Source organism: Struthio camelus, chromosome 21, assembly GCF_040807025.1.
Source record: "Struthio camelus isolate bStrCam1 chromosome 21, bStrCam1.hap1, whole genome shotgun sequence".
Taxonomy (NCBI): Eukaryota; Metazoa; Chordata; class Aves; order Struthioniformes; family Struthionidae; genus Struthio; species Struthio camelus.
In genome coordinates this window covers 8,618,719-8,744,473 of record NC_090962.1, presented here as the reverse complement: position 1 = coordinate 8,744,473, position 125,755 = coordinate 8,618,719, and the positions used below count along the sequence as shown (strand labels likewise).

Sequence of the window (125,755 nt, the reverse complement as noted above, 5' to 3'; positions counted from 1 at the left end):
CTAGAGATTTGCAAAGCTGGGCTAGAGATTTGCAGTGCCGGCCTGGAGATTTGCAGTGCTGGGCTGGAGAACTGCAACGCTGGCCTAGATAGAGCTAGCCTAGAAATGTCTGCAGAGCTGGGCTAAATAGCGCCAGCCTAGAGATTGCACTGCTGGCATGAGGATAATTGCGATGCTAGCCTAGATAGGGCTAGTTTAAAGGTGTCTGCAGTGCTAGCCTGGATAGCGCCAGCCTGGAGATTGCGGCGCTAGGTGAGCTGGTGCTGGCCTAGCGATATCTGCAGAGCCAGCCTAAATAGAGATTGCAGGGCTGGCCCAGGCATATTTGCAGTCCTCGATGGTTTAGAGAAACAGGCTGAAAACGAGCGAGACTGTCCCGCGAATTTGGGCCGGCTTTGCTCCTGGTGGTGGAGGGGGAAGAAGGGGCTGCCAGGAGCCGATTCGGAGCTGGAGTGCGTGCAGAGCGCCCTCCCTTCTCCCCATCCTCGCCTTGGCCCCGGAGCAAGGCGGGGGGGATTTTTTTTGGGGGGGGCGAGCGGAGCATCCTCGCGGCCGGGGCGGGTGGCGCGGGAACCGGCGGCCGGTGGGGAGGGGAGGAGGCAGCCGCCGCTTTGTTCTTCCCCAGCGTCGTTCCCGAAAGGCCGGAGCGGGAAAGCGGGCCGGCCAAACGCCTCGGGACAATGCACATCCCGGCTGCAGGCGCACGGGAGCCTCCGCCGGCGTTTCCTGCCGGGAAACGCGAGGAACAAACAGTCGGCGGCCGGGCCGGCCTCTGCTGCCTCTCGGGCCGGGACCTGGAATTTTACTGAGCGTCGCCCCGCCGCGAACGCTGTATTTTTCCGGCCGCGCCGCGGTTTTGCTCGGGAAAAGCCTGGGGGGGGGGAAAAACCCCTCAAGCATCCAAAAAAAAAAAACCCCTTGGAAAGTCTCACCGAGTCAGGTGACGGCCGAGGTTAATATCCGAAAAATGTTAATGCCTGCAGCGAGGGGCTAAAGCCTGCTCGGATTAAAGCTTAGGAAAGGGCCTTTCCCGACGAGGCCAGGCCGGTTGTGGATTTTGAGGAGGGGGGAAACGCGGCCCGTCGAGGCCGCGAGGGGCTGTGGCAAAGCCCCGTGACACGGGTGTCGGGCTGCCGCCTTCCTCCGCCTCCTCGAATGTGCCCGGCGTCGGCCGGCCGCCACAAGCGTCACGAGCGCGGCCAGGCTCAGCTCCGACGGGGCAGCACGCGCCTGACGGCCGGAGGCTTTTCCCGCCCGCCGGCGGGCTCCGAGCCCGTTTGGAGATCCGGTCGGGAATCCCGGTGCCAGAGCGGGCGGGTTTTTTTACCCAATTTAGCGCCGCCGGCGGCCTCTCTGGCTGCTGCACCTGCAGCGCCCGCAGCACCCTGCCCAGCCCAGCCCCTCGCCGAGCAAACACAGCTGGCTGCCGGGCACGGCGGCCAAATATTTTCTCCCTTACGTGGGTTTGGCCGCCGGGGGGGGTGGGGGGGAGAAAAAAAAAAAAAACAGAGAGAGGAAAAAGAGATGAAACGCCGACGGGAGAAGCGGGGGAGCTGCTTTTGGCGGCCCGCGCCAGCTTCGGGGAGCCAGGGGCGGGATATTCCCGCGCCGTCCCTTAGCGCGGGAACCGCTCGCCCGGGGGGGCGCGTAGGAGCCGCCACGGCGGCCTCGCCGCCTTCGACGGCCGCGCTGGAAGGCGGGCGGGCGGCGCACGGTCGCACTCGCAGGCCATCGGCGCGCCGAAAAATCCCCGTGCGTCCATTCGCTGCCACCCGGCAGCCCCCGGCGCTCTGATGGCCCGAAGGCTCCCGCCGACCCGGCGCTGCGGTGGTTTTCCCCCCCCCCCACTGCCATTTGCCTCGGCGGCCCCCGAAAATAACCCGCCGAGCGCCAAATCCCCGCACAATTTGGGCCTTCGGGGCCGGGGAGGGAAACGCTGCCGACACGGGGCACAGGAAGCAGCCTTGTTTTGGGGGAGAAACAGTTTTTTCCCACGCGCAAGGGTGGTCCGTTCATTCGGAGCCGGCGCGTGGGCGATGCTCTTCGGCCACCGGTTCGGGCTGAAACGGGCGCTTTCCTGGAAAGACGCAAGCGACGCCCGAGCTTGGTGCGTATAAACCTTTACGGACGTGTGATTTATTTTTTTCTTTTTTCCTAGGGAAAAAGAAAAAAAGAGCGCCATAACTTCTGCAACCCACAGGCAGCGGAGCCGGTGCCGGCCGAGGACCGAATCTGCGGCAGCGGCGGTGGTTGGGGGGGGGGGGGGGGGGGAAGGACGGCATTCGGGCACGGTGGAAAATTACCGCGGGCCGAACAAAGAAATCCGGCATCGGGAACGGGAAGGGAATAAACAGCCGGCGCAGGAAGCCGGACCAAGTCGGAGGAAGTCTTGGGCCCGGGGAAGGGAAGAGATGGAAAAGGGCTTCGCGGCAGGGGGCTGCGAAAATAGGCGAGCGGGGAGCGCGGAGCCACCTAAAGCACGGCAAAAATTCCATTTTATTCACATCGGCGCAAGGAAAAAAAAAAGGTGGGCGGCCCGGGCGGCGGGAGGTGGAAAGGGCCCGTTGCTCTCGGCACGCCGGCGACCTCCTGATATGGAAAATATCTGGCGTCTCCGGCTTTCCATCGCGGACCGTTTAGCGCCTGGGTGGTGGCGGGGGGTAAATCTCCGTTTTGCCCAACCGGCCGCACTGAAATGGCGGTTTTGAGTCATTTTGCCGTTTCTTTTCTCCCCCGCAAGGAAAACTGGCCTGGCCTGGAGCTGTCTCGGCTACCACCGGGCAGCTGAGATGGTTCCCGGGATGCGCCCGGCCCCGACGCTCTGACTCTGCAAACGCAGCACAAACCCGTGCAAGCGCCGGCCTGCAGCTCCCCTGGGCTTTCGCCCCGAAAGGCAGGTTGGAGCCGGGGCCCTTTGGAAAAGCAAAAACAAAGAGAAGGGGAATAATAATAAAAAAATTTTATTATTTTTCGCAAGCCAGCTGGGCATCATCGCCGGCATCGCCTGCGGCGGTTTCGGGCCGTCGGCGGCTAGAAACAACGCACGCCACCTAAACGGGGGGTTAAAAAAAAAAAAAAAAAAGCAAATATCGGGAAAAGCTGCCCGAGCGCCCGACCCTGAGTGCCGTGCTCCCCCCCGGCCGCCGTGTCAACAAGCCGGGTGGCCCACCCATGTCACGAGCTGCTCGGGGCTCAGGCAGCAGGGAGCCAGGTGGCCCCGGCGCGGCGCCAGCTCCTCGCCGGCTCCTCCGCACCCGCGACCCAGCGTGTCAGAGCAAGGCGCCGTCGGCTCCGACGGCGCGAGGCAGCCCGATCCGAAAGTCGAGCGCCCGGCCCGGATTATTACAACATGAGGTAGACAACCGCGACGAGTCCCGGCCTGAGCTCGAAACATTGGGGCTCTTTTTCCCCTTCACCCTCGTCCGAGACCCGGCAAGCTCGGTGCACGGAAGCGATGCCGCGAAACAGCGGGGCTCGCTCGGCCACCGCCGCCTTCCAGGCTCAAGGGAAAATTGCCTTATCGGTCAGGGGTGGGGGAAAAAAAAGGGGTACCGGACCTTGAAAAACGCCCCGATAGGGCATCAGCCCCGGAGCGGCCGGAGGAGGCGAAAGCGGCACGGGGAAGCCGCTCCGGCCTGCCCGGCCCGTTCCTCTGCCCCTAACAGGCGCGAAGTTTTCCCTCTCCCTCCGCTTTTGTATTTAACTGAGGGGGCTCATTAAAGCTTTTGCTTTAATTGCTCCAGACGAGGTTCTCCCCCCAACCTCGACGCGTTTCTAATTTCCCGTGGGTAATTGTTTTAATTGGGAGGAACAGCGGGCACGGCGACCCGGCCAGGGCCCCGCTTAGCGAGCGCGGAGATTTCGAGGGCCGCCGAGATTTTTCTCCGGAGCCTTTCACCCAACTACTTTTCTAAACCGTCTGGGTCCCCCTGTTTTTAGGGGGGGGAAAAGCCGGAGATGTGACCTTTCCAGCTGCTGAAACATGCTCGGCAAAGGAAGGGTTGGCTTGGAAATCCGCCTGCGGGATTTAGGGACTCGCTGACTCGGGAGTTTTTGAGCAGTGGGGCTGCCAAAAAAGCGGGAGCGCCGGGGAGTTAAATCGGTCCTCCCGGTGGAGGGGGAAAAAAACACCGGAGTGGATGTGAGCACCCCAAAAAGGCTTTTTTTGGTTAGTTTTTTTTTTCTTTTTTTTTTTTAATCAATCCCTCTTCTTGCAGGAGCTCCCGGGGGGGCTTCCCGCGAAACAACCCCAATCTCTGCGCTGAGAAAGCCGCAGCGCTCAACCCTCCGCTGGGTTTTACGAGCGACGAAGCGGCCGCTTCACGCGCCTGAGGAGCGCAGAGCGGCCCCGGCAAGTCGTTTAGGAATAAGGAAGCTTAACGAAGGCAGCGTCGTTACCTGGGCCGGGGGTGATTGGGGGGGGGGGACACAAAACGTGCCGGATGCTCTTTGAAGGTCTGAGCGTTGCAGGGCATCTCTGGCCGCGGAGCGGGGATATAACCTAACGCCGTGGGAAAATAGGGGTCAATCGGGCTTTTAGTGAAAGTTTCTGATTTTTCCCATCGGCGGGAGGGAGCGTGGCCTCGCTGGCATCGCCGAGGGCTCCTCCGGGGTCCGACGGGCCGGTGCGGGCTGGATCTTCCCGGTAACGAATTTCGGGGGCCGGCCAACACGCGCCACTGCCGAGCCCCTATCAGCACGGCCTTCGGCCAAGGCTCGGCGGCCTCGGGCGCCCAGAAAGCCGTCATCTGCCCGGCCTCGGGGGGGGGGGGGAAGCCAAAAGAAAAAAAGAAAAGGAAAAAGAAAAAAGAGAGGAGCGGGGTGTGTGGGGGGGGAAACCCTCGCCGGCGACGTACTTCTTCCCCCCGCGCGGAGGGGATGCCTGCGACAACGAGGGATTATTTTTAGCGGCGGACTCTTTTCTCCCGGCCGGTTGCCGGCGTAAAAATGTGAACACGGGACGAGCTGGAGAGGGGAGGGGAAAAAAAAAAAAAAAAAAAGGCTGAGACGCAACGTCAGCGTTTGCGAGAGCCGGTGGTGAAGCAGGCGGGAGAAAAACGCCTCCTCCCGCGCGCCGCGGCGGCGGCGCCGGCCGAAAAAAACCCCTCCGCCGCGCTCGCCTCCTTTCCCCACCTTGGCAAAAGCCGGCTTGAACGCCTTCGTTCGAAACGCAAATCCTCTCTTTTATTCACTCCTTTCAGTCGTCTTTTTGCAGGGTGAAAAGCTGCTTGGTTCCCCCCGCCACCGCCCCCAAAAAAGAGCTGCAAAAACCCTGGTGGGAAAGAGCGGCGCGATCCCCCGCGCCGGACCCCAAGGACCGGTGCGTCGAGGCTTCGACGCGCTTCAACACCCGTTTGAAGCTCCGTTTTAAAGAGAACGGCGCAAAATCCGAGCGGTTTAAAGCCGTTACATCGTGACCTTAAGGATGTTAAAGCGCCTAAATATCTGTGGGGTCGGTTTCGCCGCATCTCCGGAGCGGGACCAAGCAATGCCAGCGCTCTCCGACCTCGGGGACGCGACGGCTTCCCGCCGGCAGCCAGATGTTGCCAGCTGTTTGCAGCGTGCGGGGCCGGAGCAGCTCCCGGGCGAATTAAAGGCGCGTGACTATAAGCATGTCGGCACAGGCGTGTGGCACCGGCTAAACTCTAAATCCACTCGGGAAGCTAATTCGGGTGCCTCTGCCCTGGGTGCACGAATGCTTTTTGGGTTTCTGGGTGAAATTAGCTCTTCCTGGGTTAATTCCCTGTCGATATTTATCAGTGGAGCTCTCCGGGTATTTACGGATCTTTGGGCCAATGGCGAAATTTTTTTGGCCCCCCTCCAAACCGCTCAGCAGCGGGGTAGGGAACCAGAAAGGGGTTCGGGTTGGAAAATGAGCTAACCGCCTCGTTACGTGCGTGACATCGCCGGGGCCAAAAAAAGAGGGGAAAAGGGTCTTCCTCGTACGCCAGGCAGTAAGATTTTCCGCAGCAATCCTGCTCGGCGGCGGCGGTTCCTCCGGCCAAGGTTTGCACCCGCGCGGGGCGCCGGGGCTGATTCATGTTTCCTGGGTCACGGCCTCGACGTTGCTTCGCATGGACTTGAGTCTGCGTCGCGGTCCCCTCCAATCCGGCCTGGGTCGGGGCAGGCGAGTGAGCTGCAGAGATTGCGGGAGCCGGGCAAGAGCCTTTTTTTTCCTTTTTCTTTTTTCTTTTTTTGTTCTTTTTTTTTTTCCCCTCCAGGGCTGGGGTTTCGTGCCTGAAAATGCAGTTTGACTCCTCCGCATCTTTGTGGGGGTGGGAGGGGGGCAAATTTTGGCTAGGCAGGGCGAGCGTTCCCGCCTTTCTCCCAGGCTGCCATAACGGCGAGAAAAACCCCACCAGCTCCCCAAACACCTGCACGGACACCATGCAAAAAACTTAGCTGGGAGGGATATTATTTTTAACCTCGCCGGCTCGCCGACCCCAAAGGAATGGCCTAGCAAAATATGCCCTAAATCCCTCCTCCCCCCGCCCCGAAAGCCCCGAGGGAGCAGCTTATCAGCACAAGCGGAGATTATCGCCGCTGTATGGACAAGCCACCGCTTTTCCCTGCCATCAGCACTTGCCCATTGTGGCGAAGCCGGCGCGGCCGCCCGGGCGTCTCCAGCCGAACCTTTTTTTTTTCCAGCCCCAAATGCCGATTCATCACAAGCCGGGTCTTGTCGGCGCCCGTTTTTTTTTTTTTTTTTTTCCGAAATTTCCCTCCGGAAAATGCCAAAAGGGCGAGGAGGTGTGTGTGTGTGTGGGGGGGTGAAAATTAAAAAAAGAAAAAAAAGAGGCGAAGTTTCCAAACCGTTGGGTGCTGCGAGCTCCCCCTCCTCCCCGAAAGCAGCGTGAGATCGCGACGGGAGTGAGGCGCTGGGATTTATAAAACCACGCGGCTCCCTTCATCCCCCGCGTTGCATTTTTATCACTTGTTTCCCCCCCCAAAAGCAACTTTTGCCTTTCTTCCTCTCTGTTCTTGGGGGGGGGGGGGGAACCTGATGCTTCAAAGCGAACCAACCCCGGGGTGCGAGAAACGCCGTTTCCCGACGCAAGCCGCTATTGTGGGCAATAGTGATTTTTTTTTTCTCTCTCTTTTTATTATTATTTCTTTCTCTAAAGAGCAGGCCAGCGGCGGTGGGAAGGCGTGCGGGATTTCTCCGGGTGGCAAGGCAAAGCTTCCCCACTCGGCATCCCCTCCGGCTTCACCTTTCGCGGCCTGGCGGGGAGGCAGGTCGGGGGGCTGGGAGGAGGCAGCGGACGTGCGCGCTCTCACGTCTGGCCCCGAGACGCTCCCGGCTGGCCCCTCGCTCGGCCACTTTGTCCCACTCCTCAAAAGGAAGGGAGAGGGAAAAAAAAAAAAAGGGCTGTTTCGCCCCACTTTTGCCCTTTTTCCCGCGCTCCTTCGTCCCCCTTCACCCCACGGTGCCGGCTGGGTTTTCCCACCCGGGCCGCGGGTGCAGGCGGCACCGCAAGGTCGGCTGCAAAGTTGCATGCCGCAAACTTTTTGGGAAAGATTAAAACCCAACACTTCAGCGCCAGGCCCAGAAAGAGGGTTTTTGGGTTTTTTTTTTTTTTTTTTTAAATCTGGAGTCAGGTAATTTGCCAGATCGGGCTTGAGGCGCCGCTTTGAAGCTGCTGGCGCTGGGTGCTCTCATCTCCCGTTCGCTGGAATTGTATCTATATATTTCCCCCCCCCCTTTTTTTTTTTTTTTTTGCAGCGCTCCGACGTTTGCAATAGCTCCTGCAGCCCCAAATTAACATTCAGCTCCCCCGGTTTCGGCTGCCGGCCGCCCCGGAGCACTCGCAGCCCTTTCTTTGCCCGATATTAGTATGCAAGCGCCATTGCTGGCATAGATCGAGGTTATTCAGTGGCGGGTTCCCCCCTGCTTTTTTTTTTTATTTTAGGGAAAGAATCCGAGCGGGGTGCGCGGGCCAAGGGTGCAGAGCCCCGAAAAGGCGGCGCTCAGCAGCCGCCCTCATGCAGGGGGGCACATGCAATCAGGTCTGGCGGCCACGCACACACGCGTGCACGGCCAGCGCTTGGGAGAGGCCTCGCAGGGAAGCTCTTGCACACGCAAGACCCACCCGCGCGCCTCGTCGCAGCCAGACTGGGGGGGGGGGCAGCTCTCGCATGCATGCACACGCATGCAGCCGCCCCCGCGCAAACGCCCGGGCCGCGAACAGGGAAGCTGCTGCGTGCACGCGCGGACGCGCGCACCCCCCTCACCGCAGCCCATGCAGAGGAGCGCGTGTATGCATGCACCCCCACCCTTCGTTGCAGCCATGCAGGGAAGCTCTTGCACGCATATCCATGCACGCACCCCCATGCATACCCTTGCTGCAGCCGTGCAGGGGGAGCTCTCATACGCACACCCACGTACGCACCGCCGCCTGCACGCACACCCCCGTGCAACCCCCCCGCCCCGCACGCGGGGAAGCCCTTGCACGTGCAAAGAGGCGCACGCGCGTGCAAACTACCTCCCCCCCCCCCTCGCCGCGGCCGCGCTCCCACGCGCGTGCGCACGCCGCCCCGCCTCTCCCCTTTCCTGGTCGCGGCCCCGGCGCCGGCCCCGCCCCTGCCGGCCGCCCGCCCAATGGGCGCCGCCGCCGCGCGCACCCCGCCGTCCCCCCTATTAAGTCGCTTCAATGGGCTAGCGGTGGTCGTCGCGCGCCATCGTTCGCTCGCTCGCCTGCCCGCGCGCCGTTGCGTCCCGCCATGGAGACCGGCAGCAAGGTGAGACCCGCCGGCGGCGGCGGCGGCGCAGCGCCCCTCTCCCCTCCCCTCCCCTCCCCTTCTCTCCCCTCGCCGAGCCGCGCCGCGCGGCGGCGGCAGCCCGCGCCGCTTCTCCTCCCGCCATCTGCCGCCGGGCAGCGCTCAGGAAAGTCTCGGGCGGCTGCGCGCTGCCTTTACCGCCAGTTTTTTTACCTCAAGAACGGGGGAGATTTTTAGGATTTTTTTGGTTTGTTTTGGGGGTGGTTTGTTTTTTTTAGCCTGCTCGGCGGTGGCAGGTTTCCCCCCCCCTCACCTGAGCGGGCTGCCCCCCCCATCTCCGTGGGTTTGGGGGGTCCCTGGACCCCCTCCCCGGGGCTGGGGGGGTCCCCGGGGCTGGTGGGGTGTGCTGGACCCCGTCCTTGTGGGGCTGGGGGGGGTCTCTGAGGCCGGTGGGGCAGGCTGTGCCCTGTCCCCATAGGGCTGGGGGGGGTCCCTGGGCCCCTGTGGGGCTGGAGGGTCTCTGAGGCCGGTGGGGCAGGCTGTGCCCTGTCCCCATAGGGCTGGGGGGGGTCCCTGGGCCCCTGTGGGGCTGGAGGGTCTCTGAGGCTGGTGGGGCAGGCTGTGCCCTGTCCCCATGGGGCTGGGGGGGGGTCCCTGGGCCCCTCTGGGGCTGGAGGGTCTCTGAGGCTGGTGGGGCAGGCTGTGCCCTGTCCCCATGGGGCTGGGGGGGGTCCCTGGGCCCCTGTGGGGCTGCTGGGGTGCACTGTGCCCTGTCCCTGTGGGCCTGGGGGGGTCCCTGGACCCCCTCTGGGGCCAGTGGGGCAGGCTGTGGCCCCTATGCCTCTCAGAGCTGTGGGGCTCAGTCTCCCTGGACTGTTCCCCCACATCCTGGTGGGGCTCCCAGGCTGCCCTCCCTGGGGTCATAGGGGTTTGGGGTGCCCCCCTTCCCTACAGGGCTGTGGGGTTCCCGGCTGAAAGAGCCCCAAAACGATCGGAGCGGGGGGGCCGCTCCTCCGGAGAGGAACGCGCCGTCCCGGAGTCGTCTGCGTTCGTTTGTGTGCTGCCTCGCACAAATTATACAACCCTAGCGAAGCCTCCGGGCGAGGGAATAAACCGCGCTCGTTTCTATTAATTCTTCCTTTGGGCTGGGCCTCATACCAAAGTTTAAAGCTCCCCTAGCCTAATTACATCAGAATTAATTTCGTTCCTTCCTTTTTTTTTTTTGTTTGTTTTGTTTCGTTCGTGTACCAAGCAGCGCCAAGGGTAAGGGCTGGCTGTTCTTCCGCTTACCTGTGACTCGAATTGCTTGTGATATTGTCAGGGTAACTTTGCCTTTGCTCTGTCGGCAGGCGACTGGTCGGGTCTCTCCCTCCCACCCGGGCTCGGAGCCAAGCGTTGTCCAAACCCCTGCTTGCCGCTGGGCTCGGGGAAGCCACAGCATGACAGTCCAGCGATACCGAGGGCCGGTGCGTGGCCCCCGAAAGCTTGGGGACTGCTGCAGAGAAGCTGGCTGCTCTTGTTGCTGCATCGTAGAGCTGAGATGAGGTCCCCTCAACATGATATAGTGTTAGCCTGTTTGGTTTGTCACTGCTGGTTTGGGGTTTTTTTTTTTAAACTCAGACTTAAAAAAAAAAAAAGCAGCAGGCAGCTCTTCTGAGTATTGTGGTCTGGAAAACAGTGTTTTCTCTGACTTGTGTTTGGCTGCCTTTAAAAAGGTGCTTAAAGAAAGCACAGAGCTGAGAGAATAAATGCCAAGGAGCAAATAACTGCTCCTTCTCAGTCTTTCTTTTTTTTTTTTTTGTAGTGAGGAGGATGGAGAGGAAGCGAGCAAGGAGAGAAGGGTCAAACCTTCTCTTTCTGGCCAGCCTGGAGGAGAAACGTTGTCCGGCCTGGCTTCCTCCACTCCTGTAGCGTGGAGGCAGCCGTGCAGCGCCCCGGTGCCTCTCCGCCCTCCTCTTTCTGGTTGTTGTGCAACCGTGGGGCAGATTTCGGCAGGGTTAGGTTACTCCAGTGCCCAGTTGCCGAGCCGTGACCCTGCGGCGATGCTGGGACCAGTCGAAACACAGCATCGCGTGGGTGTGCCACGAAAGGTGTGTGCAATGTGGATTGTGTTGCATTAATGCAATCCCCTGGCTGCTCTCTGCTTGACTTGTATCAATTTAGTTTAAGTTGATTCTTGGGAAATATAGACTTCAATCGGCGCATGATGGGGAGGAATTGAATTGAGAGCAGCCGTGGAGGAGTTTGGACTGGTTCAAACAAATTGATTTATAATAATGGAGGTGGTTTAAACTGATGCCACTTTGCGTGGATGCGAGCCTGTAAATGGGCGTAAGATGAGTTAACCGGCAATTGGTTTGCTGGTGTTAGACTGTCGGGTGCCCAGAGCAGAGCAGTCCAGGCTGTGGAGTAGGAGATGGAGCTGACGCAGGTGGAGATGTGCTTACCTGGCCTCTTCTAGAGATGCTGCTCTTGAGTCCAGGGGAGGACTCGCTTCCCCACCGGGTGAGAGGTGCTGGCCAGAGCTGACTTTCTGGCAGGGGAATTTATTCAGGTATGTGGCTTTCTTCAGGGGAGGAAGCAGAAAATCACTTTTCTCCACAGCCAAGTGCCGGATAACACATTGTCCTCATGTAATTGAAAATCGTATTGCAATTAAACTCATTGTGGGAACCCAGGCGACTTCTGGACTTTGTCAGCGATGACTTAAAGCAAACGTTCTTCCTTCCCAGTGCCCTGGTTATGGGCAGGGCGAGCCAGGCTGGCTTCTAGCTTGGCTGTGCTGGGCTGCTTTCTGAGTCAGCCCCTCTGAGTTGAGCTGGGAAGCTTTGCTTCCAGGTTTCCTCTTCTCCCTGGGTTTGCAATGTGTTTTGGGAGCAGCGGGCTCTCTCCTATTTCTTGTTTAGCTCATTACGCTCTTGCCGTGAGCGGAGCTTTGAGGATGGCTGCAGGGAAGAGGGAGCTGGCAAGCAGTACAGAGCACTTGCAAGGTGTGGGTTGGGAATGGGAGCCCAGGGACACGCTGGCCAGGAGCACGTCAGAGCTGGTGCGGCAGAGGGAGGAATTAGTGAAACTTGCTCTTTTCCTTAACAAAGCAGTCTGCACCGCAAGCCAAATTCAAATCTTGGCTACGCAAATGGAGGCTCGCAGCAGCCAGAGTTAGAGCTGTGCTGGTTCTCCGTCTTTAACTGCCCTGTTAGATAAATTCAGGTTAGAAATCAAGTGTTTTTTTTTTAGTGAGTAATTAATCACTGGAACAATCTGCTGCTCTGTTGTGGGTAAAGCTTAATCCAGAGTGGATGTTTCCAAAAAGAGCCCTTCTGATTGAAGTAAGGCATCTGACAGCCTGCGTTATGTGGGAGGTCAGACTGGACGACTGCAGAGGTCTTTAGGCTGTAAAGCTGAAGAAAAGATCCTTGGGTTGTCTGGAAACGTGGAGGATCAAGGCCCTGAAAGCCTGGGTGCGGGCTGGAAGGAGATTTGGGGGGGGGGGGGGGAGGAGATGTTCGCCCTCCTGCCCTGTGCAGCCCTGGCATTAATGGCAAAGTGGTAGCTGCCTCGCTCTTGCTTCCCTGGGTTGTCCCTGCTTTTTGCATAAGAAAGCATTTGAGGATTGCTAGAAAGACTCGTTACTGAACTGCAGTTGCAAACCTGAGCTCTTGTCCATGTCCCCAGTTAACCTCTTTAAAAAATAATTATGTGACAGTCCCATTCTGCCTCTGAGTTTTCTTACACGTCGAGACGCTTTAGTGATAATTGCAGCGCTCTTGTGGCCTCAAAGCTCTGTGCAAGCACTGGCTAATCCCAGCAGTGCTCTTGCAAGGCAGGTAACTGTATTATCCTCTTCTGCCTAATCTTGGCTGCAAAAAAGCTCTCTTGCTTCCCCATCTATAAATGTCAGTGATGTGGCACGTGTCATCCGCCCTGCTCGGTGTGCTGGCCGGTCCAAAGTGGCTGGCCTGTGGCTTTATTAACAGGTACTACTTAGTGATAGTTTCCAGAGCAAGTTTTTCCTGGGCCAAAAGCCGGTGCAAACCTAGGGTTATCTCTGAGCACTGGCCTCCTCTGCTCTCTCCTTGCCTCCCGTGAAGCTGCAGCCTTAATTTCTTTGTGTCTGGTGTTAGCAGTGAAGCGGGACGGGCCGGGGGCCGAATGCGCGCACACATGACCTGGCTCTTAACCGCAGGCCGTGCGCCCGCGTGCGGCACGGGGAACGTGATGCAGCGTCTTTCCCAGCGGGACTGCATCTCCATTAGGAGGAAGGCTGTCTGCATGTCCTCAGCGTGCCGCCAGCCCCTCCCCGTGGGTATGACGCTGGGCTGGCTCGCTCCTGGCAAGCGCCAGCAGGCACGGGGCGCTGTGAGGCGGGCCGTGGGGGCTGTGTCCCTGCGCCAAGCGCCGGGCTCCCCAGAATAGGGCGAAAAAGGAAGGATTTGAGCATCCCGAAAGTGGGCCGGGAACTCCTCCAGATTCTTTCCTCTATTGGCTGCAGCGGACGAGCCTCCTGGTAGCTGAGGCACAAAGAGGGGAGCCTGCGAGCTGCGGAGGCCCTGCTTTGCACGAGATGCTTGTTTAAGCTTATCCGGAAGTTGCCTGCTGCCCTATGGCCCATGCAAAGCCTTTAGGTTTGAATAGTGAAAAGGGTCTGCTCACATCATGGCTGGCTGCTGGGCAAGATATTGTGCCTGTGGGACTGTTGCGGGCTGGAAAGTGGGAATTCTTGTTTCCCCCTGCCTCTTTCTTCCCCTGCCCAGCAAAAGGCTCTTGCTTTGCCGGCTTCTTCACCCAGGCAGTGGTTAGCAGTGGTTTTGTCACGCAAAGCCTTCACGGGAGCCATCCCGCAGTGCAGGCAGGCAGGCTGTGAACCTGTGTTCAGACTGACCTTGCTGGCAGCTCTGGGGTAGGGAGGATTACTCGCTCGAGTAAGGATTTGCTCCCTCAGACTTTATTTGCGAAACACTGAGCGCGTGTTAGGGTTGAATTTGGATGAATCGGCTGGTGCCCCTGCTGCTGTACACCTGCAGAGCCTCATTGTCTGAGGGCAAACTTGGCTTGCAGAAAACCTGCAGGGCTGCTGATAGACCCTGTTCCCCCCCTCCCCAAGGCAGCTTGCAGACAGAGCCCTGCTGCTTTTAGTGCCTACTCAAGCAAGGCATGTCACATCCTGCAGCAGGTTACACGACTTATCTTTATAGCCTGTTCTAATTGTGGATCTCCCTGAAATTCCCTCCTGGGACTCTTTTTAATGGATTACTCACTTCCTTATTCCATGAGAAAGGCAGCATCCATAGGGATCCTATGACACTGGAGGGAAAATAAGTGCCCTGATAAGGGCAAGCAAAGCAAAGGCATCCTAACAGCCTGTTTGGTTTGGGGAATAAAGCTAAACTCAGCTTCCTGGGTTGAACGTGCTGTTGTGCTGCTGCAGGTGTAACGTAGACCAAGTCTAGCGTGAGTCAGGCAGGTCCCAGATGACGTTCTTCGATATCTTCCCTGAGTGTCCGTGCTTCTGTATTCGGGCAACAAAGGAAGCCGGAAATGGCAAACTGAACATCCCTAATGCTAAAGTCTCATGCTCAGTTAAGAATTTGACTTTCATGACCCATCTCCGTACCAAAAGAACGCAGATCAAATTTGCTCAGAGTCGCAAATTCAAGGGTTATCTCCCTGCCATCTGTAACGCTTTCCTATAGTGGCAACTGAATAGGGGAGGAAAAAAAGAGGATGTTGGATATCTTTAAACAGGCTATACAGAAGCTTATTCAAAAAGTAACTGCTCAAAAGTGAGAAAGGGAAGTGCTTTTTCTAAACTCCAAACAAAGCTGCTGTTTCCTGTTAAGCTCCATATGAGGGGTTAAAACCACAGCTTGCTGCATGGTTTTATAGGACTCTCCCATGGAAAACAGCCAATAGGAATCGGCTTTTTCCAGCTCACCAGCCTGTGTGTGGGTTTTTTTTTAATGGAGGAGTTAAAGCCAAAATACTCCTGGCCTAACTGCGGATCAGGCTCTGCAGTGTGCTTGATGCCTGAAAACAAGAGTGGAAGTGAGCAGTAGGAACTGACTCGCAGAGTGACCCTGGCCCAGGCTATCTCTCGTCCAAGGAGACAGTTTCCAAAAGTACAAAGCAAAGGGTCTGTTGTGCTGGTAACTTTGTGCTGCTTCGTCTTTAAACTGTGCTTAAGCGTTTCTTAACCTATAATGAAAAAATCTGCCAAAGATCAAACAAGTGAGTAGGGCTTTTTTCCTCATAGACAGCTTGAGCTATATGAAATACGGAGGATCAAGTCCTTATGTGGGTTTTTGGTAAAATGACTTTTGCAAGATGTTGAAAGTGTACTCAGATTAAGGCTTTCACTTCTTGAGTGCTTTGGCTAGAGCTTAGTGATGGCCAAATATCCCCTTTTTTTCCCCTTCCACCTGAGCATCCCAGTGGAAGTGCCCAGTCCTCAGCTGTGTCAATGTTTGCCAACACAGGCTTGTGATTTGCTAAAACCCCTTGTAAGGAGGTGTTTCTGCCTGCGATCTTCCTGGAGTAAAGGTCATGTTGGTACACTGGCCTGAAAAATGCATCCGCATCATGGACTGTCACTGTTACCCTTTCATAAAAACTCACTGGGCAAACAAGCAATGTTGCAATGATGTGACTCATGATATGCTGCTGATTGCTCATTGTTTCCTGCTTATTCAAAATGTGCAATACTCAGGGATCAATTATAGGCATTCCTAGATGTTCAAACTGGTGTTAACTGCTCCGCTCCTGCGCGATGGGGAGGGAAACAGCAGGGGAGGAGTGTTCTCAAACAAGACTAAAATCACCACCCTCTGCGGGGGGAGGAAAAAAAGCCTTTTCTAATGGTGCTTTTTCTGGGAGGTTTTCAAACACGGGTTGCTCTTTACACTTGCAGTGTTTTTCATTGTGTTTTGGGGGAGCAAAGCCATCTTGGGCTCTATGATTTGTGCAGACTCCTATGACTTGCGTAGAATACCTTGAGAGCCGGAAGAGATTACAGCCCTGCTAAGCAAGAGCCCTGTCTCATGGATCAGGGGCCTTGGAAGTAGGGTTTTAGGCTGTGCTGCCTGCCACTTGCTTTTCTGAAACCCTGGCAAAATGTCTCGGCCTGCTCTTACTCTGCGTTGCAGGCCTGGGCTGTGGAGCTGCAGTGCTGATCTTCATCAGGAGGGCTGAAACTTTAAATGGTGAAAAGGATTTTGGCTAGGGGTAGGGAGAAGGCAGTGTCGCCATGAGAACAGAAGCTGGCTGGGTGCACGGTGGCCTCGCTAACAGCTTGATGGGTTTGTGGGATGTGGGAGACCCAAGTTCAAATTCCCGCAGCCTGTTCCGGTGGCTCCAAGCTGGTTGCTTGCTCTCAAGTGGGCATTTTCTTTTCAAGGGCCTCACGTTTGTCAGATGCGCTCAACAAAAGCAAGTGCCAAAACCACCCCGATTTCTTGTGAAATGGAATTGTTGTGCTCAGGCCAGTCCTAATTAATGTCCTTAATTAACAGGGTTGGCCTTATTTCCTGAGGCAGTTCAGGGTCCTGTTGCTGCCCTTCCCTGTGAACTTCATAGTTCCCTGTTAATACAGAGGCGGGTGGCTTGGCAGGAGAATTGAGTTCAGCAAGCAAGTTATTGCTGGTGAATGTTTCATATTTAAGAATATATCCCTTGTAGAATCTGTCAGCTCTTGGCTGGGGGTGAGGATGTGTTGCCTCTTCATCTTACCCTGCAGTCAGCCTTCACAATTTAAGGAGTGCTGAGTCTAGGTGGGCCTGACACCAGGCTTCTGAAATACTTGTCTTAAGATGCCTGGGAAACAAAGTGGGATTTGGCATAGCTAGAGAGGCTCCATGTCTGTGGTTTCCTCACACTTTGCTCTTTTTAGTCCAGTTTTTGGTGATCTAGCTATAAAAATAACTGTTAGGGAACTGTTGGAGGCATAGTGAAAACAGCAGTGTGGTCCTCACTGCCCCTGAGGAGTTCAATCCTGCTTGAAGGATTGATATGCATTTAGTTGCTAAACTACAGCTGAATTTCTTATCTGAAATCTTACCCCTGTTCACCGGGTTTGTTTTGCAGGAGGGATGGCATGCTCTGGCGAGAAGTATTTGGGTGTGCCAGTTGCCATCCAAAAACAATAGTAGGGCCCAGCTGCACGCAGACTGTACTGTCAGCCTTTAATGTCACAGGGTGGCAGGGAGCTTATGGAGCCCTGTGAAAGCCCCATAAAAGGGGCTGGGAGCCAGATGCAGCCTTCTCTGCAACGGGCTAGATTTGGCTGGTTGGGCTGGATTCGGCTCAGCTGAAATTGCCCTCGAGTGCCTGTGTTTGGTGTTTCCTTTTAGCTGGTTGCCTCCAAGGGGCCTGAAGCTGGCATCAGGAAACACTAAGCCCTGTAACTCTGGCTTAGGGCTAAGGGGTTTGGGTGAGTGTTTTGGATTGCCTGGAGCTGGGCTCGACTCCTCACCCAGGACCGATTCCTGCCCAGCAGCTGGTAGCAGTGTTAGTGTGCTGAGAGGCATCGGGGTGGGTGGTGCGTGGATCGCTCAGGTGGTATCCGCTGCGTTTCAGGATTGGGGTGATGGTGGATGAAGAGGGTTGGGGGCATTAAGTCTCGACTCCTCCTTTAAAATGGCCTCCCCGCTACGTCAGGGAGCGAACGCAGCCAGCGCGGGTGGCTGGGAGGCTTGCCGGGAGGGAGGCAGCTGCGAAGGTAGCAGCACTCGGGTTACGTGGCATCCGTGTCCTTAAAGTGGTAACTGTTTCAGGGAGCAGCACATCACGGCTTACCTGCCTGTGATGTGACCTGGTGGAGCCACGATGGGAGCTGATCTCTCCCTTCTTGAGAAGGGCTGGGGTAGGCATTGCCTGGATCAGCTGGCTCTGACCCTGTTACCAGTGAAATATGTACCTCGTATGTTGTTGTAAGATCTGGAGAGCCCTTATCGCAAGAGTGGCTGCATTGGGATCAAGTTTTCCACGCTCTAATCCAGCAGAGAAATTCCTACTGCCAGGAACTTGAGCTGGACAGCTAGGGCTGGACTTGCTGCTGAGCAGCGCTAATGTGGCCACGTGTATGCCCGGATGGGCTGGTGGCCATGGGGCAACTGTTCAGGGCTGACTGCGCTGAGGAAGCTGGAGGCTTCTCCCCTCTCTAGGGTCAGGATGACTGCTAGGCCACCTCCATGTATTTTAGGAATTGGCCTTCAGTGTACTTCCCACTAACTGTGCCATTTGTCCAGCTTTGAGCTTCACTCAGCCCAGTCTGTTTCCCTTCCAAAGGCTCGGATCTAACAGCTTGGAGGCTCTGCGAACAGGCACTTCACCTCCTACATAACCCGTACTGGAGAGTTTCACCCTGCTGGTGCCTCTGTGGTCAACCCTTTCTCTTGTGCATTTGGGTGCTGCCGCACGTGACTGGGAAAGGCAGCAGGGGTAGATGCCAGAGAGAGAAATATCCAACCACAGAAAGAATTGGGGAAGTATCTTATGCATGCATTTCATGTAGTGCGGTTGCCAAAGAAGTATAGTGTGTCCCTTTGCTTGGAAGGTGAGACCTGCGAGTCCTTCTGCTTGCTGAAGGCCGTTGAGACGTGGGATGTGCTGGGCTCCCATTGCAGTATGGGGGATGCCAGCAGATAGTCTCTCCTGCTCCAGTGCTGCTTGTATGCTGTGGGAGGGAGACCGACCTCACTGAGGCATCAAGATAAATGTTGCTGGGTAACATGAGTCTTACGGGGCATCATGGATGAGGTTTCAAAGCCAATGAAACCCAGAGATCTGGATTTGGCATCTAGTAGGTAAAACATGGATTTGTCCCCTCTGTAGGAAATCAGAGTGAAGGAAATGAGGGGGCCACAGCAAGGGAAGAAAGGTGTTTCCAAGCAAGGAGGCAGAGAAAAAGTGAGGCAAGAACAGCAGGGAAGGCAACTGTGGGCAGACAGGGCTGGGATGTGAATGGGAAGAGACGTGCAGCTCATTGAGGAAGTCATAGACTCACAGAATTAACGTGAATGTGAGTAAAGGACTGCCAGGGTTGTTCCAGGACAGCAGAGGAGATGCTTGTTGTATCGGCAAGCAGGAAGTGGTGGTTTGCTCCGCGCACAGCACTTTGAGATAACCTACGAGAGAAGTGCAGCGGCCAAAGTAAAAGGAGAAGTAAGTCTCTGCAGCACGTGGCTTGCTGGTCCTTCCTGGCAGCCTTGTTGTAGCAAGGAATGGCTGTTCCCCAAATGGGAGAGTTGGTGCAGCCAGACTTCTGGCCCTGAGCAGGGCAGGGGGGAGAGAGCAGGGCCCTTGCACCAAATCAGGTGCCCAGGGCCCCAGCGAAGGCTTTGGCTCTCCCTAACAAGGAAACACTGTCTGGGGTTTGGCAAAGTGCTTCCGCCGCTTCAGCGAGATCTGCCTTCCCAGTGAAGCAAACGTCGCTTCCGAGAGCGAGCACCGAGCCCTCAAAGAAGGGGCTTTGATTTCACGTGAATATCCCAAAGCTGATTAACCAAACTTGGGAACATCGAATCCTAGTTCTCAGGGCACCATGGCTAGGCTGAGTAACGGGAAAATCTCCTGCCTGGGATAATTGGGCCATTGATGAAGGTGTCCCAAGTGCTGGCCTGCCCTGACCTTACTCTGAAACAAGCCTCTGATTGTTGCTTTAGCTTAAGCAGGAGAAAGAGGAGGTGGGCGAGGGCTTGCCAAATAGCCAGAGGCACTGAGGCGTTGTATAAACGCGGAGGTTTTTGCTTAGTAACTGTGAATTAGGCTCTGATGCAAACCTTTGTTAGCGATGACTGAACCATGCTGTCTGGGGCATCTCCACCTTGATGATGGCCAGTGCAGCTAAGCGTGGGCACCCTGGTCTGCGCTGACCCTGAGCTGATGTTCAGTGCTCAGCTGGTCTTTCCTGGGGTTTAACCGGGGGGGGGGGGGGTTCAGTGTCACAGTGGGGCCCAGCTATCCTAATGTTCCTGAAGAACACCTTTCCTCTCTCCTTGGTCAAAAAACGGAGTATTTTCCATCCAAAGTCCAAGGTCAAGGAGGCCAACAAGTGCCTGGGCAGAAGAGCCTTACAATGTGGCCCGGCAGGAGCACAGAGCCTCCACCGTGCCTGGGGACTCTGGAGAGAAATCAAGAAGGTAGAACCACGTGACAGCCCTGAAAACGGCCCCGAGAGCTGGGTGCTGTGCATCAAAGGGCCAAATCAAACGGGGCCCAAGTACAGTGGGGTGATGGGGCTGGCAGGGCGAGCTGGGGATATTGCTGGCTCTTTTGTCTACGTGGCTATCTCTTGCATACAGTCTCCCTGATATCCTGGGTCTGCCTGCACGTCACGTGGGGGAACACGGCACGTGGGGTGACTCGGGGTTGTCAGATGGGCTGCTGCAGGTCCAGATAAGACCTCGGGCCTGAGTCTGGAGGCAGAAAATTCCTGGAATCCCAAAACAGTTTGTTTTAGTCTGTGTGTGTATATTTAGAGGGGGGGAAAAAAAATCATGAAAGTGAGTTGTCTCTTATCCTGCTATTCTGCCTATTCGTGCTTGTCTAGCTTGCAGTGCAGCCAGGCCCTGCTCTGACTGGGCTCCCAGGTGCTGGCACAATTTTGTTAAGAAATGTCTCCCATCTTCCTGAGTCAGCAGGCAGCCCAGAGCTCCTTGGAGCTAATTCCAGATGACTTGGACTTGGAGGGGGTTGTGTGCCTAGGTGCTTTCCTTTAGAAAGGACACCCTCTCTTTTTTTCTGTGAAGCTGCTTTTCCCAACGTGACTTTATAGATCACAGCCACTTGTATTCTAGAACAAAGTGTGCAACTAAACCATAGGTCTGAGAGTATTTCTAATTTAGTTTGGAAGGGTCATCTGGTTATCATTTGGACCTATTCCTTGCTCAAAACAGGATCAACTTCAAAGTTTGTTCAGGTTGCTCAGGGTGCTTTGTGCAGTGGTGAAATGGGCCCACGAAGAGTGGCCTCTCGTGGCTGCCTGCCTAGGTGTGAGGTCAAAGGAGAAAATCCAGGTGTCACAGAACTTGGTACAGAACCTGTGAGTGCACCTGACTTCCTTCTGAAATGCAAAATTGTTTTACTGGGTAGCACAGCACAGGGCTAGTAGATGAGAACTGGCACGTTTGAGGGAAGGAAGGTGAAGGTGGTTTGTAGGGGGGCAAGGCACTGAGCATTTGAAGCTAGTGAGGCTATGAAAATGCCTCCTCCCTTCTGCTCCCTTGGGGAGAAGCACAGGAAGCATAATCCTGCCATAGAGAATTCCTCTGCAAAGGAGAAGGTCTGAGCAGCAGAGACTGGGGTGTTGGAGGTAGATATTGAGTTGCTTTGGCCTGTACAGTATGTAATACCATGGCTTCCTGTGGCTTGTGCTGGTTCTGTCCTGTACTTAGAAGGGGTCCTGGGCCTGCAAGGTGGGGAACAGGCTGTCAAAGCCAGGCAGGGACCTGTCCAGCTTCCTTTGGAGGAAGCCGGGCTGCAAAGTCAGATGGCCACCCTGACTCTGAGCTTCAAAGCCTAGTTTTGGTGGGACTGAGATGATGGGAGATGTTCCAACCTCAAGGAAGTTCTGATTAATGAGGGGAGATATGGGGAGCTCTGCCTCAGGGACAGGAAGGCCTTTTTGCCCTGGTCTGCGCAGGCCATTTGCACGGTGCCTCCCTGGGAGAGGAACTGGTGCCCTGTCTGGACAGGGCCGGTGAAAGGACCGGGGAAGCCTATATATGGCAGAGTACAGGCTCCTAAACTGGTCTTGGCCAGGAGTGAGGTGAAGGCTGGGGCAGAGGGGGGACAGCCAGGCCCTCAAACCTAACCCTTTTCTCTTTTCTCTTTTTTTTTTTCCCCCCTCCTTCCTGCAGATGACGGCTCGCCTGATGCTGGCAGTGGGAGGAGCGGTGCTGGGTTCCCTGCAGTTCGGCTATAACACCGGTGTCATCAATGCCCCACAGAAGGTGAGAGCTAAACGGGATTGCCCACGGTGCCCTGCCATTCTCCAGGGCCACCTGTGCAATCACACACCCATTGTCACAGCAGCAGGCATGATGCAGTTAGAGCCTTGGGCATGGACACAACACAGCATGTGTTAGCCTGAATGTGGCAACATGCGCAATATGGAACGGCATTGCTGTAGCAAAACATACCTCTTTCAACATGACCCCACGCTTGAAAACAAACACACCTACTTCCCACCTCTCGCATCCACTATGAGCCTGGCTAAAATAGTACATCCTGTTAGGCAGCTTACTGTCTCTAATGGGATTTGTTAAGGAGTTATTTAGCTCTTGTGTTCCCAGGGGAATTAGTTTCCTCTTTGCTTAGCATTTTACTAAAGAATTCTGGGAACAAATATGTATGCTCGAGAAGCCAAGGCTCTTTGGGTGGGAGCTGGGTAGCTTTTAACCTCGGCCTTAGCAAAGATCTCAAAGCCAATTAGGCTCTTAGTCATCTTGGGGGCGGTGACCTCTCAAATGGGCAGCGAAAAGAGCTGGTTGTTTTCCCACATGAAGGTGAGAGCAGGAGCCCTAACGCACTAGGGCACACTGTGGGAACTGCTGCATTTTCTCTGGTGTGGCTTTGCAGGGTGAGCAGGCCTGGGAGTGCTTACCGACGTGGCCTCGGAGATGTAGATAACAGTCCTGGTGGGCTGCCTTAGGGAAGGGCAGATAATTATTGCCCTGATGGAAGCAACACTCAGGAGGCTCTGAAATGCTGATGAGTTAGGTTGGTTTGTCGGTTAGCCTCGGTTTGTCCCACCTCAAAGGAAGTGGGGCACACCAAACCCTCTGTCTGATGAGCGTTTCCACCTGCTTTCTGCCCCTGTGATCTGCAGGGTGCAGGTGGCATCAGCTTGAGTTTGAGCTGCGGATGGAAGATTACCTGTCTGTCTTCCTGCTCACACCCTCCTGTGCTGCCCTTTTGCAGCTGTGCCAGGATGTTTGGTGAGCTCAGTCATCCTTGACTCAGCAAGTACAGGGTGGTGACTGCAAGGACAGGTAAAAGGCAGCACTGGCTCTCGCTTGGGAGCATAAAGCAATGAACAAGGCCTTTTTGAAGTTTTGCTTGGGTAGCTCGCCACCTTGCAGGAGCAGCTTGTGGGGTGTTCTTCCCTTGGTGGTACTTAGTGAAAAGAGCCTAACGCAGGGGACAGGGTCATGGACGACTGACAGCAGCCACTTTCTCCCAGGCTCTGGGGTTATCCCAGGGCTTTTCACTAAGTTCAGGTCTGCTAAAGGGTGAACTCAGACCAGCTAGGGAGGTGGTGATGCACAAAAGTAACTGTCTTCAGTGGGAGAGATTGGGATCTTGCATGGGTCCATGAAGGGAGGCTGAAGATCCTGCTTAGTTGTTGGAATCAAGGGGGCGGGAAAGGGGATGAGGGCACCACACAGGTATCAGATGAAACATCCCCAGAAGGAGCATGGATAGGCTTAGGTCCTGTGGTTTGGGAAAGACAAGAAGAGGTGACAAGGCCTCAGAAAGGACAAGTTGTGGGGGAAGGGGAATGGACAGCAGCAGCAACTTGCTGTTTCTTGTACTGTAACTAGCAGGTGCCAGGACCCCTCTGGTGACCAGGCATCTGGTAGGTACTTGGGAGCCTTGAGGAAACTTGGGTTCGCCTAAAATGCACAGCCCTTTAAAATTTCAAAGACCTGCTAAAGTTGATTCAGGAACCTTATTTGTGCTTATAGCATGCCCTAGGCAAAGTGCATCTGCTGGGCTAAGGTGTTGAAAGACAAACCAGGGTCTAACTGCTGCTGCTCACCTCATAAGAACTGGCCCTTTCCAGGCTGCAGAGAGAATTAAAACATCAAAGCATCTGGTGCACAGTCCCAAATAATTAAAAACACCAAGGCAGAGTTCATGCCACAAGAATATTAATCCTATTACTGGTGGGATGATCTGCAAATGGGCTGCAAACTCCTGGTGCTGGTGTAAGGGACCCAATGGCTGCAGAACAGGGTGGGCAGCTGTCTTGTGAGGCCTCAGAGTGAAGCTTGCCTGGTCAACTGGCAAGCCAGTTGTGGCCATCAACTGGCTCTGTAGGGCTTGGTCTGGGATGTGGTGGTGGGGCCCATAGGGGATGGCTTTTGTGGGCTGTTCAGCTCCTGGTGGTGCTAGTGTTTGGCCTATAGTGAGGTCTGTAGGAGGGAGAGATCAAAAAGCAGTGTTTGCTGCCCACTCATCCCAAAGACTGGATACGGGAATAGTGTTTGCTGCAGTGGGCTAGAAGGGGAAATTGGAGCAGATGCATCTCAGAACTCATCTCCTGAGCCTTGTAAAGGGAAACGCTCCTGACGGAGCTGCGCACTCAGAGACCTGGGGGAGCAGACACTCTGTAATAACCACGTTGCATCAGTGCTTTACCTGCATGTCTCCAGCCTCAGCCTGGCCTAGAACGAGGACGCAATTCCTTTCCTTGTCTCCGTTTTCCTGATGGCTGAAAGGCTTTTCTCTGGCCTGTCTGACAGAGTTCAGGCCCTACTACGAAGGGAGATGCTAATCTCATTGTGGGGTAGGGACAGTCTGAACTGCCTAACAGGGTCTTTCCATGGAGCTCTCACCAGGCTTGATCCAAGGGGAGGAACAGGACAAGGTTGGCTGAGTTTTTGGCAAGGAAGGGCTACACTGACATGGGTTGCTTCAATTCAAAAGCAGGACAATCTTATTGCAAGAGTCTGGCCTGGCCTGAGCTGTCAGGGCTCTTAAAGGATGCTGCTGGTTTATGCTTTGCCAGCGTGATGTGTGCACGAAGGAGAAGCCGTGGCACGTCCACCCAGCACCTAGTCTCTACCTGCCTTTCCAAGCCAGCTGTTTGGGACGCAGGACAGACTGGGGAAGCTGTTTGGGGTGCTCTCTTATTGCAGGCAGGGACCAAGGCCCTTCTCCATGTCCGGAGAATGCTCCAGCAGCACAAGGGGAGGCGAGGATGAATTTTTGTCTTGGGTAGTAAGATGCCCTGGGCATGGGAATTAATCTGCTGTGGCTGTGGGAGGTGAGGGCTGGAAAAGCTTTGGGGCTTTCAGTGTGAAGGGGGAGCAGGAGGGATTAACAGCACAGTGCAGTCAGGGCTGTGTTGGTGGAGGTGGCAGGGAGAGCACGTAGGGGAAAGCAGTAGCGCTCACCGAGCCCTGCACCCAGGACAGCCCCTGAGCTGGTCTCTGTGTTTCCCGGTAGCTGGCCTTTCTCCAGTGTGTGGATGAGATCCCCTTCCCATGCCAGCATGGGTCTGTGCCTGCCTTCCTGCCTCTCAGCTTCCTTGTCCTTTCTCTTGGGGTTTGCACAGAGCGCTGTCCGCATGGGCTCGACGTACACGTTCCCATGGAGGGCTGTCCGCATGAGATCCACAGTGATGCAAATGCAGCAACGTTCGCTCGCTCCAGCCTCCTGTGGCTGGCCACGGTTCAAAAAACAGCTAAGAAAGCCTCCTTTCTTGCATGCTGACCACCCAAATTGTGGTCCTCTTAATATAGTTCTCCCTGCTCTGTGCTGCTGAAACAGCTGCCTCTCTTCTTTCTGGGGTGTTGGTAGGTCTGAAGTGTGGAGAGAAGGGCCTGAAATAGGTAGAAAACTTTCAACTGAAAGAAGCGTGTGAGGAAGAAAGAAAAAAGCCTTTGGGAAATGAGACTTTTTTCCCTAGTGTGAGGGGCCTCTTATTTTCCCTTCTCACTTTTCATCAATACTTTTTGTGGAAGAAAATGGGGCTGGGAGAGGTATCAGCAGTCATTTGGAGAGAACTGGAGGCTTTGGGGGTAGATGGGGAGGGATTTAGAGGGTGCAAGGTTTGGCAGGCTCCCTGTTAGCTGTCCCCCCTGGAGAGGGGGGCAGAGGTGATGTCCCAGCTTTTGGACCTCCATGACCTCCCTCAACTTGGCAGTTGCTGCTTGACCCATCGAGAGCCTGTGGCAAGCCCCCACCCCAGGCAGGTTATAGTTGCACTTTGGGCACCCTGGATGCCCAGGGAGAGATTTCAGGGCCAGAGTTGGAGAAAACGCAGACAAGTTCCCCCTCTCTCCCTGATAAACTGGGCCTAGTTGAGGGTGGCTTTGCCCTTGGGGCTTTTGGCTGAACCTCCAGACAGGGCAGAAGATGAGAGCTTAGCGGCCCCATCTTGCTGACGGGAGCATCGAGGCCTTCCCAGCAGGATCCAGGCTCTCCATCGCAGGTCCCAGACTCCCACCAGCCTGAGCTCAGAGTCACGTCACCGCTTCCCCACAAGGTCTCCCTGCGGGGTGGCAGCCTGGGGCCAGGGTTGGCCCCACTCAGTGAATCACTGATTGCAGCAGCCGCTCGGAGAAGCGCAGAAACCCGAACTCAGATCTCACCAGAGATGGCGGTCGAGAGTGTTTCCAAACTGCCCTCTTGCAATCTAGTTATTTGTCATTCCTTGGAGTCAATAAAGTAATGGATCAGGGCCATCAGTGATAAAATCCATGTGTACGTGCCCAAATGGGGATCAGCAGCAAGCGCTGATAAAGCTCAGGGCTTTGTGTATGGAGCTGTATCCCTTGTCCCCTTGCAGCCTCTGTTTTTAGCCTGCAGGTTGCTGATATTCATTATAGAAATTGTCAATTAACTGCAATCTGTTAATTCCTGATGGAGAAGATGGGCTTATTTCCTTCTCTGTGCAGTCTGGTATTTTAAATGCTTGCTCCCATTAACCCAGTGTTTGGTAGAACATCCGTAGCCCTACAGCCATTTTCATGTGTTTTGGTGATCGGGGCTGTGGGTTTCAGGCTATTCTCAAGCTTTTTTTCCCAGATCAGGAGGTCAAGAAAGTCAAGTCGGTTTCTCAGGGTGTGCAGCAAGGAGATGACATCTCTGAGTCCTGCTGGGGTGCAGGCCAGCTTTGCATGATGTGTTTAAGTCAGCAGGATTGTGTGACCGACACTTCTACGCTACAGATAATTAAAGCGCTCTGCAGTTATTTGTTTTGGTGACATTAGAAGAGGAGGAAAAGCCCAAACATCGAAACCTCCAGGCAAAGCAGAATGGGGTGACCTAGAGATGGATAAATGAAGCTTAAGCCTTGAAATTCCAATAATTTGGGGGCTTTGTGAAAGCAACAGCTTTGGAAAAAAAACACGTTAGTGAAATTTGTAATGAAGCACATGGTACAAATTGTATTTCTTGTGCTGCCTGTGCCAGGGGCTCTCACTTATAGTTAGCAAAACGAAGTAGTACTAGAAAACTAGAACTGATTGTGCAAATGCTTAATTGAGGATTGTAGCTTCACTCGCTTGAATGACTCTGCTCGCTTCCTGTTCAGTAGTTGAGCGCATGCAAAGCCATCTGAAATATCCATATATATATAATTTTTATGTCTAATAGGAGCTTCCCTTACTTCCATGAAATCTTTGTTCCTTGCAGCCAGAACTGCTTTCCTTAATGGGGATGGCGTCGCTGTATTAGCAACGTTGTGTGCTTTGCAGAGACGGTCTCAAATTTTCTAAAATAGGACTTAGGTTGCTCTGCTTGGCTATATTTAAATTTGCAGGGGGGAGTGGTGGTGGTGGGGGAATGTTTACAACAGCAGTACCGCAACTCGGAGCCAGTAACCCGTCGTCCGCAAGCTGCCCTAAGCGAGGCTAGAGCATCAGTCTGGCTGCGCAGTATTAGCTCTCTAGAAGATCAAAAACAATGATTATAAACATAGCATTAATCACTGAGGCCTTTGCTTGTTTGTCCTGGGCATGGGTGAGCGTTGTTCTGAGAAGGGGCTGTTCCTGACCTCTAGATAACTGGCTTGAAGCTCTTTGGCAGATTTTGTTTCTTTAAAAGTGTGTGTGTGTATGTGTATACATGTATACATACGAAATGCAGTCCTGCTAAGAAAGTAATTAAAAACCTACATCCATCACAAATACTAGCAACTACTACTAAATTAAAGCCTTAGCAACATGTAAATAGGGAAAACAGAAGGGGATTGTGTTTTAAACTGGCTTTTTGTTTAGTAGGCTTCAAGCCGTGTGCCAGAACCAGTATTGCAGGAAAACACTAGAAATGAAGCACGAGGGACTGTCCAGGGGGATGGCGATTGCACTCATCTGCCTCCAGCTGCCTGGACATCTTTGCTGTCTTCCTCCAGTGTTTCTGTCAGCTTCCCTTCTAGCATGCTGCCCTGTGTGTTGCTTCTCCTCTGGGGACGGAGACCCTGATTTCCCCCCCCCCCCCCCCCCCAAGCATAGCCCTGCTCACCCCCTCTCCTCTGCTCTGTGTGCCCGTTGCATCTTACCTGCCTTCTCTGTGCTGGGGAGCAGCGTGGCCCTCACATGGCAGAGCAGAGCGGCAGCTTCAGAGGCTTTTTGCTGGTGTGGAGCCTCGGCAGGGCGAGACCAGAACCTGTCTGACGACTTTTTCCTCCCCGCACATCCCATTGCGTTTCCTCCTGGAGCTAGGCTATCAGCCTGCCGCTAGCCTGCGACTGGGTGGCTCCCATCTAGTGGAAAGCAAAGAGCATCTGAGCATGCCTGCGAACCAGGGCTTGCTCCATGACACATTGTCTTGTGACGGAGGAAGAGACCAGCCAAGCCTGTGACTGAGGCTTGTGGGCTGCAGCGATGGGAAACTGCCTGCAGTCTGTAGGTGGCTGGGCTGAGGCCTAGGAATTTGTGGCATGGGTGATGCAGATGAAATCTCAAGGAAAAGCAATGGCCTTAGCAGTTAGTAGCTAGGTAGAGCTCCTTGCTTTGAAGGGCGTTTTTTTTCTCCGCTCTTGTATTAGCCTGAGTGTCAGCAGCAAAGATACGTTAAGTCCTGGGTGGTCCCAGCACCAATTTGTTTGTGCTGAATCCGTAGCAGGATCGCCGCCCCCAAGGTGGAGACGTAGCCCTCTGCGAGGAGAAATAGGATCACAGCAGGATGCGACGGGGTGAGGAATCTCATTCCCCACCAAAACTGAAAGGGAAATTTCAGCCGACAGAGAAGGAAGCCAGGTTTAATGCCCAGCTCTTGTGAGCAGCAGCATGTGAGTGTGGTCTGGATGTTGTGTCAGGGCTGGAGACCACAAGCGAGTGTGGTATCTGTTCCACTTCAAAAGCGGGCCTGCGTGTAGCTTTGTGTCTCTTGGCCAGATGAACCCTTTCTTGCAGGGTGAGCGAGAAAGGCTGGCCCTGTGATGAGCCTGAGCCTAGGAAAACCTGTGTTCAGGTGTGCTGCAGCCTTCCTGGGCAAACTTTGGCCTGTACCTGTGCTCGGTGATGTTTGGGGTCTGGTTTGCTGAGGGTTGTGGTGGGAGATCTGTTGCATCCAGCGACACGATGGGGGCTTTGTTGGTCCCATGTGCTGAGCCACAGACGCATCCTTCTAGAAGAAATGCTGCGCTTCAGAGGCATCTGTGTGGTCAGGGCAGGATGTAAACACGAGAAGAGCTTAGCAGTGCAGCACGGCACGGTCTTACCCACCAGAGACACCAGCGAGCGTCTCTTAGCGTGAATGTGGGGCAGCAGCTAGTGAGTCTCATCCTGTGGTTTGATTTCTCCTCCGCCTTGCAGGTGATTGAAGACTTCTACAACCGTACCTGGTTATACCGATACGATGAGCCCATCAGCCCCACCACCCTCACCACGCTGTGGTCCCTCTCTGTCGCTATATTCTCTGTCGGAGGCATGGTTGGATCCTTCTCCGTGGGGCTTTTTGTCAATCGCTTTGGTCGGTAAGCACCAAACATGTGGGACCTGTGCAGTCCTGTTCCCCAGTGGCCCAAACCCATGTTGGCCCTTCAGGCCACACAAAACACCACTTCAGAGCTGTTCCCACGACATAATCGCTGCAATTTTCTCCTCAAACGGCTCTGTTGCCTCCCCACGCAGTGGGAGCCTGCAGGAGGTAGGGCCGGGCTCTGCAGTTCATGCCTTCCCTCATTCTTCTTCCCTCAGTAGCTTGTCACCACCTGCTTTGGGAGCTGGCAAGTCCTCCTTGCCCTGCCTTCTCCAAGGTTTGGCTTGCTGCAGAGCTGAGCCCTTTATGCAAGCCAAGTGCTTGAAGCCCGTCCTTAATAGCTTCTCTGTTGGCTTCTTCCAAGTCTGCTGTTTCAAATCAGCTCATGTCAAAAACCGTGCTGTGTTTTGGTCCTTAGGGCAACATCCGTTTAACTATCTTGCTGTCAAAGGGGAGCATCGGTCTTCTCTTAATGAACCCTGCTAGCACTTCCATTTTTCAGCTGCGTGGAGCCTTGTGCTTGTGCTTTCTCAAGGGCTGTGGAGGCTGGTTGTGAGCCCCATGCAGTGTTTATGCTCACTGGCTTCAGCTTTGGATGTTTTTCCGCATGGGAAATGTTCTCTAGCTCAGCCTCACAAGGATTCAGACAACCACCCTATATTGGAAGGTCTTTTCTGGGCTGATTTCCATACACTTAGGGTTTAAGCGTGATGCTGTTGTCTCCCCGGTGGTATTTTTCTCCTTTCTGCACGTTGCGTAGCTCAGATGAACGGACCAACTGCCTCCATTTCACTTCCAGCTTCCCCTGCTGCTCTATTCTTCACCTTGTACTCCCACTCTTGTGGCTCTTGCTGATGCTGTCAGGAACTGCTTGCAGTCCATGACTAGGCTTTGGACACCTTCCTCCTGCTAAGAGCTGACGTTTGGGTTCATGCAGTTAAACAGCACCTCTTGATAACCCTTTAGCTTTGCTGACACCCGCTTCCTGTGGTTCTCAGCACCTTCCATCCTTGCCTCCCCAGGCGAAACTCCATGCTGATGTCCAACGTTCTCGCCTTCCTGTCTGCTGTCCTCATGGGCTTCTCCAAGATGGCTTACTCTTTTGAGATGCTCATCCTTGGCCGCTTCATCATCGGCCTCTATTCTGGCCTCACCACCGGCTTCGTGCCCATGTATGTGGGCGAGGTGTCACCGACTGCACTGCGAGGTGCGCTGGGGACCTTCCACCAGCTCGGCATCGTCCTGGGCATTCTCATCGCGCAAGTAAGTGCCACCAGGCGGTCTGTCCATGCAGGCTGCAGTGCTGTTCCCAGAGAATCTGGAATTTGTTACTGATGTCACACCCCTCTGGGTCTGCAGAGCCCTCGGAGGAGGCAGTCAAAGAGAGCACGAGGCTGGGGGTCTGCACACAGGAGCGTGATGCCGCTTCTGTTAGTGAAAGTGTTTCCCTGGCTCAGGGCTGCCGTAGTGACAATGTCGACGTGACTCTTGCTCCTTGTAGCCTGGTGTCTGCGGGGGTTGGGGTTTAGTGCAATGACACGGCGTGGCGCATACTACTTCTCAGCAGAGATGCTCAGAAGGACCAGGAGGGATAGATCTTAGGGTTCAGTGGGCACAGGAAAGTTGTGTTTGGGATGTGCAGCATCAGGATGTGGTGTCTGCAGGGCCACTCAGACATGGCATGGGTGTCCCAAGCAGTGGCTTTGGATTCATTTTGTTGCTAGCTGGGTAAAGGGAAAAGGAAAGCCCTGTTGCGCTCTCGTGGCTCAACACCTCTTGTTCTCAGGTGTTCGGGTTGGACTTAATCATGGGCAACGACTCGCTCTGGCCGCTGCTCCTGGGGTTCATTTTTATCCCTGCCCTGCTGCAATGCATCATCCTGCCCTTCGCCCCTGAGAGTCCCCGCTTCCTGCTGATCAACCGCAATGAGGAGAACAAAGCCAAGAGCGGTGAGTGACTCCCGTCCATGAGCTCATCCCACCATGTGCAGGGGCCCTCAACCACTCCTGACCTGGCCTCCCTGTCTCCCCTCAGTCCTAAAGAAGCTCCGGGGCACGACGGACGTCAGCAGCGACCTCCAGGAGATGAAGGAGGAGAGCCGGCAGATGATAAGGGAGAAGAAGGTCACTATAATGGAGCTCTTCCGCTCCCCCATGTATCGCCAGCCCATCCTCATCGCAATTGTGCTGCAGCTGTCGCAGCAGCTCTCGGGCATCAATGCGGTGAGTGCGGGGTGAGGAGCGCCCGTGGGGCTGCCTGCCTGGCCAGATGCCATGGGTCAGCTTGTTTCACCCAGGCGTGAGAGCTTGGATCATGCTGGGTCCAAGTCAGCATCCCTTCTGCAGCAGTGCCAGCCTCAAGCTGCACCCTGACCCCTTTCCTCATGGCATATCCCTTCCTTTTGTAGGTTTTCTACTATTCCACCAGCATCTTTGAGAAGTCAGGTGTGGAGCAGCCCGTCTACGCCACCATCGGCTCCGGGGTGGTGAATACAGCTTTCACAGTTGTTTCGGTGAGTTTTAGCCCACCGCAGCTCTCGTAACGTTAGTGCGGGGTTGGGCTAGCTAGAGCAAACGCACCCATGACAGGGTGCCTTGAACACAGCCTCCGGATACAGAGCGGAACTGCTGGGGGGTGCTGGCTGAAAGCACTGACAAGGAAGTGTCCTGCTAAGTTAACCCCAAATGTAGCCCCTCTCCTCCCCAAACAAAGCGATAGTGTTGCCTCCTGCTAGTGCACCAGTGGCCCGGCACAGCAAGCCTGCTGTAGTCCTTGGGCTCTCAATGTCCCTGCGTCCTCTGCAGTGGCGTTCAGCTGTGATTTTGTGCAGGGCCTTTTGTATGGAGGTTCCCAGCACCTGCTGAGCTTGCAGGCTCAGGCTGGTGAGTGTGTGAGGCCAGGGAAAGTGGGTCCTGAGGAGAGGAGAGAAAGGGGCTTTTGCCCAGGCTGGGGACGTGCTGATGGACATACGTCTTCCCCTGTCTGACAGCTCTTCGTGGTGGAGCGGGCCGGACGCAGGACCCTTCACCTCATTGGCTTGGCGGGGATGGCGGGGTGTGCGGTGCTCATGACCATTGCCCTGACGCTGTTGGTGAGTGGTGGGGGCTGAGGGGCAGCTGGGGATGGGAGGGTTGGGTACTGCCCCTTGCTGTGGTTGCTTACAGGGGAGATTTGGCTGAAAAGGAGGAAGTTCTTCCTCCTCGCAGGGATGATGGCATGTTGCTGAGGGGTCCTCGCTGTCCAGATCTCTGATGGGGTCTCAGAAACCAGTCTCTAATCTGGAGAAACTGTGTCTCCTCATGGCTTCTGCCAGCACCACACTGTTGCCTGCAGTCTTGTCTTCTGTTCTGGCCGGGTGCTTCCTCTATCCCCAGCCCAGCCCAACACTTACCAACCTCCTCTCTCTCCTTTGGACTAGGACCAAATGCCCTGGATGTCCTACCTCAGCATCGTTGCCATCTTCGGGTTTGTGGCCTTCTTTGAGATTGGTCCAGGCCCCATCCCCTGGTTTATTGTGGCAGAACTGTTCAGCCAAGGTCCTCGTCCTGCTGCCTTCGCAGTTGCCGGCTTGTCTAACTGGACCTCAAACTTCATTGTGGGCATGGGCTTCCAGTACATTGCGGTAATCATCTCCGTCTAGCTCTAGGGGGGGCACAGGGCCGAGGGAGGACATGCAGGCAGCCTTGTGCATTGCACCAGGGGCAGCTGGATCATGCAACTAGAAGAGATTTGGAGTCCCAAAACCTGGACTGAGAACAGGACTTGGTTTGCTGGGAAATTTCTTTGGGAAACATCCCTAGGGAAGAGGGTCAAACAAGGACGGGGCCAAGATTTGGGCAACTAGGTCCTGGACTGGGCTGGCCTGATTTTCTAGGCAGCAGGTGGGGGCAGGACGGTCACTAGATCACAAGTCTTGAGGTCACAAAGCTTTAGTGCCTCATTTTGTCTCCAGAATTGGTTAGCAGGCCCAGCGAAGCGCCTGGGTTTCGCCAGCTCCATCCTCATGCTCACCGCTTCACCCTCTCTCTCCTTTCAGCAACTCTGCGGTTCCTATGTCTTCATCATCTTCACGGTGCTGCTAGTCCTCTTCTTCATCTTCACCTACTTCAAGGTGCCGGAGACGAAGGGCCGGACCTTCGACGAGATCGCCTCCGGCTTCCGTCAGGGGGGTGCGAGCCAGAGCGACAAGACCCCGGATGAGTTTCACAGCTTGGGTGCTGACTCCCAGGTCTAACCAGCCCACGGCTCATCCCGTCTCCTCTGAGCCTCCTAATTTCTCTCCTGAGTGTTTTTAATATTTGTACAGAAACCAGGAAGGAGGGAGCTGGCTCTTGTGCATACGTTCCTTCTCCAGACTCCCCCACTGGCCACCTGGTTTATCGGTGACAGAGTGACTTATTTTTTTGCTAGGAACGATTTTAGCTGGTTTCATGTCCAGGATTTCAAAGCCGATAGATTCAGAAGCAATAACTAATGTTTTAAAGCCAACCAAGCAGTGTCCTCCAGCCCCTGTGAGCAGGAGGGCAGCTCCCTTTTTAATGAAATGATAGATTATTTAATGAGAAATCACATAGCGGAAGTTTTTAAAACTGGAAACTCTTTAACATTCTAATCATAGAAAAACAAATCACGTAATTTGACTAAGTCTAAAAGAACAAAAAAGCATTAAAAAAAAAAAACGAGTTATTTTTAAAAACAGTTTTAAGATTTCAACCTCTGCCATGGGTTCATGGATTGGGATTCCCTGCCCTCCGGGAAGGAGGGAGCCTTGGGGCAGAGCTGAGGATGGAAAGGTCCGTAGCTACAGTCCTGCTCCTCTGCGGCTGCAGTCGGGCGCTGGACCTGAGTGTTTCCCGAGGATTGGAAAGGTCAATAGTACTGTAGTAGGTTGCAGAGCGCCGTCTCCCTTTGTACAGTCTCTGGCAGTAGTTCCCCGGCTTCTCTAGTTGAGGGCTCTCTCTCCGGCTTCATACATTTCCTTGCCTGATTTAGCTGTTCTCTTGCTGGCTGTGTGCTCCGGGTGGGCTGAGACGTCTTACAGGGCGCAGAGCAGCCGTCCGCCAGGAGGGCAGGGCATCTCTTTGGGTTTAATCTTGGCAATATTTGCCACATTGGTCAGTCACGGCACGAGGTGCCTGCAGACAGGAGCGGGGCGAGGCCTCGCTACGGAAAACCCCGAGGCAAACGGCTAAAAGGAAACAGCAGCCCTGGCCTTCCCCGGTGCAACGGCGTCCCCCAGAAGCGGAAGTGATACGTTTACAGGAACGGCTGACAGCCCCACACTACACAAAACTCACCCGTCGCTCTCACGTTAAGTCCCGGACTCACAGAAATTCATCATATGGATACCTACATTTCCTGCTCTGTGTATAGACTGGAAGATATTTATATATATATATTTTTGTTCAATGGTGTTAATAGTAGACATTAAGTTATAGTGTTTCTGATTGACAAGGAAAGTACTGTAAATATTCTTGACTATATTCACATTGTATAATGTATACAAAAAGGTACAGATACAAAGGTATAGTTTCTATAGCATCTGCAAGAAAGGCTTGTACATGGTTAGGATGACTTTTGTATAGTTTATTACCTGCACTGTAGTTGTATCTATTGCACTGAATTTTAATCTTTAGAAATACTGTTCTTTTAAAACAAAACTTAAAAAAAAACAAAAAAAAACACCATAAAAACCAGCCCTTCTCCCTGAGTGCATCTGTTATAGGAGCTAACGGCACACTCCCAAAGCGACATGCAGTTAGTGAACAGTATATTTTTGCATTTATTTGTCTGTTTTTTTTAAAGTGGCTACATTGACCACACTGGACAGAAAATAAAGGTGTGGGGGGGGACTCAAACTCATTGCAAACTCATCGCATCCGTGTGCACGGCACCCAGCGAGCGCGCACCCTTCATTTTTTTTGGTGGTGGTGGGGGGAAGCAGATACCTAAAAACCAAGTGCCAAGAGAAAGGTGTGTGTGGTGTGCTACCAATAAAGGAGAACGTATGCGGCAGCGACCCAGCCTGCGGCGTGGCGTCCACTTCTTTCGGGCGGCCTCGCCGCTCCGCGTCGTTTCACCGAAGGCGCCTCGCGGTAGCGCTGGGAAAGGGGGAATTGCCCCCTTTTGTGGGCCGGCGCTGCGTTTTTGAAGCTGAGCGTAGGTGCCGCGGCCCCCCCCGCCAGTCGAGGGACGCTGCTCGCGGCATCTTTGGAAGGTCGAGCGTTCGCTGGGCCCGGTGCCGGCCCGCGAAACGGGTTCGAGCGTGCTTTGCAGCACCCGGTGTGCGGACTTGTAAGGACGGCTGCAGCCCTTCCTGGGCAGGGAGTTGCTCATCAAAGGCGGCTGAAACACGTCAGCACGGGGCTGGCAGACGTTAGCACTTGTTTTACCGCCGCTTGGCAAGACTGCAAGCGCCTGGGTACCTGCCCGACTCCAGCCGAGGGCTTCGCGCGCCGGCGAGCGGCCCGGTGCCGTCGGCTGGGCGAAGGCGCGGATTAGGCCTGAGCAAGCCCGGACCGTCCTTGCAAAACTTTCGCCGGGAACCGACTCTCCCGGTTGCAAAACGCCTCTGCCAAATCGTGCCGGGCTTTTGGCTGAGTGTTGTTGCCACCTTCTGGCTGCCACCGAGCTGATCTCAGCCGGCAGCGAGCCCGGGTGAACGTGCTGGGGCTGTTGGACGAGCCCTCGAGGGCCTTGGGTGCCCTGTTAGGCCTTAATTGCCCTGAGCAGCCCCACCTAGGACCCCCCCACCCACAGCCCCAGGGCTGCACTGAAGCTCGAGCCTGGGCACTTAGTCCCTTCCCAAGCACCGCTGGGGGGTCCCTGCCTCCAGCCAGGCTGGTCTTCTTGCCGTGACTGTCCGAGTAAGGTAGGGTTGGCCCCCTTGGCTTCTCCGTGGAGGTTTTTTTTTGTTTTTTTTTTCCTTTCCATTTTAACTAATGAGGTGCTAAGAGCTGCAAGTCAGAACGCTTTTAGGTGGAGAAATGCTGATTTTGGTCAAGTGCTTTCTCTTTATTGCAACATCTCCCCATCAAGTGCACAGGCTGGAAGTGGCTGTAGTAGAGAGGCACAGAAAATAGCGCTTGTAAAGCCTTCTGAGGCTCCCCAAAATGGTCCTAATGCAAATTCCAGTGGGACAAGGGACCCGCAGCAGGAAGCTGCGTTGGGAGGTTAAATATCTCTGCAGGGATTCGCCCGGGAGCCCTCTCACCACCAGCACTAACGTTTCCATTCCCAGCCCTTGCTCATCACCCCTTAGGCCCTGCTCCCAGAGGCGCCTGTCTGCCTTAAACTAATGAAGAGGCAATTTTTGCACGTTCCCTTATTGCTTTAAACGGCCAGGAGCAGCCGCCCCGCGCTGCGTGGTACCTCCAAGCAGCCCTCCGGGCAGGGGACGCTGGCCCAACGCACCACGCGCGGAGGGATTATATATCTGCTCCAGCCGAGCCCGCAGCTCCAAATCCCCAGCCGCGGTGACCCAAATCCTCCGCGTACCGAGGCAGGGTGCCAGCAGGCTGATGTGCGCGGAGGAAGGCCGGTCCCCGGGAGCAGCATGTCCCGGAGAAGAAGCTGGAGGGCTCCTGCCGCGAGGTCCCCCATGCGCGCCGAGCAGAGCTGTTCCTCCCTGTGCAATTAAACACTAGTTGAGCAGGAGCGAGTGGCTTTCCCTTTACCAGCAATCCCTTTTATTGCTCAGGTCCCAGCACAACAAAGCACTTAAAGGCGTGCTTGACTCCATCCCAGTTCAGCAAGGCAGTTAAGCGCGCTCATAAATCCTCCTGAAGTAAACAGGACTTAATCGCAGGCTCAAAGCCCAGCTGAACGCAGACCTTAGCAGCAGGGCCAGCTCCCCTTTGCTGCTCGGTGCGAGGCCGTCACAGGCTGCGGGGTCCGAACCGCGTTCGCGGCACAGCCTGCGGTGTCTCCGGCTGCCTCCGGCTCCGTTCGCCAGCCCTGTACCCGTCTCTCTCTCTCTCCCGACTTCCCTTTAGTCCTTCTCCTGTGCCCTCTTTGCCTTCACCCCAAGGCTCGCGCAGACCCTCCCCTCGCCCTGGGCCCTGCCGGTCGCGTTTCTCTGCTCCCCAGGGCTCTGGGGAGGCCCGTGAGAGCTGCAAGTTGGCAGCATGCAGATGGAGGAGAAGAGGGAGTCCCCAGCGTTGACCCCCCCCCCCCAGCTTCGGGGGCTGGCTGCAGGGTTCACGGGACGCCTACACGCTGGCAAGCTTGGAGCCAGCTGGCCTTCTCCTCCTTTGCTCGTAGTCCCCGATGTCGTCCTCGTGGTCCCTCCCGGACATGACTTCTCCCACCAGTGGGACAAATCTCAGAGCCCATCAGCGCCCAGAGCTATGAGACGCCTCTAAAACACGAGCAAACACCTGACTTGGCCTTAGCTTCCGGACAGGCGATGTGAAGACGCAGGAGGCTGTTGTGCTGCTTCATGCTAGCAGGTAGGTAATTATTTATTCACCTTGTGTCAGTTGTGTTTGTTTCCTGCCCTCACACTGAGTCCTTGCACGACAAGTTACAGCTCCTGACCAGCACAGGAAAAATCAACTAAAAGGACCACAAAGTTTAACTTTTCATTAACAGCTTGAGACAGAAAAGGGACATGTGTAGAAAGATGCCAGTAGCAGAAAGGTCCTACAGTTTGTAAGGCATTTGCGTTCTGTTTTCAGTAATCTAGTTAAGCGTTCGGCTAGATTACCTGTTTAGGTCCGGTAGAAATAGCTCCTCACGTTTTGTAGAAAGGCTTGGAGTTAATCAACTTTAACAAATGATCAATGGCTTCTAGAGACTCTTGCTGGGGCAGTTGGTTCACCAGGTCAAAGGCTTTCACCCCCACTTCCTGAGCCTGAAAAGAAACAGCAAAGGCAAAACAACTGTCATGAATTTGACTTTTCTCAATGGGTACTTCAAATATCTGCAGAGCCGCACTGGGTCGGATCGAGGCTCTAGCAACTCAAGCGCTTGTTTCAGAGGGTGACCTGGGCAAGCTGCGTTAGAGGGGAGAGTAAAGCTGCCAACAGATATCACATTTAGGATCCAGTTGTGCAGACAGAAGAGATTACCAGCCCCAGCTCCCCCCCCCCCCCAACTGGAGATCATTACTTTCTGTCTGACAAAGCAGTTCACGTGAGCATTCCCACATCTATTTCAGGAAAAAACAGCTGCATTGACTCTGTTTATGAAACTAAATCCCTCATTTCCCTTGGTAACTTTTCCAGCGACTAGACACTCAGTTAGAAAGCTTTGTCTTTTTTCTAATTTGAATTTGGCTACTTGTATCTTCCAAACATTGATTCTTGCTATGACTTTCTCTTCTACCATCAAGAGACCATCAGGAATCCATATTTTCACCCTCTGAAAGACAGGCAGAAGAACCTGGAGATTTTTGAATGCCTAACCCAAGCAAAGGGGCCTGACTTCCAGATGGTCACAGCTCAGCAATTTCTCAAAATCAGTTTTTAACGCAGAGAATTGGGCACTCCAAACTTAGTCACACCTGAAAGTTTTAGCAACGCTCAAATAAGGTGGTACAAACCCAAAACTGAACTAGAGAGTCCGGTAGACTGAATCTACATTAAGGCCATGGTGATGACAGATAGCCTGGCTCATGGTGAGACGCACGCAGGGCCTATGTCTCACTCGCTGCCTAACAGGATCCACCGGGGATGGGGAGCACAGATCAAAACCGATCCCGTAGGCTTTATCAGCCCTGACTGAGTGCAGATCGTGAACCGGCTTCGGGCAGAGCTACCGAGGCAGCTCTGTCCTGGGCTATCTGGTGCTCCAAGGGAGTTATCACCTTGGGAGAGGTGCCAGGTGAACACAGGCAGCTAGCTTGCGTTCCTCACTTTGTGCGGTGGGTGCCAGCAGCAAGAGTTAGGGAACGCTCCTGGACCCAGCCGACCCTGTGCAAAGCTACGCGGAGATCTGGACTCCAAGCGCTTTGCCCAAGGACAGCCAGGTGGGTTTTGCAAGTGGATGTTCAAGCTGATTGCAAAGTCCTATTCACCACAGGCCTGCAGGGCTCACAAAGCCTGTGATTCTGTTTGGCAGAAAGCAGAAAACAGCCCACAAGTTCGCCAAGGCAAAGGTTACTTGAGCAAACATTACTGTATGATTATAACGTGGTATGACCTTTCACTGAGGACAAAAGCAGTCATCACCAGGTGAAACCTACCTTTGATAAATCCATGCTCAGGTAATAAAGCATTGCAAGAGAATGCAAAACTTTGGCAGTCTCATCAGGCTGTTGCTTTGGTGCCTGTTCTCTGAAATCTAATATTGCATTCAGTGCTTGAATTGTTTCTGCTTGCTCGGCTTCAGCTGCATCAAGAAAGAAATAATTTTGTTGGTTGTACGTATACAAGATAATATATTCAAAGCTGTCCAATTATCTCTTCTAGACATCAAAGCCTTTCTACTACAAGCATCAACGTGGTATCCCAGCTCCATGCAAATTCCATACCCATTAGCAGATATCTTTTCATCCAGTCAGTAATTGTGTTGATTAGCCTTTAGTAAGGATGTGGAGTCATAACAGCTGCATGAAAAGAGCAATGTTCATATTGCTGTCATAACCAAAGATGGTATCGTGTAGCCCTGTCTACTGCAGCAACTACTGATAGAAAGCCGTGTAAAGAGATCCACAGAAACATTTTTCTTCTGACAGTGCTTTTATTGCCATAGATGTTAGAAGACAAGGAACATAGTCTAGTCTGACTTTGGTGGAGTGTAGTGCAGTACCATGAGCTCCAGCATATTTGCTAATGCTTCATGCAGCTTCCTTTACATGTCGTAAGCGAGAGAGATTCCCTAGCTCCACTTCTGAGAGTATTTTCCAGATTAATACATCCAACTATCAGCACACACTATGCCATCGTGTCCTACTGCTTCAGAATAAAGAGCTGTAAAGCTGCCCAAGTGAGATGAAATGTCACTTTTGCATAATTAAATAGAGACAAAGAAACTGAAGGTAAATGAGAATCTTGAAGTGGAATTGAATTCTGAAAGACAAACTCTTGTATCATTAAAGTCATTGCCTGGAGCGCTGCGAAAAGCAACAGGTAAACAAAAAAGGGGAAATACTGCAAGGCCGTGTTTCCATTTGAACACCCTTGTTTCTAAAGTGGCCTCGTTTGTTTGATCGAGAATAATCCACTGAGCATCAATATCAGATACCTATGACCCCTGATTAAATTTGGTCTATGGAAATGTCAGGGACAAAACCACCCAGTAAATATGAGCAGTGGGATGGAGGGACTCTTTAAAGTCCCACCTCCCAACCCTTCCTGCAGCTACTTACTCAGATGGTCTTTGCTGACTTCCCTGTCCTCATCGAATGGAGACGCTTCTGCTTGCAACTTGAGAATTTGCTCCTGTGTTTGAACTGACGTCATGAGAAAGGCATGCCAGATGGCAGTCACCTACCAGGAAGGCAATGGAAATTATTTCGCTTGTATTAGCACTGGCTATTTAGCAACTAGCTGTCCTGTAAGCAACGTGTCCTGCAATACAAGTCCATACCATGATAACCTGAGCACTCACTGGTCAGCGGGCCGGCTGCTGCCAAGCAGGACGCTTCAAGCAGAGATCTGACTGCTCTTGCCTCGGTGGGAGCTTTAGCTGCAAGCTCACTTTGCCACCTGACTACTAATTATCATCACACTTGAGCAAATTTAACTAAACCCGTAACTAAAAGCAAATTTGGCTGAAGTTTGGAACAGAGGCAGACTGCACAACCACAAAAGTCTTATTTCTGTAGGAAATCAGCCTAACCAGAAAAAGGCTCCTTTTTCAGGTAACTTGCACAATGCAAGTTTAAGTAACTAGGGAGATTAGACAGTTGTTAACTTCCCTTGCACGATCATCCCATCCTGAGAAACTCTTCTCCGTGTGACTTTTCACTGATACTCGGTTTAAATTTCGCATGACTCCGTCGCATCCCATTAGGGCTCAGCCACTCTTCCCTGGCTATGGAAACACCAGGGCCACCTCTTCTACCCGGGGGGACTATCTTTAACCTCTGCCCAGGGTATGTGGTAGCAAAGCTATGTTTTTTAAATGAGGTTTGGCTACCCAAGTTGAAGACTGCAACTTCAATGACAAGTTTTTACCAAGTGCTTTATCTATCCTAGCTGTAACTCAAAGGAATGTTTATCTATGAAAAAAGTGTTTGAGATGAATGCTAGAAGGCAACATCAACCTCACTCACAGTCACGCTCACAGTCATCCTAAAGGCAGTCAGGAATGAGGAAACGCTGGAAAGAGCACAGAAATAAAACTAAGAAATGCATATCAGATGAGCTTTGGTTTTACCAACCTCAGCATAGAGTGAGTTTGCTATGTCCATTTTGTTCTGGCGAAAGAAAATATTCGCCAAGTGGAAATATCCTCCAGCTGTCTGAATAGCGTTTGGTCCAAATTCACAACTAGCAAGGTAAATCTGAAATCAGTGTTTAAAAAAAAAAAAAAATTTGCACAACTTTAGTGTTCATATCAAAATAAACCTGGCAAATTTTTCATTATGGGTTAACGTTACAGAGCATTCCCTCTGCTGCGCAGCTGTGGCATTAGTCATATCCGATTACAACTGAAAAATGTGGTACTAAAAAAAGGGCATTTCCTGGTTTATATGGAGGAATTCACCCTCCCACCCCAGTCTCCCGCTAGCGCTATTCCCTGGCGCAGAGGCACCCTTAGGGTGGTGTGTTACCCTGGCGAATCACGGGCAGGTTTCCCACCTGTCTTTCTCATGCTGCGCGGCTCATACGTCTCCCTTCTTTAAACGCGCGACTTGCCGCAGCTCTTGGGCTCTCTGGTCGCGCACCGGGAGCCTTTGCCTGCCCCCGAAGCCCCAGGCGCGGCGTGGGGAGGGGAGCGGGAGCGCGGAGTTGCATTCCGGCTATTCTGAGCCGGCGCGTGACTCTCAGCAGATCTCGGACACGTAGCCAGAGTTCAAGCAGGTCTTAGTGTGACTCTGGTATCTGCCAGAGCAGTCTAAAGGCAAAAATCTCCTCCCTGAGCCCCTTTCAGGCCCCGCATCCAGGCTACCTAAAAAGAGTGGCGCTGCAGGGAATGTCTCCTGATGGGCTGAAAGACTAAATCAAGTCAAGGGTGTAGATATTGGAACAGAAAGGATCTAATTCTCCTCTATCATAGGTCATCATTTACATCCCCACAAAGCTGTTGCAAAAGGCTACCATCAAATCCAACAGCAGCGGGCAATTGTCACTCCGCGCTGGGTAAATTTAGTCTATATGTGATAGAGACAAATGGTAAATCGGGCAGTTCATCTCTCTCTGGGGGAATTAAATGACAGGCAAAGCATCTCAGGGACACAATTGGCAATAAACAGATTTCAAATTTGACAAGCTGCTCTCGCAGCCAAAAAGACTGAATGGGAGAAACTGTTATTGAATCAGCCATTTAAATAGTTAAATAAACAATTCATTCATTGAATAACAGTTGAACTGCTGCCTAACAAAAAAAGTATCAAGGAAAATGACAGCTAAAATAAAGTAACTTATCTACTGACTAAAAGGCAACTATACCAAGTTGTAGTAGGAGTGTCTATTCATCTCACGACCATAGCAAAGCTGATCGATAACTGTATAAGCAGATGTAGCAAAGAGAAGGTGTGCACAACTCCAGGGAATAAGGATAACTGCTAAAACACAACTTTGAATAAGCACAGATGCGCAAGTGCCTTAGATCTAGACAGTTCTGGTTTTCTTAACGTGCTTACCCTCCTGATGCCTAAAATCAATACTACAAGCATGTCTGCTGGGGTTTTTACAGCAATCTGGAACAACTAAAGAAGGAAGGGACCCCAAAGTGCTTCTGTATTTTCAGTGGCTTACGTCATTTGCTAGGTGATATACAGACTGTTCGAAGTTTCCTTTAGCGGCACAGAGGAGACCCAGATCCCGATGCAATTTATACTGAATGGCAAGGCTGCAGTCTGGAGTTTTGAGGACAATCCACTGAGCTTGGGAGAGATACGTAGTCGCCTGCATAAGGCAGTCAGCACCTGAAATGACACGTAGACATAAGCAGGATACAAGCTGAGAGCATTTTATGTTTAGAAAGGCAGAGAATACTACCCGTTTTCCCTTTGCAGTAGCTTGACAGAGAAATCTAGTTCGTGGATGTCCCACTTCTCTGCTGAATGCTCCTTAGTCAAACAAGTGCTCAAAACCTAATTTTACAGACAGGCTGAGTGTCTAGAGCTACAGGAGAAGCCAAAAATTAGGTATCATTCAGTATCGCTGAAAGTACGTTCGAAACAGTTCCAGCTAGCTACAGTGACTAATGATTTGTGTATTATCACACTTGAATTACTGAGGGGATTTTTTTCCCCTTCTCTCTCCACCCAATTTAAGACAACCCTTGAAACTACTCAATTTTGCTAGAAGAGCATCATGGTTGCTGCTGTAATAGCAATGATTTGCAGTGATTTCTCAGTCCTTTATATCTGCAACTGAAGAAAGTGGTTTCTAACTTTTTTTTTTTTAATATCAAGTCATTGGAAAAAGGAGCACAATCTTAAGGCAGAGCTCACTTTTGTGAACGCACCGAGGCGTTCCTCTGATGCAGCAGCCTCAGAAACGCTTGCCGGTCCTCTGAGATCATGAGCCCAAGCAACCACCCTTGGGAATTTAATGCTTCTGAGAGTCATAGGAAGCCACAGAGGCAAAGAACAGATTTTCAGATCGCTTCTCTTGTGGGACACAGAAGAGATGGGGAAAAGATTTACTTTGCGTTCCCTGATCCCTCATCACTGGTGAGCAAGCCTTTTCTCAGAGGCACTCAGGAAAAAGGTGGGCAACTTCTCAAATTTCTCTGGAATGCCCTTGAGGAAGGGCAGGGTAGATGCATGGCACAACGTTGAAGTGCAGAGCTTGTCCTCTCCTGATAAATGGTAAAAGGAAACCAGAAACCTGACCCCCAGGGAGGTCTTGCCCTTGCCAAAGTTACTGTTTAGACCAATGCTTACCAATGCAGGCCTCGGCCAAGACGAGATAAGCAGGTATCACATCCACAGAATATGAGCCATACACGCAAATGCTGAAATGCAGTGCTTGCAAACCTGCGGGTATCACTTTTCCAGGCTTTCCTTCAAGAATAAACTTCTGGGCTGTGCCATACGCAAGATCGATAATGTGTTTCTACAAGGAAAGATAATAACAGAATACAGTGAGCAAAGGATAAGGAGAAGTAATAAGCGAGGTCTCTTTTTACATTTAAGTTGTTTGCAAACTGTTAATGGTGACCATAATCTCTGTTGCGTCTGTAATTAATGGATGGAAATTAGAACTGTCATTATCAGAGCCTGGATTTCATTCCTACTTCTAGCAGGAACAGCCTTGGGCGCTCTCTTAGGTCATGTGGTGTCTTAAGAGATGAAGAACCCGTGAAGCCTAGGAAGAAAAGGCTAATAGGTCTGCAGCAATAAAAGCTGTGAAGCACAAAAAATGAACATCACAAGACCATAGAAAAGATTAGACAAAGGGGCTACAGCAGGGTTTTGCTGACAGTAATAACGATGACTCAGAGCAGGCAGCAGAGCGAAGCGTATGGCTTGCCAAGGTAGTGCCAGCACGGCACATCTCCATCCGCAGGAGACCTTGTAAGCAAGGAGACTGCTCTTCGCTGGGTGCTGCAGCACGATAGCAGGAGACCTGTGTGCATCCCAGGCATGGGCAGGTTCTTCCCTCCCTCTTGTGGCCAGTTCTGGCCTCTGAAGGCCACTGAGCTCCTGGTATTTTTGTCATGGAGCCTGGAAAGCTGGTCAAAATCAGGAAACTTTAACACACTGAACTATCCTCTTGTATCTCCAATGCCCAAGCTCAGTTTGGTGATCAAGCAGCTTCCGCAGGATTTCTGTTTGCTGTCAGAAACCATAATGTTTCCATACATAGAGTTGCTTCCTGTCTTTTGCTACTCCTAGGAATGCTCGCCACGTTTGGTCTTCTCACCCTTTGCAGCACTTGATCTCCTTATCAGCTCCATAAGTGTATATGCACTTGAATGCTTCTTCCTTGCCAGAGCTCTGCTGCGACTGTAGGGGCTGTGTCCCTACAGCACACTGAAGGATGCCAACGAAAAAGCCAGGACACTTGCTTTCACTGTAGTTGTTGCAAGTTCCCAACATATTCCATATTGGTTTTTCACACCAGCTCTGCAGAGGCAAGACTGCCTGCAAAGAAATTGGGTTGCTGGTGCGTCTAGAAGCGCTGTCGTGGTAAGTCAGCAAGGCGCTCTTCTCTTGCTAGGAGGCACGGGCAGGCCTGTGCAGTGAGCGCCTGCAGAAAATACCATTTCACCTTTTACCTTGCCTTTACCTCAGCCAAAGGCTCTGCTTTGGCTGATGTTTTCCAGCTGTGGCTGAGCAGAGAGCAGAAAAAGCAAACTGAGTGCTTTTGGAGGCCAGTTCAAGGCTTTGGCATTTTGGTGAGCTTCACGTGCTCAGAGAGGCAAAGAATTGTACTGTGGCAAAGGAACAGCACAGGGATAGGGAATGTTAAGAGGAGCCTGAGTGTTTCCTGAAGACCCTGGCTGGTCCAGATAAATAAGAACTGTGCAGAACACACCTCAAAAACAGTAGTTCCTGCTGCATCAGGGACAGCCAAGAGCAGGAAAACCCAGCCATCGCTCCCTCCCTAGCCCCTGAGCCGCCAGCGTACGCACAAGGGCATGCCCCAAAACCCAACTGTGTTGGGGGAGCATGTGGTGCCAAGGAGAAAGTCAGCGCGTGGTCAAGGCGAAAAGCAGTAAAAGCTATTATTTGCCAGGCTGCCTTTTGTGTCTTTGCTGCTCGTTTTCTGCTGCAGCTGATGCCAGCTTTGGTACATGGGTGTCAAACACTGCCGTCTGGGGAGGCGTTTGAGGTCAGCATAGTTCTCTTTTTATTCCTCATCAACAGGAGCATCACGGCCTCCCACGATGGGATCTATTTTAAGGCCTCTGGAGGGAGGACAAGCTAATGGTCAGGCTCTGGCCCAGCAGAAAGGGCAGGAGACAACAGAAGCCCCACGTCACTGAATATTTAAGCCCACACAGTAGTAAGCCTGGGAGGGGGGAATCATTAGCTTTGGCCCCACACTGTTTTTCATCTTGCTTATAGCTCCACCTCCCCCAGACCTGCACCCTGTTGGCTCTTTTCATGTGTGCTGCAATTACAGAGATTTGTCTGAAGATGCCCCCCACGCAGTTCTTGCCGTTTATGGTTTGAGGAGGCCGAGGACCCCAGCTCCGCTCCAGGTGGGATTGGGGCGTTGGGCGCACACGTGGGGTTCTGCGCCGTGTTCATTTACTCACTCGCGGGCGCCGCCAACGATGGCACGCCTTGAACAGAAGTACGGTTCAAGGAGGAAGCCAAGCTTCTAGTCAGTTTGTCTAAGGGCCCTTTGAGTTAAAGCGTGCAAACAGCAGGGCTAGCGTTGGTGCTGGAGGACTGCTGTAGCTGGTTGAGGTGTGGCTCTTTTCCCATACCCAGGGGCTGCGGTGAGCTGACATCACGCAGGCAGGTGAGGCTATTCTACAAACAGAAACCTGGAGTTTTGTCAGCTCGAAGGTACTGTCTGCAGGCACCCCCACGGCTATGTCGACAAAAGCAGATTTTTATCAACAAAGCTTTGGAGTACAGGCGAGGTATGAAACTCATAATCTCCTGGCTCTCAGCTTAATGCACCTTCCCTCAGGCCAAAGGGCATTTTGATGTGCACAAGCTTTCCTGTGTCCTGACTGAGGCTCAAGCTGTGTGTTTTTCAAATAAACACCGTGCAGGAGTTTGAAGTAGAACTGAAATGTTCAAGAAATATTAAACCTCTGTGCTGGCTTTGAAAAGAAGAGTTTTTTTTTTTTTTCCTCCAGTTGTCATGAGACTACATAGCTTTCCCTTGGGCTTCAAAGCAGGCTCACTTTTGCTGGCTTTATGAGTAGGCAAATAATGAAGCCAGCAAGATGGGGCATTTTAAATAATCTTGCCCTCTCCACACTGCTCTTCTGACACTTGTCAGTTAGGCTAGACCAAACCTTGTCTGTAGAAGTTTCTCTATACCTTGCTGTACAAACTCAATGCTGACCTCATTTGTGAGCTAGGAGCTGCAATCTTGCTGCAGAAGAAAGCATGTTACTGCTTTTTCATGCATTGACGTCTCTCTTAAGAGAGAAGGAAGACAAGATGTCACTCCATATGCTATTCTGAGACTTACTTTTATTTAAATTGTCTGGAAGAGATAAAACTCAAAGAATAAATGCAATCAGAGTTGTCAAAAATCCTATACAAATCTCTACTTTAAAAAAAAAAATCAGTCTGCTGCCCATGTCTTTTCCCATGAAGTTAATCCAACCCTTGGCTCAAGCTGCAGTTTTGCAGTTGCTACGTGCTAACCTAGATGTGCACTCCAATCAAAGGAGTGCTTCTCCTTTTGCCTCCTTCTTTACCAGCCCCATGTTCCTGCTGCTTCCCTTGTAACCTATTAAAAACAAATTATTAGCTTCCAGCTGGATTAGTTCCTTGATTTGGTCACCATGTGGTCTTTTGTAATGTGTACAGCATAATTCTAGTTCCTAGAAAATCAATAATGTAATAACAACAGATGCTTTCGGCATCAGTGTTCAACGTGTTGGTAAAGTTTCTTGGAAAAAAGGACACCTCAATACCTAAATATGCAAAAAGAAAGCTACCACCACCCTGGTAGGACTAGTTTACTTTTGCTTCCTTGCAGATTTGAAAAGGTCAGCTTGAATCAAGTTGAAAAGATCAACTTAAACTTGAACTGGGACAAATTAGGAGCTTTTGCATTTTTTTTCGACACTGGCCTTGTACGATGGAATTACTCCTGCCAGAACAACTGTGCAACTTAGAAGCTCATTTCTGTCCTGAATGAAGCCTGGTTTTCCTATATTCAGGATGCCTTTCCCAATATCCAAACACTGGGATTATAACTTATCCTACATGTTTAGATAATGGTCTCTGGCCTCTACATGATTACTGCCACTCTCTTGGCTTCTAGGGCATATGGTTATAACACAGCTTATTTGGACTTTGGTCAACAATCTTGCTTGTGATTTTCAATCAGATAGGATTTTTCAAAAATGAACTGGGTAGTCAGTGCACAGTTCCTACAAAACTTAAATTTGCTACCTAAATCCTATCACGGGCCTTTAATAAGCAGGATTTTGTCCATCCAGGTTCATCCCTGTTTAGGCCTTTTCTTTCTGGATGCTACCAAGAAAGGCTGCAGCAATGAGCCAGTCACCAAAGCACTCGCATCGAGCACGGAAACAGTCTTAAAAACGATACATTATTAAATAAGATGTAAACTCTAGAAGATGAATGATGTTGTTCTCAATGGCACTGTTTGATTGTTACAGTCTCACTTGTAGTTGTTCTGTTGTCCTATTAGCCTGTGATTAGGAGTTATGCAAAGACAGAAAAATAATTTATTTTTATGGGAAAGATCAAAGCAGATGTATTAGGGTGGGTTATTTCATTTCATCAGCGTTGTGGAAAGGCAGATTCTGCCACCCCACAAACAAACAAAAAGGGAGAGTTCAAACCTCGCAGGCTGGAAAGGAGCCGTACATCTGCACGTCCCATGAGGCCAAAAAAGCAGGGATAAAAGACCATACTTAGCAGAAGAGTGTTTAAAGTTGGCCAGGCCCCTCTTTGCCCCTTCCTTTGAGAAGGGGGAATCCTTCTCATCAGTGAAGGAGGGGATACTCTGTAAAAACCAAAAATCAGCTGGGTCAGAAACAAACTTTACTGAGTACCTTTGCAAGCCTGAGAAAGGTAGGGATCAGGGAGCGCTGCTACCAAGCCAAAGATGAGGACGCTCGGGACTTTGAGGCAGGACTGCTAAAAGGCAAGAGGCTTGCAGAGCTGGAGGGAGGATGCTCCCACTCCTTCCCAGACAATGCCTGCTAAATATTGTTATTTTTTATTATTAATTTTTACTTTCTCTATCTTTAAAAGAAAACACCGATTAACCTGCTAGATGCCTTCCCAATAGTGTGTACATCAAAACAGAGGAATAGAGGATGTAATTAAATTTCACTGGTAGCACTTTGAAGTGGTATTCTTTCTTTTCTTGCACATACCTGCTGGTTCAGCAGCTGTTCCATGCCGCGTTTTCTTTCTTTTTCAGAACTGAAAAAAGGTAAGGACGTATGGATTGGAATCAGTAGCTGGCATATTCTCTTGTGGATACTAACCCAGTCAGCTTTCTGATGTTCTACATCGCTAATAAAATAAATGAAGAACAATATTTTTGTTTACTTAGAAACGATGCAATATTAAAACGTAATTGCCTGTTGTTGTTTCTTCTGGACATTCACCGAAATGTTTACCCACAACAGCCCCAGCCGATCATTTCGATTACTTAGTTCAACTACGGAGCGCTTAACAGAGGCTCGATATTCCCAACCGGGAAGACGGTGCTCCCTGCCGAAGTCACAAGAGGGAGCGCGATTCTCTGAGAGCGTCAGGGCCCTCCTCAGAAATCACTTACAAGACTCCTGACGGCAGTTTGGGGCTTGCTTTTGACATTGCAGTACACAGCGGTTAAAAATAAAAATTAAAAAAAAAAACAAACGAAACCAAAAAGACCCCAAGCCAAACTTGTGAAGCTAATGAAAGACGCTGTTAAGGTGTGACAGCATCGAGGGCGACGCGTAAGCAGCATGTATTCGTGTGGCCGGCCAGAAATTTCATTGCGCTGCCACTTTATCCCACGGCCTTCTCCCTGTCCCCCCATCGCTGAGACACAAGTGACGTCACAATCACCATCACCAGGCAGGTGACAACAACGGACTCTCAGGCCCTCCAGAACAAGTCCACCCCGAAAGCCACTCCGAGCCTCCTCGGCCTCCGCGAAAGCCACTTGAAGGCCTCACAGCCTCCACAAAAAGTCACTCCGAGGTGCCTAGACCTTCCCTAAAGGCACTCGGTGACTCCTAGGCCCGCTAAAAAATCACTACGAGGACCCTCACCCTCACCGAAAGACACTCGGAGGCCCCTGGCCCTCCACAAAAGCCACTCGGAGGCCCTTCGCCCTCCCCGAAAGCCACTCCGAGGCCCATTGTCCTCCACAAAAGCGACTCGGTGGGCCCCCGACCTGAACAAAAGACTCTCAAAGGCCCCTAGCCCTCCAAAAAAGACACTCAAAGGCCCCTCGCCCTCCCCAAAAGCCACTCCGAGGCCCCTTACCCTCCCCGAAAGACACTCGGAGGCTCCTCGCCCTCACCGAAAGCCACTCCGAGGCGCCTCACCCTCCCCAAAAGCCACTCGGAGGCCCGACGCCAGGCCGGAAAGACATTCCAAGGACCCTCGCCCTTTCCAAAAGACACTCGGAGGCCCCTCACCCTCCCCGAAAGCCACTCCAACGCCCCTCACCCGCCCCAAAAGCCACTCGGAGGCCCGTCGCCCTGCCCGAAAGACACTCGGAGGCATTTCGCCCTGCCCAAAAGCCACTTCGAGGCCCCTCGCCCACCCCGAAAGCCACTCGGAGGCCCCTCGCCCACCCCGAAAGACACTCGGAGGCCCCTCGCCCTCCCCGAAAGACACTCGGAGGCCCCTCGCCCACCCCGAAAGCCACTCGGAGGCCCCTCGCCCTCCCCAAAAGACACTCTGACGCCCCTCGCCGTCCACAAAAGCCACTCCGACGCACCTTGCCTTCCCCAAAAGATGCTTCGAGGCCCCTCGCCCTAACCGAAAGAAACTCCGAGGCCCCTTAGCCCTCCCCGAAAGCCACTCGGAGGCCCCTCGCCCACCCCGAAAGACACTCGGAGGCCCATCGCCCTCCTCAAAAGCCACTCGGAGGCCCCTCGCCCTCCCCGAAAGACACTCGCAGGCCCCTCGCCCTCCCCAAAAGACACTCCGAGGACCCTCGCCCTCCCCGAAAGACACTCGGAGGCCCCTCGCCCTGCCCGAAAGACACTTGGAGGCCCCTCGCCCTCCCCGAAAGCCACTCGGAGGCCCCTCGCCCACCCCGAAAGACACTCGGAGGCCCCTCGCCCTCCCCGAAACACACTCGGAGGCCCCTCGCCCACCCTGAAAGACACTCGGAGGCCCCTCGCCCACCCCGAAAGCCACTCGGAGGCCCCTCGCCCTCCCCGAAAGACACTCTGACGCACCTCGCCGTCCCAAAAAGCCACTCCGACGCACCTTGTCTTCCCCAAAAGATGCTCCGAGGCCCCTCGCCCTCCCCGAAAGACACTCGGAGGCCCCTTAGCCCTCCCCGAAAGACACTCGGAGGCCCCTCACCCTCCCCGAAAGCCACTCGGAGGCCCCTCGCTCTCCCCGAAAGCCACTCGGAGGCCCCTCGCCCTCCCCGAAACACACTCGGAGGCCCCTCGCCCTCCCCGAAAGACACTCGGAGGCCCCTCGCCCACCCCGAAAGACACTCGGAGGCCACTCTCCCACACCGAAAGACACTCGGAGGTCCCTCGCCCTCCCCGAAAGACACTCGGAGGCCCCTCGCCCTCCCCGAAAGCCACTCCGAGGCCCCTCGCCCTCCCCGAAAACCACTCGGAAGCACCTCGCCCTGCCGGAAAGCCACTCGGAGGCCCCTCGCCCTCCCCGAAAGACACTCGGAGGCCCCTCGCCCTCCCCGAAAGACACTCGGAGGCCCCTCGCCCTCCCCAAAAGCCACTCGGAGGACACTGGCCTGGCCTGAAAGCCACTCGGAGGCCCCTCGCCCTCCCCGAAAGACACTCGGAGGCCCCTCGCCCTGCCCGAAAGCCACTCGGAGGCCCCTCGCCCTCCCCGAAAGACACTCGGAGGCCCCTCGCCCACCCCGAAAGACACTCGGAGGCCCCTCGCCCTCCCCGAAAGACACTCGGAGGCCCCTCGCCCACCCCGAAAGACACTCGGAGGACCCTCGCCCACCCCGAAAGCCACTCCGAGGCCCCTCGCCCTCCCCGAAAACCACTCGGAAGCACCTCGCCCTCCCCAAAAGCCACTCGGAGGCCCCTCGTCCTCCCTGAAAGCCACTCGGTGGCCCCTCGCCCTCCCCGAAAGACACTCGGAGGCCCCTCGCCCTCCCCGAAAGCCACTCGGAGGCCCCTCGCCCTCTCCGAAAGACACTCGGAGGCCCCTCGCCCACCCCGAAAGACACTCGGAGGCCCCTCGCCCTCCCCGAAAGACACTCGGAGGCCCCTCGCCCTCCCCGAAAGACACTCGGAGGCCCCTCGCCCTCCTCGAAAGACACTCGGAGGCCCCTCGCCCACCCCGAAAGACACTCGGAGGCCCCTCGCCCACCCCGAAAGACACTCGGAGGCCCCTCGCCCTCCCCGAAAGACACTCGGAGGCCCCTCGCCCACCCCGAAAGACACTCGCAGGCCCCTCGCCCTCCCCGAAAGACACTCGGAGGCCCCTCGCCCTCCCCGAAAGACACTCGGAGGCCCCTCGCCCTCACCGAAAGCCACTCGGAGGCCCCTCGCCCACCCCGAAAGACACTCCGAGGCCCCTCGCCCACCCCGAAAGCCACTCGGAGGCCCCTCGCCCTCCCCGAAAGCCACTCGGAGGCCCCTCGCCCACCCCGAAAGACACTCGGAGGCCCCTCGCCCTCCCCGAAAGACACTCGGAGGCCCCTCGCCCACCCCGAAAGCCACTCGGAGGCCCCTCGCCCACACCGAAAGACACTCGGAGGCCCCTCGCCCTCCCCGAAAGACACTCCGAGGCCCCTCGCCCACCCCGAAAGCCACTCGGAGGCCCCTCGCCCACCCCAAAAACCACTCGGAAGAACCTGGCCCTCCCCGAAAGCCACTCGGAGGCCCCTCGCCCTCCCCGAAAGACACTCGGAGGCCCCTCGCCCACCCCGAAAGACACTCGGAGGCCCCTCGCCCTCCCCGAAAGCCACTCGGAGGCCCCTCGCCCACACCGAAAGACACTCGGAGGCCCCTCGCCCACCCCGAAAGACACTCGGAGGCCCCTCGCCCTCCCCGAAAGCCACTCGGAGGCCCCTCGCCCTCCCCGAAAGACACTCCGAGGCCCCTCGCCCTCCCCGAAAGACACTCCGAGGCCCCTCGCCCACACCCAAATCCACTCGGAGGCCCCTCGCCCACCCCGAAAACCACTCGGAAGAACCTGGCCCTCCCCGAAAGCCACTCGGAGGCCCCTCGCCCTCCCCGAAAGACACTCGGAGGCCCCTCGCCCTCCCCGAAAGACACTCGGAGGCCCCTCGCCCACCCCGAAAGACACTCGGAGGCCCCTCGCCCTCCCCGAAAGACACTCGGAGGTCCCTCGCCCTCCCCGAAAGACACTCGGAGGCCCCTCGCCCTCCCCGAAAGACACTCGCAGGCCCCTCGCCCTCCCCGAAAGCCACTCGGAGGCACCTCGTCCTCCCCGAAAGACACTCGGAGGCCCCTCGCCAGGCCGGAAAGCCACTCGGAGGCCCCTCGCCCACCCCCAAAGCCACTCGGAGACCCCTCGCCCACCCCAAAAGACACTCCGAGGCCCCTCGCCCACCCCCAAATCCACTCGGAGGCCCCTCGCCCTCCCCGAAAGCCACTCGGAAGCACCTCGCCCACCCCGAAAACCACTCGGAGGCCCCTCGCCCTCCCCGAAAGACACTCGGAGGCCCCTCGCCCACCCCGAAAGCCACTCGGAGGCCCCTCGCCCTCCCCGAAAGACACTCAGAGGCCCCTCGCCCACCCCGAAAGACACTCCGAGGCCCCTCGCCCACCCCCAAATCCACTCGGAGGCCCCTCGCCCTCCCCGAAAGCCACTCGGAAGCACCTCGCCCACCCCGAAAACCACTCGGAGGCCCCTCGCCCTCCCCGAAAGACACTCGGAGGCCCCTCGCCCTCCCCGAAAGCCACTCGGAGGCCCCTCGCCCTCCCCGAAAGACACTCAGAGGCCCCTCGCCCACCCCGAAAGACACTCGGAGGCCCCTCGCCCTTCCCGAAAGCCACTCGGAGGCCCCTCGCCCACCCCGAAAGCCACTCGGAGGCCCCTCGCCCTCCCCGAAAGACACTCGGAGGCCCCTCGCCCACCCCGAAAGCCACTCGGAGGCCCCTCGCCCACCCCGAAAGCCACTCGGAGGCCCCTCGCCCTCCCCGAAAGCCACTCGGAGGCCCCTCGCCCACCCCGAAAGCAACTCGGAGGACCCTCGCCCTCCCCGAAAGACACTCCGACGCCCCTCGCCCTCCCCGAAAACCACTCGGAAGCACCTCGCCCTCCCCAAAAGCCACTCGGAAGCCCCTCGCCCTGCCCGAAAGCCACTCGGAGGCCCCTCGCCCTCCCCAAAAGCCACTCAGAGGACCCTGGCGTGGCCTGAAAGCCACTCGGAGGCCCCTCGCCCTGCCCGAAAGCCACTCGGAGGCCCCTCGCCCTGCCCGAAAGCCACTCGGAGGCCCCTCGCCCACCCCGAAAGACACTCGGAGGCCCCTCGCCCACCCCGAAAGCCACTCAGAGGCCCCTCGCCCTCCCCGAAAGACACTCGCAGGCCCCTCGCCCTCCCCGAAAGCCACTCGGAGGCCCCTCGCCCTCCCCGAAAGACACTCCGATGCCCATTGTCCTCCACAAAAGCCACTCGGTGGCCCCCCGACCTGAACGAAAGATTCTCAAAGGCCCCTCGCCCTCTCCGAAAGCCACTCGGAGGCCCCTCGCCCTCCCCGAAAGACACTCGGAGGCCCCTCGCCCACCCCGAAAGACACTCGGAGGCCCCTCGCCCTGCCCGAAAGACACTCGGAGGCCCCTCGCCCACCCCGAAAGCCACTCGGAGGCCCCTCGCCCTCCCCGAAAACCACTCGGAAGCACCTCGCCCTCCCCAAAAGCCACTCGGAGGCCCCTCGCCCTGCCCGAAAGCCACTCGGAGGCCCGTCGCCCTCCCCGAAAGACACTCGGAGGCCCCTCGCCCTCCCCGAAAGACACTCAGAGGACCCTGGCCTGGCCTGAAAGCCACTCGGAGGCCCCTCGCCCACCCCGAAAGCCACTCCGAGGCCCGTCGCCCACCCCGAAAGACACTCGGAGGCCCCTCGCCCTCCTCAAAAGCCACTCGGAGGCCCCTCGCCCTCCCCGAAAGACACTCGGAGGCCCCTCGCCCTCCCCGAAAGCCACTCGGAGGCCCCTCGCCCTGCCCGAAAGACACTCGGAGGCCCCTCGCCCTCCCCGAAACACACTCGGAGGCCACTCGCCCTCCCCGAAAGACACTCGGAGGCCCCACGCCCTCCCCGAAAGCCACTCGGAGGCCCCTCGCCCTCCCCGAAAGCCACTCGGAGGCCCCTCGCCCTCCCCGAAAGCCACTCGGAGGCCCCTCGCCCTCCCCGAAAGCCACTCGGAGGCCCCTCGCCCTCCCCGAAAGCCACTCGGAGGCCCCTCGCCCACACCGAAAGCCACTCGGAGGCCCCTCACCCTCCCCGAAAGACACTCGGAGGCCCCTCGCCCTCCCCGAAAGACACTCGGAGACCCCTCGCCCTCCCCGAAAACCACTCGGAAGCACCTCGCCCTGCCAGAAAGCCACTCGGAGGCCCCTCGCCCTCCCCAAAAGACACTCGGAGGCCCCTCGCCCTCCCCGAAAGACACTCGGAGACCCCTCGCCCTCCCCAAAAGCCACTCAGAGGACCCTGGCCTGGCCTGAAAGCCACTCGGAGGCCCCTCGCCCTCCCCGAAAGCCACTCGGAGGCCCCTCGCCCACCCCGAAAGCCACTTGGAGGCCTCTCGCCCTCCCCGAAAGACACTCGGAGGCCCCTCGCCCACCCCGAAAGACACTCGGAGGCCCCTCGCCCTCCCCGAAAGCCACTCAGAGGTCCCTCGCCCTCTCCGAAAGACACTCGGAGGCCCCTCGCCCTCCCCGAAAGACACTCGGAGGCCCCTCGCCCTGCCCGAAAGCCACTCGGAGGCCCCTCGCCCTCCCTGAAAGACACTCGGAGGCCCCGAGCCCTCCCCGAAAGACACTCGGAGGCCCCTCGCCCTCCCCGAAAGCCACTCGGAGGCCCCTCGCCCACCCCGAAAGACACTCGGAGACCCCTCGCCCACCCCGAAAGCCACTCAGAGGCCCCTCGCCCACCCTGAAAGCCACTCGGAGGCCCCTCGCCCTCCCCGAAAGCCACTCGGAGGCCCCTCGCCCACCCCGAAAGACACTCGGAGGCCCCTCGCCCTCACCGAAAGACACTCGGAGGCCCCTCGCCCACCCCGAAAGACACTCGGAGGCCCCTCGCCCTCCCCGAAAGCCACTCGGAGGCCCCTCGCCCTCCCCGAAAGCCACTCGGAGGCCCCTCGCCCTCCCCGAAAGCCACTCGGAGGCCCCTCGCCCTCCCCGAAAGACACTCGGAGGCCCCTCGCCCTCCCCGAAAGCCACTCGGAGGCCCCTCGCCCACCCCGAAAGCCACTCGGAGGCCCCTCGCCCACCCCGAAAGACACTCGGAGGCCCCTCGCCCTCCCCGAAAGACACTCGGAGGCCCCTCGCCCACCCCGAAAGCCACTCGGAGGCCCCTCGCCCTCCCCAAAAGACACTCTGACGCCCCTCGCCGTCCACAAAAGCCACTCCGACGCACCTTGCCTTCCCCAAAAGATGCTTCGAGGCCCCTCGCCCTAACCGAAAGAAACTCCGAGGCCCCTTAGCCCTCCCCGAAAGCCACTCGGAGGCCCCTCGCCCACCCCGAAAGACACTCGGAGGCCCATCGCCCTCCTCAAAAGCCACTCGGAGGCCCCTCGCCCTCCCCGAAAGACACTCGCAGGCCCCTCGCCCTCCCCAAAAGACACTCCGAGGACCCTCGCCCTCCCCGAAAGACACTCGGAGGCCCCTCGCCCTGCCCGAAAGACACTTGGAGGCCCCTCGCCCTCCCCGAAAGCCACTCGGAGGCCCCTCGCCCACCCCGAAAGACACTCGGAGGCCCCTCGCCCTCCCCGAAACACACTCGGAGGCCCCTCGCCCACCCTGAAAGACACTCGGAGGCCCCTCGCCCACCCCGAAAGCCACTCCGAGGCCCCTCGCCCTCCCCGAAAGACACTCTGACGCACCTCGCCGTCCCAAAAAGCCACTCCGACGCACCTTGCCTTCCCCAAAAGATGCTCCGAGGCCCCTCGCCCTCCCCGAAAGACACTCGGAGGCCCCTTAGCCCTCCCCGAAAGACACTCGGAGGCCCCTCACCCTCCCCGAAAGCCACTCGGAGGCCCCTCGCTCTCCCCGAAAGCCACTCGGAGGCCCCTCGCCCTCCCCGAAACACACTCGGAGGCCCCTCGCCCTCCCCGAAAGACACTCGGAGGCCCCTCGCCCACCCCGAAAGACACTCGGAGGCCACTCTCCCACACCGAAAGACACTCGGAGGTCCCTCGCCCTCCCCGAAAGACACTCGGAGGCCCCTCGCCCTCCCCGAAAGCCACTCCGAGGCCCCTCGCCCTCCCCGAAAACCACTCGGAAGCACCTCGCCCTGCCGGAAAGCCACTCGGAGGCCCCTCGCCCTGCCCGAAAGACACTCGGAGGCCCCTCGCCCTCCCCGAAAGACACTCGGAGGCCCCTCGCCCTCCCCAAAAGCCACTCGGAGGACACTGGCCTGGCCTGAAAGCCACTCGGAGGCCCCTCGCCCTCCCCGAAAGACACTCGGAGGCCCCTCGCCCTGCCCGAAAGCCACTCGGAGGCCCCTCGCCCTCCCCGAAAGACACTCGGAGGCCCCTCGCCCACCCCGAAAGACACTCGGAGGCCCCTCGCCCTCCCCGAAAGACACTCGGAGGCCCCTCGCCCACCCCGAAAGACACTCGGAGGCCCCTCGCCCACCCCGAAAGCCACTCCGAGGCCCCTCGCCCTCCCCGAAAACCACTCGGAAGCACCTCGCCCTCCCCAAAAGCCACTCGGAGGCCCCTCGTCCTCCCTGAAAGCCACTCGGTGGCCCCTCGCCCTCCCCGAAAGACACTCGGAGGCCCCTCGCCCTCCCCGAAAGCCACTCGGAGGCCCCTCGCCCACCCCGAAAGACACTCGGAGGCCCCTCGCCCACACCGAAAGACACTCGGAGGCCCCTCGCCCTCCCCGAAAGACACTCGGAGGCCCCTCGCCCTCCCCGAAAGACACTCGGAGGCCCCTCGCCCTCCCCGAAAGACACTCGGAGGCCCCTCGCCCTCCTCGAAAGACACTCGGAGGCCCCTCGCCCACCCCGAAAGACACTCGGAGGCCCCTCGCCCACCCCGAAAGACACTCGGAGGCCCCTCGCCCTCCCCGAAAGACACTCGGAGGCCCCTCGCCCACCCCGAAAGACACTCGCAGGCCCCTCGCCCTCCCCGAAAGACACTCGGAGGCCCCTCGCCCTCACCGAAAGCCACTCGGAGGCCCCTCGCCCACCCCGAAAGACACTCCGAGGCCCCTCGCCCACCCCGAAAGCCACTCGGAGGCCCCTCGCCCTCCCCGAAAGCCACTCGGAGGCCCCTCGCCCACCCCGAAAGACACTCGGAGGCCCCTCGCCCTCCCCGAAAGACACTCGGAGGCCCCTCGCCCACCCCGAAAGCCACTCGGAGGCCCCTCGCCCACACCGAAAGACACTCGGAGGCCCCTCGCCCTCCCCGAAAGACACTCCGAGGCCCCTCGCCCACCCCGAAAGCCACTCGGAGGCCCCTCGCCCACCCCAAAAACCACTCGGAAGAACCTGGCCCTCCCCGAAAGCCACTCGGAGGCCCCTCGCCCTCCCCGAAAGACACTCGGAGGCCCCTCGCCCACCCCGAAAGACACTCGGAGGCCCCTCGCCCTCCCCGAAAGCCACTCGGAGGCCCCTCGCCCACACCGAAAGACACTCGGAGGCCCCTCGCCCACCCCGAAAGACACTCGGAGGCCCCTCGCCCTCCCCGAAAGCCACTCGGAGGCCCCTCGCCCTCCCCGAAAGACACTCCGAGGCCCCTCGCCCTCCCCGAAAGACACTCCGAGGCCCCTCGCCCACACCCAAATCCACTCGGAGGCCCCTCGCCCACCCCGAAAACCACTCGGAAGAACCTGGCCCTCCCCGAAAGCCACTCGGAGGCCCCTCGCCCTCCCCGAAAGACACTCGGAGGCCCCTCGCCCTCCCCGAAAGACACTCGGAGGCCCCTCGCCCACCCCGAAAGACACTCGGAGGCCCCTCGCCCTCCCCGAAAGACACTCGGAGGTCCCTCGCCCTCCCCGAAAGACACTCGGAGGCCCCTCGCCCTCCCCGAAAGACACTCGCAGGCCCCTCGCCCTCCCCAAAAGACACTCGGAGGCACCTCGTCCTCCCCGAAAGACACTCGGAGGCCCCTCGCCAGGCCGGAAAGCCACTCGGAGGCCCCTCGCCCACCCCCAAAGCCACTCGGAGACCCCTCGCCCACCCCGAAAGACACTCCGAGGCCCCTCGCCCACCCCCAAATCCACTCGGAGGCCCCTCGCCCTCCCCGAAAGCCACTCGGAAGCACCTCGCCCACCCCGAAAACCACTCGGAGGCCCCTCGCCCTCCCCGAAAGACACTCGGAGGCCCCTCGCCCACCCCGAAAGCCACTCGGAGGCCCCTCGCCCTCCCCGAAAGACACTCAGAGGCCCCTCGCCCACCCCGAAAGACACTCCGAGGCCCCTCGCCCACCCCCAAATCCACTCGGAGGCCCCTCGCCCTCCCCGAAAGCCACTCGGAAGCACCTCGCCCACCCCGAAAACCACTCGGAGGCCCCTCGCCCTCCCCGAAAGACACTCGGAGGCCCCTCGCCCTCCCCGAAAGCCACTCGGAGGCCCCTCGCCCTCCCCGAAAGACACTCAGAGGCCCCTCGCCCACCCCGAAAGACACTCGGAGGCCCCTCGCCCTTCCCGAAAGCCACTCGGAGGCCCCTCGCCCACCCCGAAAGCCACTCGGAGGCCCCTCGCCCTCCCCGAAAGACACTCGGAGGCCCCTCGCCCACCCCGAAAGCCACTCGGAGGCCCCTCGCCCACCCCGAAAGCCACTCGGAGGCCCCTCGCCCTCCCCGGAAGCCACTCGGAGGCCCCTCGCCCACCCCGAAAGCAACTCGGAGGACCCTCGCCCTCCCCGAAAGACACTCCGACGCCCCTCGCCCTCCCCGAAAACCACTCGGAAGCACCTCGCCCTCCCCAAAAGCCACTCGGAAGCCCCTCGCCCTGCCCGAAAGCCACTCGGAGGCCCCTCGCCCTCCCCAAAAGCCACTCAGAGGACCCTGGCGTGGCCTGAAAGCCACTCGGAGGCCCCTCGCCCTGCCCGAAAGCCACTCGGAGGCCCCTCGCCCTGCCCGAAAGCCACTCGGAGGCCCCTCGCCCACCCCGAAAGACACTCGGAGGCCCCTCGCCCACCCCGAAAGCCACTCAGAGGCCCCTCGCCCTCCCCGAAAGACACTCGCAGGCCCCTCGCCCTCCCCGAAAGCCACTCGGAGGCCCCTCGCCCTCCCCGAAAGACACTCCGATGCCCATTGTCCTCCACAAAAGCCACTCGGTGGCCCCCCGACCTGAACGAAAGATTCTCAAAGGCCCCTCGCCCTCTCCGAAAGCCACTCGGAGGCCCCTCGCCCTCCCCGAAAGCCACTCGGAGGCCCCTCGCCCACCCCGAAAGACACTCGGAGGCCCCTCGCCCTGCCCGAAAGACACTCGGAGGCCCCTCGCCCACCCCGAAAGCCACTCGGAGGCCCCTCGCCCTCCCCGAAAACCACTCGGAAGCACCTCGCCCTCCCCAAAAGCCACTCGGAGGCCCCTCGCCCTGCCCGAAAGCCACTCGGAGGCCCGTCGCCCTCCCCGAAAGACACTCGGAGGCCCCTCGCCCTCCCCGAAAGACACTCAGAGGACCCTGGCCTGGCCTGAAAGCCACTCGGAGGCCCCTCGCCCACCCCGAAAGCCACTCCGAGGCCCGTCGCCCACCCCGAAAGACACTCGGAGGCCCCTCGCCCTCCTCAAAAGCCACTCGGAGGCCCCTCGCCCTCCCCGAAAGACACTCGGAGGCCCCTCGCCCTCCCCGAAAGCCACTCGGAGGCCCCTCGCCCTGCCCGAAAGACACTCGGAGGCCCCTCGCCCTCCCCGAAACACACTCGGAGGCCACTCGCCCTCCCCGAAAGACACTCGGAGGCCCCACGCCCTCCCCGAAAGCCACTCGGAGGCCCCTCGCCCTCCCCGAAAGACACTCGGAGGCCCCTCGCCCTCCCCGAAAGCCACTCGGAGGCCCCTCGCCCTCCCCGAAAGCCACTCGGAGGCCCCTCGCCCTCCCCGAAAGCCACTCGGAGGCCCCTCGCCCACACCGAAAGCCACTCGGAGGCCCCTCACCCTCCCCGAAAGACACTCGGAGGCCCCTCGCCCTCCCCGAAAGACACTCGGAGACCCCTCGCCCTCCCCGAAAACCACTCGGAAGCACCTCGCCCTGCCAGAAAGCCACTCGGAGGCCCCTCGCCCTCCCCAAAAGACACTCGGAGGCCCCTCGCCCTCCCCGAAAGACACTCGGAGACCCCTCGCCCTCCCCAAAAGCCACTCAGAGGACCCTGGCCTGGCCTGAAAGCCACTCGGAGGCCCCTCGCCCTCCCCGAAAGCCACTCGGAGGCCCCTGGCCCACCCCGAAAGCCACTTGGAGGCCTCTCGCCCTCCCCGAAAGACACTCGGAGGCCCCTCGCCCACCCCGAAAGACACTCGGAGGCCCCTCGCCCTCCCCGAAAGCCACTCAGAGGTCCCTCGCCCTCTCCGAAAGACACTCGGAGGCCCCTCGCCCTCCCCGAAAGACACTCGGAGGCCCCTCGCCCTGCCCGAAAGCCACTCGGAGGCCCCTCGCCCTCCCTGAAAGACACTCGGAGGCCCCGAGCCCTCCCCGAAAGACACTCGGAGGCCCCTCGCCCTCCCCGAAAGCCACTCGGAGGCCCCTCGCCCACCCCGAAAGACACTCGGAGACCCCTCGCCCACCCCGAAAGCCACTCAGAGGCCCCTCGCCCACCCTGAAAGCCACTCGGAGGCCCCTCGCCCTCCCCGAAAGCCACTCGGAGGCCCCTCGCCCACCCCGAAAGACACTCGGAGGCCCCTCGCCCTCACCGAAAGACACTCGGAGGCCCCTCGCCCACCCCGAAAGACACTCGGAGGCCCCTCGCCCTCCCCGAAAGCCACTCGGAGGCCCCTCGCCCTCCCCGAAAGCCACTCGGAGGCCCCTCGCCCTCCCCGAAAGCCACTCGGAGGCCCCTCGCCCTCCCCGAAAGACACTCGGAGGCCCCTCGCCCTCCCCGAAAGCCACTCGGAGGCCCCTCGCCCACCCCGAAAGCCACTCGGAGGCCCCTCGCCAGGCCGGAAAGCCACTCGGAGGCCCCTCGCCCACCCCCAAAGCCACTCGGAGGCCCCTCGCCCACCCCGAAAGACACTCCGAGGCCCCTCGCCCACCCCCAAATCCACTCGGAGGCCCCTCGCCCTCCCCGAAAACCACTCGGAAGAACCTCGCCCTCCCCGAAAACCACTCGGAGGCCCCTCGCCCTCCCCGAAAGCCACTCGGAGGCCCCTCGCCCTCCCCGAAAGCCACTCGGAAGCACCTCGCCCTCCCCGAAAACCACTCGGAGGCCCCTCGCCCTGCCCGAAAGCCACTCGGAGGCCCCTCGCCCTCCCCGAAAGACACTCGGAGGCCCCTCGCCCTCCCCGAAAGACACTCGGAGGCCCCTCACCCTTCCCGAAAGCCACTCGGAGGCCCCTCGCCCTCCCCGAAAGACACTCCGAGGCCCCTCGCCCTCCCCGAAACACACTCCGAGGCCCCTCGCCCACCCCGAAAGACACTCGGAGGCCCCTCGCCCTCCCCGGAAGACACTCGGAGGACCCTCGCCCACCCCGAAAGACACTCGGAGGACCCTCGCCCTCCCCGAAAAACACTCGGAGGCCCCTCGCCCTCCCCGAAAACCACTCGGAAGCACCTCGCCCTGCCGGAAAGCCACTCGGAGGCCCCTCGCCCTGCCCGAAAGACACTCGGAGGCCCCTCGCCCTCCCCGAAAGCCACTCGGAGGCCCCTCGCCCACCCCGAAAGACACTCGGAGGACCCTCGCCCACCCCGAAAGACACTCGGAGGCCCCTCGCCCTCCCCGAAAGACACGTGGAGGCCCCTCGCCCTCCCCGAAAGCCACTCGGAGGCCCCTCGCCCTCTCCGAAACACACTCGGAGGCCCCTCGCCCTCACCGAAAGACACTCGGAGGCCCCTCGCCCACCCCGAAAGACACTCGGAGGCCCCTCGCCCTCCCCGAAAGCCACTCGGAGGCCCCTCGCCCACCCCGAAAGACACTCGGAGGCCCCTCGCCCACCCCGAAAGACACTCGGAGGCCCGTCGCCCACCCCGAAAGACACTCAGAGGCCCCTCGCCCACCCCGAAAGACACTCGGAGGCCCCTCGCCCTCCCCGAAAGACACTCCGAGGCCCCTCGCCCTCCCCGAAAGACACTCCGATGCCCATTGTCCTCCACAAAAGCCACTCGGTGGCCCCCCGACCTGAACGAAAGACTCTCAAAGGACCCTCGCCCTCCCCGAAAGCCACTCGGAGGCCCCTCGCCCTCCCCGAAAGACACTCGGAGGCCCCTCGCCCTCCCCGAAAGCCACTCGGAGGCCCCTCGCCCTGCCTGAAAGACACTCCGAGGCCCCTCGCCCACCCCGAAAGACACTCGGAGGCCCCTCGCCCTCCCCGAAAGCCACTCCGAGGCCCCTCGCCCTCCCCGAAAACCACTCGGAAGCACCTCGCCCTCCCCAAAAGCCACTCGGAGGCCCCTCGCCCTCCCCGAAAGACACTCGGAGGCCCGTCGCCCTCCCCGAAAGACACTCGGAGGCCCCTCGCCCTCCCCGAAAGACACTCAGAGGACCCTGGCCTGGCCTGAAAGCCACTCGGAGGCCCCTCGCCCTCCCCGAAAGACACTCGGAGGCCCCTCGCCCTCCCCGAAAGACACTCGGAGGCCCCTCGCCCTGCCCGAAAGCCACTCGGAGGCCCCTCGCCCACCCCGAAAGACACTCGGAGGTCCCTCGCCCTCCCCGAAAGCCACTCGGAGGCCCCTCGCCCTCCCCGAAAGACACTCGGAGGACCCTTGCCCTCCCCGAAACACACTCGGAGGCCCCTCGCCCTCCCCGAAAACCACTCGGAGGCCCCTCGCCCTCCCCGAAACACACTCGGAGGCCCCTCGCCCTCCCCGAAAGCCACTCGGAGGCCCCTCGCCCTCCCCGAAAGCCACTCGGAGGCCCCTCGCCCTCCCCGAAAGCCACTCCGAGGCCCCTCGCCCTCCCCGAAAGCCACTCCGATGCCCATTGCCCTCCACAAAAGCCACTCGGTGGCCCCCCGACCTGAACGAAAGACTCTCAAAGGCCCCTCGCCCTCCCCGAAAGACACTCGGAGGCCCCTCGCCCTCCCCGAAAGACACTCGGAGGCCCCTCGCCCACCCCGAAAGACACTCGGAGGCTCCTCGCCCACCCCGAAAGCCACTCGGAGGCCCCTCACCCTCCCCGAAAGACACTCGGTGGCCCCTCGCCAGGCCGAAAAGACACTCCAAGGACCCTCGCCCTTTCCAAAAGACACTCGGAGGCCCCTCACCCTCTCCTAAAGCCCGTCGGTGGCCCCTCGCCTTCCCCAAAAGCCACTCGGAGGCCCCTCGCCCTCCTCGAAAGCCACTCGGAGGCCCCTCACTCTCCACAAACGCCACTTTGAGGCCCCTCGCCCTGCCCGAAAGACACTCGGAGGCCCCTCGCCCTCCCCGAAAGACACTCGGAGGCCCCTAGCAAGGCCGGAAAGACACTCCGAGGACTCTCGCCCTCCCCGAAAGACACTCGGTGGCCCCTCACCCTTCAGAAAAGCCACTCGGAGGCACCTCGCCCTCCCCAAAAGCCACTCGGAGGCCCCTCGCCCTGCCCGAAAGACACTCCGAGGTCCCTCTCCCTCCCCGAAAGCCACTCCGAGGCGCCTCGCCCTGCCCGAAAGACACTCGGAGGCCCCTCGCCCACACAGAAACACAGTCGGAGGCCGGTAGCCCTGCCCGGAAGCCACTCCGACGCCCGTCGCCCACCCCGAAAGACACTCGGAGGCCCCTCGCCCACCCCGAAAGACACTCGCAGGCCCCTCGCCCACCACAAAAGCCACTCGGAGGCCCCTCGCCCACCCCGAAAGACACTCGGAGGCCCCTCGCCCTCCCCGAAAGACACTCGGAGGCACCTCGCCCTCCCCGAAAGCCACTCGGAGGCCCCTCGCCCACCCCGAAAGACACTCGGAGGCCCCTCGCCCTCCCCGAAAGACACTCGGAGGCCCCTCGCACACCCCGAAAGACACTTGCAGGCCCCTCGCCCACCACAAAAGCCACTCGGAGGCCCCTCGCCCACCCCGAAAGACACTCGGAGGCCCCTCGCCCTCCCCGAAAGACACTCGGAGGCCCCTCGCCCTCCCCGAAAGCCACTCGGAGGCCCCTCGCCCTCCCCGAAAGCCACTCCGAGGCCCCTCGCCCTCCCCGAAAGCCACTCGGAGGCCCCTCGCCCTCCCCGAAAGACACTCGGAGGTCCCTCGCCCTCCCCGAAAGACAATCGGAGGCCCCTCGCCCTCCCCGAAAGACACTCGGAGGCCCCTCGCCCACCCTGAAAGCCACTCGGAGGCACCTCGCCCACCCCGAAAGACACTCGGAGGCCCCTCGCCCTCCCCGAAAGCCACTCAGAGGCCCCTCGCCCTCACCGAAAGACACTCGGAGGCCCCTCGCCCACCCCGAAAGACACTCGGAGGCCCCTCGCCCTCCCCAAAGGACACTCGGGGGCCCCTCGCCCTCCCCGAAAGCCACTCGGAGGCCCCTCGCCCTCCCCGAAAGACACTCCGAGGACCGTCACACTGCCCGAAAGCCACTCGCAGGCCCCTCGCCCTGCCCGAAAGCCACTCGGAGGCCCCTCGCCCTCCCCGAAAGCCACTCGGAGGACCCTCGCCCTCCTCGAAAGCCACTCGGAGGCCCCTCGCCCTCCCCGAAAGCCACTCGGAGGCCCCTCGCCCTCCCCAAAAGACACTCGGAGGCCCCTCGCCCTCCCCGAAAGCCACTCGGAGGCCCCTCGCCCACACCGAAAGACACTCGGAGGCCCCTCGCCCTCCCCGAAAGCCACTCGGAGGCCCCTCGCCCACCCCGAAAGCCACTCCGAGGCCCCTCGCCCTCCCCGAAAGCCACTCGGAGGCCCCTCGCCCTCCCCGAAAGCCACTCGGAGGCCCCTCGCCCTCCCCGAAAGACACTCGGAGGCCCCTCGCCCTCCCCGAAAGACACTCGGAGGCCCCTCGCCCTCCCCGAAAGCCACTCCGAGGCCCCTTGCCCTCCCCGAAAGCCACGCCGAGGCCCCTCGCCCACCCCGAAAGCCACTCGCAGGCCCCTCGCCCTGCCCGAAAGACACTCCGAGGCCCCTCGCCCTCCCCGAAAGACACTCCGAGGCCCCTCGCCCTCCCCGAAAGACACTCGGAGGCCCCTCGCCCACCCCGAAAGACACTCGGAGGCCCCTCGCCCTCCCCGAAAGCCACTCCGAGGCCACTCGCCCTCCCCAAAACACACTCGGAGGCCCCTCGCCCTCCCCGAAAGCCACTCGGAGGCCCCTCGCCCACCCCGAAAGACACTCGGAGGCCCCTCACCCTCCCCGAAAGACACTCGGAGGCCCCTCGCCCACCCCGAAAGCCACTCGGAGGCCCCTCGCCCACCCCGAAAGACACTCGGAGGCCCCTCACCCTCCCCGAAAGACACTCGGAGGCCCCTCGCCCACCCCGAAAGCCACTCGGAGGACCCTCATCCACCCCGAAAGCCACTCGGAAGCCCCTCGCCCTCCCCGAAAGCCACTCCGAGGCCCCTCGCCCTCCCCGAAAGACACTCGGAGGCCCCTCGCCCTCCCCGAAAGACACTCGGAGGCACCTCGCCCTCCCCGAAACACACTCGGAGGCCCCTCGCCCACCCCGAAAGACACTCGGAGGCCCCTCGCCCTGACCAAAAGCCACTCCGAGGCCCCTCGCCCTCCCCGAAAGACACTCGGAGGCCCCTCGCCCTCCCCGAAAGCCACTCGGAGGCCCCTCGCCCTCCCCGAAAGACACTCGGAGGCCCCTCGCCCACCCCGAAAGACACTCGGAGGCCCCTCGACCACCCCGAAAGACACTCGGAGGCCCCTCGCCCACCCCGAAAGACACTCGGAGGCCATTCGCCCTCCCCGAAAGCCACTCGGAGGCCCCTCGCCCACCCCGAAAGACACTCGGAGGCCCCTCGACCACCCCGAAAGACACTCAGAGGCCCCTCGCCCTCCCCGAAAGCCACTCGGAGGCCCCTCGCCCTCCCCGAAAGCCACTCGGAGGCCCCTCGCCCTCCCCGAAACACACTCAGAGGCCCCTCGCCCACCCCGAAAGCCACTCGGAGGCCCCTCGCCCTCCCCGAAAGACACTCGGAGGCCCCTCGCCCTCCCCGAAAGACACTCGGAGGCCCCTCACCCTCCCCGAAAGCCACTCGGAGGCCCCTCGCACTCCCCAAAAGCCACTCAGAGGACCCTGGCCTGGCCTGAAAGCCACTCGGAGGACCCTCGCCCTCCCCGAAAGCCACTCCGACGCCCCTCGCCCTGCCCGAAAGCCACTCGGAGGCCCCTCGCCCTGCCCAAAAAACACTCGGAGGCCCCTCGCCCTCCCCGAAAGACACTCGGAGGCCCCTCGCCCTCCCCGAAAGCCACTCCGAGGCCCCTCGCCCACCCCGAAAGACACTCGGAGGCCCCTCGCCCTCCCCGAAAGACACTCGGAGGCCCCTCGCCCTCCCCGAAAGACACTCGGAGGCCCCTCGCCCTCCCCGAAAGACACTCGGAGGCCCCTCGCCCTGCCCGAAAGACACTCGGAGGCCCCTCGCCCACCCCGAAAGACACTCGGAGGCCCCTCGCCCACCCCGAAAGCCACTCGGAGGCCCCTCGCCCACCCTGAAAGCCACTCGGAGGCACCTCGCCCACCCCGAAAGCCACTCGGAGGCCCCTCGCCCTCCCCGAAAGCCACTCGGAGGCCCCTCGCCCACCCCGAAAGACACTCGGAGGCCCCTCGCCCACCCCGAAAGACACTCGGAGGCCCCTCGCCCTCCCCGAAAGCCACTCGGAGGCCCCTCGCCCTCCCCGAAAGCCACTCGGAGGCCCCTCGCCCTCACCGAAAGCCACTCGGAGGCCCCTTGCCCACCCCGAAAGCCACTCGGAGGCCCCTCGCCAGGCCGGAAAGACACTCGGAGGCCCCTCGCCCTCCCCGAAAGCCACTCGGAGGCCCCTCGCCCTCCCCGAAAGACACTCGGAGGCCCCTCGCCCTCCCTGAAAGCCACTCGGAGGCCCCTCGCCCTCCCCGAAAGCCACTCGGAGGCCCCTCGCCCTCCCCGAAAGACACTCGGAGGCCCCTCGCCCACCCCGAAAGACACTCGGAGGCCCCTCGCCCTCCCCGAAAGACACTCGGAGGCCCCTCGCCCTCCCCGAAACACACTCGGAGGCCCCTCGCCCACCCCGAAAGACACTCGGAGGCCCCTCGCCCACCCCGAAAGACACTCGGAGGCCCCTCACCCTGCCCGAAAGCCACTCCGAGGCCCCTCGCCCACCCCGAAAGCCACTCGGAGGCCCCTCGCCCTCCCCGAAAGACACTCGGAGGCCCCTCGCCCTCCCCGAAAGACACTCGGAGGCCCCTCGCCCACCCCGAAAGACACTCGGAGGCCCCTCGCCCTCCCCGGAAGACACTCCGAGGCCCCTCGCCCACCCCGAAAACAACTTGGACGACCCTCGCCCTCCCCGAAAGCCACTCCGAGGCCCCTCGCCCTCCCCGAAAACCACTCGGAAGCACCTCGCCCTGCCGGAAAGACACTCGGAGGCCCCTCGCCCTGCCCGAAAGCCACTCGGAGGCCCCTCGCCCTCCCCGAAAGACACTCCGAGGCCCCTCGCCCTCCCCAAAAGCCACTCAGAGGACCCTGGCCTGGCTTGAAAGCCACTCGGAGGCCCCTCGCCCTCCCCGAAAGCCACTCGGAGGCCCCTCGCCCTCCCCGAAAGCCACTCGGAGGCCCCTCGCCCTCCCCGAAAGCCACTCGGAGGCCCCTCGCCCTCCCCGAAAGCCACTCCGAGGCCCCTCGCCCTCCCCGAAAGCCACTCCGATGCCCATTGTCCTCCACAAAAGCCACTCGGTGGCCCCCCGACCTGAACGAAAGACTCTCAAAGGCCCCTCGCCCTCCCCGAAAGACACTCGGAGGCCCCTCGCCCTCCCCGAAAGCCACTCGGAGGCCCCTCGCCCACCCCGAAAGACACTCGGAGGCTCCTCGCCCACCCCGAAAGCCACTCGGAGGCCCCTCACCCTCCCCGAAAGACACTCGGTGGCCCCTCGCCAGGCCGAAAAGACACTCCAAGGACCCTCGCCCTTTCCAAAAGACACTCGGAGGCCCCTCACCCTCTCCGAAAGCCCGTCGGTGGCCCCTCGCCTTCCCCAAAAGCCACTCGGAGGCCCCTCGCCCTCCTCGAAAGCCACTCGGAGGCCCCTCACTCTCCACAAACGCCACTTTGAGGCCCCTCGCCCTCCCCGAAAGACACTCGGAGGCCCCTAGCGAGGCCGGAAAGACACTCCGAGGACTCTCGCCCTCCCCGAAAGACACTCGGTGGCCCCTCACCCTACAGAAAAGCCACTCGGAGGCACCTCGCCCTCCCCGAAAGCCACTCGGAGGCCCCTCGCCCTGCCCGAAAGACACTCGGAGGTCCCTCTCCCTCCCCGAAAGCCACTCCGAGGCCCCTCGCCCTGCCCGAAAGACACTCGGAGGCCCCTCGCCCACACAGAAACACAGTCGGAGGCCGGTAGCCCTGCCCGGAAGCCACTCCGACGCCCGTCGCCCACCCCGAAAGACACTCGGAGGCCCCTCGCCCACCCCGAAAGACACTCGCAGGCCCCTCGCCCACCACAAAAGCCACTCGGAGGCCCCTCGCCCACCCCGAAAGCCACTCGGAGGCCCCTCGCCCTCCCCGAAAGACACTCGGAGGCACCTCGCCCTCCCCGAAAGCCACTCGGAGGCCCCTCGCCCGCCCCGAAAGCCACTCCGAGGCCCCTCGTCCACCCCGAAAGCCACTCGGAGGCCACTCTCCCACACCGAAAGACACTCCGAGGCCCCTCGCCCTCCCCAAAGGACACTCGGGGGCCCCTCGCCCTCCCCGAAAGACACTCGGAGGCCCCTCGCCCTCCCCGAAAGACACTCGGAGGCCCCTAGCGAGGCCGGAAAGACACTCCGAGGACTCTCGCCCTCCCCGAAAGACACTCGGTGGCCCCTCACCCTACAGAAAAGCCACTCGGAGGCACCTCGCCCTCCCCGAAAGCCACTCGGAGGCCCCTCGCCCTGCCCGAAAGACACTCGGAGGTCCCTCTCCCTCCCCGAAAGCCACTCCGAGGCCCCTCGCCCTGCCCGAAAGACACTCGGAGGCCCCTCGCCCACACAGAAACACAGTCGGAGGCCGGTAGCCCTGCCCGGAAGCCACTCCGACGCCCGTCGCCCACCCCGAAAGACACTCGGAGGCCCCTCGCCCACCCCGAAAGACACTCGCAGGCCCCTCGCCCACCACAAAAGCCACTCGGAGGCCCCTCGCCCACCCCGAAAGCCACTCGGAGGCCCCTCGCCCTCCCCGAAAGACACTCGGAGGCACCTCGCCCTCCCCGAAAGCCACTCGGAGGCCCCTCGCCCGCCCCGAAAGCCACTCCGAGGCCCCTCGTCCACCCCGAAAGCCACTCGGAGGCCACTCTCCCACACCGAAAGACACTCCGAGGCCCCTCGCCCTCCCCAAAGGACACTCGGGGGCCCCTCGCCCTCCCCGAAAGACACTCGGAGGCCCCTCGCCCTCCCCGAAAGACACTTGGAGGACCGTCACACTGCCCGAAAGCCACTCGGAGGCCCCTCGCCCTCCCCGAAAGACACTCCGAGGCCCCTCGCCCTCCCCGAAAGCCACTCGGAGGCCCCTCGCCCTCCCCGAAAGCCACTCGGAGGCCCCTCGCCCTCCCCGAAAGCCACTCGGAGGCCCCTCGCCCACCCCGAAAGCCACTCCGAGGCCCCTCGCCCTCCCCGAAAGCCACTCGGAGGCCCCTCGCCCTGCCCGAAAGCCACTCGGAGGCCCCTCGCCCACCCCGAAAGACACTCGGAGGCCCCTCGCCCTCCCCGAAAGACACTCGGAGGCCCCTCGCCCTGCCCGAAAGACACTCGGAGGCCCCTCGCCCACCCCGAAAGACACTCGGAGGCCCCTCGCCCACCCCGAAAGCCACTCGGAGGCCCCTCGCCCTGCCCGAAAGCCACTCGGAGGCCCCTCGCCCTCCCCGAAAGACACTCCGAGGCCCCTCGCCCTCCCCGAAAGACACTCGGAGGCCCCTCGCCCACCCCGAAAGACACTCGGAGGCCCCTCGCCCACCCCGAAAGCCACTCCGAGGCCCCTCACCCTCCCCGAAAGACACTTGGAGGCTCCTCGCCTTCCCCGAAAGACACTCGGAGGCCCCTCGCCCTCCCCGAAAGCCACTCCGAGGCCACTCGCCCTCCCCAAAACACACTCGGAGGCCCCTCGCCCTCCCCGAAAGCCACTCGGAGGCCCCTCGCCCACCCCGAAAGACACTCGGAGGCCCCTCACCCTCCCCGAAAGACACTCGGAGGCCCCTCGCCCACCCCGAAAGACACTCGGAGGCCCCTCGCCCACCCCGAAAGCCACTCGGAGGCCCCTCACCCTCCCCGAAAGACACTCGGAGGCCCCTCGCCCACCCCGAAAGCCACTCGGAGGACCCTCGCCCACCCCGAAAGCCACTCGGAAGCCCCTCGCCCTCCCCGAAAGCCACTCCGAGGCCCCTCGCCCTCCCCGAAAGCCACTCCGAGGCCCCTCGCCCTCCCCGAAAGACACTCGGAGGCACCTCGCACTCCCCGAAACACACTCGGAGGCCCCTCGCCCACCCCGAAAGACACTCGGAGTCCCCTCGCCGTCCCCGAAAGCCACTCGGAGGCCCCTCGCCCTCCCCGAAAGACACTCGGAGGCCCCTCGCCCTCCCCGAAAGACACTCCGAGGCCCCTCGCCCTCCCCAAAAGCCACTCAGAGGACCCTGGCCTGGCTTGAAAGCCACTCGGAGGCCCCTCGCCCTCCCCGAAAGACACTCAGAGGCACCTCGCCCTGCCCGAAAGCCACTCGGAGGCCCCTCGCCCTCCCCGAAAGACACTCGGAGGACCCTCGCCCTCCCCGAAAGCCACTCGGAGGCCCCTCGCCCTCCCCGAAAGCCACTCGGAGGCCCCTCGCCCTCCCCGAAAGCCACTCCGATGCCCATTGTCCTCCACAAAAGCCACTCGGTGGCCCCCCGACCTGAACGAAAGACTCTCAAAGGCCCCTCGCCCTCCCCGAAAGACACTCGGAGGCCCCTCGCCCTCCCCGAAAGCCACTCGGAGGCCCCTCGCCCACCCCGAAAGACACTCGGAGGCTCCTCGCCCACCCCGAAAGCCACTCGGAGGCCCCTCACCCTCCCCGAAAGACACTCGGTGGCCCCTCGCCAGGCCGAAAAGACACTCCAAGGACCCTCGCCCTTTCCAAAAGACACTCGGAGGCCCCTCACCCTCTCCGAAAGCCCGTCGGTGGCCCCTCGCCTTCCCCAAAAGCCACTCGGAGGCCCCTCGCCCTCCTCGAAAGCCACTCGGAGGCCCCTCACTCTCCACAAACGCCACTTTGAGGCCCCTCGCCCTGCCCGAAAGACACTCGGAGGCCCCTCGCCCTCCCCGAAAGACACTCGGAGGCCCCTAGCGAGGCCGGAAAGACACTCCGAGGACTCTCGCCCTCCCCGAAAGACACTCGGTGGCCCCTCACCCTACAGAAAAGCCACTCGGAGGCACCTCGCCCTCCCCGAAAGACACTCGGAGGCCCCTCGCCCTGCCCGAAAGACACTCCGAGGTCCCTCTCCCTCCCCGAAAGCCACTCCGAGGCCCCTCGCCCTGCCCAAAAGACACTCGGAGGCCCCTCGCCCACACAGAAACACAGTCGGAGGCCGGTAGCCCTGCCCGGAAGCCACTCCGACGCCCGTCGCCCACCCCGAAAGACACTCGGAGGCCCCTCGCCCACCCCGAAAGACACTCGCAGGCCCCTCGCCCACCACAAAAGCCACTCGGAGGCCCCTCGCCCACCCCGAAAGACACTCGGAGGCCCCTCGCCCTCCCCGAAAGCCACTCCGAGGCCCCTCGCCCTCCCCGAAAGCCACTCGGAGGCCCCTCGCCCTCCCCGAAAGCCACTCCGAGGCCCCTCGCCCACCCCGAAAGCCACTCGGAGGCCACTCTCCCACACCGAAAGCCACTCGGAGGCCCCTCGCCCTCCCCAAAGGACACTCGGGGGCCCCTCGCCCTCCCCGAAAGACACTCGGAGGCCCCTCGCCCTCCCCGAAAGACACTTGGAGGACCGTCACACTGCCCGAAAGCCACTCGGAGGCCCCTCGCCCTCCCCGAAAGACACTCGGAGGCCCCTCGCCCTCCCCGAAACACACTCGGAGGCCCCTCGCCCACCCCGAAAGCCACTCGGAGGCCCCTCGCCCTCCCCGAAAGCCACTCGGAGGCCCCTCGCCCACCCCGAAAGCCACTCGGAGGCCCCTCGCCCACCCCGAAAGCCACTCGGAGGCCCCTCGCCCACCCCGAAAGCCACTCCGAGGCCCCTCGCCCTCCCCGAAAGCCACTCGGAGGCCCCTCGCCCTGCCCGAAAGCCACTCGGAGGCCACTCGCCCTCCCCGAAACACACTCCGAGGCCCCTCGCCCTCCCCGAAAGACACTCGGAGGCCCCTCGCCCACCCCGAAAGACACTCGGAGGCCCCTCGCCCACCCCGAAAGCCACTCCGAGGCCCCTCACCCTCCCCGAAAGACACTCGGAGGCTCCTCGCCCACCCCGAAAGACACTCGGAGGCCCCTCGCCCTCCCCGAAAGCCACTCCGAGGCCACTCGCCCTCCCCAAAACACACTCGGAGGCCCCTCGCCCTCCCCGAAAGCCACTCGGAGGCCCCTCGCCCACCCCGAAAGACACTCGGAGGCCCCTCGCCCTCCCCGAAAGACACTCGGAGGCCCCTCGCCCACCCCGAAAGCCACTCGGAGGCCCCTCACCCTACAGAAAAGCCACTCGGAGGCACCTCGCCCTCCCCGAAAGCCACTCGGAGGCCCCTCGCCCTGCCCGAAAGACACTCGGAGGTCCCTCTCCCTCCCCGAAAGCCACTCCGAGGCCCCTCGCCCTGCCCGAAAGACACTCGGAGGCCCCTCGCCCACACAGAAACACAGTCGGAGGCCGGTAGCCCTGCCCGGAAGCCACTCCGACGCCCGTCGCCCACCCCGAAAGACACTCGGAGGCCCCTCGCCCACCCCGAAAGACACTCGCAGGCCCCTCGCCCACCACAAAAGCCACTCGGAGGCCCCTCGCCCACCCCGAAAGCCACTCGGAGGCCCCTCGCCCTCCCCGAAAGACACTCGGAGGCACCTCGCCCTCCCCGAAAGCCACTCGGAGGCCCCTCGCCCGCCCCGAAAGCCACTCCGAGGCCCCTCGTCCACCCCGAAAGCCACTCGGAGGCCACTCTCCCACACCGAAAGACACTCCGAGGCCCCTCGCCCTCCCCAAAGGACACTCGGGGGCCCCTCGCCCTCCCCGAAAGACACTCGGAGGCCCCTCGCCCTCCCCGAAAGACACTTGGAGGACCGTCACACTGCCCGAAAGCCACTCGGAGGCCCCTCGCCCTCCCCGAAAGACACTCCGAGGCCCCTCGCCCTCCCCGAAAGCCACTCGGAGGCCCCTCGCCCTCCCCGAAAGCCACTCGGAGGCCCCTCGCCCTCCCCGAAAGCCACTCGGAGGCCCCTCGCCCACCCCGAAAGCCACTCCGAGGCCCCTCGCCCTCCCCGAAAGCCACTCGGAGGCCCCTCGCCCTGCCCGAAAGCCACTCGGAGGCCCCTCGCCCACCCCGAAAGACACTCGGAGGCCCCTCGCCCTCCCCGAAAGACACTCGGAGGCCCCTCGCCCTGCCCGAAAGACACTCGGAGGCCCCTCGCCCACCCCGAAAGACACTCGGAGGCCCCTCGCCCACCCCGAAAGCCACTCGGAGGCCCCTCGCCCTGCCCGAAAGCCACTCGGAGGCCCCTCGCCCTCCCCGAAAGACACTCCGAGGCCCCTCGCCCTCCCCGAAAGACACTCGGAGGCCCCTCGCCCACCCCGAAAGACACTCGGAGGCCCCTCGCCCACCCCGAAAGCCACTCCGAGGCCCCTCACCCTCCCCGAAAGACACTTGGAGGCTCCTCGCCTTCCCCGAAAGACACTCGGAGGCCCCTCGCCCTCCCCGAAAGCCACTCCGAGGCCACTCGCCCTCCCCAAAACACACTCGGAGGCCCCTCGCCCTCCCCGAAAGCCACTCGGAGGCCCCTCGCCCACCCCGAAAGACACTCGGAGGCCCCTCACCCTCCCCGAAAGACACTCGGAGGCCCCTCGCCCACCCCGAAAGACACTCGGAGGCCCCTCGCCCACCCCGAAAGCCACTCGGAGGCCCCTCACCCTCCCCGAAAGACACTCGGAGGCCCCTCGCCCACCCCGAAAGCCACTCGGAGGACCCTCGCCCACCCCGAAAGCCACTCGGAAGCCCCTCGCCCTCCCCGAAAGCCACTCCGAGGCCCCTCGCCCTCCCCGAAAGCCACTCCGAGGCCCCTCGCCCTCCCCGAAAGACACTCGGAGGCACCTCGCACTCCCCGAAACACACTCGGAGGCCCCTCGCCCACCCCGAAAGACACTCGGAGTCCCCTCGCCGTCCCCGAAAGCCACTCGGAGGCCCCTCGCCCTCCCCGAAAGACACTCGGAGGCCCCTCGCCCTCCCCGAAAGACACTCCGAGGCCCCTCGCCCTCCCCAAAAGCCACTCAGAGGACCCTGGCCTGGCTTGAAAGCCACTCGGAGGCCCCTCGCCCTCCCCGAAAGACACTCAGAGGCACCTCGCCCTGCCCGAAAGCCACTCGGAGGCCCCTCGCCCTCCCCGAAAGACACTCGGAGGACCCTCGCCCTCCCCGAAAGCCACTCGGAGGCCCCTCGCCCTCCCCGAAAGCCACTCGGAGGCCCCTCGCCCTCCCCGAAAGCCACTCCGATGCCCATTGTCCTCCACAAAAGCCACTCGGTGGCCCCCCGACCTGAACGAAAGACTCTCAAAGGCCCCTCGCCCTCCCCGAAAGACACTCGGAGGCCCCTCGCCCTCCCCGAAAGCCACTCGGAGGCCCCTCGCCCACCCCGAAAGACACTCGGAGGCTCCTCGCCCACCCCGAAAGCCACTCGGAGGCCCCTCACCCTCCCCGAAAGACACTCGGTGGCCCCTCGCCAGGCCGAAAAGACACTCCAAGGACCCTCGCCCTTTCCAAAAGACACTCGGAGGCCCCTCACCCTCTCCGAAAGCCCGTCGGTGGCCCCTCGCCTTCCCCAAAAGCCACTCGGAGGCCCCTCGCCCTCCTCGAAAGCCACTCGGAGGCCCCTCACTCTCCACAAACGCCACTTTGAGGCCCCTCGCCCTGCCCGAAAGACACTCGGAGGCCCCTCGCCCTCCCCGAAAGACACTCGGAGGCCCCTAGCGAGGCCGGAAAGACACTCCGAGGACTCTCGCCCTCCCCGAAAGACACTCGGTGGCCCCTCACCCTACAGAAAAGCCACTCGGAGGCACCTCGCCCTCCCCGAAAGACACTCGGAGGCCCCTCGCCCTGCCCGAAAGACACTCCGAGGTCCCTCTCCCTCCCCGAAAGCCACTCCGAGGCCCCTCGCCCTGCCCAAAAGACACTCGGAGGCCCCTCGCCCACACAGAAACACAGTCGGAGGCCGGTAGCCCTGCCCGGAAGCCACTCCGACGCCCGTCGCCCACCCCGAAAGACACTCGGAGGCCCCTCGCCCACCCCGAAAGACACTCGCAGGCCCCTCGCCCACCACAAAAGCCACTCGGAGGCCCCTCGCCCACCCCGAAAGACACTCGGAGGCCCCTCGCCCTCCCCGAAAGCCACTCCGAGGCCCCTCGCCCTCCCCGAAAGCCACTCGGAGGCCCCTCGCCCTCCCCGAAAGCCACTCCGAGGCCCCTCGCCCACCCCGAAAGCCACTCGGAGGCCACTCTCCCACACCGAAAGCCACTCGGAGGCCCCTCGCCCTCCCCAAAGGACACTCGGGGGCCCCTCGCCCTCCCCGAAAGACACTCGGAGGCCCCTCGCCCTCCCCGAAAGACACTTGGAGGACCGTCACACTGCCCGAAAGCCACTCGGAGGCCCCTCGCCCTCCCCGAAAGACACTCGGAGGCCCCTCGCCCTCCCCGAAACACACTCGGAGGCCCCTCGCCCACCCCGAAAGCCACTCGGAGGCCCCTCGCCCTCCCCGAAAGCCACTCGGAGGCCCCTCGCCCACCCCGAAAGCCACTCGGAGGCCCCTCGCCCACCCCGAAAGCCACTCGGAGGCCCCTCGCCCACCCCGAAAGCCACTCCGAGGCCCCTCGCCCTCCCCGAAAGCCACTCGGAGGCCCCTCGCCCTGCCCGAAAGCCACTCGGAGGCCACTCGCCCTCCCCGAAACACACTCCGAGGCCCCTCGCCCTCCCCGAAAGACACTCGGAGGCCCCTCGCCCACCCCGAAAGACACTCGGAGGCCCCTCGCCCACCCCGAAAGCCACTCCGAGGCCCCTCACCCTCCCCGAAAGACACTCGGAGGCTCCTCGCCCACCCCGAAAGACACTCGGAGGCCCCTCGCCCTCCCCGAAAGCCACTCCGAGGCCACTCGCCCTCCCCAAAACACACTCGGAGGCCCCTCGCCCTCCCCGAAAGCCACTCGGAGGCCCCTCGCCCACCCCGAAAGACACTCGGAGGCCCCTCGCCCTCCCCGAAAGACACTCGGAGGCCCCTCGCCCACCCCGAAAGCCACTCGGAGGCCCCTCACCCTCCCCGAAAGACACTCGGAGGCCCCTCGCCCACCCCGAAAGACACTCGGAGGACCCTCGCCCACCCCGAAAGCCACTCGGAAGCCCCTCGCCCTCCCCGAAAGCCACTCCGAGGCCCCTCGCCCTCCCCGAAAGCCACTCCGAGGCCCCTCGCCCTCCCCGAAAGACACTCGGAGGCCCCTCGCCCTCCCCGAAACACACTCGGAGGCCCCTCGCCCACCCCGAAAGACACTCGGAGTCCCCTCGCCGTGACCAAAAGCCACTCCGAGGCCCCTCGCCCTCCCCGAAAGACACTCGGAGGCCCCTCGCCCTCCCCGAAAGACACTCGGAGGCCCCTCGCCCACCCCGAAAGACACTCGGAGGACCCTCGACCACCCCGAAAGACACTCGGAGGCCCCTCGCCCACCCCGAAAGACACTCGGAGGCCCCTCGCCCTCCCCGAAAGCCACTCGGAGGCCCCTCGCCCACCCCGAAAGACACTCGGAGGCCCCTCGCCCACCCCGAAAGACACTCAGAGGCCCCTCGCCCTCCCCGAAAGCCACTCGGAGGCCCCTCGCCCTCCCCGAAAGCCACTCGGAGGCCCCTCGCCCTCCCCGAAACACACTCGGAGGCCCCTCGCCCTCCCCGAAAGCCACTCCGAGGCCCCTCGCCCACCCCGAAAGACACTCGGAGGCCCCTCGCCCTCCCCGAAAGACACTCGGAGCCACCTCACCCTCCCCGAAAGCCACTCGGAGGCCCCTCGCACTCCCCAAAAGCCACTCAGAGGACCCTGGCCTGGCCTGAAAGCCACTCGGAGGACCCTCGCCCTCCCCGAAAGCCACTCGGAGGACCCTCGCCCTCCCCGAAAGCCACTCGGAGGCCCCTCGCCCTGCCCAAAAAACACTCGGAGGCCCCTCGCCCTCCCCGAAAGACACTCGGAGGCCCCTCGCCCTGCCCGAAAGCCACTCGGAGGTCCCTCGCCCACCCCGAAAGACACTCGGAGGCCCCTCGCCCACAACGAAAGACACTCGGAGGCCCCTCGCCCTCCCCGAAAGACACTCGGAGGCCCCTCGCCCTCCCCGAAAGCCACTCCGAGGCCCCTCGCCCACCCCGAAAGACACTCGGAGGCCCCTCGCCCTCCCCGAAAGACACTCCGAGGCCCCTCGCCCTGCCCGAAAGACACTCGGAGGCCCCTCGCCCTCCCCGAAAGACACTCGGAGGCCCCTCGCCCACCCCGAAAGCCACTCAGAGGCCCCTCGCCCACCCTGAAAGACACTCGGAGGCCCCTCGCCCACCCCGAAAGCCACTCGGAGGCCCCTCGCCCTCACCGAAAGACACTCCGAGGCCACTCGCCCACCCCGAAAGACACTCCGAGGCCACTCGCCCTCCCCAAAACACACTCGGAGGCCCCTCGCCCTCCCCGAAAGCCACTCGGAGGCCCCTCGCCCTCCCCGAAAGACACTCGGAGGCCCCTCGCCCTCCCTGAAAGCCACTTGGAGGCCCCTCGCCCTCCCCGAAAGCCACTCGGAGGCCCCTCGCCCTCCCCGAAAGACACTCGGAGGCCCCTCGCCCACCCCGAAAGACACTCGGAGGCCCCTCGCCCTCCCCGAAAGACACTCGGAGGCCCCTCGCCCTCCCCGAAAGACACTCGGAGGCCCCTCGCCCACACCGAAAGCCACTCGGAGGCCCCTCGCCCTCCCCGGAAGACACTCCGAGGCCCCTCGCCCACCCCGAAAACAACTTGGAGGACCCTCGCCCTCCCCGAAAGCCACTCCGAGGCCCCTCGCCCTCCCCGAAAACCACTCGGAAGCACCTCGCCCTGCCGGAAAGCCACTCGGAGGCCCCTCGCCCTCCCCGAAAGACACTCCGAGGCCCCTCGCCCTCTCCAAAAGCCACTCAGAGGACCCTGGCCTGGCCTGAAAGCCACTCGGAGGCCCCTCGCCCTCCCCGAAAGCCACTCCGAGGCCCCTCGCCCTCCCCGAAAACCACTCGGAAGCACCTCGCCCTGCCGGAAAGCCACTCGGAGGCCCCTCGCCCTCCCCGAAAGACACTCCGAGGCCCCTCGCCCTCCCCAAAAGCCACTCAGAGGACCCTGGCCTGGCCTGAAAGCCACTCGGAGGCCCCTCGCCCTCCCCGAAAGCCACTCAGAGGCCCGTCGCCCTGCCCGAAAGCCACTCGGAGGCCCCTCGCCCTCCCCGAAAGACACTCGGAGGCCCCTCGCCCTCCCCGAAAGCCACTCGGAGGCCCCTCGCCCACCCCGAAAGACACTCGGAGGCCCCTCGCCCTCCCCGAAAGACACTCGGAGGCCCCTCGCCCACCCCGAAAGACACTCGGAGGCCCCTCGCCCACCCCGAAAGACACTCGGAGGCCCGTCGCCCACCCCGAAAGACACTCCGAGGCCCCTCGCCCTCCCCGAAAGCCACTCGGAGGCCCCTCGCCCTCCCCGAAAGACACTCCGAGGCCCCTCGCCCACCCCGAAAACAACTTGGAGGACCCTCGCCCTCCCCGAAAGCCACTCCGAGGCCCCTCGCCCTCCCCGAAAACCACTCGGAAGCACCTCGCCGTGCCGGAAAGCCACTCGGAGGCCCCTCGCCCTGCCCGAAAGACACTCGGCGGCCCCTCGCCCTCCCCGAAAGACACTCCGAGGCCCCTCGCCCTCCCCAAAAGCCACTCAGAGGACCCTGGCCTGGCCTGAAAGACACTCGGAGGCCCCTCGCCCTCCCCGAAAGACACTCGGAGGCCCCTCGCCCACCCCGAAAGACACTCGGAGGCCCCTCGCCCACCCCGAAAGACACTCGGAGGCCCGTCGCCCACCCCGAAAGACACTCCGAGGCCCCTCGCCCTCCCCGAAAGCCACTCGGAGGCCCCTCGCCCTCCCCGAAAGACACTCCGAGGCCCCTCGCCCACCCCGAAAGCCACTCGGAGGCCCCTCGCCCTCCCCGAAAGCCACTCGGAGGCCCCTCGCCCTCCCCAAAAGACACTCCGATGCCCATTGTCCTCCACAAAAGCCACTCGGTGGCCCCCCGACCTGAACGAAAGACTCTCAAAGGCCCCTCGCCCTCCCCGAAAGCCACTCGGAGGCCCCTCGCCCTCCCCGAAAGACACTCGGAGGCCCCTCGCCCTCCCCGAAAGCCACTCGGAGGCCCCTCGCCCTGCCTGAAAGACACTCCGAGGCCCCTCGCCCACCCCGAAAGCCACTCGGAGGCCCCTCGCCCTCCCCGAAAGCCACTCGGAGGCCCCTCGCCCTCCCCGAAAACCACTCGGAAGCACCTCGCCCTCCCCAAAAGCCACTCGGAGGCCCCTCGCCCTCCACGAAAGACACTCGGAGGCCCGTCGCCCTCCCCGAAAGACACTCGGAGGCCCCTCGCCCTCCCCAAAAGCCACTCAGAGGACCCTGGCCTGGCCTGAAAGCCACTCGGAGGCCCCTCGCCCACCCCGAAAACCACTCGGAGGCCCGTCGCCCTGCCCGAAAGCCACTCGGAGGCCACTCGCCCTGCCCGAAAGCCACTCAGAGGCCCCTCGCCCTCCCCGAAAGACACTCGGAGGCCCCTCGCCCTCCCCGAAAGACACTCGGAGGCCCCTCGCCCACCCCGAAAGACACTCGGAGGCCCCTCGCCCACCCCGAAAGCCACTCCGAGGCCCCTCACCCTCCCCGAAAGACACTCGGAGGCTCCTCGCCCACCCCGAAAGACACTCGGAGGCCCCTCGCCCTCCCCGAAAGACACTCCGAGGCCACTCGCCCTCCCCAAAACACACTCGGAGGCCCCTCGCCCTCCCCGAAAGCCACTCGGAGGCCCCTCGCCCACCCCGAAAGACACTCGGAGGCCCCTCATGCTCCCCCAAAGACACTCGGAGGCCCCTCGCCCACCCCGAAAGACACTCGGAGGCCCCTCACCCTCCCCGAAAGACACTCGGAGGCCCCTCGCCCACCCCGAAAGCCACTCGGAGGACCCTCGCCCTCCCCGAAAGCCACTCGGAAGCCCCTCGCCCTCCCCGAAAGCCACTCCGAGGCCCCTCGCCCTCCCCGAAAGCCACTCCGAGGCCCCTCGCCCTCCCCGAAAGACACTCGGAGGCACCTCGCCCTCCCCGAAACACACTCGGAGGCCCCTCGCCCACCCCGAAAGACACTCGGAGTCCCCTCGCCGTGACCAAAAGCCACTCCGAGGCCCCTCGCCCTCCCCGAAAGACACTCGGAGGCCCCTCGCCCTCCCCGAAAGACACTCGGAGGCCCCTCGCCCTCCCCGAAAGACACTCGGAGGCCCCTCGCCCTCCCCGAAAGACACTCGGAGGCCCCTCGCCCACCCCGAAAGACACTCGGAGGCCCCTCGCCCTCCCCGAAAGCCACTCGGAGGCCCCTCGCCCACCCCGAAAGACACTCGGAGGCCCCTCGCCCTCCCCGAAAGACACTCAGAGGCACCTCGCCCTCCCCGAAAGCCACTCGGAGGCCCCTCGCCCTCCCCGAAAGACACTCGGAGGCCCCTCGCCCTCCCCGAAAGACACTCGGAGGCCCCTCGCCCTCCCCGAAAGCCACTCGGAGGCCCCTCGCCCACCCCGAAAGACACTCGGAGGCCCCTCGCCCTCCCCAAAAGACACGCGGAGCCACCTCACCCTCCCCGAAAGCCACTCGGAGGCCCCTCGCCCACCCCGAAAGACACTCGGAGGCCCCTCGACCACCCCGAAAGACACTCGGAGGCCCCTCGCCCACCCCGAAAGACACTCGGAGGCCCCTCGCCCTCCCCGAAAGCCACTCGGAGGCCCCTCGCCCACCCCGAAAGACACTCGGAGGCCCCTCGCCCACCCCGAAAGACACTCAGAGGCCCCTCGCCCTCCCCGAAAGCCACTCGGAGGCCCCTCGCCCTCCCCGAAAGACACTCGGAGGCCCCTCGCCCTCCCCGAAAGACACTCGGAGGCCCCTCGCCCACCCCGAAAGACACTCCGAGGCCCCTCGCCCACCCCGAAAGCCACTCGGTGGCCCCTCGCCCACCCCGAAAGCCACTCGGAGGCCCCTTGCCCTCCCCGAAACACACTCGGAGGCCCCTCGCCCTCCCCGGAAGCCACTCCGATGCCCATTGTCCTCCACAAAAGCCACTCGGTGGCCCCCCGACCTGAACGAAAGACTCTCAAAGGCCCCTCGCCCTCCCCGAAAGACACTCGGAGGCCCCTCGCCCTCCTCGAAAGACACTCGGAGGCCCCTCACTCTCCACAAACGCCACTTTGAGGCCCCTCGCCCTGCCCGAAAGCCACTCGGAGGCCCCTCGCCCTCCCCGAAAGACACTGAGTGGCCCCTAGCGAGGCCGGAAAGACACTCCGAGGCCCCTCGCCCTCCCCAAAGGACACTCGGAGGCCCTTCGCCCTCCCCGAAAGACACTCGGAGGCCCCTCGCCCTCCCCGAAAGACACTTGGAGGACCGTCACACTGCCCGAAAGCCACTCGGAGGCCCCTCGCCCTGCCCGAAAGCCACTCGGAGGCCCCTCGCCCTCCCCGAAAGACACTCGGAGGCCCCTCGCCCTCCTCGAAAGCCACTCGGAGGCCCCTCGCCCTCCCCGAAAGCCACTCGGAGGCCCCTCGCCCTCCCCGAAAGCCACTCGGAGGCCCCTCGCCCTCCCCGAAAGCCACTCGGAGGCCCCTCGCCCTCCCCGAAAGACACTCGGAGGCCCCTCGCCCACCCCGAAAGCCACTCGGAGGCCCCTCGCCCTCCCCGAAAGACACTCGGAGGCCCCTCGCCCTCCCCGAAAGCCACTCGGAGGCCCCTCGCCCTGCCCGGAAGCCACTCGGAGGCCCCTCGCCCTCCCCGAAAGACACTCGGAGGCCCCTCGCCCTCCCCGAAAGACACTCGGAGGCCCCTCGCCCTCCCCGAAAGACACTCGGAGGCCCCTCGCCCACCCCGAAAGACACTCGGAGGCCCCTCGCCCTCCCCGAAAGACACTCGGAGGCCCCTCGCCCTCCCCGAAAGACACTCGGAGGCCCCTCGCCCACCCCGAAAGGCACTCGGAGGCCCCTCGCCCACCCCGAAAGACACGCCGAGGCCCCTCGCCCTCCCCGAAAGACACTCGGAGGCCCCTCGCCCACCCCGAAAGACACTCGGAGGCCCCTCGCCCTCCCCGAAAACCACTCCGAGGCCACTCGCCCTCCCCAAAACACACTCGGAGGCCCCTCGACCACCCCGAAAGACACTCGGAGGCCCCTCGCCCTCCCCGAAACACACTCGGAGGCCCCTCGCCCTCCCCGAAAGACACTCGGAGGCCCCTCGCCCTCCCCGAAAGACACTCGGAGGACCCTCGCCCTCCCCGAAAGACACTCTGAGGCCCCTCGCCCTCCCCGAAAGCCACTCGGAGGCCCCTCGCCCACCCCGAAAGACACTCGGAGGCCCCTCGCCCACCCCGAAAGCCACTCGGAGGCCCCTCGCCCTCCCCGAAAGACACTCGGAGGCCCCTCGCCCTCCCCGAAAGCCACTCGGAGGCCCCTCGCCCACCCCGAAAGCCACTCAGAGGACCCTCGCCCACCCCGAAAGCCACTCGGAGGCCCCTCGCCCTCCCCGAAAGCCACTCCGAGGCCCCTCGCCCTCCACAAAAGCCACTCGGAGGCACCTCGCCCTCCCCGAAACACACTCGGAGGCCCCTCGCCCACCCCGAAAGACACTCGGAGTCCCCTCGCCCTGACCAAAAGCCACTCAGAGGCCCCTCGCTCTCCCCGAAAGACACTCGGAGGCCCCTCGCCCTCCCCGAAACACACTCGGAGGCCCCTCGCCCTCCCCGAAAGACACTCGGAGGCCCCTCGCCCACCCCGAAAGACACTCGGAGGCCCCTCGACCACCCCGAAAGACACTCGGAGGCCCCTCGCCCACCCCGAAAGACACTCGGAGGCCCCTCGCCCACCCCGAAAGACACTCGGAGGCCCCTCGCCCTCCCCGAAAGACACTCGGAGGCCCCTCGCCCTCCCCGAAAGCCACTCGGAGGCCCCTCGCCCTCCCCGAAAGACACTCGGAGGCCCCTCGCCCTCCCCGAAAGACACTCGGATGCCCCTCGCCCTCCCCGAAAGCCACTCGGAGGCCCCTCGCCCACCCCGAAAGACACTCGGAGGCCCCTCGCCCTCCGCGAAAGACACTCGGAGCCACCTCACCCTCCCCGAAAGCCACTCGGAGGCCCCTCGCCCTCCCCGAAAAACACTCGGAGGCCCCTCGCCCTCCCCGAAAGACACTCGGATGCCCCTCGCCCTCCCCGAAAGCCACTCGGAGGCCCCTCGCCCTCCCCGAAAGACACTCGGAGGCCCCACGCCCTCCCCGAAAGCCACTCGGAGGCCCCTCGCCCACACCGAAGACACTCGGAGGCCACTCGCCCTCCCCGAAAGACACTCGGAGACCCCTCGCCCACCCCGAAAGCCACTCGGAGGACCCTCGCCCTCCCCGAAAGCCACTCGGAGGCCCCTCGCCCTCCCCGAAAGACACTCCGAGGACCCTCGCCCACCCCGAAAGCCACTCCGAGGCCCCTCGCCCACCCCAAAAGCCACTCGGAGGCCCCTCGCCCTCCCTGAAAGCCACTCGGAGGCCCCTCGCCCTCCCCGAAACACACTCGGAGGCCCCTCGCCCTCCCCGAAAGCCACTCGGAGGCCCCTCGCCCTCCCCGAAAGCCACTCGGAGGCCCCTCGCCCACCCCGAAAGACACTCGGAGGCCCCTCGCCCACCCCGAAAGACACTCGGAGGCCCCTCGCCCACCCCGAAAGCCACTCGGAGGTCCCTCGCCCTCCCCGAAAGCCACGCCGAGGCCCCTGGCCCTCCCCGAAAACCACTCGGAAGCACCTCGCCCTGCCGGAAAGCCACTCGGAGGACCCTGGCCCTCCCCGAAAGCCACTCGGAGGCCCCTCGCCCACCCCGAAAGACACTCGGAGTCCCCTCGCCGTGACCAAAAGCCACTCCGAGGCCCCTCGCCCTCCCCGAAAGACACTCGGAGGCCCCTCGCCCTCCCCGAAAGACACTCGGAGGCCCCTCGCCCTCCCCGAAAGACACTCGGAGGCCCCTCGCCCACCCCGAAAGACACTCGGAGGCCCCTCGCCCACCCCGAAAGACACTCGGAGGCCCCTCGCCCTCCCCGAAAGCCACTCGGAGGCCCCTCGCCCACCCCGAAAGACACTCGGAGGCCCCTCGCCCTCCCCGAAAGACACTCAGAGGCCCCTCGCCCTCCCCGAAAGCCACTCGGAGGCCCCTCGCCCTCCCCGAAAGACACTCGGAGGCCCCTCGCCCTCCCCGAAAGACACTCGGAGGCCCCTCGCCCTCCCCGAAAGCCACTCGGAGGCCCCTCGCCCACCCCGAAAGACACTCGGAGGCCCCTCGCCCTCCCCAAAAGACACTCGGAGCCACCTCACCCTCCCCGAAAGCCACTCGGAGGCCCCTCGCCCACCCCGAAAGACACTCGGAGGCCCCTCGACCACCCCGAAAGACACTCGGAGGCCCCTCGCCCACCCCGAAAGACACTCGGAGGCCCCTCGCCCTCCCCGAAAGCCACTCGGAGGCCCCTCGCCCACCCCGAAAGACACTCGGAGGCCCCTCGCCCACCCCGAAAGACACTCAGAGGCCCCTCGCCCTCCCCGAAAGCCACTCGGAGGCCCCTCGCCCTCCCCGAAAGACACTCGGAGGCCCCTCGCCCTCCCCGAAAGACACTCGGAGGCCCCTCGCCCACCCCGAAAGCCACTCGGAGGCCCCTCGCCCACCCCGAAAGCCACTCGGTGGCCCCTCGCCCACCCCGAAAGCCACTCGGAGGCCCCTTGCCCTCCCCGAAACACACTCGGAGGCCCCTCGCCCTCCCCGGAAGCCACTCCGATGCCCATTGTCCTCCACAAAAGCCACTCGGTGGCCCCCCGACCTGAACGAAAGACTCTCAAAGGCCCCTCGCCCTCCCCGAAAGACACTCGGAGGCCCCTCGCCCTCCTCGAAAGACACTCGGAGGCCCCTCACTCTCCACAAACGCCACTTTGAGGCCCCTCGCCCTGCCCGAAAGCCACTCGGAGGCCCCTCGCCCTCCCCGAAAGACACTGAGTGGCCCCTAGCGAGGCCGGAAAGACACTCCGAGGCCCCTCGCCCTCCCCAAAGGACACTCGGAGGCCCTTCGCCCTCCCCGAAAGACACTCGGAGGCCCCTCGCCCTCCCCGAAAGACACTTGGAGGACCGTCACACTGCCCGAAAGCCACTCGGAGGCCCCTCGCCCTGCCCGAAAGCCACTCGGAGGCTCCTCGCCCTCCCCGAAAGACACTCGGAGGCCCCTCGCCCTCCTCGAAAGCCACTCGGAGGCCCCTCGCCCTCCCCGAAAGCCACTCGGAGGCCCCTCGCCCTCCCCGAAAGCCACTCGGAGGCCCCTCGCCCTCCCCGAAAGCCACTCGGAGGCCCCTCGCCCTCCCCGAAAGACACTCGGAGGCCCCTCGCCCACCCCGAAAGCCACTCGGAGGCCCCTCGCCCTCCCCGAAAGACACTCGGAGGCCCCTCGCCCTCCCCGAAAGCCACTCGGAGGCCCCTCGCCCTCCCCGAAAGCCACTCGGAGGCCCCTCGCCCTCCCCGAAAGACACTCGGAGGCCCCTCGCCCTCCCCGAAAGACACTCGGAGGCCCCTCGCCCTCCCCGAAAGACACTCGGAGGCCCCTCGCCCACCCCGAAAGACACTCGGAGGCCCCTCGCCCTCCCCGAAAGACACTCGGAGGCCCCTCGCCCTCCCCGAAAGACACTCGGAGGCCCCTCGCCCTCCCCGAAAGACACTCGGAGGCCCCTCGCCCACCCCGAAAGGCACTCCGAGGCCCCTCGCCCACCCCGAAAGACACTCCGAGGCCCCTCGCCCTCCCCGAAAGACACTCGGAGGCCCCTCGCCCACCCCGAAAGACACTCGGAGGCCCCTCGCCCTCCCCGAAAACCACTCCGAGGCCACTCGCCCTCCCCAAAACACACTCGGAGGCCCCTCGACCACCCCGAAAGACACTCGGAGGCCCCTCGCCCTCCCCGAAACACACTCGGAGGCCCCTCGCCCTCCCCGAAAGACACTCGGAGGCCCCTCGCCCTCCCCGAAAGACACTCGGAGGACCCTCGCCCTCCCCGAAAGACACTCTGAGGCCCCTCGCCCTCCCCGAAAGCCACTCGGAGGCCCCTCGCCCACCCCGAAAGACACTCGGAGGCCCCTCGCCCACCCCGAAAGCCACTCGGAGGCCCCTCGCCCTCCCCGAAAGACACTCGGAGGCCCCTCGCCCTCCCCGAAAGCCACTCGGAGGCCCCTCGCCCACCCCGAAAGCCACTCAGAGGACCCTCGCCCACCCCGAAAGCCACTCGGAGGCCCCTCGCCCTCCCCGAAAGCCACTCCGAGGCCCCTCGCCCTCCACAAAAGCCACTCGGAGGCACCTCGCCCTCCCCGAAACACACTCGGAGGCCCCTCGCCCACCCCGAAAGACACTCGGAGTCCCCTCGCCCTGACCAAAAGCCACTCAGAGGCCCCTCGCTCTCCCCGAAAGACACTCGGAGGCCCCTCGCCCTCCCCGAAACACACTCGGAGGCCCCTCGCCCTCCCCGAAAGACACTCGGAGGCCCCTCGCCCACCCCGAAAGACACTCGGAGGCCCCTCGACCACCCCGAAAGACACTCGGAGGCCCCTCGCCCACCCCGAAAGACACTCGGAGGCCCCTCGCCCACCCCGAAAGACACTCGGAGGCCCCTCGCCCTCCCCGAAAGACACTCGGAGGCCCCTCGCCCTCCCCGAAAGCCACTCGGAGGCCCCTCGCCCTCTCCGAAACACACTCGGAGGCCCCTCGCCCTCCCCGAAAGACACTCGGATGCCCCTCGCCCTCCCCGAAAGCCACTCGGAGGCCCCTCGCCCACCGCGAAAGACACTCGGAGGCCCCTCGCCCTCCGCGAAAGACACTCGGAGCCACCTCACCCTCCCCGAAAGCCACTCGGAGGCCCCTCGCCCTCCCCGAAAAACACTCGGAGGCCCCTCGCCCTCCCCGAAAGACACTCGGATGCCCCTCGCCCTCCCCGAAAGCCACTCGGAGGCCCCTCGCCCTCCCCGAAAGACACTCGGAGGCCCCACGCCCTCCCCGAAAGCCACTCGGAGGCCCCTCGCCCACACCGAAGACACTCGGAGGCCACTCGCCCTCCCCGAAAGACACTCGGAGACCCCTCGCCCACCCCGAAAGCCACTCGGAGGACCCTCGCCCTCCCCGAAAGCCACTCGGAGGCCCCTCGCCCTCCCCGAAAGACACTCCGAGGACCCTCGCCCACCCCGAAAGCCACTCGGAGGCCCCTCGCCCACCCCAAAAGCCACTCGGAGGCCCCTCGCCCTCCCTGAAAGCCACTCGGAGGCCCCTCGCCCTCCCCGAAACACACTCGGAGGCCCCTCGCCCTCCCCGAAAGCCACTCGGAGGCCCCTCGCCCACCCCGAAAGCCACTCGGAGGCCCCTCGCCCACCCCGAAAGACACTCGGAGGCCCCTCGCCCACCCCGAAAGACACTCGGAGGCCCCTCGCCCACCCCGAAAGCCACTCGGAGGTCCCTCGCCCTCCCCGAAAGCCACGCCGAGGCCCCTGGCCCTCCCCGAAAACCACTCGGAAGCACCTCGCCCTGCCGGAAAGCCACTCGGAGGACCCTGGCCCTCCCCGAAAGCCACTCGGAGGCCCCTCGCCCACCCCGAAAGCCACTCGGAGGACCCTGGCCTGGCCTGAAAGACACTCGGAGGCCCCTCGCCCTCCCCGAAAGACACTCCGAGGCCCCTCGCCCTCCCCGAAAGCCACTCGGAGGACCCTCGCCCTCCCCGAAAGACACTCGGAGGCCCCTCGCCCTCCCCGAAAGCCACTCGGAGGCCCCTCGCCCACCCCGAAAGACACTCGGAGGCCCCTCGCCCTCCCCAAAAGACACGCGGAGCCACCTCACCCTCCCCGAAAGCCACTCGGAGGCCCCTCGCCCACCCCGAAAGACACTCGGAGGCCCCTCGACCACCCCGAAAGACACTCGGAGGCCCCTCGCCCACCCCGAAAGACACTCGGAGGCCCCTCGCCCTCCCCGAAAGCCACTCGGAGGCCCCTCGCCCACCCCGAAAGACACTCGGAGGCCCCTCGCCCACCCCGAAAGACACTCAGAGGCCCCTCGCCCTCCCCGAAAGCCACTCGGAGGCCCCTCGCCCTCCCCGAAAGACACTCGGAGGCCCCTCGCCCTCCCCGAAAGACACTCGGAGGCCCCTCGCCCACCCCGAAAGCCACTCGGAGGCCCCTCGCCCACCCCGAAAGCCACTCGGTGGCCCCTCGCCCACCCCGAAAGCCACTCGGAGGCCCCTTGCCCTCCCCGAAACACACTCGGAGGCCCCTCGCCCTCCCCGGAAGCCACTCCGATGCCCATTGTCCTCCACAAAAGCCACTCGGTGGCCCCCCGACCTGAACGAAAGACTCTCAAAGGCCCCTCGCCCTCCCCGAAAGACACTCGGAGGCCCCTCGCCCTCCTCGAAAGACACTCGGAGGCCCCTCACTCTCCACAAACGCCACTTTGAGGCCCCTCGCCCTGCCCGAAAGCCACTCGGAGGCCCCTCGCCCTCCCCGAAAGACACTGAGTGGCCCCTAGCGAGGCCGGAAAGACACTCCGAGGCCCCTCGCCCTCCCCAAAGGACACTCGGAGGCCCTTCGCCCTCCCCGAAAGACACTCGGAGGCCCCTCGCCCTCCCCGAAAGACACTTGGAGGACCGTCACACTGCCCGAAAGCCACTCGGAGGCCCCTCGCCCTGCCCGAAAGCCACTCGGAGGCCCCTCGCCCTCCCCGAAAGACACTCGGAGGCCCCTCGCCCTCCTCGAAAGCCACTCGGAGGCCCCTCGCCCTCCCCGAAAGCCACTCGGAGGCCCCTCGCCCTCCCCGAAAGCCACTCGGAGGCCCCTCGCCCTCCCCGAAAGCCACTCGGAGGCCCCTCGCCCTCCCCGAAAGACACTCGGAGGCCCCTCGCCCACCCCGAAAGCCACTCGGAGGCCCCTCGCCCTCCCCGAAAGACACTCGGAGGCCCCTCGCCCTCCCCGAAAGCCACTCGGAGGCCCCTCGCCCTGCCCGGAAGCCACTCGGAGGCCCCTCGCCCTCCCCGAAAGACACTCGGAGGCCCCTCGCCCTCCCCGAAAGACACTCGGAGGCCCCTCGCCCTCCCCGAAAGACACTCGGAGGCCCCTCGCCCACCCCGAAAGACACTCGGAGGCCCCTCGCCCTCCCCGAAAGACACTCGGAGGCCCCTCGCCCTCCCCGAAAGACACTCGGAGGCCCCTCGCCCACCCCGAAAGGCACTCGGAGGCCCCTCGCCCACCCCGAAAGACACGCCGAGGCCCCTCGCCCTCCCCGAAAGACACTCGGAGGCCCCTCGCCCACCCCGAAAGACACTCGGAGGCCCCTCGCCCTCCCCGAAAACCACTCCGAGGCCACTCGCCCTCCCCAAAACACACTCGGAGGCCCCTCGACCACCCCGAAAGACACTCGGAGGCCCCTCGCCCTCCCCGAAACACACTCGCAGGCCCCTCGCCCTCCCCGAAAGACACTCGGAGGCCCCTCGCCCTCCCCGAAAGACACTCGGAGGACCCTCGCCCTCCCCGAAAGACACTCTGAGGCCCCTCGCCCTCCCCGAAAGCCACTCGGAGGCCCCTCGCCCACCCCGAAAGACACTCGGAGGCCCCTCGCCCACCCCGAAAGCCACTCGGAGGCCCCTCGCCCTCCCCGAAAGACACTCGGAGGCCCCTCGCCCTCCCCGAAAGCCACTCGGAGGCCCCTCGCCCACCCCGAAAGCCACTCAGAGGACCCTCGCCCACCCCGAAAGCCACTCGGAGGCCCCTCGCCCTCCCCGAAAGCCACTCGGAGGCCCCTCGCCCTCCACAAAAGCCACTCGGAGGCACCTCGCCCTCCCCGAAACACACTCGGAGGCCCCTCGCCCACCCCGAAAGACACTCGGAGTCCCCTCGCCCTGACCAAAAGCCACTCAGAGGCCCCTCGCTCTCCCCGAAAGACACTCGGAGGCCCCTCGCCCTCCCCGAAACACACTCGGAGGCCCCTCGCCCTCCCCGAAAGACACTCGGAGGCCCCTCGCCCACCCCGAAAGACACTCGGAGGCCCCTCGACCACCCCGAAAGACACTCGGAGGCCCCTCGCCCACCCCGAAAGACACTCGGAGGCCCCTCGCCCACCCCGAAAGACACTCGGAGGCCCCTCGCCCTCCCCGAAAGACACTCGGAGGCCCCTCGCCCTCCCCGAAAGCCACTCGGAGGCCCCTCGCCCTCCCCGAAAGACACTCGGAGGCCCCTCGCCCTCCCCGAAAGACACTCGGATGCCCCTCGCCCTCCCCGAAAGCCACTCGGAGGCCCCTCGCCCACCCCGAAAGACACTCGGAGGCCCCTCGCCCTCCGCGAAAGACACTCGGAGCCACCTCACCCTCCCCGAAAGCCACTCGGAGGCCCCTCGCCCTCCCCGAAAAACACTCGGAGGCCCCTCGCCCTCCCCGAAAGACACTCGGATGCCCCTCGCCCTCCCCGAAAGCCACTCGGAGGCCCCTCGCCCTCCCCGAAAGACACTCGGAGGCCCCACGCCCTCCCCGAAAGCCACTCGGAGGCCCCTCGCCCACACCGAAGACACTCGGAGGCCACTCGCCCTCCCCGAAAGACACTCGGAGACCCCTCGCCCACCCCGAAAGCCACTCGGAGGACCCTCGCCCTCCCCGAAAGCCACTCGGAGGCCCCTCGCCCTCCCCGAAAGACACTCCGAGGACCCTCGCCCACCCCGAAAGCCACTCCGAGGCCCCTCGCCCACCCCAAAAGCCACTCGGAGGCCCCTCGCCCTCCCTGAAAGCCACTCGGAGGCCCCTCGCCCTCCCCGAAACACACTCGGAGGCCCCTCGCCCTCCCCGAAAGCCACTCGGAGGCCCCTCGCCCTCCCCGAAAGCCACTCGGAGGCCCCTCGCCCACCCCGAAAGACACTCGGAGGCCCCTCGCCCACCCCGAAAGACACTCGGAGGCCCCTCGCCCACCCCGAAAGCCACTCGGAGGTCCCTCGCCCTCCCCGAAAGCCACGCCGAGGCCCCTGGCCCTCCCCGAAAACCACTCGGAAGCACCTCGCCCTGCCGGAAAGCCACTCGGAGGACCCTGGCCCTCCCCGAAAGCCACTCGGAGGCCCCTCGCCCACCCCGAAAGACACTCGGAGTCCCCTCGCCGTGACCAAAAGCCACTCCGAGGCCCCTCGCCCTCCCCGAAAGACACTCGGAGGCCCCTCGCCCTCCCCGAAAGACACTCGGAGGCCCCTCGCCCTCCCCGAAAGACACTCGGAGGCCCCTCGCCCACCCCGAAAGACACTCGGAGGCCCCTCGCCCACCCCGAAAGACACTCGGAGGCCCCTCGCCCTCCCCGAAAGCCACTCGGAGGCCCCTCGCCCACCCCGAAAGACACTCGGAGGCCCCTCGCCCTCCCCGAAAGACACTCAGAGGCCCCTCGCCCTCCCCGAAAGCCACTCGGAGGCCCCTCGCCCTCCCCGAAAGACACTCGGAGGCCCCTCGCCCTCCCCGAAAGACACTCGGAGGCCCCTCGCCCTCCCCGAAAGCCACTCGGAGGCCCCTCGCCCACCCCGAAAGACACTCGGAGGCCCCTCGCCCTCCCCAAAAGACACTCGGAGCCACCTCACCCTCCCCGAAAGCCACTCGGAGGCCCCTCGCCCACCCCGAAAGACACTCGGAGGCCCCTCGACCACCCCGAAAGACACTCGGAGGCCCCTCGCCCACCCCGAAAGACACTCGGAGGCCCCTCGCCCTCCCCGAAAGCCACTCGGAGGCCCCTCGCCCACCCCGAAAGACACTCGGAGGCCCCTCGCCCACCCCGAAAGACACTCAGAGGCCCCTCGCCCTCCCCGAAAGCCACTCGGAGGCCCCTCGCCCTCCCCGAAAGACACTCGGAGGCCCCTCGCCCTCCCCGAAAGACACTCGGAGGCCCCTCGCCCACCCCGAAAGCCACTCGGAGGCCCCTCGCCCACCCCGAAAGCCACTCGGTGGCCCCTCGCCCACCCCGAAAGCCACTCGGAGGCCCCTTGCCCTCCCCGAAACACACTCGGAGGCCCCTCGCCCTCCCCGGAAGCCACTCCGATGCCCATTGTCCTCCACAAAAGCCACTCGGTGGCCCCCCGACCTGAACGAAAGACTCTCAAAGGCCCCTCGCCCTCCCCGAAAGACACTCGGAGGCCCCTCGCCCTCCTCGAAAGACACTCGGAGGCCCCTCACTCTCCACAAACGCCACTTTGAGGCCCCTCGCCCTGCCCGAAAGCCACTCGGAGGCCCCTCGCCCTCCCCGAAAGACACTGAGTGGCCCCTAGCGAGGCCGGAAAGACACTCCGAGGCCCCTCGCCCTCCCCAAAGGACACTCGGAGGCCCTTCGCCCTCCCCGAAAGACACTCGGAGGCCCCTCGCCCTCCCCGAAAGACACTTGGAGGACCGTCACACTGCCCGAAAGCCACTCGGAGGCCCCTCGCCCTGCCCGAAAGCCACTCGGAGGCTCCTCGCCCTCCCCGAAAGACACTCGGAGGCCCCTCGCCCTCCTCGAAAGCCACTCGGAGGCCCCTCGCCCTCCCCGAAAGCCACTCGGAGGCCCCTCGCCCTCCCCGAAAGCCACTCGGAGGCCCCTCGCCCTCCCCGAAAGCCACTCGGAGGCCCCTCGCCCTCCCCGAAAGACACTCGGAGGCCCCTCGCCCACCCCGAAAGCCACTCGGAGGCCCCTCGCCCTCCCCGAAAGACACTCGGAGGCCCCTCGCCCTCCCCGAAAGCCACTCGGAGGCCCCTCGCCCTCCCCGAAAGCCACTCGGAGGCCCCTCGCCCTCCCCGAAAGACACTCGGAGGCCCCTCGCCCTCCCCGAAAGACACTCGGAGGCCCCTCGCCCTCCCCGAAAGACACTCGGAGGCCCCTCGCCCACCCCGAAAGACACTCGGAGGCCCCTCGCCCTCCCCGAAAGACACTCGGAGGCCCCTCGCCCTCCCCGAAAGACACTCGGAGGCCCCTCGCCCTCCCCGAAAGACACTCGGAGGCCCCTCGCCCACCCCGAAAGGCACTCCGAGGCCCCTCGCCCACCCCGAAAGACACTCCGAGGCCCCTCGCCCTCCCCGAAAGACACTCGGAGGCCCCTCGCCCACCCCGAAAGACACTCGGAGGCCCCTCGCCCTCCCCGAAAACCACTCCGAGGCCACTCGCCCTCCCCAAAACACACTCGGAGGCCCCTCGACCACCCCGAAAGACACTCGGAGGCCCCTCGCCCTCCCCGAAACACACTCGGAGGCCCCTCGCCCTCCCCGAAAGACACTCGGAGGCCCCTCGCCCTCCCCGAAAGACACTCGGAGGACCCTCGCCCTCCCCGAAAGACACTCTGAGGCCCCTCGCCCTCCCCGAAAGCCACTCGGAGGCCCCTCGCCCACCCCGAAAGACACTCGGAGGCCCCTCGCCCACCCCGAAAGCCACTCGGAGGCCCCTCGCCCTCCCCGAAAGACACTCGGAGGCCCCTCGCCCTCCCCGAAAGCCACTCGGAGGCCCCTCGCCCACCCCGAAAGCCACTCAGAGGACCCTCGCCCACCCCGAAAGCCACTCGGAGGCCCCTCGCCCTCCCCGAAAGCCACTCCGAGGCCCCTCGCCCTCCACAAAAGCCACTCGGAGGCACCTCGCCCTCCCCGAAACACACTCGGAGGCCCCTCGCCCACCCCGAAAGACACTCGGAGTCCCCTCGCCCTGACCAAAAGCCACTCAGAGGCCCCTCGCTCTCCCCGAAAGACACTCGGAGGCCCCTCGCCCTCCCCGAAACACACTCGGAGGCCCCTCGCCCTCCCCGAAAGACACTCGGAGGCCCCTCGCCCACCCCGAAAGACACTCGGAGGCCCCTCGACCACCCCGAAAGACACTCGGAGGCCCCTCGCCCACCCCGAAAGACACTCGGAGGCCCCTCGCCCACCCCGAAAGACACTCGGAGGCCCCTCGCCCTCCCCGAAAGACACTCGGAGGCCCCTCGCCCTCCCCGAAAGCCACTCGGAGGCCCCTCGCCCTCTCCGAAACACACTCGGAGGCCCCTCGCCCTCCCCGAAAGACACTCGGATGCCCCTCGCCCTCCCCGAAAGCCACTCGGAGGCCCCTCGCCCACCGCGAAAGACACTCGGAGGCCCCTCGCCCTCCGCGAAAGACACTCGGAGCCACCTCACCCTCCCCGAAAGCCACTCGGAGGCCCCTCGCCCTCCCCGAAAAACACTCGGAGGCCCCTCGCCCTCCCCGAAAGACACTCGGATGCCCCTCGCCCTCCCCGAAAGCCACTCGGAGGCCCCTCGCCCTCCCCGAAAGACACTCGGAGGCCCCACGCCCTCCCCGAAAGCCACTCGGAGGACCCTCGCCCACACCGAAGACACTCGGAGGCCACTCGCCCTCCCCGAAAGACACTCGGAGACCCCTCGCCCACCCCGAAAGCCACTCGGAGGACCCTCGCCCTCCCCGAAAGCCACTCGGAGGCCCCTCGCCCTCCCCGAAAGACACTCCGAGGACCCTCGCCCACCCCGAAAGCCACTCCGAGGCCCCTCGCCCACCCCAAAAGCCACTCGGAGGCCCCTCGCCCTCCCTGAAAGCCACTCGGAGGCCCCTCGCCCTCCCCGAAACACACTCGGAGGCCCCTCGCCCTCCCCGAAAGCCACTCGGAGGCCCCTCGCCCACCCCGAAAGCCACTCGGAGGCCCCTCGCCCACCCCGAAAGACACTCGGAGGCCCCTCGCCCACCCCGAAAGACACTCGGAGGCCCCTCGCCCACCCCGAAAGCCACTCGGAGGTCCCTCGCCCTCCCCGAAAGCCACGCCGAGGCCCCTGGCCCTCCCCGAAAACCACTCGGAAGCACCTCGCCCTGCCGGAAAGCCACTCGGAGGACCCTGGCCCTCCCCGAAAGCCACTCGGAGGCCCCTCGCCCACCCCGAAAGCCACTCGGAGGACCCTGGCCTGGCCTGAAAGACACTCGGAGGCCCCTCGCCCTCCCCGAAAGACACTCCGAGGCCCCTCGCCCTCCCCGAAAGCCACTCGGAGGACCCTCGCCCTCCCCGAAAGCCACTCGGAGGCCCCTCGCCCTCCCCGAAAGACACTCGGAGGCCCCTCGCCCTCCCCGAAAGACACTCGGAGGCCCCTCGCCCTGCCCGAAAGACACTCGGAGGCCCCTCGCCCTGCCCGAAAGCCACTCGGAGGCCCCTCGCCCACCCCGAAAGACACTCGGAGGCCCCTAGCGAGGCCGGAAAGACACTCCGAGGCCCCTCGCCCTCCCCAAAACACACTCGGAGGCCCCTCGCCCTCCCCGAAAGCCACTCCGAGGCCCCTCGCCCTCCCCGAAAGACACTTGGAGGACCGTCGCACTGCCCGAAAGACACTCGGAGGCCCCTCGCCCTGCCCGAAAGCCACTCGGAGGCCCCTCGCCCTCCCCGAAAGCCACTCGGAGGCCCCTCGCCCTCCTCGAAAGCCACTCGGAGGCCCCTCGCCCTCCCCGAAAGCCACTCGGAGGCCCCTCGCCCTCCCCGAAAGCCACTCGGAGGCCCCTCGCCCTCCCCGAAAGCCACTCGGAGGCCCCTCGCCCTCCCCGAAAGCCACTCGGAGGCCCCTCGCCCTGCCCGAAAGACACTCGGAGGCCCCTCGCCCTCCCCGAAAGACACTCGGAGGCCCCTCGCCCTCCCCGAAAGACACTCGGAGGCCCCTCGTCCACCCTGAAAGACACTCGGAGGCCCCTCGCCCACACCGAAAGCCACTCGGAGGCCCCTCGCCCTCCCCGAAAGACACTCGGAGGCCCCTCGCCCTCCCCGAAAGACACTCCGAGGCCCCTCGCCCACCCCGAAAGACACTCGGAGGCCCCTCGCCCACCCCGAAAGCCACTCCGAGGCCCCTCGCCCTCCCCGAAAGACACTCGGAGGCCCCTCGCCCTCCCCGAAAGACACTCCGAGGCCCCTCGCCCTCCCCGAAAGACACTCGGAGGCCCCTCGCCCACCCCGAAAGACACTCGGAGGCCCCTCGCCCTCCCCGAAAGCCACTCCGAGGCCACTCGCCCTCCCCAAAACACACTCGGAGGCCCCTCGCCCTCCCCGAAAGCCACTCGGAGGCCCCTCGCCCTCCCCGAAACACACTCGGAGGCCCCTCGCCCTCTCCGGAAGCCACTCGGAGGCCCCTCGCCCACCCCGAAAGCCACTCGGAGGCCCCTCGCCCTCCCCGAAAGACACTCTGAGGCCCCTCGCCCTCCCCGAAAGACACTCGGAGGCCCCTCGCCCTCCCCGAAAGCCACTCGGAGGCCCCTCGCCCACCCCGAAACACACTCGGAGGCCCCTCGCCCTCCCCGAAAGCCACTCGGAGGCCCCTCGCCCTCCCCGAAAGACACTCAGAGGACCCTCGCCCTCCCCGAAAGACACTCAGAGGACCCTCGCCCACCCCGAAAGCCACTCGGAGGCACCTCGCCCTCCCCGAAAGCCACTCCGAGGCCCCTGGCACTCCCCGAAAGCCACTCCGAGGCCCCTCGCCCTCCACAAAAGCCATTCGGAGGCACCTCGCCCTCCCCGAAACACACTCGGAGGCCCCTCGCCCGCCCCGAAAGACACTCGGAGTCCCCTCGCCCTGACCAAAAGCCACTCGGAGGCCCCTCGCCCTCCCCGAAAGACACTCGGAAGCCCCTCGCCCACCCCGAAAGACACTCGGAGGCCCCTCGCCCTCCCCGAAAGACACTCGGAGGCCCCTCGCCCACCCCGAAAGACACTCGGAGGCCCCTCGACCACCTCGAAAGACACTCGGAGGCCCCTCGCCCACCCCGAAAGACACTCGGAGGCCCCTCGCCCTCCCCGAAAGCCACTCGGAGGCCCCTCGCCCTCCCCGAAAGACACTCGGAGGCCCCTCGCCCTCCCCGAAAGACACTCGGAGGCCCCTCGCCCTCCCCGAAAGCCACTCAGAGGCCCCTCGCCCTCCCCGAAAGCCACTCGGAGGCCCCTCGCCCTCCCCGAAAGACACTCGGAGGCCCCTCGCCCACCCCGAAAGCCACTCGGAGGCCCCTCGCCCACCCCGAAAGACACTCGGAGGCCCCTCGCCCTCCGCGAAAGACACTCGGAGCCACCTCACCCTCCCCGAAAGCCACTCGGAGGCCCCTCGCCCTCCCCGAAAAACACTCGGAGGCCCCTCGCCCTCCCCGAAAGCCACTCGGAGGCCCCTCGCCCTCCCCGAAAGCCACTCGGAGGCCCCTTGCCCTCCCCGAAAGCCACGCCGAGGCCCCTCGCCCACCCCGAAAGACACTTGGTGGACCCTCGCCCACCCCGAAAGACACTCGGGGGGCACCTCGCCCTCCCCGAAAGACACTCGGAGGCACCTCGCCCTCCCCGAAAGCCACTCCGAGGCCCCTCGCCCACCCCGAAAGACACTCGGAGGCCCCACGCCCTCCCCGAAAGCCACTCGGAGGCCCCTCGCCCACACCGAAGACACTCGGAGGCCACTCGCCCTCCCCGAAAGACACTCGGAGACCCCTCGCCCACCCCGAAAGCCACTTGGAGGACCCTCGCCCTCCCCGAAAGCCACTCGGAGGCCCCTCGCCCTCCCCGAAAGACACTCGGAGGCCCCTCGCCCTGCCCGAAAGCCACTCGGAGGCCCCTCGCCCTCCCCGAAAGCCACTCGGAGGCCCCTCGCCCTTCCCGAAAGGCACTCCGAGGCCCCTCGCCCTCCCCGAAAGACACTCCGAGGCCCCTCACCCACCCCGAAAGACACTCGGAGGCCCCTCGCCCACCCCGAAAGCCACTCCGAGGCCCGTCGCCCTGCCCGAAAGCCACTCGGAGGACCCTCGCCCTCCCCGAAAGCCACTCCGAGGCCCCTCGCCCTCCCCGAAAGACACTCGGAGGCCCCTCGCCCTCCCCGAAAGCCACTCGGAGGCCCCTCGCCCTCCCCGAAAGACACTCGGAGGCCCCTTGCCCTCCCCGAAAGCCACGCCGAGGCCCCTCGCCCACCCCGAAAGACACTTGGAGGACCCTCGCCCACCCCGAAACACACTCGGAGGCCCCTCGCCCTCCCCGAAAGACACTCGGATGCCCCTCGCCCACCCCGAAAGACACTCCGAGGCCCCTCGCCCTCCCCGAAAGACACTCGGAGGCCCCACGCCCTCCCCGAAAGACACTCCGAGGCCCCTCGCCCACACCGAAGACACTCGGAGGACGCTCGCCCTCCCCGAAAGACACTCGGAGGCCCCTCGCCCACCCCGAAAGCCACTCGGAGGACCCTCGCCCACCCCGAAAGCCACTCGGAGGCCCCTCGCCCTCCCCGAAAGACACTCGGAGGCCCCTCGCCCTCCCCGAAACACACTCGGAGGCCCCTCGCCCTCCCCGAAAGCCACTCGGAGGCCCCTCGCCCTCCCCGAAAGACACTCGGAGGCCCCTCGCCCTCCCCGAAAGGCACTCGGAGGCCCCTCGCCCTCCCCGAAAGACACTCGGAGGCCCCTCGCCCACCCCGAAAGCCACTCGGAGGCCCCTCGCCCTCTCCGAAAGCCACTCGGAGGCCCCTCACCCGCCCCGAAAGCCACTCGCGGGCCACTCGCCCACCCTGAAAGCCACTCGGAGGCCCCTCGCCCTCCCCGAAAGCCACTCGGAGGCCCCTCGCCCACCCCGAAAGCCACTCGGAGGCCCCTCGCCCACCCCGAAAGCCACTCGGAGGCCCCTCGCCCTCCCCGAAAGCCACTCGGAGGCCCCTCGCCCTCCCCGAAAGCCACTCGGTGGCCCCTCTCCCACCCCGAAAGACACTCGGAGGCCCCTCGCCCTCCCCGAAACACACTCGGAGGCCCCTCGCCCTCCCCGAAACACACTCGGAGGCCCCTCGCCCACCCCGAAACACACTCGGAGGCCCCTCGCCCTCCCCGAAAGACACTCGGAGACCCCTCGCCCTCCCCGAAAGACACTCGGAGGCCCCTCGCCCACCCCGAAAGCCACTCCGAGGCCCCTCGCCCCCCCCGAAAGACACTCGGAGGCCACTCTCCCACACCGAAAGACACTCGGTGGCCCCTCGCCCTCCCCGAAAGCCACTCGGAGGCCCCTCGCCCACCCCGAAAGCCACTCGGAGGACCCTCGCCCACCCCGAAACACACTCGGAGGCCCCACGCCCTCCCCGAAAGACACTCGGAGGCCCCTCGCCCTGCCCGAAGACACTCGGAGGCCCCTCGCCCTCCCCGAAAGACACTCGGAGGCCCCTCGCCCACCCCGAAAGACATTCCGAGGCCCCTCGCCCTCCCCGAAAGACACTCCGAGGCCCCTCGCCCTCCCCGAAAGACACTCGGAGGCCCCTCGCCCACCCCGAAAGACACTCGGAGGCCCCTCGCCCTCCGCGAAAGACACTCGGAGCCACCTCACCCTCCCCGAAAGCCACTCGGAGGCCCCTCGCCCTCCCCGAAAGACACTCCGAGGCCCCTCGCCCTCCCCGAAAGACACTCGGAGGCCCCTCGCCCTCCCCGAAACACACTCGGAGGCCCCTTGCCCTCCCCGAAAGCCACGCCGAGGCCCCTCGCCCACCCCGAAAGACACTTGGAGGACCCTCGCCCTCCCCGAAAGCCACTCGGAGGCCCCTCGCCCTCCCCGAAAGACACTTGGATGCCCCTCGCCCTCCCCGAAACACACTCGGAGGCCCCTCGCCCTCCCCGAAAGCCACTCGGAGGCCCCTCGCCCACACCGAAGACACTCGGAGGCCCCTCGCCCTCCCCAAAAGACACTCGGAGACCCCTCGCCCACCCCGAAAGCCACTTGGAGGACCCTCGCCCTCCCCGAAAGCCACTCGGAGGCCCCTCGCCCTCCCCGAAAGACACTCGGAGGCCCCTCGCCCTCCCCGAAAGCCACTCGGAGGCCCCTCGCCCTTCCCGAAAGGCACTCCGAGGCCCCTCGCCCTCCCCGAAAGACACTCCGAGGCCCCTCACCCACCCCGAAAGACACTCGGAGGTCCCTCGCCCACCCCGAAAGCCACTCCGAGGCCCGTCGCCCTGCCCGAAAGCCACTCGGAGGACCCTCGCCCTCCCCGAAAGCCACTCCGAGGCCCCTCGCCCTCCCCGAAAGACACTCGGAGGCCCCTCGCCCTCCCCGAAAGCCACTCGGAGGCCCCTCGCCCTCCCCGAAAGACACTCGGAGGCCCCTTGCCCTCCCCGAAAGCCACGCCGAGGCCCCTCGCCCACCCCGAAAGACACTTGGAGGACCCTCGCCCACCCCGAAACACACTCGGAGGCCCCTCGCCCTCCCCGAAAGACACTCGGATGCCCCTCGCCCACCCCGAAAGCCACTCGGAGGCCCCTCGCCCTCCCCGAAAGACACTCGGAGGCCCCACGCCCTCCCCGAAAGACACTCGGAGGCCACTCGCCCACACCGAAGACACTCGGAGGCCCCTCGCCCTCCCCGAAAGACACTCGGAGGCCCCTCGCCCACCCCGAAAGCCACTCGGAGGACCCTCGCCCACCCCGAAAGACACTCCGAGGCCCCTCGCCCTCCCCGAAAGACACTCGGAGGCCCCTCGCCCTCCCCGAAAGCCACTCGGAGGCCCCTCGCCCTCCCCGAAAGCCACTCGGAGGCCCCTCGCCCTCCCCGAAAGCCACTCGGAGGCCCCTCGCCCTCCCCGAAAGACACTCGGAGGCCCCTCGCCCTCCCCGAAAGGCACTCGGAGGCCCCTCGCCCTCCCCGAAAGACACTCGGAGGCCCCTCGCCCACCCCGAAAGCCACTCGGAGGCCCCTCGCCCTCTCCGAAAGCCACTCGGAGGCCCCTCACCCGCCCCGAAAGCCACTCGGGGGCCACTCGCCCACCCTGAAAGCCACTCGGAGGCCCCTCGCCCTCCCCGAAAGCCACTCGGAGGCCCCTCGCCCTCCCCGAAAGCCACTCGGAGGCCCCTCGCCCACCCCGAAAGCCACTCGGAGGCCCCTCGCCCTCCCCGAAAGCCACTCGGAGGCCCCTCGCCCTCCCCGAAAGCCACTCGGTGGCCCCTCTCCCACCCCGAAAGACACTCGGAGGCACCTCGCCCTCCCCGAAACACACTCGGAGGCCCCTCGCCCTCCCCGAAACACACTCGGAGGCCCCTCGCCCACCCCGAAACACACTCGGAGGCCCCTCGCCCTCCCCGAAAGACACTCGGAGACCCCTCGCCCTCCCCGAAAGACACTCGGAGGCCCCTCGCCCACCCCGAAAGCCACTCCGAGGCCCCTCGCCCCCCCCGAAAGACACTCGGAGGCCACTCTCCCACACCGAAAGACACTCGGTGGCCCCTCGCCCTCCCCGAAAGCCACTCGGAGGCCCCTCGCTCACCCCGAAAGACACTCGGAGGACCCTCGCCCACCCCGAAACACACTCGGAGGCCCCACGCCCTCCCCGAAAGACACTCGGAGGCCCCTCGCCCTCCCCGAAAGACACTCGGAGGCCCCTCGCCCTCCCCGAAAGACACTCGGAGGCCCCTCGCCCACCCCGAAAGACACTCCGAGGCCCCTCGCCCTCCCCGAAAGACACTCCGAGGCCCCTCGCCCTCCCCGAAAGACACTCGGAGGCCCCTCGCCCACCCCGAAACACACTCGGAGGCCCCTCGCCCACCCCGAAAGCCACTCGGAGGCCCCTCGCCCTCCGCGAAAGACACTCGGAGCCACCTCACCCTCCCCGAAAGCCACTCGGAGGCCCCTCGCCCTCCCCGAAAGACACTCGGAGGCCCCTCGCCCTCCCCGAAAGACACTCGCAGGCCCCTCGCCCTCCCCGAAACACACTCGGAGGCCCCTTGCCCTCCCCGAAAGACACTCGGAGCCACCTCACCCTCCCCGAAAGCCACTCGGAGGCCCCTCGCACTCCCCAAAAGCCACTCAGAGGACCCTGGCCTGGCCTGAAAGCCACTCGGAGGACCCTCGCCCTCCCCGAAAGCCACTCGGAGGACCCTCGCCCTCCCCGAAAGCCACTCGGAGGCCCCTCGCCCTGCCCAAAAAACACTCGGAGGCCCCTCGCCCTCCCCGAAAGACACTCGGAGGCCCCTCGCCCTGCCCGAAAGCCACTCGGAGGTCCCTCGCCCACCCCGAAAGACACTCGGAGGCCCCTCGCCCACAACGAAAGACACTCGGAGGCCCCTCGCCCTCCCCGAAAGACACTCGGAGGCCCCTCGCCCTCCCCGAAAGACACTCCGAGGCCCCTCGCCCACCCCGAAAGACACTCGGAGGCCCCTCGCCCTCCCCGAAAGACACTCGGAGGCCCCTCGCCCTGCCCGAAAGACACTCGGAGGCCCCTCGCCCACCCCGAAAGACACTCGGAGGCCCCTCGCCCACCCCGAAAGCCACTCAGAGGCCCCTCGCCCACCCTGAAAGCCACTCGGAGGCCCCTCGCCCACCCCGAAAGCCACTCGGAGGCCCCTCGCCCTCCCCGAAAGCCACTCGGAGGCCCCTCGCCCTCCCCGAAAGACACTCCGAGGCCCCTCGCCCTCCCCGAAAGACACTCGGAGGCCCCTCGCCCTCCCCGAAAGACACTCCGAGGACCCTCGCCCTCCCCGAAAGACACTCGGAGGCCCCTCGCCCTCCCCGAAAGACACTTGGAGGACCGTCACACTGCCCGAAAGCCACTCGGAGGCCCCTCGCCCTCCCCGAAAGACACTCCGAGGCCCCTCGCCCTCCCCGAAAGACACTCGGAGGCCCCACGCCCTCCCCGAAAGCCACTCGGAGGCCCCTCGCCCTCCCCGAAAGACACTCCGAGGCCCCTCGCCCACCCCGAAAGCCACTCGGAGGCCCCTCGCCCACCCCGAAAGCCACTCGGAGGCCCCTCGCCCACCCCGAAAGCCACTCGGAGGCCCCTCGCCCTGCCCGAAAGCCACTCGGAGGCCCCTCGCCCACCCCGAAAGACACTCGGAGGCCCCTCGCCCTCCCTGAAAGACACTCGGAGGCCCCTCGACCACCCCGAAAGACACTCGGAGGCCCCTCGCCCACCCCGAAAACAACTTGGAGGACCCTCGCCCTCCCCGAAAGCCACTCCGAGGCCCCTCGCCCTCCCCGAAAACCACTCGGAAGCACCTCGCCCTGCCGGAAAGCCACTCGGAGGCCCCTCGCCCTCCCCGAAAGACACTCGGAGGCCCCTCGCCCACCCCGAAACACACTCGGAGGACCCTGGCCTGGCCTGAAAGCCACTCCGAGGCCCCTCACCCTCCCCGAAAGACACTCGGAGGCTCCTCGCCCACCCCGAAAGCCACTCGGAGGCCCCTCGCCCTCCCCGAAAGCCACTCCAAGGCCACTCGCCCTCCCCAAAACACACTCGGAGGCCCCTCGCCCTCCCCGAAACACACTCGGAGGCCCCTCGCCCACCCCGAAAGACACTCGGAGGCCCCTCGCCCTCCCCGAAAGACACTCGGAGGCCCCTCGCCCACCCCGAAAGACACTCGGAGGCCCCTCGCCCACCCCGAAAGACACTCGGAGGCCCCTCACCCTCCCCGAAAGACACTCGGAGGCCCCTCGCCCACCCCGAAAGCCACTCGGAGGACCCTCGCCCACCCCGAAAGACACTCGGAAGCCCCTCGCCCTCCCCGAAAGCCACTCCGAGGCCCCTCGCCCTCCCCGAAAGACACTCGGAGGCACCTCGCCCTCCCCGAAACACACTCGGAGGCCCCTCGCCCACCCCGAAAGACACTCGGAGTCCCCTCGCCGTGACCAAAAGCCACTCCGAGGCCCCTCGCCCTCCCCGAAAGACACTCGGAGGCCCCTCGCCCACCCCGAAAGCCACTCGGAGGCCCCTCGCCCACCCCGAAAGACACTCGGAAGCCCCTCGCCCTCCCCGAAAGCCACTCGGAGGCCCCTCGCCCACCCCGAAAGACACTCGGAGGCACCTCGCCCTCCCCGAAACACACTCGGAGGCCCCTCGCCCACCCCGAAAGACACTCGGAGTCCCCTCGCCGTGACCAAAAGCCACTCCGAGGCCCCTCGCCCTCCCCGAAAGACACTCGGAGGCCCCTCGCCCTCCCCGAAAGACACTCCGAGGCCCCTCGCCCTCCCCAAAGGACACTCGGGGGCCCCTCGCCCTCCCCGAAAGACACTCCGAGGCCCCTCGCCCTCCCCGAAAGACACTTGGAGGACCGTCACACTGCCCGAAAGCCACTCGGAGGCCCCTCGCCCTCCCCGAAAGACACTCCGAGGCCCCTCGCCCTCCCCGAAAGACACTCTGAGGCCCCTCGCCCTCCCCGAAAGCCACTCGGAGGACCATCGCCCTCCCCGAAAGACACTCGGAGGCCCCTCGCCCACCCCGAAAGCCACTCGGAGGCCCCTCGCCCACCCCGAAAGCCACTCGGAGGCCCCTCGCCCTCCCCGAAAGCCACTCGGAGGCCCCTCGCCCTCCACAAAAGCCACTCGGAGGCCCCTCGCCCACCCCGAAAGCCACTCGGAGGCCCCTCGCCCACCCCGAAAGACACTCGGAGGCCCCTCGCCCTCCCTGAAAGACACTCGGAGGCCCCTCGCCCACCCCGAAAGACACTCGGAGGCCCCTCGCCCACCCCGAAAGACACTCGGAGGCCCCTCGCCCTCCCCGAAAGACACTCGGAGGCCCCTCGCCCACCCCGAAAGACACTCGGAGGCCCCTCGCCCTCCCCGAAAGACACTCGGAGGCCCCTCGCCCTCCCCGAAAGACACTCGGAGGCCCCTCGCCCACCCCGAAAGACACTCGGAGGCCCCTCGCCCACCCCGAAAGCCACTCCGAGGCCCCTCGCCCTCCCCGAAAGACACTCGGAGGCTCCTCGCCCACCCCGAAAGACACTCGGAGGCCCCTCGCCCTCCCCGAAAGCCACTCCGAGGCCACTCGCCCTCCCCAAAACACACTCGGAGGCCCCTCGCCCTCCCCGAAAGCCACTCGGAGGCCCCTCGCCCTCCCCGAAAGACACTCGGAGGCCCCTCACCCTCCCCGAAAGACACTCGGAGGCCCCTCGCCCACCCCGAAAGACACTCGGAGGCCCCTCGCCCACCCCGAAAGACACTCGGAGGCCTCTCACCCTCCCCGAAAGACACTCGGAGGCCCCTCGCCCACCCCGAAAGCCACTCGGAGGACCCTCGCCCACCCCGAAAGCCACTCGGAAGCCCCTCGCCCTCCCCGAAAGCCACTCCGAGGCCCCTCGCCCTCCCCGAAAGCCACTCCGAGGCCCCTCGCCCTCCCCGAAAGACACTCGGAGGCACCTCGCCCTCCCCGAAACACACTCGGAGGCCCCTCGCCCACCCCGAAAGACACTCGGAGTCCCCTCGCCGTGACCAAAAGCCACTCCGAGGCCCCTCGCCCTCCCCGAAAGACACTCGGAGGCCCCTCGCCCTCCCCGAAAGACACTCGGAGGCCCCTCGCCCTCCCCGAAAGACACTGAGTGGCCCCTAGCGAGGCCGGAAAGACACTCCGAGGCCCCTCGCCCTCCCCAAAGGACACTCGGAGGCCCTTCGCCCTCCCCGAAAGCCACTCGGAGGCCCCTCGCCCTCCCCGAAAGACACTTGGAGGACCGTCACACTGCCCGAAAGCCACTCCGAGGCCCCTCGCCCTGCCCGAAAGCCACTCGGAGGCCCCTCGCCCTCCCCGAAAGACACTCGGAGGCCCCTCGCCCTCCCCGAAAGACACTCGGAGGCCCCTCGCCCTCCCCGAAAGCCACTCGGAGGCCCCTCGCCCTCCCCGAAAGACACTCGGAGGCCCCTCGCCCTCCCCGAAAGCCACTCGGAGGCCCCTCACCCTACCCGAAAGCCACTCGGAGGCCCCTCGCCCTCCCCGAAAGACACTCGGAGGCCCCTCGCCCTCCCCGAAAGCCACTCGGAGGCCCCTCGCCCTGCCCGGAAGCCACTCGGAGGCCCCTCGCCCTCCCCGAAAGCCACTCGGAGGCCCCTCGCCCTCCCCGAAAGACACTCGGAGGCCCCTCGCCCTCCCCGAAAGACACTCCGAGGCCCCTCGCCCACCCCGAAAGACACTCGGAGGCCCCTCGCCCACACCGAAAGCCACTCGGAGGCCCCTCGCCCTCCCCGAAAGCCACTCGGAGGCCCCTCGCCCTCCCCGAAAGACACTCGGAGGCCCCTCGCCCACCCCGAAAGACACTCGGAGGCCCCTCGCCCTCCCCGAAAGCCACTCGGAGGCCCCTCGCCCACACCGAAAGCCACTCGGAGGCCCCTCGCCCTCCCCGAAAGCCACTCCGAGGCCCCTCGCCCTCCACAAAAGCCACTCGGAGGCACCTCGCCCTCCCCGAAAGCCACTCGGAGGCCCCTCGCCCACCCCGAAAGACACTCGGAGGCCCCTCGCCCTGACCAAAAGCCACTCAGAGGCCCCTCGCCCTCCCCGAAAGACACTCGGAGGCCCCTCGCCCTCCCCGAAACACACTCGGAGGCCCCTCGCCCTCCCCGAAAGACACTCGGAGGCCCCTCGCCCACCCCGAAAGACACTCGGAGGCCCCTCGACCACCCCGAAAGACACTCGGAGGCCCCTCGCCCTCCCCGAAAGACACTCGGAGGCCCCTCGCCCACCCCGAAAGCCACTCGGAGGCCCCTCGCCCACCCCGAAAGACACTCGGAGGCCCCTCGCCCTCCGCGAAAGACACTCGGAGCCACCTCACCCTCCCCGAAAGCCACTCGGAGGCCCCTCGCCCTCCCCGAAAAACACTCGGAGGCCCCTCGCCCTCCCCGAAAGACACTCGGAGGCCCCTCGCCCTCCCCGAAACACACTCGGAGGCCCCTTGCCCTCCCCGAAAGCCACGCCGAGGCCCCTCGCCCACCCCGAAAGACACTTGGGGGACCCTCGCCCACCCCGAAAGCCACTCGGAGGCCCCTCGCCCTCCCCGAAAGACACTCGGATGCCCCTCGCCCTCCCCGAAAGCCACTCCGAGGCCCCTCGCCCACCCCGAAAGACACTCGGAGGCCCCACGCCCTCCCCGAAAGCCACTCGGAGGCCCCTCGCCCACACCGAAGACACTCGGAGGCCACTCGCCCTCCCCGAAAGACACTCGGAGACCCCTCGCCCACCCCGAAAGCCACTTGGAGGACCCTCGCCCTCCCCGAAAGCCACTCGGAGGCCCCTCGCCCTCCCCGAAAGACACTCGGAGGCACCTCGCCCTCCCCGAAACACACTCGGAGGCACCTCGCCCTCCCCGAAAGCCACTCGGAGGCCCCTCGCCCTCCCTGAAAGCCACTCCGAGGCCCCTCGCCCTCCCCGAAAGCCACTCGGAGGCCCCTCGCCCACCCCGAAAGACACTCGGAGGCCCCTCGCCCTCCCCGAAAGACACTCCGAGGACCCTCGCCCACCCCGAAAGCCACTCCGAGGCCCCTCGCCCACCACAAAAGCCACTCGGAGGCCCCTCGCCCTCCCTGAAAGCCACTCCGAGGCCCCTCGCCCTCCCCGAAAGCCACTCGGAGGCCCCTCGCCCTCCCCGAAAGCCACTCGGAGGCCCCTCGCCCACCCCGAAAGACACTCGGAGGCCCCTCGCCCACCCCGAAAGACACTCGGAGGCCCCTCGCCCACCCCGAAAGCCACTCGGAGGTCCCTCGCCCTCCCCGAAAGCCACTCGGAGGCCCCTCGCCCACCCCGAAAGCCACTCGGAGGCCCCTCGCCCTCCCCGAAAGACACTCGGAGGCCCCTCGCCCACCCCGAAAGCCACTCGGAGGCCCCTCGCCCTCCCCGAAAGACACTCGGAGGCCACTCTCCCACACCGAAAGACACTCCGAGGCCCCTCGCCCACCCCGAAAGACACTCGGAGGACCCTCGCCCTCCCCGAAAGCCACTCCGAGGCCCCTCGCCCTCCCCGAAAACCACTCGGAAGCACCTCGCCCTGCCGGAAAGCCACTCGGAGGACCCTGGCCCTCCCCGAAAGCCACTCGGAGGCCCCTCGCCCACCCCGAAAGCCACTCGGAGGACCCTGGCCTGGCCTGAAAGACACTCGGAGGCCCCTCGCCCTCCCCGAAAGACACTCCGAGGCCCCTCGCCCTCCCCGAAAGCCACTCGGAGGACCCTCGCCCTCCCCGAAAGCCACTCGGAGGCCCCTCGCCCTCCCCGAAAGCCACTCGGAGGCCCCTCGCCCTCCCCGAAAGCCACTCGGAGGCCCCTCGCCCTCCCCGAAAGGCACTCCGAGGCCCCTCGCCCTCCCCAAAAGACACTCCGAGGCCCCTCACCCACCCCGAAAGACACTCGGAGGCCCCTCGCCCACCCCGAAAGCCACTCCGAGGCCCGTCGCCCTGCCCGAAAGCCACTCGGAGGACCCTCGCCCTCCCCGAAAGCCACTCCGAGGCCCCTCGCCCTCCCCGAAAGACACTCGGAGGCCCCTCGCCCTCCCCGAAAGACACTCGGAGGCCCCTCGCCCTCCCTGAAAGACACTCGGAGGCCCCTTGCCCTCCCCGAAAGCCACGCCGAGGCCCCTCGTCCACCCCGAAAGACACTTGGAGGACCCTCGCCCTCCCCGAAAGACACTCGGAGGCCCCTCGCCCTCCCCGAAAGACACTCGGATGCCCCTCGCCCACCCCGAAAGCCACTCGGAGGCCCCTCGCCCTCCCCGAAAGACACTCGGAGGCCCCACGCCCTCCCCGAAAGACACTCGGAGGCCCCTCGCCCACACCGAAGACACTCGGAGGCCCCTCGCCCTCCCCGAAAGACACTCGGAGGCCCCTCGCCCACCCCGAAAGCCACTCGGAGGACCCTCGCCCACCCCAAAAGACACTCGGAGGCCCCTCGCCCTCCCCGAAAGACACTCGGAGGCCCCTCGCCCTCCCCGAAAGGCACTCGGAGGCCCCTCGCCCTCCCCGAAAGGCACTCGGAGGCCCCTCGCCCTCCCCGAAAGACACTCGGAGGCCCCTCGCCCACCCCGAAAGACACTCGGAGGCCCCTCGCCCTCTCCGAAAGCCACTCGGAGGCCCCTCGCCCTCCCCGAAAGCCACTCGGGGGCCACTCGCCCACACCGAAAGCCACTCGGAGGCCCCTCGCCCTCCCCGAAAGCCACTCGGAGGCCCCTCGCCCACCCCGAAAGCCACTCGGAGGCCCCTCGTCCACCCCGAAAGCCACTCGGAGGCCCCTCGCCCTCCCCGAAAGCCACTCGGAGGCCCCTCGCCCTCCCCGAAAGCCACTCGGTGGCCCCTCTCCCACCCCGAAAGCCACTCGGAGGCCCCTCGCCCTCCCCGAAACACACTCGGAGGCCCCTCGCCCTCCCCGAAAGACACTCGGAGGCCCCTCGCCCACCCCGAAACACACTCGGAGGCCCCTCGCCCTCCCCGAAAGACACTCGGAGACCCCTCGCCCACCCCGAAAGACACTCGGAGGCCCCTCGCCCACCCCAAAAGCCACTCCGAGGCCCCTCGCCCCCCCCGAAAGACACTCGGAGGCCACTCTCCCACACCGAAAGACACTCGGTGGCCCCTCGCCCTCCCCGAAAGACACTCGGAGGCCCCTCGCCCACCCCGAAAGACACTCGGAGGACCCTCGCCCACCCCGAAACACACTCGGAGGCCCCACGCCCTCCCCGAAAGACACTCGGAGGCCCCTCGCCCTGCCCGAAGACACTCGGAGGCCCCTCGCCCTCCCCGAAAGACACTCCGAGGCCCCCCACCCACCCCGAAAGACACTCCGAGGCCCCTCGCCCTCCCCGAAAGACACTCGGAGGCCCCTCGCCCTCCCCGAAAGACACTCGGAGGCCCCTCGCCCACCCCGAAAGACACTCGGAGGCCCCTCGCCCACCCCGAAAGACACTCGGAGGCCCCTCGCCCTCCGCGAAAGACACTCGGAGCCACCTCGCCCTCCCCGAAAGACACTCGGAGGCCCCTCGCCCTCCCCGAAAGACACTCGGAGGCCCCTCGCCCTCCCCGAAAGACACTCGGAGGCCCCTCGCCCTCCCCGAAACACACTCGGAGGCCCCTTGCCCTCCCAGAAAGCCACGCCGAGGCCCCTCACCCACCCCGAAAGACACTCCGAGGCCCCTCGCCCTCCCTGAAAGACACTCGGAGGCCCCTCGCCCTCCCCGAAAGACACTCGGAGGCCCCTCGCCCTCCCCAAAACACACTCGGAGGCCCCTCGCCCACCCCGAAAGACACTCGGAGGCCCCTCGCCCTCCGCGAAAGACACTCGGAGCCACCTCACCCTACCCGAAAGCCACTCGGAGGCCCCTCGCCCACCCCGAAAAACACTCGGAGGCCCCTCGCCCTCCCCGAAAGACACTCGGAGGCCCCTCGCCCTCCCCGAAAGCCACTCGGAGGCCCCTTGCCCTCCCCGAAAGCCACGCCGAGGCCCCTCGCCCACCCCGAAAGACACTTGGAGGACCCTCGCCCACCCCGAAAGACACTCGGAGGCCCCTCGCCCTCCCCGAAAGACACTCGGAGGCCCCTCGCCCACCCCGAAAGCCACTCGGAGGCCCCTCGCCCACCCCGAAAGACACTCGGAGGCCCCACGCCCTCCCCGAAAGACACTCGGAGGCCCCTCGCCCACACCGAAGACACTCGGAGGCCCCTCGCCCTCCCCGAAAGCCACTCGGAGACCCCTCGCCCTCCCCGAAAGACACTCGGAGGACCCTCGCCCACCCCGAAAGACACTCGGAGGCCCCTCGCCCTCCCCGAAAGACACTCGGAGGCCCCTCGCCCTCCCCGAAACACACTCGGAGGCCCCTCGCCCTCCCCGAAAGACACTCGGAGGCCCCTCGCCCTCCTCGAAAGCCACTCCGAGGACCCTCGCCCGCCCCGAAAGCCACTCGGAGGCCCCTCACCCACCCCGAAAGACACTCGGAGGCCCCTCGCCCTCCCCGAAAGACACTCGGAGGCCCCTCGCCCACCCCGAAAGACACTCCGAGGCCCCTCGCCCTCCCCAAAAGCCACTCCGAGGACCCTGGCCTGGCCTGAAAGCCACTCGGAGGCCCCTCGCCCTGCCCAAAAGCCACTCGGAGGCCTGTCGCCCTGCCCGAAAGCCACTCGGAGGCCCCTCGCCCTCCCCGAAAGACACTCGGAGGCCCCTCGCCCTCCCCGAAAGACACTCCGAGGCCCCTCGCCCTCCCCGAAAGACACTCGGAGGCCCCTCGCCCACCCCGAAAGCCACTCGGAGGCACCTCGCCCACCCCGAAAGACACTCGGAGGCCCCTCGCCCTCCCCGAAAGCCACTCGGAGGCCCCTCGCCCACCCCAAAAGACACTCGGAGGCCCCTCGCCCTCCCCCAAAGACACTCCGAGGCCCCTCGCCCACCCCGAAAGACACTCGGAGGCCCCTCGCCCTCCCCGAAAGACACTCGGAGGCCCCTCGCTCTCCCCGAAAGACACTCGGAGACCCCTCGCCCTCCCCGAAAGACACTCGGAGGCCCCTCGCCCTCCCCGAAAGACACTCGGAGGCCCCTCGCCCTCCCCGAAAGGCACTCCGAGGCCCCTCGCCCTCCCCGAAAGACACTCGGAGGCCCCTCGCCCACACCAAAAGCCACTCGGAAGCCCCTCGCCCTCCCCGAAAGCCACTTGGAGGCCCCTCGCCCTCCCCGAAAGCCACTTGGAGGCCCCTCGCCCTCCCCGAAAGCCACTCGGAGGCCCCTAGCCCTCCCCGAAACACACTCGGAGGCCCCTCGCCCTCCCCGAAAGACACTCGGAGGCCCCTCGCCCTCCCCAAAAGACACTCGGAGGCCCCTCGCCCTCCCCGAAAGCCACTCGGAGGCCCCTCACCCACCCCGAAAGCCACTCCGAGGCCCCTCGCCCTCCCCGAAAGCCACTCGGAGGCCCCTCGCCCTCCCCGAAAGACACTCGGAGGCCCCTCGCCCTCCCCAAAAGCCACTCGGAGGCCCCTCGCCCTCCCCGAAAGCCACTCGGAGGCCCCTCGCCCTCCCCGAAACACACTCGGAGGCCCCTCGCCCTCCCCGAAACACACTCGGAGGCCCCTCGCCCTCCCCGAAAGACACTCGGAGGCCCCTCGCCCTCCCCGAAAGACACTCGGAGGCCCCTCGCCCACCCTGAAAGCCACTCGGAGGCCCCTCGCCCACCCCGAAAGCCACTCGGAGGCCGCTCGCCAACCCTGAAAGACACTCGGAGGCCCCTCGCCCTCCCCGAAAGACACTCGGAGGCACCTCGCCCTCCCCGAAACACACTCGGAGGCCCCTCGCCCACCCTGAAAGACACTCGGAGGCCCCTCGCCCACCCCGAAAGACACTCGGAGGCCCCTCGCCCTCCCCGAAAGACACTCGGAGGCCCCTCGCCCTTCCTGAAAGCCACTCGGAGACCCCTCGCCCACCCCGAAAGCCACTCGGAGGCCCCTCGCCCACACCGAAAGCCACTTGGAGGCCCCTCGCCCTCCCCGAAAGACACTCGGAGCCACCTCACCCTCCCCGAAAGCCACTCGGAGGCCCCTCGCCCTCCCCGAAAGCCACTCGGAGGCCCCTCGCCCTCCCCGAAAGACACTCGGAGGCCCCTCGCCCTCACCGAAAGCCACTCGGGGCCCCTTGCCCTCCCCGAAAGCCACTCCGAAGCCCCTCGCCCACCCCGAAAGACACTTGGAGGACCCTCGCCCACCCCGAAAGACACTCGGAGGCCCCTCGCCCTCCGCGAAAGACACTCGGAGCCACCTCACCCTACCCGAAAGCCACTCGGAGGCCCCTCGCCCTCCCCGAAAGACACTCGGAGGCCCCTCGCCCTCCCCGAAAGACACTCGGAGGCCCCTCGCCCTCCCCGAAAGCCACTCCGAGGCCCCTTGCCCTCCCCGAAAGCCACGCCGAGGCCCCTCGCCCACCCCGAAAGACACTTGGAGGACCCTCGCCCACCCCGAAAGACACTCGGAGGCCCCTCGCCCTCCCCGAAAGACACTCGGATGCCCCTCGCCCACCCCGAAAGCCACTCGGAGGCCCCTCGCCCACCCCGAAAGACACTCGGAGGCCCCACGCCCTCCCCGAAAGCCACTCGGAGGCCCCTCGCCCACACCGAAGACACTCGGAGGCCCCTCGCCCTCCCCGAAAGACACTCGGAGACCCCTCGCCCACCCCGAAAGCCACTCGGAGGACCCTCGCCCACCCCGAAAGACACTCGGAGGCCCCTCGCCCTCCCCGAAAGACACTCGGAGGCCCCTCGCCCTCCCCGAAAGACACTCGGAGGCCCCTCGCCCTCCCCGAAACACACTCGGACGCCCCTCGCCCTCCCCGAAAGACACTCGGAGGCCCCTCGCCCTCCCCGAAAGGCACTCCGAGGCCCCTCGCCCTCCCCGAAAGACACTCGGAGGCCCCTCACCCACCCCGAAAGACACTCGGAGGCCCCTCGCCCTCCCCGAAAGACACTCGGAGGCCCCTCGCCCTCCCCGAAAGCCACTCGGAGGCCCCTCGCCCTCCCCAAAAGCCACTCCGAGGACCCTGGCCTGGCCTGAAAGCCACTCGGAGGCCCCTCGCCCTGCCCAAAAGCCACTCGGAGGCCCCTCGCCCTCCCCGAAAGACACTCGGAGGCCCCTCGCCCACACCGAAAGACACTCGGAGGCCCCTCGCCCTGCCCGAAAGACACTCGGAGGCCCCTCGCCCTCCCCGAAAGCCACTCGGAGGCACCTCGCCCACCCCGAAAGACACTCGGAGGCCCCTCGCCCTCCCCGAAAGCCACTCGGAGGCCCCTCGCCCTCCCCAAAAGCCACTCCGAGGACCCTGGCCTGGCCTGAAAGCCACTCGGAGGCCCCTCGCCCTGCCCGAAAGCCACTCGGAGGCCCCTCGCCCTCCCCGAAAGACACTCGGAGGCCCCTCGCCCTCCCCGAAAGACACTCGGAGGCCCCTCGCCCTGCCCGAAAGACACTCGGAGGCCCCTCGCCCTCCCCGAAAGCCACTCGGAGGCACCTCGCCCACCCCGAAAGACACTCGGAGGCCCCTCGCCCTCCCCGAAAGCCACTCGGAGGCCCCTCGCCCACCCCGAAAGCCACTCGGAGGCCCCTCGCCCTCCCCCAAAGACACTCCGAGGCCCCTCGCCCACCCCGAAAGACACTCCGAGGCCCCTCGCCCTCCCCGAAAGACACTCGGAGGCCCCTCGCTCTCCCCGAAAGACACTCGGAGACCCCTCGCCCTGCCCGAAAGACACTCGGAGGCCCCTCGCCCTCCCCGAAAGCCACTCGGAGGCCCCTCGCCCTACCAGAAAGCCACTCCGAGGCCCCTCGCCCTCCCCGAAAGACACTCGGAGGCCCCTCGCCCACACCAAAAGCCACTCGGAAGCCCCTCGCCCTCCCCGAAAGCCACTTGGAGGCCCCTCGCCCTCCCCGAAAGCCACTCGGAGGCCCCTCGCCCTCCCCGAAACACACTCGGAGGCCCCACGCCCTCCCCGAAAGACACTCGGAGGCCCCTCGCCCTCCCCAAAAGACACTCGGAGGCCCCTCGCCCTCCCCGAAAGCCACTCGGAGGCCCCTCACCCACCCCGAAAGCCACTCGGAGGCCCCTCGCCCTCCCCGAAACACACTCGGAGGCCCCACGCCCTCCCCGAAAGCCACTCGGAGGCCCCTCGCCCTCCCCGAAAGCCACTCGGAGGCCCCTCGCCCTCCCCGAAAGCCACTCGGAGGCCCCTCGCCCTCCCCGAAAGCCACTCGGAGGCCCCTCGCCCTCCCCGAAAGACACTCGGAGGCCCCTCGACCACCCCGAAAGACACTCGGAGGCCCCTCGCCCTGCCCGAAAGACACTCGGAGGCCCCTCGCCCTCCCCGAAAGACACTCGGAGGCCCCTCACCCTCCCCGAAACACACTCGGAGGCCCCTCGCCCACCCCGAAAGACACTCGGAGGCCCCTCGCCCACCCCGAAAGACACTCGGAGGCCCCTCGCCCTCCCCGAAAGACACTCCGAGGACCCTCGCCCACCCCGAAAGCCACTCCGAGGCCCCTCGCCCACCCCAAAAGCCACTCGGAGGCCCCTCGCCCTCCCTGAAAGCCACTCGGAGGCCCCTCGCCCTCCCCGAAAGCCACTCGGAGGCCCCTCGCCCTCCCCGAAAGCCACTCGGAGGCCCCTCGCCCTCCCCGAAAGCCACTCGGAGGCCCCTCGCCCACCCCGAAAGACACTCGGAGGCCCCTCGCCCTCCCCGAAAGCCACTCGGAGGCCCCTCGCCCACCCCGAAAGCCACTCGGAGGTCCCTCGCCCTCCCCGAAAGCCACTCGGAGGCCCCTCGCCCACCCCGAAAGCCACTCGGAGGCCCCTCGCCCTCCCCGAAAGACACTCGGAGGCCCCTCGCCCACCCCGAAAGACACTCGGAGGCCCCTCGCCCTCCCCGAAAGACACTCGGAGGCCACTCTCCCACACCGAAAGACACTCCGAGGCCCCTCGCCCACCCCGAAAGACACTCGGAGGACCCTCGCCCTCCCCGAAAGCCACTCCGAGGCCCCTCGCCCTCCCCGAAAACCACTCGGAAGCACCTCGCCCTGCCGGAAAGCCACTCGGAGGACCCTGGCCCTCCCCGAAAGCCACTCGGAGGCCCCTCGCCCACCCCGAAAGCCACTCGGAGGACCCTGGCCTGGCCTGAAAGACACTCGGAGGCCCCTCGCCCTCCCCGAAAGACACTCCGAGGCCCCTCGCCCTCCCCGAAAGCCACTCGGAGGACCCTCGCCCTCCCCGAAAGCCACTCGGAGGCCCCTCGCCCTCCCCGAAAGCCACTCGGAGGCCCCTCGCCCTCCCCGAAAGCCACTCGGAGGCCCCTCGCCCTCCCCGAAAGACACTCGGAGGCCCCTCGCCCTGCCCGAAAGCCACTCGGAGGCCCCTCGCCCTCCCCGAAAGACACTCGGAGGCCCCTAGCGAGGCCGGAAAGACACTCCGAGGCCCCTCGCCCTCCCCAAAGGACACTCGGAGGCCCCTCGCCCTCCCCGAAAGCCACTCGGAGGCCCCTCGCCCTCCCCGAAAGACACTTGGAGGACCGTCACACTGCCCGAAAGACACTCGGAGGCCCCTCGCCCTGCCCGAAAGACACTCGGAGGCCCCTCGCCCTCCCCGAAAGCCACTCGGAGGCCCCTCGCCCTCCTCGAAAGCCACTCGGAGGCCCCTCGCCCTCCCCGAAAGCCACTCGGAGGCCCCTCGCCCTCCCCGAAAGCCACTCGGAGGCCCCTCGCCCTCCCCGAAAGCCACTCGGAGGACCCTCGCCCACCCCGAAAGACACTCGGAGGCCCCTCGACCACCCCGAAAGCCACTCGGAGGCCCCTCGCCCACCCCGAAAGACACTCGGAGGCCCCTCGCCCTCCCCGAAAGCCACTCGGAGGCCCCTCGCCCTGCCCGAAAGCCACTCGGAGGCCCCTCGCCCACCCCGAAAGACACTCGGAGGCCCCTCGCCCTCCCCGAAAGACACTCGGAGGCCCCTCGCCCTCCCCGAAAGACACTCGGAGGCCCCTCGCCCTCCCCGAAAGACACTCCGAGGCCCCTCGCCCTCCCCGAAAGCCACTCGGAGGCCCCTCGCCCTCCCCGAAAGACACTCCGAAGCCCCTCGCCCACCCCGAAAGACACTCGGAGGCCCCTCGCCCACCCCGAAAGCCACTCCGAGGCCCCTCGCCCTCCCCGAAAGACACTCGGAGGCCCCTCGCCCACCCCGAAAGACACTCGGAGGCCCCTCGCCCTCCCCGAAAGCCACTCCGAGGCCACTCGCCCTCCCCAAAACACACTCGGAGGCCCCTCGCCCTCCCCGAAAGCCACTCGGAGGCCCCTCGCCCTCCCCGAAACACACTCGGAGGCCCCTCGCCCTCCCCGAAAGACACTCGGAGGCCCCTCGCCCTCCCCGAAAGACACTCGGAGGACCCTCGCCCTCCCCGAAAGACACTCTGAGGCCCCTCGCCCTCCCCGAAAGCCACTCGGAGGCCCCTCGCCCTCCCCGAAAGACACTCGGAGGCCCCTCGCCCACCCCGAAAGACACTCGGAGGCCCCTCGCCCTCCCCGAAAGACACTCAGAGGACCCACGCCCTCCCCGAAAGACACTCAGAGGACCCTCGCCCACCCCGAAAGCCACTCGGAGGCACCTCGCCCTCCCCGAAAGCCACTCCGAGGCCCCTCGCACTCCCCGAAAGCCACTCCGAGGCCCCTCGCCCTCCACAAAAGCCACTCGGAGGCACCTCGCCCTCCCCGAAACACACTCGGAGGCCCCTCGCCCGCCCCGAAAGACACTCGGAGTCCCCTCGCCCTGACCAAAAGCCACTCAGAGGCCCCTCGCCCTCCCCGAAAGACACTCGGAAGCCCCTCGCCCACCCCGAAAGACACTCGGAGGCCCCTCGCCCTCCCCGAAAGACACTCGGAGGCCCCTCGCCCACCCCGAAAGACACTCGGAGGCCCCTCGACCACCCCGAAAGACACTCGGAGGCCCCTCGCCCACCCCGAAAGACACTCGGAGGCCCCTCGCCCTCCCCGAAAGCCACTCGGAGGCCCCTCGCCCACCCCGAAAGCCACTCAGAGGCCCCTCGCCCTCCCCGAAAGCCACTCGGAGGCCCCTCGCCCTCCCCGAAACACACTCGGAGGCCCCTCGCCCACCCCGAAAGACACTCGGAGGCCCCTCGCCCACCCCGAAAGACACTCGGAGGCCCCTCGCCCTCCGCGAAAGACACTCGGAGCCACCTCACACTCCCCGAAAGCCACTCGGAGGCCCCTCGCCCTCCCCGAAAGCCACTCGGAGGCCCCTCGCCCTCCCCGAAAGCCACTCGGAGGCCCCTCGCCCTCCCCGAAAGCCACTCGGAGGCCCCTTGCCCTCCCCGAAAGCCACGCCGAGGCCCCTCGCCCACCCCGAAAGACACTTGGAGGACCCTCGCCCACCCCGAAAGACACTCGGGGGGCACCTCGCCCTCCCCGAAAGACACTCGGAGGCACCTCGCCCTCCCCGAAAGCCACTCCGAGGCCCCTCGCCCACCCCGAAAGACACTCGGAGGCCCCACGCCCTCCCCGAAAGCCACTCGGAGGCCCCTCGCCCACACCGAAGACACTCGGAGGCCACTCGCCCTCCCCGAAAGACACTCGGAGACCCCTCGCCCACCCCGAAAGCCACTCGGAGGACCCTCGCCCTAGCCGAAAGCCACTCGGAGGCCCCTCGCCCTCCCCGAAAGACACTCGGAGGCCCCTCGCCCTCCCCGAAACACACTCGGAGGCCCCTCGCCCTCCCCGAAAGCCACTCGGAGGCCCCTCGCCCTTCCCGAAAGGCACTCCGAGGCCCCTCGCCCTCCCCAAAAGACACTCCGAGGCCCCTCACCCACCCCGAAAGACACTCGGAGGCCCCTCGCCCACCCCGAAAGCCACTCCGAGGCCCGTCGCCCTGCCCGAAAGCCACTCGGAGGACCCTCGCCCTCCCCGAAAGCCACTCCGAGGCCCCTCGCCCTCCCCGAAAGACACTCGGAGGCCCCTCGCCCTCCCCGAAAGACACTCGGAGGCCCCTCGCCCTCCCTGAAAGACACTCGGAGGCCCCTTGCCCTCCCCGAAAGCCACGCCGAGGCCCCTCGTCCACCCCGAAAGACACTTGGAGGACCCTCGCCCTCCCCGAAAGACACTCGGAGGCCCCTCGCCCTCCCCGAAAGACACTCGGATGCCCCTCGCCCACCCCGAAAGCCACTCGGAGGCCCCTCGCCCTCCCCGAAAGACACTCGGAGGCCCCACGCCCTCCCCGAAAGACACTCGGAGGCCCCTCGCCCACACCGAAGACACTCGGAGGCCCCTCGCCCTCCCCGAAAGACACTCGGAGGCCCCTCGCCCACCCCGAAAGCCACTCGGAGGACCCTCGCCCACCCCAAAAGACACTCGGAGGCCCCTCGCCCTCCCCGAAAGACACTCGGAGGCCCCTCGCCCTCCCCGAAAGGCACTCGGAGGCCCCTCGCCCTCCCCGAAAGGCACTCGGAGGCCCCTCGCCCTCCCCGAAAGACACTCGGAGGCCCCTCGCCCACCCCGAAAGACACTCGGAGGCCCCTCGCCCTCTCCGAAAGCCACTCGGAGGCCCCTCGCCCTCCCCGAAAGCCACTCGGGGGCCACTCGCCCACACCGAAAGCCACTCGGAGGCCCCTCGCCCTCCCCGAAAGCCACTCGGAGGCCCCTCGCCCACCCCGAAAGCCACTCGGAGGCCCCTCGTCCACCCCGAAAGCCACTCGGAGGCCCCTCGCCCTCCCCGAAAGCCACTCGGAGGCCCCTCGCCCTCCCCGAAAGCCACTCGGTGGCCCCTCTCCCACCCCGAAAGCCACTCGGAGGCCCCTCGCCCTCCCCGAAACACACTCGGAGGCCCCTCGCCCTCCCCGAAAGACACTCGGAGGCCCCTCGCCCACCCCGAAACACACTCGGAGGCCCCTCGCCCTCCCCGAAAGACACTCGGAGACCCCTCGCCCACCCCGAAAGACACTCGGAGGCCCCTCGCCCACCCCAAAAGCCACTCCGAGGCCCCTCGCCCCCCCCGAAAGACACTCGGAGGCCACTCTCCCACACCGAAAGACACTCGGTGGCCCCTCGCCCTCCCCGAAAGACACTCGGAGGCCCCTCGCCCACCCCGAAAGACACTCGGAGGACCCTCGCCCACCCCGAAACACACTCGGAGGCCCCACGCCCTCCCCGAAAGACACTCGGAGGCCCCTCGCCCTGCCCGAAGACACTCGGAGGCCCCTCGCCCTCCCCGAAAGACACTCCGAGGCCCCCCACCCACCCCGAAAGACACTCCGAGGCCCCTCGCCCTCCCCGAAAGACACTCGGAGGCCCCTCGCCCTCCCCGAAAGACACTCGGAGGCCCCTCGCCCACCCCGAAAGACACTCGGAGGCCCCTCGCCCTCCGCGAAAGACACTCGGAGCCACCTCGCCCTCCCCGAAAGACACTCGGAGGCCCCTCGCCCTCCCCGAAAGACACTCGGAGGCCCCTCGCCCTCCCCGAAAGCCACTCGGAGGCCCCTCGCCCTCCCCGAAACACACTCGGAGGCCCCTTGCCCTCCCCGAAAGCCACGCCGAGGCCCCTCACCCACCCCGAAAGACACTCCGAGGCCCCTCGCCCTCCCTGAAAGACACTCGGAGGCCCCTCGCCCTCCCCGAAAGACACTCGGAGGCCCCTCGCCCTCCCCAAAACACACTCGGAGGCCCCTCGCCCACCCCGAAAGACACTCGGAGGCCCCTCGCCCTCCGCGAAAGACACTCGGAGCCACCTCACCCTACCCGAAAGCCACTCGGAGGCCCCTCGCCCACCCCGAAAAACACTCGGAGGCCCCTCGCCCTCCCCGAAAGACACTCGGAGGCCCCTCGCCCTCCCCGAAAGCCACTCGGAGGCCCCTTGCCCTCCCCGAAAGCCACGCCGAGGCCCCTCGCCCACCCCGAAAGACACTTGGAGGACCCTCGCCCACCCCGAAAGACACTCGGAGGCCCCTCGCCCTCCCCGAAAGACACTCGGAGGCCCCTCGCCCACCCCGAAAGCCACTCGGAGGCCCCTCGCCCACCCCGAAAGACACTCGGAGGCCCCACGCCCTCCCCGAAAGACACTCGGAGGCCCCTCGCCCACACCGAAGACACTCGGAGGCCCCTCGCCCTCCCCGAAAGCCACTCGGAGACCCCTCGCCCACCCCGAAAGACACTCGGAGGACCCTCGCCCACCCCGAAAGACACTCGGAGGCCCCTCGCCCTCCCCGAAAGACACTCGGAGGCCCCTCGCCCTCCCCGAAAGACACTCGGAGGCCCCTCGCCCTCCCCGAAACACACTCGGAGGCCCCTCGCCCTCCCCGAAAGACACTCGGAGGCCCCTCGCCCTCCTCGAAAGCTACTCCGAGGACCCTCGCCCGCCCCGAAAGCCACTCGGAGGCCCCTCACCCACCCCGAAAGACACTCGGAGGCCCCTCGCCCTCCCCGAAAGACACTCGGAGGCCCCTCGCCCACCCCGAAAGACACTCCGAGGCCCCTCGCCCTCCCCAAAAGCCACTCGGAGGACCCTGGCCTGGCCTGAAAGCCACTCGGAGGCCCCTCGCCCTGCCCAAAAGCCACTCGGAGGCCTGTCGCCCTGCCCGAAAGCCACTCGGAGGCCCCTCGCCCTCCCCGAAAGACACTCGGAGGCCCCTCGCCCTCCCCGAAAGACACTCGGAGGCCCCTCGCCCTCCCCGAAAGACACTCGGAGGCCCCTCGCCCACCCCGAAAGCCACTCGGAAGCACCTCGCCCACCCCGAAAGACACTCGGAGGCCCCTCGCCCTCCCCGAAAGCCACTCGGAGGCCCCTCGCCCACCCCAAAAGACACTCGGAGGCCCCTCGCCCTCCCCCAAAGACACTCCGAGGCCCCTCGCCCACCCCGAAAGACACTCGGAGGCCCCTCGCCCTCCCCGAAAGACACTCGGAGGCCCCTCGCTCTCCCCGAAAGACACTCGGAGACCCCTCGCCCTCCCCGAAAGACACTCGGAGGCCCCTCGCCCTCCCCGAAAGACACTCGGAGGCCCCTCGCCCTCCCCGAAAGGCACTCCGAGGCCCCTCGCCCTCCCCGAAAGACACTCGGAGGCCCCTCGCCCACACCAAAAGCCACTCGGAAGCCCCTCGCCCTCCCCGAAAGCCACTTGGAGGCCCCTCGCCCTCCCCGAAAGCCACTTGGAGGCCCCTCGCCCTCCCCGAAAGCCACTCGGAGGCCCCTAGCCCTCCCCGAAACACACTCGGAGGCCCCTCGCCCTCCCCGAAAGACACTCGGAGGCCCCTCGCCCTCCCCAAAAGACACTCGGAGGCCCCTCGCCCTCCCCGAAAGCCACTCGGAGGCCCCTCACCCACCCCGAAAGCCACTCCGAGGCCCCTCGCCCTCCCCGAAAGCCACTCGGAGGCCCCTCGCCCTCCCCGAAAGACACTCGGAGGCCCCTCGCCCTCCCCAAAAGCCACTCGGAGGCCCCTCGCCCTCCCCGAAAGCCACTCGGAGGCCCCTCGCCCTCCCCGAAACACACTCGGAGGCCCCTCGCCCTCCCCGAAACACACTCGGAGGCCCCTCGCCCTCCCCGAAAGACACTCGGAGGCCCCTCGCCCTCCCCGAAAGACACTCGGAGGCCCCTCGCCCACCCTGAAAGCCACTTGGAGGCCCCTCGCCCACCCCGAAAGCCACTCGGAGGCCGCTCGCCAACCCTGAAAGACACTCGGAGGCCCCTCGCCCTCCCCGAAAGACACTCGGAGGCACCTCGCCCTCCCCGAAACACACTCGGAGGCCCCTCGCCCACCCCGAAAGACACTCGGAGGCCCCTCGCCCACCCCGAAAGACACTCGGAGGCCCCTCGCCCACCCCGAAAGACACTCGGAGGCCCCTCGCCCTTCCTGAAAGCCACTCGGAGACCCCTCGCCCACCCCGAAAGCCACTCGGAGGCCCCTCGCCCACACCGAAAGCCACTTGGAGGCCCCTCGCCCTCCCCGAAAGACACTCGGAGCCACCTCACCCTCCCCGAAAGCCACTCGGAGGCCCCTCGCCCTCCCCGAAAGCCACTCGGAGGCCCCTCGCCCTCCCCGAAAGACACTCGGAGGCCCCTCGCCCTCACCGAAAGCCACTCGGGGCCCCTTGCCCTCCCCGAAAGCCACTCCGAAGCCCCTCGCCCACCCCGAAAGACACTTGGAGGACCCTCGCCCACCCCGAAAGACACTCGGAGGCCCCTCGCCCTCCCCGAAAGACACTCGGAGCCACCTCACCCTACCCGAAAGCCACTCGGAGGCCCCTCGCCCTCCCCGAAAGACACTCGGAGGCCCCTCGCCCTCCCCGAAAGACACTCGGAGGCCCCTCGCCCTCCCCGAAAGCCACTCCGAGGCCCCTTGCCCTCCCCGAAAGCCACGCCGAGGCCCCTCGCCCACCCCGAAAGACACTTGGAGGACCCTCGCCCACCCCGAAAGACACTCGGAGGCCCCTCGCCCTCCCCGAAAGACACTCGGATGCCCCTCGCCCACCCCGAAAGCCACTCGGAGGCCCCTCGCCCACACCGAAAGCCACTCGGAGGCCCCACGCCCTCCCCGAAAGCCACTCGGAGGCCCCTCGCCCACACCGAAGACACTCGGAGGCCCCTCGCCCTCCCCGAAAGACACTCGGAGACCCCTCGCCCACCCCGAAAGCCACTCGGAGGACCCTCGCCCACCCCGAAAGACACTCGGAGGCCCCTCGCCCTCCCCGAAAGACACTCGGAGGCCCCTCGCCCTCCCCGAAAGACACTCGGAGGCCCCTCGCCCTCCCCGAAACACACTCGGACGCCCCTCGCCCTCCCCGAAAGACACTCGGAGGCCCCTCGCCCTCCCCGAAAGGCACTCCGAGGCCCCTCGCCCTCCCCGAAAGACACTCGGAGGCCCCTCACCCACCCCGAAAGACACTCGGAGGCCCCTCGCCCTCCCCGAAAGACACTCGGAGGCCCCTCGCCCTCCCCGAAAGCCACTCGGAGGCCCCTCGCCCTCCCCAAAAGCCACTCCGAGGACCCTGGCCTGGCCTGAAAGCCACTCGGAGGCCCCTCGCCCTGCCCAAAAGCCACTCGGAGGCCCCTCGCCCTCCCCGAAAGACACTCGGAGGCCCCTCGCCCTCCCCGAAAGACACTCGGAGGCCCCTCGCCCTGCCCGAAAGACACTCGGAGGCCCCTCGCCCTCCCCGAAAGCCACTCGGAGGCACCTCGCCCACCCCGAAAGACACTCGGAGGCCCCTCGCCCTCCCCGAAAGCCACTCGGAGGCCCCTCGCCCTCCCCAAAAGCCACTCCGAGGACCCTGGCCTGGCCTGAAAGCCACTCGGAGGCCCCTCGCCCTGCCCGAAAGCCACTCGGAGGCCCCTCGCCCTCCCCGAAAGACACTCGGAGGCCCCTCGCCC

General features: G+C 63.3%; 2 protein-coding genes across 3 annotated transcripts; one reads left to right on the top strand and one right to left on the bottom strand.

Annotated features, from left to right (window-relative positions):
• Positions 1-8,580: 8,580 nt before the first annotated feature.
• Positions 8,581-35,394, top strand: SLC2A1 (solute carrier family 2 member 1). Of its 2 annotated transcripts, none has more exons than XM_068915742.1 (10): positions 8,581-8,739; positions 21,573-21,665; positions 29,205-29,365; positions 30,393-30,633; positions 31,157-31,319; positions 31,405-31,592; positions 31,778-31,882; positions 32,360-32,461; positions 32,789-32,992; positions 33,407-35,394. In XM_068915742.1, exons 1-10 carry the CDS (start codon positions 8,722-8,724, stop codon positions 33,602-33,604), a joined length of 1,473 nt encoding a protein of 490 aa, XP_068771843.1. In that variant the 5' UTR covers positions 8,581-8,721; the 3' UTR covers positions 33,605-35,394. The 2 variants fall into 2 exon arrangements, with proteins under 2 accessions (XP_068771843.1, XP_068771842.1); XM_068915741.1 differs by lacking the exon at positions 8,581-8,739 and adding an exon at positions 19,665-19,853.
• A 2,408-nt stretch (positions 35,395-37,802) lies between these two features.
• On the bottom strand, positions 37,803-57,391 carry ZMYND12 (zinc finger MYND-type containing 12). The gene is made up of 8 exons (XM_068915811.1): positions 57,350-57,391; positions 49,486-49,534; positions 44,375-44,546; positions 43,239-43,408; positions 41,699-41,821; positions 40,682-40,802; positions 39,557-39,702; positions 37,803-38,224 (listed from the first exon to the last, which is right to left on the bottom strand). Exons 2-8 carry the CDS (start codon positions 49,507-49,509, stop codon positions 38,105-38,107), a joined length of 876 nt encoding a protein of 291 aa, XP_068771912.1. The 5' UTR covers positions 49,510-49,534; positions 57,350-57,391; the 3' UTR covers positions 37,803-38,104.
• Positions 57,392-125,755: the final 68,364 nt, after the last annotated feature.

What these genes read in the sequence shown, in the direction of transcription:
- ZMYND12 (XM_068915811.1), bottom strand. Translation starts at nt 49,509, where the DNA reads ATGGAACAGCTGCTGAACCAGCAG. An exon ending in TATATCACCTAGCAAATGAC is followed by an intron (nt 41,822 to 43,238) that starts GTAAGCCACTGA and finishes CACTGATTTCAG; the next exon opens with ATTTACCTTGCTAGTTGTGA. An exon ending in TGAGCATGGATTTATCAAAG is followed by an intron (nt 38,225 to 39,556) that starts GTAGGTTTCACC and finishes GTTTCTTTTCAG; the next exon opens with GCTCAGGAAGTGGGGGTGAA.
- SLC2A1 (XM_068915741.1), top strand. Translation starts at nt 19,680, where the DNA reads ATGTTCCTGAAGAACACCTTTCCTCTCTCCTTGGTCAAAAAACGGAGT. An exon ending in TTTGTCAATCGCTTTGGTCG is followed by an intron (nt 29,366 to 30,392) that starts GTAAGCACCAAA and finishes TTGCCTCCCCAG; the next exon opens with GCGAAACTCCATGCTGATGT. An exon ending in AGCTCTCGGGCATCAATGCG is followed by an intron (nt 31,593 to 31,777) that starts GTGAGTGCGGGG and finishes TTCCTTTTGTAG; the next exon opens with GTTTTCTACTATTCCACCAG.